This window comes from Macaca mulatta, chromosome 5, assembly GCF_049350105.2.
Source record: "Macaca mulatta isolate MMU2019108-1 chromosome 5, T2T-MMU8v2.0, whole genome shotgun sequence".
Classification (NCBI taxonomy): Eukaryota; Metazoa; Chordata; class Mammalia; order Primates; family Cercopithecidae; genus Macaca; species Macaca mulatta.
Window position 1 is genome coordinate 36,316,116 of NC_133410.1, and position 144,179 is coordinate 36,460,294.

Consider the following 144,179-nt stretch of genomic DNA (forward strand, 5'->3'; position numbering starts at 1 on the left):
AACAATAGTTTTAAATATCAATGATTGTATCCCACACACTTTCAATCTCTTTCCAAGGCATTTCCTCAGACCACCTGGCCCTTCCTTATTCAAACTAGATTGGTATATTCTTGCCACAGGAGAGAATATAATAGCCAAACTCAGGTCACAAGGGAGTCCTCTCCATGAAAATCTAAAGTCTCTTGAAATTTATGGCAGAGGCATTAGCTTGAAGAAAAGATGTTTTGAGAATCAAACCAAAGGTCCTAAAGGATTCGAGACACAAACTTTATGCCATAAAAATACATTTGAGAGAATGATGAAGCCAGGATAACCTTGTCCCCTGAATAAGAATTCTATAAAGTAGCCAGGGAGCATGAGTTGCCCAGGGAAGAAAGAGAAAACCTACTTCAGTGCATCCCGGATGAGGAGCCTGTGTCTTACGCCCTCACCCGAGGTCCAGAAGCAATTGAGTAGTTTTGCAAAAGTGCATGCAAATTGCCTGTCTATGATTCTGATTATATGCTATATGCACTGGGAGACGTAAAATTTTTAAAGTACTCCTGCAGGTTTGAAGACTTGAAAGCAGAGGTTCCAAATCTGCAGGTGAAGAAAAAAAAACACTTTGCTCCCCATGACTGGGGGGGTCCAGTCAAAGGAAAATGCCTATGACATGTAATTAGGCAGACACACCTCAAGCAGCCTCAGAGAGTTCTCATGCTTTCCAGTGTGGCACAGGAAGCAGTAGAACTTTTCCTTATGTGGCACAGAATGGTGAGGGCATGACTCAGAGAGCAGAGATCCTGGAAAGTCCTAGTGGTTGAGATGATGTGAGGGCACTGAAGTCATCTGTACGACCAAAAAGCAGAGAATTGAGAATGCTGAGGGTGTCTTAAAGGAACATCAGCATGGATGCCTGAGACCACATGTTCCCTACTTCCACCATGCCACATCCTCATCCTCACACCGTGGCACCAGTTCAGATCCTCAAGAACTCAGGAAAGATATTGACATCGTTGAGAGTAAAGCTAATGATTAACCAATACATTTGGGCTGGGCACAGTAGCTCACACTCTTAATCCCAGCACTTTGGGAGGCCAAGGCAGGAGGAATGCTTGAGTTCAGGAGTTTGAGACCAGCTTGGGGAATGTAACAACACCCCATTTCTACAATAAAATTTTTTTAAAGAAAATATTAGGTAGATGTGGTGGCACAAGCCTGTAATCCCAGCTACTCAGGATACTGAGGCAGAAGGACTGCCTGAAGCCAGGAATTCAAAGCTACAGTGATTACAGCCTAGGAAACAGCGAAGGCCCATCTCCTAGGGGAAAAAAAGGAAAATTGGGAATTGACTAGCAATACCCAGAAGGAACTTCATCAAGAGGCATGGGCGAACGTACAAAAAAAAAAAAAAAAATCAAAATTTTTCTTAGCAAAAAAATAAAGTTAGATGTTTTTGTTTTCCGTTCGGGAGTTTGTGCTTGGGAAGTCAACAGCATCTTTGAGGAAACACAAATCCAGATCAATAAACAGATGCACTATGGGGTGAATATTCCTTTTATAAAAGTGTTCTTCACTATGGAATAATGTACCAGAAGATGCTTTTAAAAATCCAATACTCTTTTAGTGCATATAACACATAATTGCAATTACAGAAATGCAGTTTACATAAACTTGTAAGGAAATAATCAAATGTCTAAAGCAAGGCCATTTGAAACCTACCATTTCTTTGGAGTATTTAACAAAATTCAGGTATCCATCTTTCTGTAGAGCTTAAGAAAGTGGTGCCTGTTTTAGTCACAATCCAGTAAGAAACATAATATTAACATGAATGAGCAAAGGGACAGGCCTATGGGTATCAGAAAGAGGGGACAACCTGCTGAGATGTGACAGCAGGGCCTGAGTCCTCAGTTGGTGGCATCTGGAAAGAAATTCAGGCCATTATCCTCAGCAAACTAACACAGGAACAGAAAACCAAATACCACATAGTCTCACTTATAAGTCAGAGCTAAATGATGAGAACACATAGACACATAAAGAGAAACGAAACACAAGGGAACCTTTCAGAGGGTGGAGAAGGGAGGAGGGAGAGGAAAATAACTAATAACTCATCGGTACTAGGCTTAATACCTGGGTAAGGAAATAATCTGTATGACAAATCCCCATGACACAAGTTTGCCTATGTAACAAACCTGCACTCGTACCCCTGAACTTAAATAAAAGTTAAAATAAAAAAGAAATTCAATTGATTTCTTTTTCCAATGAACATATGAGAAACACAATAACTAACACATGCACACAACCTTGGCACTAGGACAAAAAATAATAATAAACAAAGAAATTCTGTAGGAAGTTGAACAGGGTTGAATAGGAATCACTATAGGTTGGTGAATAGAACCAGCCCCTCTCAAGTCCATATTTATGGAATTCTTATTTCTCCTACCTATAGCTTGAACACAGGGGTCAGAAAACTCTTCCATTTGGTTGCTCTGTAAGTTGCAGGAGACAACATATGATCTGGGGAGAAATGATGTTTATGGCTGCCTTTGAACTCCACCAATTAACCTCATTGTACTCCTCTTACAGTACTCCTGTAAGATGCTCAGGAACCTACTGATCTGGGTTCTTTTTCCCGGGGCATAAAAGGTGCCAGCAAATATTCAAAGATCATCTCATCCTATAAGTCAGAAGCCAGGTTAAAGCAGAATATCTGGTCTGGTGGAATATGAAATGAAAAGAGGATTTCCTTTTTCTCTTGCTTTCAGGCATGTACACTCACAGTTCTTATTCAGGACACCCCGAGGCTGCAGAATATACAAGGCAATGAAATAATCACAAGACTCTTACTACAGTATACTGAAAATGCATTTATATAGAAGTACACAGCATATTTTTGTTATTTATGGTAATAGTGTCTTCAAAGTCACCAAGAACACTGAATTAGTGAATACTAGACTATTGCTTCTAGGGGAAAACAGGTTCTATAAGCCCCTAGTCATGCCATTGTCATCAACTAATCAGTAAGTAACCTTGTTTTATGCGTATTTCTATTTAAAGACACCGTATTTAATAGATATTGTTGATTAATATTGAACTTAAGGCTTATATCACTTTAACTCATGCCTGGATGGAGCTTACCTAATATAAGCTCTTTAAAGAACATCAAGGCGCCTTCCGCTTAAAAACACTAGAAGGTACTTCAGCACTGAATTTGGGGCCAGTCAAGCAGCAAAATCACCAATTAAAAAAAAAAGGAGAGGCCGGGTGCTGTGGCTCAAGCCTGTAATCCCAGCACTTTGGGAGGCCGAGTCGGGCGGATCACGAGGTCAGGAGATCGAGACCATCCTGGCGAACACGGTGAAACCCCGTCTCTACTAAAAAATACAAAAAACTAGCCGGGCGAGGTGGCGGGCGCCTGTAGTCCCAGCTACTCGGGAGGCTGAGGCAGGAGAATGGCGTAAACCCGGGAGGCGGAGCTTGCAGTGAGCTGAGATCCGGCCACTGCACTCCAGCCTGGGCAACAGAGCCAGACTCCATCTCAAAAAAAAAAAAAAAAAGGAGAAAAAATGCAAAAAAAATGGCACTAAATAGACCACAAAAAGGACACATTTACAGTATGAGAGCTGAAATAAGAAGGTGGAGCATTACCTTACTTGACCTCAGCTGGGAACTACGAATTGGGAAGCTCAAATTTTTATCAGTCTTTGTGTGTCATAGTCTGCAAATTACCATGAAAGTGACATGAATATTGATTTGGGGGTTACAAATACATTTTAGTAAGAAGGCAAATTTTCCAATATGAAATCTGAATAATGAGGATCAACAGTATTTAAGAAGCATGGATGTTAGCTTGCTAGTGGGTACAAATCAGGTAGATTTCATCAGTGAAAGAGTGCATGATTGAAAACTTTTCTTTATTCTTATTTGTGTTTGGCTTTAGGAAATCTCCAGATTCTTGCAGGACTCCACATATTGTCTATCACAGCATATTGCAGACAGGTTCCCAGGAAGCAGATTCTGAGTTGGTGATTTGCATGCAGGAAGTTTACTGAGAATTGCTTCTGAAATCAACACCTGTGGGGAAATGAAGATAGCAGAACTGGGCAAAGGGAAACATTGAACTGGGATGAGGTCATAAAGAAGGCATTAGGGAGGGCTGGAGCCAGACTAGGACTTCAGAGTGATACCACATCGAAGAAGAGAAGTTTGGTTTTTAAACTCACACTCTCTCCCCAACCAGGACAAGTTGTGCAGGTGGTCCCCCAGAAGAAACTGTGACTTTGGTTAGTGGCATTTTTCAGCAGCTGGCAATTCCCAAAAAGGGATCCAGCTGCATGCAGTTGCTGTCAATGCTCTCAGCAGCTGAGGGAATGAGTGCCTGCATCATAAGAGAAATGCAGGTGGTACACCATAACACTCACTACACTGTCAAGCACAAGAGGGCATTTTAGCAACTCAGTTGGAGACACTTTCAATGATGATAGAATAACTTATGGTGGCAGAATAATGGCCCCTGAAGATATCTATGCCCTGATTTCCAAAGCTTGTGACTGTTACATTACATGGCAAAAGGCCTTTGCAGATGTGATTAAGGTTAAGGACCCTGAGATGGGGTGATTATCCTGGATTATAGAGGTAGGTCCAATGTAATCACATGAATCCTTGAAAGTGGAGGACCTATCCAGGCTTCAAAGAACCAGAGAGATTTCAATATGGGAAGGGCTCACCTAGCTGTTACTGACTATGAAGGTGGAGGAAGGGGGCCATGAGGCAAGGAATACAGGGAGCCTCTAGAAACTGGAAAAGGCTAAGAACTGGATTCTCCACTACAGCCTTCAGAAAGGAATGCAGCCTTCAACTTAACCCTAGTGAGACCCATCCTGGACTTCTGTCCTATAGAACTAAAAGATAATAACTGCATATTATTTAAGTCATTAAGTTTGTGGCAATTTGTTGCAGCAGTCACAGTAAACTAATACACTACCTGTCCAAATAGTGAACTTGGCTCCATGCACTGATGGAGAAGAAAGATACCTGAGGGCTCCATCCTGCGGGGTGAATCTGCAGAGATCTCCCTGCCAGCTGTGGAAGTCAGTATGGCAGCTTCAGCTACCTATGGTCCACTTGCCTGGTGATATTATTATTATTAATTTGCACTATTGCATCCCAGTGTGTGCCTCCAGAGCCATCTACTTTATTTATTTTTTCACTGCCTAAACTCACAATTGCAGAGCTATTATCAATTAATTTGCTGGCAGCAAAAGTCGGTGTGACTCCCAGTCAGGCAGTCCTGCCCAACCTAACAGCTGTGGCTTCAGAAAGACAGGAGTGCCAAAACACCTTTCCTGTTGCTCTTCATACCATTGGTCTTCCCTGAAAGGAAACACTTCCCAAAGTTCACTGATAAAATACTAAAGTACAATTCTGTTACTTGCCTAAGAGCACTCCTACCTACTCTGTGCTGTGCAGGAGATAAAACAGTGAACAAGAAAGACACAATCCTTACCTCTAAAGAACTTACAGATTGATGATGATTATAGACAATATTTAGTTTTGATAGAGTGTCTGTGTTTTCTGATAGGAAAAAGCAGAGTTCTCTGTGATCATGTTGGAGAAGCACTGAACCCAACTTTAGATGGTAAGGGAAGAATTCCCCTAAGAAATAGCACGGAGGCCAGGCACGGTGGCTCACACCTGTAATCCCAGCACTTTGGGAGGCCGAGGCGGGCGAATCATGAGGTCAGGAGATCAAGACCATCCTGGCTAACACAGTGAAATCCCGTGTCTACTAAAAATACAAAAAAATTAGCCAGGTGAGGTGGCGGGTGCCTGTAGTCCCAGCTACTCAGGAGACTGAGGCAGGACAATGGGTGAACCTGGAAGGTGGAGCTTGCAGTAAGCCGAGATAGCACCACTGCACTCGAGCCTAGGGGACAGAGCGAGACTCCGTCTCAAAAAAAAAAAAAAAAAAAAGAAACAGCACTGAAACTGACATTTGAAGAATGCACAGAAATTATCTAGACAAAAAGGGTAATGGCAAAGACTGTTCCAAGTGAATGGAATGTGGACAACTGCAGAGGCAACAGTAATAATCACTAATATTTATAATATTTATTAAGTATTTATAATATGTTAGGCCCTGTGCTAAGTCTTGTACACACATGGTCTTGTTGCATCCTCACAACAGCCCGATAAGGTATGTGCACTGTTATGGATTCCATTTTCCAGATAGGAAAGCTGAGGAACAGTGAGTTTGTACATCTTGCCCAACATGACACAGCTTGTAAGTAGTTGAGTATAGAGTTGAACCCAAGCATTCTGGCTCTAGAATGCTCATGCTTAACTGTTCTTCTGCACTACCTCCTACTGAGTCTCAAGCAAAAGATCCAATGGCTCATCCGAGGAACTGAAGTAAATTCCAGGTGCTTGGAGCTGGTGCTTGGAGCTGAGAAGAGTGGGGGCAGGGAATTGGATTCAGCAATAGCAAGAGATGATGCAGAAGTGAGTATTTATAACAGATCATAATCACATCTATCCAGTACTCAAGATTACATCAATCTTTAATGAGGACTTGGAATCTGCGGGATACAGTGGGAAGGGCAGAGGCTTTGGTGTCAGACAGACGTTAGTTCTGATCTTCCCACTAATGCGTAGAAGCTGAGGAATTTAACTTAAGCAAGTTCTTTAAACTCCCCCTATACTCCCATCTGTGCCTTGGAGATTATAATAGCTACATCAAAGATTTGTTATGAGGACTACATGGTAAAAAGTACCAAAGTGTCTGGCATATAGTGAGTAGGCACTCAAATGTTCAGTTTCTCCCCTTCCTTTCCCTTATTGAAAGCAGCAGAGCAGACTGTCTAAATATCTCTGCACACTTCAACCAACACAGAAAAAGAACTTGAACAAAAGTGAACATTGATTCCCCCACTTTAAAAAAATGCATTTGATTTGGGGTTCAGACCTCAGATATTGTTGAACCAAATATTAAACACCAAAACCAGTGTGGTTTTGAGGAAGGCCACGTGGGTTAGAAATCAGGACACGCAAGTGCTGGTGTCAGCTCCCCCACAAGTAACTATGATGCTTTCTTCTCTGAGCATCAGTTTCCTCATCCAAGACAAGAGCTGATTAAACTTGGGGGCCTCCAGGGACCACTCAGATCTAACTTGGAGCTCACTCAATGCCTTGAACATCTGAGTAGAAACAGAACTGGAAAATCAAATTGATCTCTGAATTAAGACAAGATTCTCAGGTTAAACAAACAACAAAACAAAAGAGATCAAATAATCTTCTTGGGAGTTGCAGAGAATCTATGCAGGAAGATAAGATGTGGCGTCTTTGAAGGAGATAGATGTTACAGTCTCATTTCCTCTTTGTTCTTTGCTAGATCTGTCACTCAAAGTAAATCATTCTCTCTTTAAACTTGTTTCCTTACCTATAAAATGAAAATGATAACCTTCTTTTATAGACTTGTATTCAAATTAAAGAACAATTACAGCCAGACACAGTGGCTCATGCCTGTAATCCTAGCACTTTGGGAGGCCGAGGTGAATGAATCAAGAGGTCAGGAGTTTGAGATCATCCTGGCCAACATGGTAAAACTCCAACTCTACTAAAAATACAAAAATTAGCCGGGTGTGGTGGCGAGCGCCTGTAATACCAGCTACTCTGGAGGCTGAGACAGGAGAATTGCTTAAACCTGGGGGGCAGAGGGGGCAGTGAGCTGAGATCACACCACTGAACTCCAGTCTGGGTGACACAGTGAGACTCTGTCTCTTGGGAAAAAAAAAAAAAAAAGAAAGAAAGAATATTTACAATTTTCAGTGTACTCTTTATCCTCCAAGAGAAAAAAAAATCATTAATCATAGGCCTCCAAGAAAGGTTAAACTCTCCTCCTTTCTGCTCCCATCACTTAGAGTCCACCCTGTGCATCATCAGAACATTCATCTTGCTGCCTCCTATGTAAATGTTTCCTCTGTTTCGAGCTCCCTCAGGGCAGACACTTTCATATTCACATTTATATCTAAATAGGGTCTAGAATTGCTCCCTGTGCATAGTAGTTTTTAATGAATGTTGGTTGTTGAAACTAATGAAAAAGAAAATAAAAACAATGAGATTGCATTTTTATCCAGTGAATTAGTCAAGATTTTCAAAAACTTACACATTTAATCCAGGCAAGTGCACGTGAGCTGAAGGAAGTTTTCTTGAAATCAATTTAGTAAATATGTTTCAAGACTTTAAAAAGTGTCTATGCACTCCCATCCAGTAACTCCACTCGTAGGACTCCATCCAATGGAGATAATAGGTTATTTGCCATGTAATAAAAGAAATGCATGGGGAAAAAAATTACTGTAAGGAAAAACATCAAAATATTAATAGTGGCCATTTCTCAGTAGAGGGATTAAGTGTTATTTTAATTCTCTATTTAATTCCTTTCTGTATTTTCCAAAATTTATTTAGCGATCACGTAAAATTTTTCCATCAGGATTACATAGAACGTATTCATTACATGGAAGATTTTAAAAGTTTAAATGTAATAATTTAAACTTATAATAATTCTGAATATGTTTAAAGCATGTTAAAGTTTCTCAAATGCCTAAACTTTTAAAATTTACCCCAATACCCAATGTAGTCCCTTGCATGTTGGAGGCACTCTATAAATTCATACATACAGTTGGCCCTTCATATCAGTGGGTTCCACATCTGTGGATTCAATCAAACATAAGTCAAAAATATTTGAAAAAACAGTGAACCATTGTGTCTCTACTGAGCACATACAGACTTCTTTTTTCATGTCATTATTCACTCTTCAATACAGTATGACAACAATTTCCATAGCATTTATATTGTATTAGATATTATAAATAATCTAGAGATGATTTCAAGTATGCAGGAGGATGTACATACATTATATGCCAATAGTACATCACCTTACATAAGGGATTTGCATCCGTGGATTCTGTCACCCTTGGGGAGTCCTGGAACCAGTCCCCTACAGATACCGAGGAATGACTCTACAATTTTACATGAGTGTATCTACTTGGGTCTTTAATTTCTCTTTCTTTACTCTCTAAATTTAGAGGTGTCACTTATATTTTTCTTCCGGTCATTTGATTTCCAGAGACATGCAAGAGTCAGCAGATTTATTTTTCTCCAAAACAGGTTAATGCTCCACTTAACTGCTGTCCAGATAGTTTTTATTAAAAAGTAGCACAGTTCTCCCTGTGAGATTTCAACATCACATGCTAGGAAAAACTGAGAAGTTAACTAGGTTATAAGGATTTGTTGGATTGTCTAATCATTGCTGTACTGTCACTCAGGTAAAAACAAATGGAGTTCTTAAGTAAAAAATCATTATTGTGACTCTTCTTTGTTAATGGAATTCTTTTAAGTTAAAAAAAATGCTGTCATTCTTTTTTTCTGTAGAAAAGCCACTGTTTACTTGGTCAAATTTATTTTCATAGCATGAAGATTTTAGCTTTCAAGAGAATTAGCCACCATTGCATCTTTTAAATAGCATTAGGCATTACTGCATCTTTTTAAAGTTTTTAAACTTTTTCCCTGTCTCTTCAAGGCTTCCTCCTGAAGTTTGTCACATCAAAACCCAACTTCTTGTATTTTCATGAGATTTCCACTATAGTCTTCCTCCCCTCTGGCCTCAACATGATAAAGTCTTCCCTCCTACATTAAAAATATGTCCTTCCCTATTATTCCTTTAAGCTATGAATCTGTTTCTCTCATTCCCTGAAGTATTAATGTTTTGAAAAGATAGTCTACACTCAGCTGAACAAATTTAAGTTCTTTAACCTTTTCTTATTCCAATTTCTTATTTCCACTCTTGCTGAAATATTTTATTGAAAGTCACCAATAAACTCTTACAACCACAGCAATGACTCATTTCTTTAATGTCCTCAACTTCTCTACATTTAATGTTACTTGTTCTTCTGTATAACTGAAACTCACCTCTGCTCACTTAGACTCAAAGGGTAAGAATGTCGGTGATCAAGGAACTGGGATTTCACCTTTGACTCAAAATTCTCTACTAAACAATAGTTTGAAAGTGGCTATAATTTTGTAAAACATTTCAGCAAGTTAAACATAGGCATGTTTTTTATTGTGACGTGAAGAATAAAACGTGTCTGTGGAATTCTGTCTTCATACATTGTTATCAACCTCAACTCATTCTACTCCTCTGGTAACTATTTTTAATAACTTGTTATTTTTTCAGCCCTTTTTCTATGTAGCCATGTTAATATACTGGTATGTATACAAAAATAGAATTTTTACAAACATAAATATATCCCCATAGTTTTAGGTAACAAATGAGATCACGTATGTATTTTTTCTTAAACCTGTTTATTGCTTTAAAACTAAAAAGAAGAGACACTAAGTAAGGGTAAGAAGGAAAATAGCATGAAGAGTGGGGAGACACGAAGATGGGCAGATGGCTTGCGTTTATGCTTAAAATACTTTATGAATACATAGGCATATTTCATGTCCATGCCATACAAAGCTTCTTAAATTTAGCAATGGAAGATTAAGTGTAGGATTTTGGATTTCGATTTCTTTTTTATAGTGTTTTTGTTGCTAATATGAAAAATGAAACCACAGCTTGGTTTGAGGGGCATTGACTAAATTCTCCTTCCATTTTTATTAGGCAATTGACAAAAAGGACTTATTTCTTTGTGACTTTATTATAATGGTAGGCTTTGATTTTCAAAAAGTGTGAAGTCGAAGATAGCTTTAGACAAGGAATAGAAAGAAGGTGTCTTAATTTTAGTATCCTTTTCACATTCTGTCTGTGCTGTCCAAGGTGATTAGATTTTACAGCCCACTCACGCTGTAAATATCTTTACATGTGGTAAGTCTTACCCCAGCACTTTAGTAACATGCCTAAAACAAAGTATTAAAAGCTTTGAACAAGATGGCATCTAAGTATGATGAGGTTTACTAGTTTTTTTTAAAAAAATGAAACACCTTTTGAAGTGATTTTCAGAAGAAGAAGAAAGATTTGTTCTACACTGGAGAGGATTTCAGTGCTGAGTTTAAAAAGAAACTCAGGTTGGAAAGACTTTAGAGGATTTTTCTATGAACTAAGAGATTAGAGATTGATATCTTGTCAAGCACTTTGTAGAAAAAAGGAAAGGTTATAAAAGGGCAGATAACAGACTGGGCCAGGGGATTAAAAGATGAGGATAAGCAACATTTCTTTTATTATACACAGTCATTAACAAAGAACTAGAGTTCTTGTGAATTATATTACATTAAAAAATTAAGAGTTTATTAAGATATGATCATTACCTATTACCTGTAGAGATCAGAAAAAAGATTTAAATAAAACATGTTACAAAACATCCGAAATTAAAAAATATTTTGGCATTTAGAGACCATTAAAAAAGAGATAAAGGATACCTTAATACATGTTTAATGAAGGGTTGAGGAAATTGGTATCTTTTCCTAAGGACTTTAAGACTTATGATGGCCTAACCCTCAGATGCATGCAGTGAAAATATTACTTAAGCAGGACAGCATTGATTGATATTTTTCTCTCATTCAGTCTCATAAATGTGGCTAGAGAGACCTTAGTAACTGATACCCTCAAGACTAACAGCTCTCATTTTACTTATTAATGTTGATCATCATACATACCAGGAGCATTAAAAAATGCAATCAACAATTGATTTCAGCTTTTCAAATAATTTTGACTTTTATTTTACATAAAGAGGATACATATGCAGGTTGTTACATGGGTGTATTGCACGATGCTGTGTTGTCTGCAAGGTTTTACAAAACAAATATTTAGTGGCTATTTATTTCTTCCAAGGTAAGTCCCTACCTGCTGCCTGTTATCTTAACATGAATCCTTCATCCGAATGGATGAGCTTTTCACAGGTACGGTTACATAAATAACTAAGGAATGTGATACACATTTTTTTCTTTAAAATGAAAGATAATATAACTAAAATCAAGAAGCTTTACGTTTACTAATCATGTATTGCTATTCAAATGCCTAAATACAGAGAGGTATCTCTTAAAACTCTAGATTCTACCCTTTTATTGTCTCACCCACTCCCATCAAAGATCCTTATTCCATCCACACAGGGCTTCATGCATGTGAGTGTACACATCCATTCTCCTCCAGGTGATTTTGACATGAATGCGGCCCATCACCACAACCAAATGAAAACCACTGCTTCAATGCATCAGTAAAGATTAACTGAAAAGAGAAATCAAAATGTCTGCTTACGATCTTAACTTAGTTCAAACCATTTTTTCACCCTTCGAAAGCAAGAGCCCTTCTTTCCAGAGACAATCTCTTTTTTGTACTTTGTAGGGGTTGAATCCTGTCTTTTATTTAATCTTCTTTCCTTGGGCACATGGGTGGTTGGTCATTGAGCCAGCCCTATCAAATCTGCTTATCCTACCCCTCTGACCACAAACTTAAAATAAGCCAGTGAGAGTGAGTACTCCCAAGGATTTTCTTCCAGAGTTTGGAGGAAAGAGAAAGTCTCACTTTTTCCACTGAGGATGTTAAGCTGATGAGATACATCTGAGCTGAGCAGTTCTATATCTGCCATATTTAGCCAGTTTGTTTGAGAGATACAGCTCCTAGGCTCAAACATTTCAGAGTTTTCTGTTATGCTTATGCTGGTTTGAGTTGGGTTTCTATCACGGGCAAATGAAAAGGGGCAACAAATACCTCACACTATATTGGGTAATTACTTAAACCCTGGCTCATTTTCTTCGCCTATAAAATTTGGATAATGGCATCTACCACGCCTACACACCAGAGAAGCAGTGATGATCAGACCTAACAATTTAGGTGCAAATGACATATTCATCCAGTAAAAGGTTATTCAAATGATAAACTTTATATATATGCCAACAGGATAAATATTTAATTAGACAATAATACTAACCCAAACTGATTATTCAGTATTATGTAAAAACATATTGGTTATATTCTCAATCCTTAGTTACTTTGTTGTCATATGAATATTACTCAAGAGCAGACAAAGCTAAAACTTCAACCTATTCATATGCCAATAATTGATGCAATGAATTATTCTTTGTTGGCTTACTTAATAGTTCAATGATTTAATAGTTGTAATAGTTAATAGCTCTTTCCTCTAACACTGAAATTAAGTTTAGACTTCCAGTCTCCTAGGACAATATGTATCAATGCCTGTCAAGCTTGCCAAACACTTGGAGGTCATGTTGCATGGCAGACATAACTGAAAGCAGTAACTTCACTTATTTGTGTTCAAAGTTCCAAACTAAGGAATCCGGGAGTGGCCAATCCAGAGATTCATTCCTTATCTATGACAAACATCTGAACTCCTGGTTCATCCGGTGGAATTCAGGCCATACAGGAGATCACGGTCATTTGTTTTGGGTTAAATGGATGTTGCCAGGTGAAGGTTGCTAGAGGGAGGGTGCTAAGTTAAAGTGCTGTATGAACTGCTTGCTTTTTACAGACAGTAGTGATTCTTTCTCCTGTCCAGCCTGCCACAACTAGACATGGAATGTAAGTTGTGGACATCCTGTATGTCAGTCCCCTTAATAAAACCTGTGTCTCATTCCCTGGCTTCAAGTCTCTTCCTTGGCCTCTTGAACGTGGTGCCACCTGTACTGAAGTCAGCAGAAGTTCGGCACAACACAGGTCCAAATGAAGATTTGGACTCAGTAGGTCAGAATGCTCTAACAAACTCTAGCTGACATGATGTATCAGGGCTGCAGACTAGCTTTGAGCAACAAGGGGCTAGAGAAATAGCTATAGAACAACATAGACGCAAGACAAATGAGTTGGAAGTTAAAAGATTTAAATTTTAGTCTTAGTTTTCTCTTTAAAGAAAAGCTGTGTGACTATGAAAAAAACAGCTCTGAGATTTTTGTTTGCTCATCTAAGATGAAAATATTGAAATGTATTATACAATAAACATTTGCAAACAGTGGGTATGTAATAAACTATTGACTAACACTGAAAAATACCATAGAATTCACATGTTAGGATTTTTAAGGCCCTACTATTCCAAAGTGGAAAACATTGGCACCTTACTATTAGGTAACTGTGGTAGAGCTTTCAGATTTATATTTAATTTTCATTTTCATGTAATAGTCAATTTGACAAATATATATATATAAGATGCTGTCACTTTCAATAAACAAGTCAGCCTATAATTCAATGTGGTTCACAGCTGGGTGACCCAAAGTGCATGCTGAAAAGACAAGTTGAAATGGTAGGTGAGTGATGAGACACAGTTCTCATCAAGTGGCTTCATGAAAATATATGACGCAGTGTGGCTGTCAGTCAAGGTAGCCTCTTAAAGGCAGCCTGAATTAGAATGGTGTATGAATTTACTTTCTATCCCTTGCAGTTCCCCTGCAGAATAGCAAACATATAATTTTAATATAAAACAGACATTCTAGTTCAGAAGTTGTAGGACATAGGTGACCTTTTGAGCCAGAAGACACTGATGTATACAGAGAGGCAAAATTACTTCACCAAGAAATGCACAACATTTATCAGATTTCAGCCAGGAAATTGTATTCTTTCTTAGTACAAAAGATGTTTGACATTCTCTTTTGAAGAGACTTATACAATGGGAGTGACTTAGTGTATCTCAGACATTGTTGGGGTGATCGATGGATGGGTTTGCTTGCCCCAAGGTAGAATAGCAAGTGTTCAGTGGAATTGTTGGTGGATCATTCTGACCCAGCCTTAAGGATATGTCTGAAAACCAAAATAATAAGATAACATTTTTTCAGGTTTTTTTTTTTTTAATTTTCAACTAAGTTTTGATCATTTTGGCTTTTTTTTTTTTTTAACTTATCAGTATTCCACTAATGCCTGTTACAACAATTCAAAAAGATTTAATAAAGCCTCAAAAAAGTCAACTTGGTTAATTTTCCCCCAGAAATAGGTAAATGTGATCAAACGTATTTTCACTTAGTGAAAACTGAGGTGGTTTAAAATTTTCAAAATTTATGGGCTGGTTTTTTTGTTGTTGCTTTGTTTTTATTGTTTGTTTGCTTGTTTGTTTTTTGAGACACAGTCTCACTCTGTCACCCAGGCTGGAGTGCAGTGGCACGATCTCGGCTCACTGCAACCTACGCCTCCCCAGTTCGAGCAATTTTCCTGCCTCAGCCTCCTGAGTAGCTGGGAATACAGGCATGTGCCACCACGCCCGGCTAATTTTTGTATTTTTAGTAGAGACAGGGTTTCACCACGTTGGTCAGGCTGGTCTCGGACTCCTGACCTCATGATCCACCCACTTCGGCCTCCCAAAGTGCTGGCATTACAGGCATGAGCCACAGTGCCCAGCCTGTTTTTGTTTTTGTTGCTTTTTTTTTTTGTGAACCACAGAATTTTAAGCTAACAGCAACATTTCCATGAAGTATATCTCTAAACAAAATGAACATCTGACAGTGGATTTCAGAGCATTACACCATGCTAAGTTTAACACAAATTCTAGCACAACGTCATATGTGTTTTGATGGATGAAGATGGCCAGCCTGGAGACAGTTGCCACATGACACAGGCAAGGACTTATCCATTTAGCTTTGATGAGCCCTTTAATGCTCACAGAAATCATTCTTCTCCTACTGGTAGTTTTAGAGAGTGTGGGAAAATAGGCAATTTTCAAAATGTAAGTGGCAATCCAGAGAAGGATTATTAACTGTTACATAGCACAAGTATTTGTGACATTTTCAAGAATCCTCTTATTTCTGCTATAGGTTGTTTCTTAATCACAATTTTGAAAGTGGACAATTGAGTTGAAATGGAAGAAATGCTGAAGGAATGAATTTATGATCTATGTGGAAACAGTCCTTACATATCTTACTTAGCACGTGTCAACATACAGAATGCATAGATTACTAATTTGATTTAGAATAAATATAAGTATTGTTATTCAAGTACAAGGATAAATGATGCATATTACCATAATTCTCAGTCCACAAAATCCAAGCCTTTACTGTATTAAAAACAGCTATATGTCCAAGAAAAACATTTTTATGTTCTTTTCCCTACCCTTTCCCTGGAGTGTTATGTTACCTGAAGATTCAAACAGTTTTCCGAAGCATTTGGAAATTTCTTAGTTGAGATAATCCCACTTGGATTTTGGCCACTTTTTCATTATCTTGGATGGGAAGTAAACATAAGGCAGATAATATATGAGGCACTTAGCATGACACCTGGCACATGGCCTCCATTGAGCAGTTACAGAATTATTTATGGTATGTTACATAATTTTTACACTCAATATTACAAAAATCAGAGACATTTTCACGCACAATAAGATGTCTTTAATCACTAACTTAGAAAAATAGGTCTTCAGGCCAAACTTCAGAATGGTTGTTAAATATTTAGATTTTTTTGAAAAAACACTAATGAAGAAGTTCAGTCTTTTCCCCTTTTAGCAGACGTGAGTAATTTTCAAGACAGCTCTAGTGGTAAGAACTGGGTCCTCACTCCTTCAACGCACATGTGCTGGAATGTTCTGTTTCCCAGCTTTATAATTAGAGATTATTTCACAGTGATTTTCAGTGCAGATAAAATTTAGCTCACTGAAGATATGACAGCCATCATCTCTTATTTTCATTAAACATGCTCCAGAGCGAGTAGTTATAGAAATAAGATAAGAATTAGCATCTGAAAATTTAAAGATGATTGCAAAATCTTTTCCTTAAAAAATTATGGGTTTCCCTTGGCTTAGCTTTCCAATATAAATCAGCATTGCTCCAAGTGACAGCCGCTGGCACCTGATATCTCACATTTTTGAGTGTTGATCTATGTTCATGAAAAAGAAGTCTGATTTCAGTTGTTCCAAAATGTAAGATGTGTCTCACTTTGGGGATTTGGGTACAATTGGCTAAGCGTGCTTTCAAAACCCAGGTGCCCCCTGCACTATTGGCTCATTTTTCCCTCTTTGTGTCTCAGTATATATGTATCTGCTTCACCACACCTGCTCTTCAATGACAACAGTTTCCTGCATCTCTTACCAATCTTTTGTAGTAAAATGAAAACATCTTCAGAAACCATTTCTAATTCCATTAAAAAAAATAAAACTTTGTTGATGTGGGATCATCAAACAAACCAAGCCATTTTCTTTGGTACCCATTTACCAAGAAAATAGGTTGATCCATGTTGACTGGCTTCCATGTTCCTTAGTGGCCCTGTCAGCATTCAGAGACAATGACAGTTCTTGGCTTATCTTTCTTGGAACCAAGCACTGATGCTCTTCCAAAAGAAGGTCTAAGAAGCAAAGGAGGTGCTCTGGAAATGAAAAGCCTCCAAGATGTAGGTATCCTACTTTTTATCTGAATTGTTTCCATCTCATTGCTGTGATATGCAAGGCTATTCCAAGCACATTCCTACCAGGCCTGCTTCTGATATGAGTGATCACTAAAGGGAGCTTAAAAACAGAAATGATCCTACATTTCATGTGAGTGTCACAATTCCTTCTATTGTCTTCTGGAAAACCAAAAGAATAATCATAGAAACAAAGACATCCCTTTCACTATCTTTCCTCATTCATTTCAGGATAAGCGGTTGCTGAATTGTCCACTAACATTCCTATCTCACTTAGAAAATTTATGACTTAGTAGCAGTGTTACTTGGTACCTTCAGACAAGCCAATCTGAAGGTCATGTGGAGTCAGGGGTGAGTTGGCACAGGTAAGACAAGACCGTGAAGTGCAGCGAGAAGCAAATAAAGCAAACAAGTCAGAAAGACAAAGACAGGAGACCGTTTTGCCCCCAGCAAATAGAAAATGTAAGCTTGGTCCCTGACTTTCCAGTTCCCACTTCTAGCAGCTAATGAGACTTTGCTGTTTCCTGTCCTGGTAGTCTACAAGATACCACTGCTTCCTTCCAATAGATTCTTCCAAGAATTCAACCAACACATATGAATTGAGTCTGTACTACGTGTTCAGCATTGTAGCAGGTACTAAGTACATAACAGAGTAATTAAATAGACATGGTAACTAACCATCCTCATAGATGTTTCAATTGACATGAAAGAGAATCATTGACTAGGTAATTACACCAAAAAATACATTGTGAAATGGGAAGTAGAATGTATGATGAAAGCATGTAGTTTGGGTAGCACAGATCATTATCCCAGTCAGAGAGAGAGATGCTTGCTGGTTAGTGGGGATCTCTTTGTTCCTGGTTAGTGGGGATCTCTTTGAGACAGCACCATGTCAGCTGATACCTGAAGGATGATGGGCAATTGACTAGGTAAAGAGGGAGGGGTAGGTGAAAACATTCCAAGCAACAGTAAGAGCTGTGTGAAACTGAGGATAAAAAAATGGCATTTTGAGGAAATGCCAATATGAGGAAATCTAATATGACACCCCCCCAAAAAAAAAAAAAATGAAGAGGGGTCAAAAAAATGAAGTAAGGGTCAAAACTTGGAAATGCTTTTAAGAATTCTGGATTTTATTTGAAAGGCATGGATAAGTTAAATAAGGTTTGTTTTTGTTTTTGTTTTTGTTTTTGTTTTGTTTTGTTTTGTTTTAAAGGTAGTGACATGATTAGGTTTACATTTTGCATAATTTACGAGAAACCAAGTCTGTTGCATTAATGAGTGACAAAGATGATATTGACTGGGTCTAAAGCAGTGGTTCTCACCTAGGAGCAGTATTGCTTCCCAGTGGATAGCTGGTATGTTTGCAGACATTTCTGATTGTTGTAAGTCTAGGTGGAGGGCAGGAAGGTTGCTATTGGCATCGAGTGGATAGAGGGCAGTGCTAACTGCTAAACATTCTATGATGCATAAGACAGCCTACCACAACAAAGAATTCTCTGATCCAAAATGCCAGTGGTGCTAAGGGTGAGAAACTATGGAGTAGATTGAAGGTAGTAAAAATGAAGAGTAGCAGCCTATTAGAAATATATTTTGGAGATAACATTTGTGATATTTAGTGATTAGATAGAGTGGTCAGGCATAAAGAGCAAAAAAGAATTTGACTCTCACATTTCTAGCTTGAGCAATTGTTGATTGGTGATATCATGAACTGATTTAGAGAACAATGTTGGAAGAACAAGGCTAGAAGAAGTAGAGTAGAATAAAGAAGATGAAAGGTGGCATTTTGAATATTGTGCCTTTGAGGTACTTTTAAGAGAGTCAAGAGAATTTTCTAACATACATTTACATAAGCAGTCCAAGGACTTAGCAGAAAGCACAGGGTGGAGTTAAGCATGTAAGAGTTGTTATGAGGCATAAATTAGATACTCCTATGAAGAGCTTAGTGCGGCGCCTGGCACACTGTAATTATTCAATAAATGCTCTTACTACATTATTGAAAGTGTTGGGAGTAGACTGTAATTGAAGCCAAGAAAGTAAATAAGACTGCCTCAGGAGAAGATGTAAAGTGAAAGAAAAAAGGATGGATCCCTACGCATATCAGAAGAGAAGCAGCAGGCAGGAGAAGAGCTAGAAACTGCAACTGTGCAGTCAGATATGGAGGCCAGGAGCATGCGTGCGTGTCTCATGAAACAAGGGGAGGGAAGGGTTTCAAAAGGAGTGAGTGATCAATCTTACTAAATGCTGCTCTGAGTTCAGGTAGATTGAGAATTATTTTTTTTCCAAATAAAATTAGAGATGAGAAAGTCTTCAGCGATCTTGGAAAATACTGGTTTTGTATAGCAGAGGGAAGAGTAGGAGTGAGTTGGAGAATGAAGAGAAAAAATCATAACTTTTTACCAACCTTTATGAAAGTGCTGGCTGTAAAGGAGAAGAGAGTAGAGTTATAACTGGAGCAGTACATGGGTGGTTTGTCATTATTATCATTGTTGTTCAAGATAGGAGACATTTGGCATGTTTAAATGTTAATGCGTGACTAAGTGTCAACAGAAGAAGGTTGAAGATAAAGAACATACAGAAAATAATTTGGGGGGCAAGATTTCCAGGAAGGAAGGAGGAGAATATGACAAATAAGATGACTGTCATAGCCCACATAAACCCCTTACTGATTTGTTAATTTATTACTTTGTGTAAAGACTAAAGTGTGAAGACCCTAAGGAATTAGAAGTGAGAGCATCACTAAAGAGAATGCTTGTATGTTTGCTTTTCTAGGTTTAGTGGCATTTGAGTATTAAAAGATATTAAAAGTCTTTTTAGGACTCTCTTCATAGCCAATTTTTGCTTTTATTCACTTTATTAACTTAGGGCATAATAACGTGCTCTAAATCAATACCTTTCCTGTAGGCCTAAGACAGAGAAATAATGAGTCCTACTTGTAATTATGAATACATTCATAAATTTATTTGGTAGTTAGAAGGAATATGACTTTGAAACTTTTCATAATGCTATAAAGAGCTTTATGAGAGTATGGGACACATATTAGAAAAGAGAATAGAAAAATCTTGGATTAAGATCTTCACATTCTATTGTAACCTGTGGCTTAGCTGTGAGGGAGAGAGATAGAGTATTAGGAGTGGATCCCAATCATGCCACTGACAAGCCATGTGACCTTGAGCAAGTTTCCTAACGTCTCTATGTCTCAGTTTCCTGGTCTGTATAAAGGGAATCATAATAGTTTTACATTCATAGGAGTCATCCAGAGGATTAAATGAGATAATGCATGCAACAGTCCACAAATGATTATTTAATACTATTTTTAGAGTGGACTGTTTCTTTGCCAGGTCAGTGAGATGAACATTGTATTTATTTTTATATTCACTATTTAAATACTCCTAGATTTAATTCATTCTCTTGAATACCTAATATCAAGTTAAAATCATGACGATTGGTTTTAATACCTAGAGCAATTGAGCAATAAAGCATTCTTCTTCTTGTTTCATAGGACATTGTCTACCTAAAAGCATCAACTGAAATCCTAAAGATTAGAGGGAAATCAAGCAAGAAGAGATAGAAACTCTTTGCTTATTTGGAGGCCTTCCATTATCAGTTCCGGTGCTCTGATCTCTCATTTATTACATTTTTCCCAAGAAGAAAGCACAGAGAGGGAGAAATAAAAGTGCTCTCAATGGAAATATTTTACAGGAGGAAAACCTTAGCTTGGTTCTCTTTGCCATACATTGAATAGCCACTATCTTCCTGTCACTCATTTTGGCATTTTATGCTTTTGAGAAAGAAACATGCAGAAGAAAAATGTCAGAAGCAGCAATTATGCAATTGGGCTGATCCACATTTCGAAGGGCCTGGACAGGGCAAATGCCATGACTCTTCATTGCCCCAGAACCAAAAACTAATTGAGTCAGCCTCACCTCTTTGCTTTGAACATGCCTTGGCTGAAGGTTAATCACATTAATTTATGTGAGTCAATGTTTTGCCCTGTCCTGGAAAAAAAAGCTATCAGTCATTTCAATAGTTAGATCCCCATGTGATGATTTTCAAAATTTCCCGAACCATCAGAATCCTGCCAACTTTGTAGGTATGTTTTGGGTTATTTTTTCTATGCAACAAATACCAGGCTGTTGAGAGTCTAGAAACTATTGCCTTTGCAAATCAGAGTTTCTTAATTGAGAAGCAGGGAAAATTGCAGAAGGAAAGAGGGAAGCTAGAGTATAATCATAGGGAACACAAGAGAAAATGGGTATTAGAATTGTGAATGAATGCTTTTGCCAACCAGCAGTCACTGAAGTCCAAAATAAAATGAGACTCTAAGCCTTTCTCCCATTTTCCTCTCAAGCTAGCTTTTTACCTAAAAATATATCTGGGCTCATATGTGGTCAGCTCATCACTAGACCAAAAATACAAAAACAAACGCATGCTTTACATGAGGTAAAATTTTAACTCATTACAATGCTTAATTACTAAAATGATGACAGAGACAGGTACTTCTTAAACAGTAATGTCCATACAAATCACTGGAGATCTTCTTAAATTGCATATGCTGATTCAGGAAACTTGGAATGGGGCTGATATTCTGATTTTAAACAACTAATTCTATTACCTTTGGATTCAAGTTTTGTACATTGCATTAACTAGTTCACAATAAAATCACTTCTAATAATTTATCTCATTATGACCTAATCTATGTTAAAATTTTGTGATTCAGAATCCAGTTCACAATTTCAGTCCATCAGAGTCATCATAAAAGCAAGTTTTAAAAAGCACATTGATGCTCAGTTAATGTTCAATTGATCATGAAGATTATTTAGAGGTATCCAGTTACCCAAGTCTTAATTATTAAAAGTTTGCTGAGATGGGTCATTATGATATATACAGAATTTTACATTTGACTCTTTGTTTTTGATTTTTCTCAGGTGTAAATTTTAACGTTTTAGACTGAAAAATAAAATTTGAGATACAAATTTAGGGCCTGTTCATATACTACAACATAGACATTTTTTTATTATGAAGTGATATAAATGACATAAAAGAAACCTGAAAGTCATCATTGATATAACCTTGCAAGTGAGGTGGAGTAAATATGTAGGCCAGAGTGAAAGCACTGAATAATCTGATGCATTGCTTTTGGACAAAATCTGTGGAACTAATGGCATTAAGAATAGATAAACAGCAAAGTCCTAGTTCAAAATATGCCTAGCATCTAACAGAATTTAACATATACTAATTCTCAGAGTATTGAACTTAGCTAAATTTCAAGGTTCTGCTCTATTCACCAAAATTCTTTGCCAGAGGAGAAAAATACTGCCATAGCAGAGCTTTTTAACATGCAGAATATATTTCCCAAAGCCTCTTTTCTCTGTAGAATATTACAGCCATCCTCACTCTCCATTTTCACTTTGTCCTCCTGCCATATCTGATAGATCCTAACCTGAGATAAACCCAACAGTCTGTCTTCTCCGTGCCTGCACTCCAGTAGCTGAGACCCTCAAGAGCGAATCACATCGCCAGGTTGACTGATAGCACTTTCAATTTGTCATGACAGGTCTCAACTGGGCTCTAGACATCCCTTATGATCTTATTACATTATTCCAATCATTCTGCCCTTCCTTCATACTCCTTAGAAGACCCACCCCACCCATGTCCCCTGTCCTATCAGTGAATGGCCTTAGTGAAATATGCTTGTAGATAAGACTGTGAGCTCCAGAAGCAAATTATCTGGGTTTTATAAATGTTCCGGCAACTTTTATAAATGTAACTTTAGGCATAGTTTATGTATATATAATTTCTTTTACTTTAGATTCAGGGAGTACATGTGCATGTTTGTTATATGGGTATATAGCATGACGCTGAAGCTTGGGGTATGATTAATACTATCACCCAGGTAGTGAACATAGTTCTCAATAGTTTTCAACACTTGTGCCTGCTCCCTGTCTCCCTCATAGTAGTTTCCAGTGTCTATTGTTGCCATCTCTCTGTCCATGGGTATTCAGTGTTTACCTCCCACTTATAAGTAAGAACATATAGTATTTGGTTTTCTGTTCCTGCACTAATTTGCTTAGGATAATGGCCTCCAGTTGCATCCATGTTGCTGCAAAGGACATGTTTTTGTTCTTTTATATGACTGCATAGTATTCCGTGGTATATATGAACCAACAATTTTTTAATCCAATCCACCGTTAATGGGAACCTAGGTTGATTCCATGTCTTTGCTATTGTGAATAGTGCTGATACATACAAGTGCATGTGCGTTTTTGGTAGAAGGGTTTATTTTCTTTTGGATATATATACCCAGTAATGGAATTTCTGGGTCAAATGGTAGTTATAAGTTCTTTGAGAAATCTCCAAACCGCTTTCCACAGTGGCTATACTAATTTACATTCCCATCAACAATATCTAACATTCCCTGTTCTCCACAGTCTTACTCACCAGCATCTATTATTTTTTGACTTTTTAGCAATATACATTTTAACTGGTGTGAGACAGTAACTCATTGTGGTTTGGATTTGCATTTCTCTGATGATTAGTGATGTTGAGCATTTTTCATATATTTGTTGTTCATATGTCTTCTTTTGAAAAGTGTCCATGCTTTTATCTGCCCTTTTTTTTTTTTTTTTTTTTTTTTTTTTTTTTTTTTTTGCTTGTTGAATTACATTTATTATAGATTCTGGGTATTAGGCTTTTGTTGGATGCATAGTTTGCAAATACTTTCCCTCATTCTTTAGGTTGTCTGTTTACTCTGTTGATAGCTTCTTTTTGCTGTGCTGAAGCGCTTTAACTTAATTAGGCCTCATTTGTCAGTTTTTGGTTTTGCTGCAATTGCTTTTGAGAACTTGGTCATAAATTATTTCCCAAGGCCCAGGTGCAGAATGGTGTTTCCTAGGTTTTCTTCTAGGATTCTTATAATTTCAGGCCTTACATTTAAATCTTAAATCCATCTTGAGTTAATCTTGGTATACAGAGAAAGGCAGGGGTATAACTTCATTCTTCTGCATACCACTAGCCAGCTATCTCAGCACTATTTACTGAATAGGGAGTCCTTTTCCCGTTACTTGTTTTTGTTGGCTTTGTTGGAGATCAGATGGCGATAGGCGTGCAGCTTTATTTCTGGGTCCTCTACTCTGTTCCACTGGTCTATGTGTCTGTATTTGTACTATTACCATGTTATTTTGGTTACTGTAGCCTTAGAGTATGGTTTCAAGTCAGGTAATGTGAAGGCATACATTTCACAGTTCTGTGCCTCTGTGTCTTATTGGTAAAATAGAGAAAATAGTAGCTCCTGTCTCATAAAGTTAGTGTAAATAGTAAATGAGTCGTAAGTATGTAAATCTTCTAAAATAATACTTGCAATCAAGAAAAGTTTACTATTACCTGTATTCTAATTATATTTTCACAGGAAAAATAGAAGCCACCAGGTAGAAATTCCCTTAACTGTCTAACCCCATACCAACAAATCCATCTTCACCTAACTTTCCTTCTTCCCATCCTTTATATTATACATCTCTTGGGGAAAAGTCCACCTCTTCACTTGTGCTCTAGAGCAGGAGTTGGCAAACTATGATCCAGGGACCAAATCCCACCTGTTTATGCATGGCCCTAGAGCTAAGAATGACTTTGATATCTCTAAATACTTGAAGAAAATTCAAAAGAAGAATGATATTTTTTGACACATAAAAATGATATGAAATTCAAAGTTCATTATCTACAAATAAAGTTTTACTGGAACATAGTTACACTGGTTCCTTCACATGCTGTCTGTGGCTGCTCTATGGCAGAATTGAGTCATGGAGACAGACACTGTATGGACTGCTGAGTTTAAGATATTTACTTATCTGGCCCTTTAAGGAAAAACTACGCTGACCCATGACCTAGAGCCCATTCCTCCCCACCATGGCTCAACCACTTCTTGTCTACTGGATCTTCTCTATAAGCATTCAAAGACGCCCAAATTTGTCCAATCCTAAAATAAAACAAAACAAAAGCTCCATTCCACAACTCGTTCAATGTCTTTCACATCCCCACCAGTCAGAATCATACATACCTCTTGAATAAATTCCTTCCCTTTCTATTCACTATTCAACCTACGACTAGCTAGTTTCCACTCGCTAAACCAAAAATCCTCTTGCTAAGGTTACAAATAATTTCTATATTTCTCATGTTCAGAAATCATTTTACTTGAAGCTCTTTGCAGCATGCAACATTGGCCATCTTTTCTTTTGGTTTCTCTGACATGACACTTCTTGGATTTCTCATCTTCTTACCTCCTTCACCACCTACTCCATAGCTTATGTCAGAAATGTCACGTATCCAATTACCAAGTCTAATGACTCTTCATCCTAAATATGTTTCAGTATATCCACTTTTCCTCATGACTACTGATATCACCCTAGAGCAAAAAACATTCTTCTACCTAGATATCTCAAATCTCTTTTTTATTCCTGATCATTTATTTCTCCACGAAGCATCCAGCAGTGAGCCTATTAGGCAGGTGCAAAAGTAATTGCGGTTTTTGCCATTAAAAGATAAAATCTTATCATGTAGTTCTCCTTAAAATCATTCAATAGCTGTCCATTGCTGTTAGATTGAAGAGTGTTTCTTCTTACACTGATTTTTACTTTATTATAAAAAGTCAAAAATATTTAAGTAGAGAGAATATTATATAGAGCTCCAAATATTCATCACCTAGTCTTAATACTTATTATCATTTTACGATATTCTTCATCTGCTTTCTGTTTGCTTTATTACTTTTTATTGTGGTATAATACATATAACATAAAATTTACCATTTTAATCATCTTTAAATGTACAGTTCTGAAGCATTATGAACTGCCATGCAACCATCACCACCATCTATCTCCTAAAGACTGCATTCTTTGCATTATTTTTACGTAAGTCCCTGCCTGAATGATTCCCTGCCATGAACTGCTCTCTTGGACACAGGTGTATCCCCAGAGCCTACCATGCTGATAAGAATCACATAATTATTCAATCAATATCAGTTAAAAAGTTGAGTGAGGCCTTCGGGTCACTTCTTAAATATCACCAGTGGTTGTAAAGATCAACTTAAATAATTTATGAAAATCTTTTTTGTAATCTTCAATCCCGGTATACATCACGGTATTATTATTGAAGAAACTAGGCATAAGCAAATGAAAATAAAGTATATTTGAGATGACCAGGAAGCACATATTAAATTGCCATATTGCATGCTATGTATTAATGCATCCCAAAGTGAAATTCTTCAAATGCTAGCTTATGAAATAGTTTAAAAAAGAAACTTTTTACTTAAATTAATAAATTCGGGAACTGCTTCAAATAATTGTTCCCCTCTCCTTTGTGGATATGCAATTTACACTGTTGTATGGGGCATTAAAAATTAAAATTCAACTTTTTTAACCAAGAATTTTATCAACTTATTCTTTTGACCAGAGAACTTTTTTCAAATTTTTTGTTAATTACTCACATGAATTAGTTTTTATAGAGTCTAGTATGGTAAAACCTGGGGTTCTACCCCAGATTCCTTCTAGAGATACTATATTAGCAAGAGCAAGATTATTATAGATTCAAGAATGTTTCAGGTACAAGTTGGAATGTGAGTTGGGCAGTTAAGAAAATAAAAGTTAGATATGCAAGGGAAAAGGCATTTCAAAGATTGGTATTAAAATAATACTTGGCCAGGTGTGGTGGCTCACGCCTGTAATCCCAGCACTTCGGGAGGCCGAGGCGGGCAGATGGTGAGGTCAGGAAATCGAGACTATCCTGGCCAACATGGTGAAACCCCATCTCTACTAAAAATACAAAAATTAGCCAAGTGTAGTGGCATATGCCTATAGTCCCAGCTACTCAGGAGGCTGAGGCAGGAGAATCACTTGAACCCAGGAGGTGGAGGTTGCAGTGAGCCGAGATCATGTCACTGCACTCCAGCCTGGTGACAGAGTGAGACTCTGTCTCAAAAAAAAAAAAAAAAAAAAAAAAAACCATAGTCACAGAAACAGAATTAATTTAGAATTATTCCAATAGTTGCACCAACATGTTTTTGTAGTCTTTTGTTTCACATGCCCTGTAAGGTAGCATGAATACAGTATTACTTAACACAACAGTCATGCATTGAGCAATTCCTTGGAGAAAGAAAATAAATTCCTTCATAAATATGAGTGTTTATGGAACTAAGCTACTGGGACTAAAAGATATCACTGCATACTAATGCAATTCCAAGAGTAATATACTCTAAAAAGAAAAAGGTAAAATGTTATCATTCACTGAGAACTTAATATGCCTCACAGAATAAGATAGATTGACTGAATAAATAGCCCTGATTTTTAAAGTCTCACTGTAACCAAGCTTTTGCCGTCTAACCTTGTAGTGTCTATGTGAATACATGCCAAGTCATGTAACAGTTTGCATAATGAAGCGTCAGCAGATGTGATGGAAACAGAAGTAAATAAAATATTTGCACCTTGCTGCTTGCTCTCTTGTACCTCAGCCTTTACCAGGGAGAACAAACCCAGCTAACCTGCTAGAGGATGACAGACATGTCAACCAGAGCTGATGTCCCAGTCATCCAAGCCAAGGCCATTCTACCTAAGCCCGCAGCTAATTCACCTCCAGAAATGTGAGCAAGTCTAGCCGAGATCAGATAAGCCAAGCTCAGAGAGACAATTTAGCACAAACTATCAAAAGCTTTAAAAGATGTCTTTGTCTATGGTAAGAATTCCTCATTTAAGAATCTACCTTATTGGGAAAAAATACAGTCAAAGATTTTATAGAAAAAAAAATTTCAGTGTTATTTATAATTGTGAAAAAATTGTATTATCCTAAAATTTTTGAGGTAGGTTATTAACTATATTAAGTGTGGTTATGCAAACAATGCTACACTTTTAAAATGAAACGCACCCTTGATCAAGGTAGAGTAACAGGGAGTGGAGTGATTCTCCCAACAGGAGCAATTTAAAAAAAAACAGAAAAAAACGATAGAAAACAATGTTTTTTATGACATTAGACATCTGAAAATGAAGGACACTATGCAAGATGGCATAGTGATAGAGTGCTATGATTACCCAGCTAACTGCCTGGAGAGAGTTTCCAGGTCATGGCATAAGGACAGGAAAACCCATTTAGCATTCCATGGCCTCACTGAAGGCCGTGTGCTCTGCCCACAAGGAGGTTGAAGTGGCTAGAGTCCACAGTAAGAATATCAAAGAAGAGAAAGCTGCACAGAGAGTTAACTGTATAGATCTCCTCAAGTCTTTAGTTGAGCATCAATCAGCACAGGTGTGAAGAAACTACACAAGGCCGAGGAAAGAACAGCCTAATAGAACAATACAATAGAACAATACATGGAGTTGACACGGTGCTGAGAATAGACCCAATTCTCACAGCCACAGTAAAAATCTCCATAAATCATAGACCATGGTGTAGAGTACACAGAAGGTTACTGCCTCGTAGGAAGGAAATGTTAGTTACAGAACGATTTGTGCTCTGGTCATACCTAACAACACTCAAAAGCAAGACCTCAAAAATAAAAATGTGTTCACTTATAACTAAACTGTATCTCAGAACAAAAAACCAAAAAAAAAAAATTATAAATACAAAAATGTCAAGCATCTGATAATGTAAAACTTTACAATTTCTCACATCTAATCAAAAGTCACTAACCAGGCAAATAAATGCCCATAATGAAGACAAAAAGGAATCCACCAAAACTGATGGATTACATATATTACATAATTATTAGAAAAGGACATTAAAGTAGTTATTATCATGCATTCTATAAGTTCAGGAATCTAGAGGAAAGATTAAATATTAAAAGTATTTTTTGACCGGACGCGGTGGCTCACACCTGTAATCCCAGCACTTTGGGAGGCCAAGGTGGGCAGATCACGAGGTCAGGAGATCAAGATCATCCTGGCTAACACGGTGAAACCCCGTCTCTTCTAAAAATACAAAAAATTAGCTGGGCGTGGTGGCGGGCGCCTGTATTCCCAGCTACTGGGGAGGCTGAGGCAGGAGAATCACATGAACCCAGGAGGTGGAGCTTGCAATGAGCTGAGATCATGCCACTGCAGTCCAGTCTGGGCAACAGAGCGAGACTCCATCTCAAGAAAGAAAAAAAAAAAAGTATTTTGTAAGGCTCAAATCAAACCTCTAGAGATTATACCACAATATCTGATATCAGAGCTAAAATGGATGGGATTCTTAGCAGATTAGACATTCAAACACAAACGGTAATTGCAGACCCCAAAAGAAAAGAAAGAGGGTGGTAAATTTTTAAAAGAAATAATGGCTTAATTTTTTTTAATTAGAGGAAAAGTATAAACCCAAAGACACAAGAAAATCAATGAACCCCAAACACAAGATACAAGAATAAAATTCAAAGGAAGCACATCATAATTTAACTGCTTAAAACTAAATAAATAAAGGGAAAAATGTAAAAAACAGCTGGGGGAAATAAAAGACAATGCCCAGAGGAATAAAGGACATATGACAGTACATTCCTGATGAGAAATAATGAAAGCCGGAATACAGTGGAATGAGCTCTGTAGTGTACTGCAAGAAAATAAAAAGACAACTATCAATCTAGAATTCTAAACTTAGAGACACTCTTTCAGAAACAAAGGGAAAAAGCAAAATATTTTTAAGCATTAAAAAAAAGCTGAAGGATTTCAACATCAACATACCTCTACTAGAAAAAGTATTAAAGAAAATCCCTACGGCAGAAGGAAAATGACACCAAATGAAGATATAAATCTACACAAATAAAAGAAGAGCACAAGAAATGGTAACTATTAAATTCCATTGCAAACTATAAAAAAATTCGCATTTAAATATATTTACAAGACAACTATGTGTTTAATGCAAAGGCCATAGCACAATATTTTAAGGTATATAACATACGTGCAAGTAAAATATATGCTAACAATAGCACGAGGCCTAGAGATGAGAAGATAAAGGGAAATATTTTCTTGTAAGGTCTTATACAATACATGAAGTGACATACTTGAAGAGAGACTATGATATATTCAGATGAATACTGTAAACTCTAAACAGAAGCATGAAAATAACACAACAAATTGTTATAGCTAGAAAACCAAAGCAGACAAAATGGAATCATAAAGTCTAGTCAATTTATGCAAAAGTAATCAGGAACAGAAGGAAAAGGGAAAAAACAGATGAGACAAATAGAAAACAAATAACAAATTAGTAGGTGTTAACATGACTTTATCAATAATTACATCAAATGTAGATGATGTTAACCATGGATTGACAAATTTTTTCTTTATAGGATCAGACAGTCAATATTTTAGGCTTTGAGGCCATATGGTATCTGTCACAACCACTTAACTCAGTCATTGGAGAGCGAAAGCAGCTGTAAACATTACATTAAAAAAATGAGCATGATGACCATGACTGTGTTTCGATCAAATTTTATTTACAAAAATATGTGGTAAGCTGTTGTTTGCTGATCTCCAATCTAAACATATTCATTCAGAGGCAGAGCCAGTCAGATTAGACATAAAGCAAGGCCCAATTTGATGTTGTCTACAAGACTCCACCTTGTACATAAAAATGCCAATAGGTAAAAGTTAAAAAGGGGGAAATATATAATACATTAACACTAGTCAAAAGAAAGCTAGGCAGGCTCTATTAACACCTAAAAGAATAGCTTTTAGGATAAAGAATGTGACCAGGTGTAAAGACAGTCATTTCATAATGATAACAGGGTCAATCCAGGTAACATAACAATCCTAAACATCTAGGCACGAAATAAACAAACTTCCAAATACATGAGGCAAAAATACCATTTATACCATTACAATCAGATTTTTCAATATTCTCACTGAAAAATAGATAGAACAAGTAGAAAAATGACTAAGGATGCACCAACTAGTCCTTAATGCCATTTATAATGCACTCTAACAACAGCAGAATATACTTTCAAGTGCATACAGAACATTTACCAATTTCTATCATACTTTATTTTAGACCATCAATTAAGTCTTGATAAGTTACAAATTATTCAATTCATACAAGGTATGTTCTTTTATCACAAAGGAATTAGAGATCAATAACAAAAAAAATCTGAAAAATCTCCCCCCAATATTTGGAAACTAAACATTACACTTCTAAATAGCATAATGACTCAAAGAGGCAATTATGAGGAAAATTAGAAAGTATTTTGAACTATTTAAAAATATAAATACCAATCGCTTCTCGGCCTTTTTGCTAAGATCAAGTGAAAAATATAAATACCAAATATCCAAATGTGGGGATGCTGCTAATGCAATATTTACAGAGATTCAGGACACTGGACACTTGAATTAGGGGGAAAAAAGAAATCTCTCCACTCCAATCAGTGACCTCAGCTTAGGAACTACAAAAATGAGCAAATTAAACCTAAAGTAAGCAGAAGACAGAAAATAAAGATTAGAGCATAAATCAGTGAAATTTTAAACAGAGAAACCAATAAAAAACTAGTTCTATAGTCATTATAATCATTAAAAGTAATAAAACACTAACCAGATTGATAAAGATAAAAAGAAATAATACAAGCGTTACCAATTTCATGAATGAAAGAAGTCACATCAACAGAGATTTTACATATATTAAAAGCATAGTAATAGAATATCATGGGCAACTTTAAGCCAATAAATTATACAATATAGATGAAATGGATGTATTTCTTGAAAGACAAAAATAACAAAAGCATAACAAAAAATAATTGCATAGCCTGATTAGTCATATATCTATTAAAGATATTCAATTTGCATTTAAAATACTTGTTACAAAGAAAACTCCAGGCCCAGATGCCCTCACTGGACATCTACCAAACATTTAAGTATGAAATAATGTAAATTATACACAAATGTTTCCAAAAATTTCAAGAGGAAGGAATATTTCCCAACTCATTCTGAGGTCCCCATTATTCTGATACCAAAATAGATAAAGACATTACAAGAAAACCACAGACCAATATCCCTTATGAACATGGATGCAAAAAATTGTTAACAAAGTTTAGCAAACTGAATCCAGTAATACATTAAGAGCATAATACATCATGACCACATGAGGTTTGTCCCAGTAATACTCAATTCATTTAACATTCAAAGCCCAGTCAATGTAACTCACAGAGACAAAACAATCAATCTTTATGATTGCCTTAATACACGCAGAAAAAGCATTTCACAAAATCCAACATCCGCTCCCGATAAAAGCTCTCAGAAAACTAGAAATAGTAGAGTACTAAATCAACCTGATAAAGGGCACTTATAATAAAACCTACAGCTGATACCATACTTAACGGTGAAAAACTGATTGTCCTGATTGTCCCACAATCAGGAACAAACCCAAATATTCACTCTCATGACTTCTATTCAACATTGCACTGAAGGCTCTATCCATTACCATAAGTCAAGAAAAGTAAAATATAAACGCCAACCAGACTGGAAAAGACAAAGTAAAGGTTTATTTGTACATGATGTAATTGTCTATGTAGAAAACAAAATAAGATCTACAAAAAGCTATTAAAACTAATAAGTATTTTTCATAAGGTTGTAAATTATAAGATCAATATATATGAGCTTTATTTTTAACATCAGTAATGAAAAATCAGAAATTGAAACCAACAAAACACACCATTTAAAATAGCATTAAAAATAATGAAACTCTTACAGATAAACCTGACAAAAGAGATTTAAGACCTACACACTGAAATTATAAAATATAGCTGAGAGAAATTAAAGAATTCCTAACTATATTAAGAACTATATCATGTTCATAGATCATCCAGCACAATATTAAGATGTCAATTCTTCCCAAAATGATCTGTTGATTCAACACAATTACAATCAAAATTTCAATAGGCATCCTTATTTTAATTGACAGGATGATTCTAAATTTATACAAAAATGCATAAGAGAGAATATCTAAAACAACTTTAAAAACCAAAAACAAATTTGAAAGACTTATGCTATACAATTCCAAGACATAATATAAAGATATGGTAATCAAGGCATTAGTGAAAGTATAGGCATGCAGGCCAATGGCACAGAATAAAGAACCCAGAAATAGACTCATACACATACAGCCAACTGAACTTTGACAAAACTGCAAAGGCTATTAACACACTCTTTTCAGCAAATAGTGCTGAGATTTATTAGTTACACTTGTCTCTGGTAATTGTATTATATATATATATATATATTTTTTTTTTTTTTTTTTTTTTTTTTTGAGACGGAGTCTGGCTCTGTCGCCCGGGCTGGAGTGCAGTGGCCGGATCTCAACTCACTGCAAGCTCCGCACCCTTTACGCCATTCTCCTGCCTCAGCCTCCCGAGTAGCTGGGACTACAGGCGCCCGCCGCCTCGCCCGGCTAGTTTTTTGTATTTTTTTAGTAGAGACGGGGTTTCACCGTGTTAGCCAGGATGGTCTCCATCTCCTGACCTCGTGATCCGCCCGTCTCGGCCTCCCAAAGTGCTGGGATTACAGGCTTGAGCCACCGCGCCCGGCCAATTGTATTATATTTTGCCAATAAAAGTACAGTGCTTCAGCAGAAGAAACGGCCTTAATGAAACTTGGCAAATAAATACTGTCCAGCTGACTTCACGTTACCACATCCGTTTCTCTATACCCAAACATAAAGCCCAAGGACCTGTCTAATAACATAGACATGAAAGAGAAGAAATATTTTATAGCTCTTCAAATTCTTATCAAAGATGCAACACAGACTCAACTCTGTGCTTTGGGATTTGAAGGATGAAATAGTTGCATGAAGTATAGTCCCTTCCTTCCACGAATTTGCAATTAAGTCAGTGAGAGAGAATCAACACAAGTGGGGTGATGGAAATGAGTGTGTAGATGTATGTGATCAAGGGTTACATTGTATATTGAACACTTGTAAATGTTTTCTTGCATTATTTGTTACCTACTCTGGGATCTAATTGCATTTACTGAATGTTTATTATGTGCCACACACTATGTCAAGGGCTCTAACTGGTTAGTCTTCTGTAACCCGCACAAGAGACCTAAGTTCAATACTGTTATTATTCTCATGATATGCATAATTTGAAGAAGGTGAGCAACCTTGATCTTGCCCAAGATCACCCAACTTTTATGTGGCCAAACTATGTTTTGCTATCAGATCTCATGATCTTGCGTTTTTTTTTTTTTTTTAGGAAATCTTTAGTGAGAACAATAGAATCACTAAAAAAAAAAAAAAATAGTTTCATAGAGAAGTTGAGGATTGAATTAGCATTTAAAAAGGGGAGGTTTGGGATAAGAAGTGTAGAAAAGAGAAGGAAAAATATAAAGATTTCTGAATGGGAAGGGAGAAAATGGACTGGCTCTCATTGAGAGCCCTCCACTCAGGGCTTTTCTGTATATTTTATCATTAGATCCCCCAACAGCAATCCTCTAAAGTGATTATTACTATTTCTCTCTTACAATTCAAGTAAGCAAGCTGAGGCTCAAAGATCTTATGTAACTTGTCTATAACACTCAGCAGGGTTTTCAATCATAATCTAAGATACATACTGTGTCTATTATATCATACTGCCTCCTAAATTCAATTAGAAATTAAGTGCATGCACATACAAATAATGTGATCTTCATTTTTCTGAATATAATTGTGCTGTCCTGTAGGGCAGCCACAAACTACATGTGGCTTGGACCTCGAAATGCGGCTAGTCCAAATTTATATGTCCTGTGTGTGTAAAATACACATCAGATTTCAAAAATCTTGGAAGACAAAAAGAATATAAGTATCTCATTAATAATGTCAATATTGATTACATGTTTAAAGATAATATTTTGAGTACGTTGGATTAAAATCTTACTGTTAATTTCATCTACTTCTCTACTTTTACAACTACTGCTAGAAAACTTTCAATTAAATATGTGTATTTATGGCTTACATTACACATCAATTGTAGAGTTTTGAAATATGATATAAACTTTTTTTGTCCTTTCATACAATGTACCTGAAATCCCCAAGATTTCCATCCCTTACCCTCAGAATTAGGATTTACTTCTTACAATGCAAGTTCACTTAAATGCCTGACATGTTAAACTACCATTTCTTTTGAATGAATTTATAAAAAAATTAACCCAGTCAACTGGAAAGGCCCTGAATGAATGGGGCTGAGGCAGGAACAAATTTTGATTCAGGCGGAATCAAGTTCAGTTAGAGAAAGTGGAGAGATGGATGAGTACTGAGCTTGGTGTCACTGGCAACACCAGTTAGCAAACTGCCAGGGAATGAGGGGTTGAAGAAAGTGGGGAAGAAATTACAAAATAAACTCATGGCCAAGCTGACACTGTCCTGAGGATTGGCCCTAACCATCCACTTTCATGACTCCTTTTCGAGGACTAAATGCGGTTCTGTTCAAGCTATGATCTTAATGTCAAAGATACTCTTTGATCCTTTAACTCTGAGGAAGGCTTCAACACTGCGGTCTGACTAGGGCTTTCTGGCAGCCCCTGCGCTCATCAAGTGCCTTTGTTTGCAGTGGGTATTTGGCTTGAGAGAGAGAGAGCTGCAGTGGTCATGCCCTTGGCAAATAATTGCTAAGGATCAGTGAAGCTTGGACTTCAAAGGCATAGTGCTTAGGAGGGGAAACACGGCAGTACCCTCTTATATCAATTATTTTGAAGAAAGTCACCACTATTCCTGATATAGAAATCTCCTTTTCAGCCAGTTTTCAATGAGTTGTTTTTCCCTGATGTGGAAACATTTTGCTGGAAAGAAAAACTTCGTTGGAAGAATTACAGCCATATACTTATATGAGACAATTTGAGTATTCTTGTGATGGAAGTTTAGAAATTTTGTTTTTTAAAATGTTAAAACATGGAGCAAGTGGTAAAGAAAATGGTGCTATTTTACATGCTTTTGTTTTATGTAATTAAGCATTTAGAGATCCTGGTATGTGGCTTCTCTAACTAGGTAGATTTAAAGGACAAAATGTGATTTTTTAAATGGGGGCTAGCTGAGCGCAGTGGTGAAGCAGCTTCGTTGTCTGGGGTAAACACCAAGGTTCTTGGTCTCACAGCCAAGGAGACAGAGGTTGTGGGCACACACACAGATAGAGTGAGTTTGGAGCAGGAGTTTAACAGGCAAAAAGGAAAGAACAGCTCTCTGTTACAGAGAGGGGTCTCCAGCAGGTTGCCAAGTTATAGTAAAAATGTCAGGGGTTTTTTGCACGTTCTGCACTGTCTCCCAGAAGTTAAAGTAAAATATAAATAAGTAAGTCAGGGTTTTTATAAATGGGCTAGCGAGGAGGGGGCTCATGAGGAGGGGATGTCTTATCCTCCTAGGGTCCCACAGTTTAGTGGGGACCAGGTGTGCTATCTGTACAGAGTAGAGTTTTTTCTATCAGCTCTTATCCCATTCCCTGACCACACAGGCTGACACTTAATCTGTGTTTCTTTTTCCAGCTTATCTGGGAGGGAGAGTTTCTGTGTCTCTTCCCATACATCTTTCAGCTGCAGGCATCCCAAGTCTGCATTTAGCTTCCCTATCTTAGTGCACCTAAAGGGAAAGGAAAGTGCTTATTAAGGCCCACTGTTTTACTGGGGCCTATTGTGTTAAGTGTGAAGTTTGGTGATTACCCAGGAGACTTCCCCTCGACCCCCCCAGCCCCCAGTCTTATCTGTATTTTACTGTCTGCTCTTTCAGACTGCTCGTTGTTAGAAGAGAAGTGATTTCTTTGAACTGCATGAGGTTAGAAAGGGAGTTATTTTTGAGCTGCTTTTTGTTAAAAGGAAAGTTTTCTGCTGGGGACTCACTTTATCTTAACTGTCTACCTAAATCATTTACTTCTGCCTCATATAACAGTGGCTCATGTCTGTAATCCCAGCATTTCCGGAGGCCGACGAGGGCGGATCACTTGAGGTCAGGAGTTCAAGACTACCCTGGCCAACTTGGTGAAACATTGTCTCTACTACAAATACAAACATTCGCTGGGCATAGTGGTGCACACCTGTAGTCCCAGCTTCTCCAGAGGCTGAGGCAGGAGAATCACTTAAACCTGGGAAGTGGGGGTTGCAGTGAGACAAGATCACGCCACTGTACTCTGGCCTGGGCGACAGAGCAAGACTCTGTCTCAAAAATAAACGAATAAATAAATAAATAAATGTTTTTAAAAATGAAATAAAATGGGGGCTAGAATCTTTTGAAACATTGTGTTTACATAAATGGCAATATATACATGTTTTATATGTTGTAAAATAAAACGAACTTAACTCTATTAAGTTGTAGGGAAACACTGGAAAAATTGTCGCAGCTCCTTGTTTACTATGTTACCTTGAATCAATTACTTCCTTTACAAACTTTCACTTTCCCTCTGTAAAATGGGGATAATTAAATCTCCCTCCTGGAAGTGGAGTGAGGGAGAAGATTGATCGAGTTACTACACCTACCACCACCTGGGCTAGAAGAGATGGTAACTATCTCAGTGTTGTCCTCCATTCCTAGAGTCAAGGGCATTACCTCCTTCACTCGGGAATCCTCCGTCATTCAAAGCCTTCCTAGCGAATTCACAAGTCCGTTGTTCCAGCCATAGCCATCCCTCTCAGGGAGACCCTGTTGGAATGCCACTCCATCCCTGGTCCTCAAAGGCATTCCTTCGCCTTTTTTGCTTGCATAATAAAAAATTACAATGTTTTCCATCCCAGTTGAGCCACCAGTTTTACTCTTTCAGTGTTTGCCTGTCTAGTGGTCCTTCGTTAAGAAAGAAGTCTTCACTTTGCATTTTAGTCAGTATCTTCGAAGTTTTTTGAAGACTGTGATATGATGGCAGGACCAGAGATATTCCCTCAACTTCTAACACTGTGGCATTTTGCTTTCCTGGAAAATTATTGAACTACTGATTTCTATTTATTCTGCATCACAGAGAGCTTTCAAATGGCAGAATCTTTCAAAACTAGATCTGGCACTGTGAGGAGGTAACAAGCTCCCCATCATTGGAGGTGTTCAGGCAGATGCTGTAAGATAACTTGCTAATTCACCAAGTAAATACTTAAGAGATTCAACTTTATACATGGGATAGGGTACTAGGAGTAGGAAGGGAACATGACAGATAAGGTCCCTAAGTCAAGGTGCTGCTATCTAGTAGGGGCAACACATATAAAGGCAAATAATCATGCTATGTTTTGCTAAATGTTATAACAGCAGTAATCATTATGTTGCAGAAACACATAGGAATGCAACCAATATCTAGTACAGACTTTCCATAGGAAAAAATATCCAAGTGAGATACGAAGGAAATATGAAGGAAAAATGAGTGGCGGAAACATGTTTAGACTAAATAAATAAATAAATAAATAAATAAATAAGGGCCTGAAAAGTTTCTAAAGCGGAAAGTAAAGCTCCAACACCACCACAAAAATGCCCAGAGAGTATGAAGCAGACAAAAAATTTGAGAGTTGCACAAGATGAACTGGAAAAATAAGCAGGAACATGGGCAGTGGAGCTTGAAGAGCCATGCCCACATGTGAAAGAGTCCATTTTACCCAGTTGAAGCCAGAGTCCATTGAACATTTTCAGCAGATCCTGTGCTTGCAAGCCTGATCCCGTGCCTGAGCCCTGAGGCACTGAATAGAAACCTACTGGCCTCCTATTTTAATATCTCCAGTCCAGGGGAGAGCTCTCTAGCAGAAGGACACTGGAATTTCTGACCTGGGGGTATGAGAAGGGAAAAAGAAAGTTGTTCCAGCTGTTCTGAGCTTCTTTCATTCTCATCTCTCTTAAAAAGCCAGAGAGGAAGCTATTTCCCAAGCAACCCTTATAAGGCCCATAGAGGAAAAAGTAGCCCTGACAGCCAGAGGTCTATTTGGTGATGATCAATGAGAAAAAAACATTCCTTCCGGAGGATCTGTTGGCACCTCAAAGATAAATTTTCACCGTTATCAAAAGGGGGGGAGGAGGACGAACATATAATAGAGATACTCTAGCATATTAGTCCATTCTCATACTGCTAATAAAAAACTGCCCGAGACCGAGTAATTTATAAAGGAAAGAGGTTAAACTGACTCACAGTTCAGTATTGCTGTGGAGGTCTCAGGAAACTTACAATCATGGCGGAAGGGGAAGCAAACAGCCTTCGCCACACGGCAGCAGGCGGAAGAAGGAGGAGTGCCTAGTCAAGGGGGAAGCCCCTTATAAAACCGTCAGATCTCGTGAGAACTCACTCACTATCATGAGAACAGGATTGGGGAAACCACCCCATGATTTATTATCTCCACCTGATCCCTCCCATGATATGTGGGGACTATGGGAATCACAATTCAATATTAAATTTCGGTAGGGACACAGCCAAACCATATCACTCAGGAAAAAATATATATATGTATATTACTGACGTTTACAGGCGCAGCCTAATTCCCTACCACCATCCCATCAGCTGCTATGTAGAAATGGTAGTCCATAACCACAAAGACACAAAAAATTTCTGGTAGAGAAAATGACTGAATTGTTTCTTCTTTAAATAATACCCTCTCCTTAGAACAATAATAGCTAATATTAACTGAGAATTTCCTAACTTTCAGAAGCACTAAATGCTTTGTTTAATCTTCACATGTCTAAGAGTTAGGCATTGTCATTACTCCCATTATTTAGAGAGGAAAACCGTGGCTAACAGGAGTTGAGTAACTCTTGTAACATTATCTAGCTAATAATGATGGAGCTAGGGATCCAGACTTAGAATCTAGGCAACTACTAAGGATATCAAACAGCAGGCTTCAGACTACCTGCACCAGGAACATCTGGAGTACTTGTTACAGATGCCGATTGGTCACACCTACCCAGGCTTATAGAGTCAGAATTTATGAGAGTGGGGTCCAGAAATCACATTTTAATCAGGTAATTCTACTGATTATTGAAGTTTGTGAATCACTTCACTACCAAAAGACATTAATTGGTTAAAGTAACTGTCCCATCCCTCCAGGAAAAAAAAATGATCTGAAGAAAGAATATTAGTTTTTGTTTCCTTTGAGTTTGATTGTTCAGAACCTCAAAATTATCAAATTGGCAGGGGAGAATCTAGCTACTCCCTGATGCAGAGTTTTAGCTCTCATTAAAGCTGAGGCTATCCCCCTACCATTGGTACCCATGGTACCCACACTCTTATACCTGGAGCAGCCTTTCCCAGATGACACAATTGATAGCAGTGTGATGCCATGCAAGGATTAATCCCCATGGATCCAGGACTTCCGGTTTTATCCTTTACCAACTATGCAAAAATGGAAGAGTCATTTAACTTCTCTAAGCCTTACTTGGTTTGGTTATTTTCAAAATGGGAATAATAATAATTATCTGCTATATAATTAGAGATATATATTATATATAATTATATAGATATAATTATTGAGTGAATAAATTATATATATAATACATAATTAGATCTATATATAACTAGATCTATAATTATAATTAATAATAATAATTATCTGGAAACAACTGTATAACAAAGAGTAGATACATGTTATATGATACTGTATGTGAAAATATCTAGCCTAATGCCTGAGACCTGAGATGTGCCCAAAAAATGATGATGGTGATTTTTAGAAATAGCCCAGCATCCTAGGCTGTTTCTTCTATTTTCTGCCCAATTCAGGTATTGGGCAAACAGCCTTGGCTTTAGAGTTGGACAGACCTGGGTTCAAGTCCTGATTCTGTTACTTACTAGGTATGCAACCTCGGGAAAGCTACTCAAGCTTCTATCTTCTCATCCTGAGACAAGAAGAAATACCAATCTCTTAGTGTTGCTTTAGGAATTAGAAGAAATAAATTATGAAAAGTCGTGGTACACAGTAAGCACTCAAAATCTGTTGTTTTTCCTTCTCATTTTAAAACCAAACACCTGTTTATCAACAACCTCAGAAAGCAGTTTGTTATCATCTTAGCATTAAGTGTATTTCAATGAGTTCTAATTCATCCCCAATCAGAAATGTGGTAATTTAGAAATTTCTTGTTAATGTATTGAGTAGCACCCAAACATTCGCCAAAGACTAGATATGGCACATTTATTGTTCACCAATTTCTAGTACTTATCAGCACAAAGGTCATTTGGCTAGAATTTGTTCCCTTGGAGATTATCCAGCTCAAGCTGCTTCTTTTCTAGGCAAGATATTGGTGGCCCAGAGAGGTGAAGCAACAAAAATCCAGGTCAGCTACAGAGATGATTAAATAGTTGGAAAATTAGATTTGTGAACAAAGTAATTTAATAAAAACAGAAATTGTTTATTTTAGAGATATCTGAGGACAATTCAGTGATGATCATCAAGCATAGTAATGTTCATGCCACAAAAAGTGTATTACTCAGTTACCCTCCACTTCCTCTTTTTTTTTTTTTTTTTTTTTTTTTTTTTTGAGGTGGAGTCTGGCTCTGTCGCCCAGGCTGGAGTGCAGTGGCCTGATCTTGGCTCACTGCAAGCTCCGCCTCCCGGGTTCACGCCATTCTCCTGCCTCAGCCTCCTGAGTAGCTGGGACTACAGGCGCCTGCCACCACTCCCGGCTAATTTTTTATATTTTTAGTAGAGACGGGGTTTCACTGTGTTAGCCAGGATGGTCTGGATCTCCTGACCTCGTGATCCGCCCGCCTCGGCCTCCCATAGTGCTGGGATTATAGGCGTGAGCCACCGCGCCCGGCCCCAGTTACCCTCCATTTCTGCAAAAGATAAGGGGGGTCTGGACCTAATTACAGCATGAGGGATTTAGAGTAAATATAAGAAAGAAGGTGGCAAGAACAGAGTTGACAGGTTTCTCTGATTTATTTTCTACTATCTTTTATAACAAATCTCCCAGAATCATGATACAAATGTTAGATGTTGGCCATGTGTAGTTACTTCTCTAAGCTTCATTCATTCACTCAGTGAGCAACTGGGGAGCACTGTCTCTCCTCCAAGGGCTGTGGCAGGCTCTGGTGATGCGGGAACCACATGGACATGGACATGGCCCCTACTTTGTGACATTATAGTCCAACTGGAGTACAGGTCATATACAGGGTCCTTAGAAAGCTAGAATAGTATGATCATTTCCTTATTCAGAATTTCTACAGAACTTTCCACAGAACCCTATGTAGTAAAGATAATGAATTCTAACTTATTTAGTGTGTCACTCGAATCCCTTGTGGCTCATGCCTGTCGTTCCAGCACTTTGGGAGGCTGAGGTGGGCGGATTACCTGAGGTAAGGAGTTCAAGACCTACCTGGACAACATGGCAAAACCTCATCGCTACTAAAAAGAAATAAAAATTAGCCAGGTGTGGTAGCAGGTGCCTGTAATCCCAGCTACTCAGGAGGCTGAGGCAGTGAGAATTGCTTGAACTCAGGAAGTGGAGGTTGCAGTGAGCCGAGATCATGCCATTGCACTCCAGCCTGGGCAAAAAGAGCAAAACTCTGTCTCAAGGAAAAAGAAAAAAAAAGATTTTACCCTCCTTTCTAGACTCATCTCTCAATGTTCCTTTATCATCCTCCAACTACATATACACTTACCCCAACTACTCAAACAATTGTTTAGGGAGCTTATCTTCCCTAAATACACCTTTGTGAATAGACATTTTTATAGCTTAGAGATTTAACCTGTGCTGTTTTCTTCTATTCGGAATGCTATGCTCCCCACCATCCCTGAGCCCCAAGAAGTAGAGTGGGCCTTCCAATTAAGGCATGGACGCATTGTTAGCTCCATGCCTCAGTGCACATGTATAGATTTTCAGTTCCAAGACAGCAGGAACTTGGAACCTCTTTGTGGCCTAGTGGTTAGAAAAGGGCCTACTTTATATTATGTGACATATATGTGGGTAATCACTATAAGACAGAAAAAGGCAAGTGGGAAAGGAGAGAGGGATGAAGAGAAGAGAGGGAAGAAAGGGAGGGAGTGAGGGAGGAAGGAGGGAGGAAGGAAGGAAGGGAGGGAGGGAGGGAGGGAGGGAGGGAAAAGGAAGGAAAAAGAAGCCAGGTAGAGAAGGAGGGATGAAGGGAAGGAAGAGAGGAAGGAAGGAAGGAAGGAAGGAAGGAAGGAAGGAAGGAAGGAAGGAAGGAAGGAAGGAAGGAAGGAAGGAAAAGAGGGAGGGGGGAGGAGGAGGGAGGGGGAGAGAGGGAAGGAGAGTCTCATGTAATCAGTATAATATTTCTAAGTCTTAACTGTGTTTCTATTCTAAAGGTCTCTTCCTACTCCTCTATTGTAAATAGAGGTACAATCCATCCACCTGTACCTCTATTCTTTTTGTAACCCACTATAGAAGCTGAAAGAAAATCTGTTTGAGTCAGAAAGATTCAGATACAAACCTACAGAGTGAGTTTTTACAATAGCAGATACTAGATAAATGACCCTGGCTCAGAGTATCAGTCTGCTTGGGCTGCTATAATAAAATACCATAGACTGGGTGACTTAAACAACAGAAATTTATTTTCTCACTGTCATAAGGACTGAGAAGTCCAAGATTAAGGTGCCAGCTGATAAGGTTCTTGGTAAGGCTCTCTTCCTGGCTTGCATACAACCAGCCACCTTCTCACTGTGTCCTCACATGGCAGAGAAAGCTGCCATGTCTCTTCCTCTCTTAGAAGGGCACCAGCCCTCTTGGATCAGGGCCCCATCCTTTTGACCCCATTTAACCATATTACCTCTTTACAGACCCTATCTCCAAATATAGTCACATTGAGCATTAGGACTTTAACATATGAATTTTGATGGGACATAATTCAGTCCCTAGCTATAAGAAAGAAAGGAAAAGTCAGGAATATTCCTGAGATGAGAGAGGAAGAATATAAAAGCCTCTGACTAGTAGGACAGAAGGTTAGGATTGGAGGGTGAGGAAGGACCTTCCTTTGAAGGCACCTGGGATCGACTTAGTTCTAAATTATCACTCTTCTTCACAGTTAAGGAGGACGAACTGTCCAGAGTCAGCCTCCCGCCCAGAGAGCATGAGTTTGGAGATAACTGGGCAGGGTCTTGGAGATCCTGCCATGGCTCTGCCCATCTTGAGCATCTTGGACTCAGCAAACCAGAGATCTTATAGGAGGAACATGGTCACTTGTGGCAGGAGAAAGGTATGAAATTATTCAAAACTGTTCATCATGAGTGGAACTCAGAGTACTTCTTAAAAGGAATACAGTTACTGAGAATTCCTGGATGGGCATCAATGTCCCCTTTAGCTCTGTCCTGCAATGGATTTTAGAAAATGTGGCAGGTCAGACCTGTGACCACCAGAACAGGCATCAGGAAAATTATTTTGGAATCCTACTTGTTTCCTAGTACTGCTGTAGTAAATTACCACAAATTGGGTGACTTTTTAAAAAAACAGAAATCTATTATCTCACATTTCTGTAGGCCAGAAGTCCAAAATCAAGGTGACAGCAGGGCCATGCTCCCTCCAAAGGCTCGAGGAGAGAACTAGTTTAGTTTTTGGTTGTTGCCAATAATCCTTGGAGTTCTTTGTTGTGGCAGCATAACTCCAATCTCTGCCTCTGTATTCACATGGCTGTCTTCCTTCTGTGTGTCTGTCTCTGTCTCTGTGTCTCTTATAAGGACAGCGGTGATTGGATTTAGGGCCCACTCTAATCCAGTATTACCTTGTCTTAACTTGCATCTTAATAACATCTGCAAAGAGTCTATTTTCAAATAAGATACATTCACAGATACTAGAAGTTAGGCTTTGAACATTTCTTTTGGAGTGACATAATTTTACCCACAGTAGAACCCTAAATATTATTCTTACTACAACCTATAATGAAGTGGCAAACTAGATGCTATTAAGTGGTGACTTACTCTAAATGTGTTTTTCCTCAAGTATTGAGATATTTCCACGCAAAACACTATTCAACCACATTAGCATTTTCTACTTAATGTTCTGCAAAATACTGTTTCTTAAAGGTATAATTTAACTGTGCCTTGACTCAAGGGCCGTGTATTATTAGAGCCCCAATCAGAGAAGCAGACCAGTAGGTGATATATATGTTGTATATTATATACCACATGTTATATATTCCAAAGGATTTTATCTTACATAATTGTTGGAACCTTTTAAGCACTATTTTTGTCTCTCTAAAGTTGTTGTCATTATGTCTGCTCTGGGGCTTGAAGTCCACAGGACAGGCAATCAGGAAGGAAATAACATGGAGGAGAACAAAGATCAATTAAATTCATGAGCACAACTGGAACCCAAGTTAGTTCTTACTGCCTCTGACATTGTTGACCTGATGGCCTTCCTCATAGAACTGAATGCACACCTGGCCCAAGAGCTGGAGAAGCTAAAGGTAGGACCAGGGAAAGGTGGAGTGGTTGCAGGCCCAGCTGTCATCCCTCATCAACAAGGTGAGCCAGCAGGTAAGCAACATTGTGGGAGAGTTACAGAATGGCTGCTGCTTCATTTGTACTCCCCAAGTCTTCCACAAGAACAAGAACGTCTCTCTTGGCTACCCTAACTGAAAACATTCACAGGAGGGAATTATGGGAAATGTAGTTCAACCTAACCAAGCTTACCCATTAGGAGGCCGCTACAGGTACCATAGCCAACAAATTAAGGACCCATGGCATACAATATCTCTCTCTAAGAGACTCACAGCACATTAATATATCAAAGACTCAGCAAAGTCCTTGAATTTAAAAGTACGTTAACTGTTCCACTTGGATATAGGATTTCCCACACTTATTAGAGTCACTGATTTGGAGATTAGGATGATGAACTTACTGTGGAAACTTAATGATTGCTTATTGGTGTGATGTCTGTTTTTTGGTACATTTCTCTGAGTAAATCCCAGAGAAACTCTATAATGAGATGCTGTATTTCTTTAAAGTGTCAGTGTAAGTACTGAGTACTAAGTGAAAAAGAGTTTCTTCGATTTACGAATCAGTATATCCAAACACTCTCAATTTCAAGGAAAGATATACTGCATTTGGGGAATAGTTTGGAGAAATTTAGACTTCTTAAATCATCCTTAAGTAACCTATTTTAAATGCTGTGACTCTATTTTATTTTCATTAAAGGCTTAATAAGTAAAGTTCATTTGATTTCCGATTTGAAAGTGACTGTAGTAAAACTTCCTTCAGAAGCAATGGACACACACACACATCTTGCAATTTACAGTTATCGTAGTCAACATTGTAAAACTAGATTACAAAAACAGCTACCATCGAAGGCAGCATAGTAACAGTTAAGAGCGTGGACTCTGAAGCCAGGCTGCCTGAACTTGAAACAGAGCTACCACTTATTGGCTGATGGCATTAAGTCACATCACTGCCGTGAGCCTCACTTTTTTTCACATGTAAAATGGTGAGAGTAATATTTTCCTCTTCACAAGTTATTATGAATAGTAAAGATTTTAATAATTGTAAAGTGTTTTAAACAGTGCTTGGCACACCGTGAGTGCTGTGTGCATGTGTGCATGTGTCTGACAAGCTCCCAGTCTATGATATGTGCCACATATTCGCTGACTCATTTAATCCTCAAAATTCCTACAGGACCCATACTATTATCCCAATTTTATAGATGAGGAAACTAAGTCAAATAGAGGTGAAGAATCCTCTCTCAGGTTACAGGTGCTGAGGTGGTGCCAGGACAAAACTCTAGATGGCTCTGACTCTGAGACATGGTCTCATTCCACAAGGCCATGGTGCCTCCCAAGCAGTTTTAAGTCTCTCTGAGACTCCTTCCTAAAAGTCTCACAAGATGAGATCAAATTGAATAGGTCCAGAAATGGAATTAGTTCCTCTCCCAAGGGGTGCTAAAGTTGTTGCTGTCACTCATTCTTGACCTAGACTAGATACGAACGCGGAACTTAGAATGAAAGGCTCCATGGGTTGATTTTGCCCTGAGTTTACACGGTCCCTAGAAAGTTCCTTAAATACCTTCAATCAAGGGCTTAGAAAAATGTTTAAAAATAACCTTGCACATACAATTAGAAACTGGCATGTGGGGAATTAAATATGAAAAATGAAATCGTTTATAATTATCCGGGACTACTTGAAGGGAGGTGCTTTGAAGAAAATACCTTGGACTCTCAAAACCCACACAAAAGAGGCTGACTTTACTTGTTGGTGGCGGAACTCATATGAGCCCAAGGGCAGAGATTCTGAGCCAAGGGCTGTCTGTACTCAGCAGGTCAGAGGCAGAGACCAGGCTGAAAGGGTTTGGGGCAGGTATGGGTGTGTTAATATGATTATAATGACAATTACAGAAATGTAAGGCAAGAAAATATTTTTAAAGTAAGAATGAAATAATTCATTTGACATCATGTATCTGTGTGAATATGCATGCATGACAGAATTAGAATTTAAAAATAAACTTAGATCTATATTAGCTGGTACAGATGCCATTCTGCATTAAGAGGAAAGAAGAAAAATCATATTGCAAAGCATGACTCTATTTAGCTAACAATACACACAAGAAACCCTCTATGAGTGTCTAGATGTTTCTCTCTCTCTCTCTCTCTCTCTCTCTGTGTGTGTGTGTGTGTGTGTGTGTGTGCATCTTTGCATGAGCAAGGAGATAGATAAGAAAGAATATACACCAAGTGTTTATCATGGGTTAACTGAGAGGTACAGCAGTGAAGGTGGGTAGAAAATGGTTGGATTGGCTTTTATACAATTTTTGTCAAACATTATTCCTTCTTAAAATAATCTTTTATTGGATTTATAATTTGAAACCATTCTATAACATTAAATATTAAAGTCATAATAAGATTGAAAAATGTGAATGCCTGTGTTGGGATATGGGTAATAAGGGCTAGCAGTGTGGCACACATTCAGCAAGCAGACAAGCAAGACTTTGAACCTTTGTCTAGATAAAACTAAAATTATGCTTCATTCACTGTATCATGCACCTTCAGGAATCCTAGACATACAGCTCTGTAGTCAGTTCATCTTGTTCCCTGGCAGCACATTGCTGCCTAAACAGCAAGCCAACTGATAAGGTATCTCAGAATTTATGCCAGACTAGACAGTTATTTTCAATATTCCATTTGAAGAAGCTGTGGATTTTATGAAACAAATAACTAATCACAAGGGGGATATGCTGCTTCAGTCCATGTAGAAAGCTTTGTAATCTCAACAATGTGCTACAGATAAAAAGCAAAGGAGGAAGATATGAATGTCATTCAAAAGCCAATGAGTCTGGGGGCTGAGTCAAGTTTATTTGCTCTAAGTGAGATTTTTATTTCTAACCAGGGGTTTGACAAAGGATGCTGACTTTAATTACGGCCCCTTGGTACATTCTTTCCTGTCCACTGAAGGATGGTATTCCCTCCAACCACCACCAGAGTTTTTTTCCCAGTCTACATGATGGATGTCAATCACAGTTCCGGATCCATACCCAAGTGACTTCTGAGAATGGGAACCTGCCACGGCCTGCTCCTGCTAGGTGCTCTGTAAAAGACTGAATGCAATCTTTTAAAGAAAAATGAAAAAAGAAGCCACAGTTTAGATATACCCCAAAGCCAGCCACTTATACCAACATAGTTAAAATTTAAGTCATCCTGATTTCCCTGAAACACTAGCTCTAATCACAAATGAAACACAAAATGTAGGCTTTACATCCTTGTTAGCATGATTCAACAAAATTAAACCAATCAGTCATACATAAATCAGCTTAAAAACTCTACTTGTCTTAAAAAGAATATTAATGTGTAACAGCCAATCATGAAAAAGGTCAAAATATTTTCTCTTTTATGCTTTATAAACTGTGCTGTGATTGCTGTGAAGTAAGTTTCTTTCCATTTTCTGTTCAAAGTGTTCTGGTTTATAAACTGTTGTTTTGTATGCATAATGAACTTAAAATGTTAAATTCTCTAATTTGATCTGATTTTATTTTTGACAGATCCTTCCACCCCACTTGCTGATACAGCTTCAACAATGAAGGGTGGTCACCACAAGAATCACTGCTAACCAGGGATGACTCATTCTCACATCCATCCTAAATAGACTTCCTTGGATACGAAAAATCCAGAGTTTGCCGTATCTCCATGGACACTGTCATTTAGACAGGACACTTCTTGGGGAACTCACTTCCATTTTCCTAATAAGGTTCCCTTCGAAGTCTAAGAATTTCTCCAAGACAAAATTCATGTAGGCCAAAATACCAGACATCAGGCCTGTAACTGTGGTCACCCTGGCCACAACCAAGTTGTCACCTTCACTCACGGTCATCTTTCTGCCCTCTGCTACTTGGAGAATAATAATCATAAAGTATTGTTGCTGAAGCCCCTTTAGAAAAGTTGATTTATAGCAGCCCATGAGAGAGGTAGATTAGAGATGACCAACGTCTTGAGAACACCAAGAAGCACTCTTCCTTGATTCTTAGGGCTTGAAATTTCAGAAACAAATGTAAGACACATTATAATAATGACTCTGGTCCATTGTGAGCCCATTAGAACATACTCACAAATAAGTATTCAAAATTTCCCAGTTATTTTAGTTCCTAAAAATGTCTTCCAAGATATATCAACGTTTCCGTAATTTTGCAATCAACTTGGTTTTTACTTAAATTCTCTGTAGCAACCCTGACTTTTCTTGTTATTAAATCATTTCTATAATTAAATATAAAGTTATAGGTGACATTTACAGAAAATCCTAGAGAGGGTGGAGTTCTTGCTACAGAAGTTATACTTTAATGAAACTTAAAAGACGTCAGTTAAATTTATAATTTCAACTTACCCAAACATTTAGCTCAAAAGTAGTGATCTTAGTTTTGACACTTCTTACATTGGACTCAAGGCTTCTCTCACAACTTCCTTTTATTGATTCAACACATTATTATTGAATAACCGTTGTTCTAGATACTGGCAAAGTTAAAATAATAGCAACATAAATGAAAGGTCTTTTCTTACTGTTTAATGGGAGAAACATATATTAGATAAATGATTTCAATGCACTGATATAAAGGCTATAGCTATTCACTTAACAACTGGGATGCCTTGAGCAAGTCACTTGATCTTTCTGGACCTCACTTTTCTTTTCTTTTTTTCTTTTTTGTTTGTTTTTGTTTTTGTTTTTTGAGATGAGGTCTCGCTCTGTCGCCCAGACGGAGTGCAGTAGCACCATCTCGGCTCACTGCAAGCTCCGCCTCCCGGGTTCACGCCATTCGCCATTCTCCTGCCTCAGCCTCCTGAGTAGCTGGGACTACCGGCGCCCGCCACCACATCCGGCTAATTTTTTTGTATTTTTAGTAGAGATGGGGTTTCACCGTGTTAGCCAGGATGGTCTCGATCTCCTCATGATCCGCCTGCCTACACCTTCCAAAATGCTGGGATGACAAGTGTAAGCCACTGTGCCTGGCCTGGCCTGTTTTTTTGTTTTTTTGAGACGGAGTCTAGCTCTGTCCCCTAGGCTGGAGTGCAGTGGCGCAATTTCGGCTCACTAAAGCCTCCGCTTCCCGGCTTCAAGTGATTCTCCTGCCTCAGCCTCCCGAGTAGCTGGGATTACAGGTGCCCGTCACCACGCCAGACTAATCTTTGTATTTGGTAGAGACGGGGTTTCACCGTGTTAGCCAGGATGGTCTCTATCTCCTCATGATCGGCCCGCCGCAGTCTGCAAAAGTGCTGGGATTACAGGCATAAACCACCGCGCCAGGCCTGTTTTTATGCTTTTTTCAGACGGAGTCTTGCTCTGTCGCCCAGGCTGGAGTGCAGTTTGCGATCTCAGCTCACTGCAGCCGCCTCCTCCCAGCTTCAAGCAATTCTCCTGCCTCAGCCTCCCAAGTAGCTGGGATTACAGGTGTGCTGCCACCATGCCAGACCGATTTTTGTATTTGGTAGAGACGGGGTTTTGCCATGTTAGCCAGGCTGGTCTCAAACTCCTGACCTCAGGTGATCCACTCCTCTCGGCCTCCGGAAGTGCTGAGATTACAGGCGTGAGCCACCGGCCCAGCAACAGTTTTCTTTACTGTAAAATTGAAAAGCAGTACAGGAGCTAACAGTGCTGACTGCCATTGAGACTTGGTTCAAGGCCTCCCTCTGCACACACGGGTTGTGTCACAGGGGCAAATCACTTAACAGTTTCTTGATTTGCAAGATTAGGATATTGCTATGATCTGGATGTTTGTGTTTCCCCAAAATTTATGCATTGAAATTCAAAGTCCCAAGGGGATGATATTAGGAGATGGGGCCTTTAGGAGGAGATTAGGCTATGAGAGTGAACCCTCGTTAATGGGATTAGTGCCATTATAAAAGAGATCCCAGACAGCTCATTCACCCCTTGACTATGTAAAGACACAGCAAAAATAGGGCTGTCTCTGAACCAGGAAGCATCTGCTGCCACCTTGATCTTGAACTTCTCAGCCTCCAAAACTGTCAGAAGTAAATTTCTGTTGTTTATAAGCCACCCAGTTTATGGTATTTTGTTATAGCAGCTTGAACATACTAAGATATTAACAAAATAATAGCTTTGGAGTAAATATTTTTATTTCCATTTTCTTTTTTTTCTTTTCTTTTTTTTTTTTTTTTTTTTGAGACAGAGTCTGGCTGTGTCGCCCAGGCTGGAGTGCAGTGGCCAGATCTCAGCTCACTGCAAGCTCCGCCTCCCGGGTTTATGCCCTTCTCCTGCCTCAGCCTCCTGAGTAGCTGGGACTACAGGCGCCCGCCACCACGCCCGGCTAGTTTTTTGTATTTTTAGTAGAGACGGGGTTTCACCGTATTAGCCAGATGGTCTTGATCTTCTGACCTCGTGATCCGCCCACCTCGGCCTCCCAAAGTGCTGGGATTACAGGCTTGAGCCACCGCGCCTGGCCTTATTTCCATTTTCTAAATGTCATTTTGGAGTAGGAAATTTGAGAAAAAGATTAAAAATGAGTTTTCATACATGTATATAATAATGCAAAGGATGACTTCAGGACACCAAATCATTGTTTTACTACTGACTTTGAAATGATGAAACCAAGAGGAGAGGTTTCACTCACACTTTACTGGGAGACTTTTCTGATTCCTGCAGCCTGCATTGATCTCTCACATCTCTGGACTCCTAGGCTGGGCATGGTGGCTCAGGCTTGTAATCTCAGCAGTTTGGGAGGCTGAGGTCAGGAGTTCGAGATCAACCTGGCCAACATGGTGAAACCCCATCTCTACTAAAAATACAAAAATTATCTGGGCATAGTGTATGCACCTGTAATCCCAGCCACTCAGGAGGCTGAGGCACGAGAATCACTCGAATACAGGAGGTGGAGGTTGCAGTGAGCTGAGATTGCACCACTCTACTCCAACCTGGGCAACAGAGTGAGATTCTTTGTCTCAAAAAAACAAAACAAAACAAAATAAAAACATCTCTGGACTCCTACCAACAACACAGTCAGTGCAACATATTTTAAATTTGTGATTCTTCTACTTATTCATGTAGTCAACTAAAGCAAGTCAGCCAACTTTTTTCATCCTGTTTCTTCGGTGTCAAAATGAGAAAAATAGTATCAATCTCATGGGAATGTAATAAGACTAAACTTTGATAATTAAAAAAGCACTTACAACAGTGCTTGGCACATTGTAAGTTCTCAAAAAATGGTAGCAGTTCTTTGGCTTTCACACCCCTATCTTCTCTCTCTTACAAAATATAGTATTTTCGTATCCTCCTGAGGAACTATCATAAAACCCACAAGAACTTGGAAATATCTGTTTCTGAGATTTCAACTATAAAATCATCACAACATAGATCAAACCGGAGATATTCAAAATCAGCCAAAAGATATAAAATGACTTTCAAGACAGAGTAAGTCATTATTTGTGGTATTACCTGCAAAATTAAGAATGTATAAACAGCCATGGAAGGCAACTTGGTGGTTTCATCAGTGTGCTTTTGGATCTACATTGCAAAAGCCCAACTCAGATAATAAGAATGTGTGGGCTCATTGCTATGGTTTGAACGTGTCCCCTCCAAAATTCTGGTGTTGCCTGTGTGATACTTACAAGGAGGTAGAGACTTTAAGAGATGATTAAGCCATGAGGGCTCCTTCCTTATTCATGGGATTAAGACCCTAGTAACAGAGGCTTCACACACCATTAGACTAGCTTGCTTGTTTGTTCTTCTGCCTTCTACTATGCGAGGATACAGCAAGAAGACCCTCATCAGACACCCAATGCCAATGCCCTGACCTTGAACTTTCAGCCTCTAGAACTGTGAGAAATACATTTCTGTTCTTTATAAATTACCCCATCTGTAGTATTCCATTATAGCAACACAACATGAACTAAGACGTTGAGCTAAAACTTTGGGGGAGATTATTTTCAGGCACTAAAGAGCCAAGTGCTCAAATAATACTATATGAAATAGTTCTCCCTCCATTTCTCAATTTTATTTCCTGTATATTGGTTTCACTATTAGGCAAACTCTCATTTGAGAGTTTGATAACTCTCAAATTGATATTGAGAGTGATTGATAACTACTGCCAGTTTACATGAACTTGATTAACGTTCTTATTACAAACATTTTTACAAAGTATTTGATCTATTAACATGGAATCCTACATAATATCTTTGTGAACACACAAAGAAACACACTTCATAGTGAAGCAAGTAATGCTGTGTATAAACATAAATGAAATTCACTGGTCCTAGCACATACCACACCAACTAGCAGCAGCTGGCCTGATAAGCAGTGATACATTTGAAAAATCCTCTGGGTCACTGACTTGGGATGATGCCTTTTAAGGATGGGAGGGCACCCTCCAGGAAGCCATAGGTATCATACACTGATGACTGTTGTGAGTGCTGGTGCTGTGTCCCCTGTAGTAGAATACATGGTCTCAGACCCAGGGAGTGAAAATAGAAATGGCCTCACTCACAATTACTCCCAAGAACCCATTTGGGAGTTTCCTGCCCTGCGACATAAGCTTCTGTGTGTTTGAAGGATCTGGTTGCCAGAGGGTATTCGTGCTTTCCATTCTCACAACTTTAAGCTCTATGGGTCTAAAGGCCCTGGTGTCAGCAGTGATGCTTCTACCAGAGGACAGAGTAAGGGTCACATTAAACTTGGTTTCTGCCCAGTCACTTCAAGCTGTTCATGCCAGGAGACCAGCAGGCAAGAAAAGGAGTGACCATTTTGGCAGGGCTGGATCATAGTCACCAGGAGGAAGTCAGGGAGCTCTCACACATTGGAGGCAGAGAAGAATACAGTTAGCACCCTGGTGGCCATGGTGGTGTTTCTTAGTGTTTCTTCCCCTGCCCATTTTAGATGATAAAAGGACAAAGACAACAGCCATGGCCTGACATGGGCTCAGAGGCCAGAATTCTGTTACCCAGATCCCTCCTTTGGAACTAAAACATGTTCATTCTCACAGCTGAGTCTCTCTCTGGGGCTTTCCCTTGACAAGGGAATTACCCCAAATTATCCCCTTTTGATGCATCTCACTACCAGAGCTCTCTCAGAGGCCTCTGTTGCAACCACACATTTGATTTCTTCCTCTGCCCAGTTACTCCTTCCTCATTTAACTTATAGGTGATGTTCTTGAGATCACTCCCCAAAACACCCCCTGCATGCAAATCTTTGTCTCGGAGCTGTTTTCCTGAGCACCTGACCTGAGGCAATGCTTATTGTGTGCTATATATTTTATACATATTGACTCAATAAATTCTCACACAAAAAAATATCCCCATATGACAGACGAGAACCTTTAGGTTTAGAAAGGTTAAATGACTTACATAAAGCCTGATATGATGATCTGAAAATTAGATTTGGAACAAATATATTCTTCATGTTGGCTCCTATGGGAATTTGGAATTCCAGAGTTTTTCATTATCTGCAAGTGCATCTGATGATCCATGACACATAGGCAATTGCAACTGCTGAGGTTCCATTCATGTCTCACATCTTCTGAAATGACTAGTGACAGTGCCTGAGAGGTCATCTGGTGGCCGCATCTCAATGAACTTTATTGTTCTCTACTTTTTCTTGTAAGCTATAACCTCAGCATAGAATGCATTTAACTACTGAAATATAAACATTTGGTCTTAGCTAAAAGAAATAAATGAAATAATTTTTATTAGAAAAGACAAGGCATGGAACATTCTATCCTCCCTTCCACCCAATGAGCAGGAACAAGTGAGGGAGTGGAGGTATGGATCTGCTGCTACCCTTTCCATCACAGTACTAATTTGCATGTCATCGTGTAAGTAGAAGATTTTAAGAAAATGTAAGGGATTTAATGGTGGTTAAAAACCAAGTCCCCACAAAGACAGGATGACATATATTTCTTAAAGATTTAGGTTGTTCCCTCACAAGTTGCAGTGGTCAAATGTAATTGTTGTGACCAAATTACAGTATACAATGCTGGTGAAAGGTAAAATTAAAATGAAAAAGATAGATGTTAATATTTACTGACTACTTAATCCTATACAAGTGTCTTAAAGCTTCTTCTACCTTAACCCACAGTAAGAAGTATGTTTTCAGAGTTATCTTGTATATACAAGTGTGTGTAGGTCTATATGAGAAGCTGAAACAAAAAGTTCACCATCCAATACATACCCTTAGTATATATGATATACTCTGATATTTTCTATTATGTTTGCATGTTCTTAAGTTGTGTGCTACCTATTATATTGATTTTGTACTAAATGATCAGGAAGAACAATTTGAAAATCACTTCCTAATGCCAAGACTCTTGATATGCATTTACTAATTTAGCACTTGTAGCAACTTTCCAAAAACTTTTTACTATTATCTCATTTTTTTCTAATAAAGTACAGGTTTTGACCTGTATCCTAAGGTCTCACAACTCATAAATGATAGGGTTGGAATGTAAATCCTACTAAATTATTTCAGACGTGTTTGAACCTCTTGGTCAGTGCAAAATGCTTACAAAGAAGAAGAGATGCAGAGAGGAAAAAATGAAGAAATATAGGTATTTCCTCTATTCATTTTCTTTTGCCTCTTATATCAGCTGCATGATCAGTTCTAGGAAAGGAGTTAAGGCTAGAAGATTGCCCCAAACTCAATGCAGATGCCGATAACTAAAGGTAAATTGTAACATCTTGCACCTCATCAGAATTTGTGGAATTCCGTATACAGCTCAGAAAAACTTGTTTCCTTATCTAGTTAATGTGGTTTCTAATCTCTGAGCAGCAGGACACAGAGGTACAGATGCTGGTGTTTTACATCTTTCTAGTTTTAAGCACTATTTATTTTGCTTCCTGAGAAGTAAAAGAGCTGTCAAGTCAATCAATACTCCTACTGACTCTTTTCTGGAAATCAGTAAGGTGAGAACATTTGTCCTGATGTAACTTAAGCACTTTATTCACTCTGGAGTCTTATGGATTAATTCGAATGTATTGTGATATAATCCTTGAGCATACACAAGTTTTAGTGTATGCTAGCATTTGTGAGAAAGATGAATTTGAGGCCCACATTTTCCTTAATCAGTTCTGAATTTTTTTAGCAATGCAATTCTTATAACCAACACATTGATGAAACTCTGCTAACAGAGCATCTTCCTCTCCATGCAATTTTTTTTCTTTCCTACTATTTCTCAAATATGTATTTCACAATGAAAATGTATACCACAGTGGTTAATGGGAGCTGTGAATTTATGTCTTTTCCAGTGGAGTGGGGGGGCAGAGATCAATTTTCATGGTATCCTGTAACAAGAAAAAGCAATTTTAGACTAAGTTTTTACAAAATATCTGTAGATTTAATGCTGTCCCCATCTGAATCCCAACAGAAATTATGTAAAACTGACAAAGATATATTTTTAAAAAATAAGTAAAAGAGAAAAGAGCAAGAGTAGCTTGATTGTTTGAAAAGACGAATAAATGTCTCTCTGTGTGTGCTGGAGGTTGAGGGACACTTGCCCCAGACCAGTGGTTCTCAAGCACTGGTGTGTAGCAGAATCACCTGAAGAGATGATAAAGAACTCTGAGACATAAGTTTGTTGAGATAAGCTGACTCATGCCTTTGTGGTTTTAAGTTCCCAGGTGATTCTGAAGCTCATCAGGGTTTGAAAATCACTGCTCTTGTAGACATCCAAACAAATTATAAAACTATAGTAATTAAACCAGAGTGGTACTGGCACAGGAAAAGATAAAAAGAAAAAACTAAAGTTACAGATTATAGAAAGCCTAGAAACATACTGGCCTATATGAATTCTTCATATATAAAGACAGTGAATTGCAGATCAGTGGGAAGGGACTACTCAAAATTGATGCCAGGACAATGGTATCTACATTACAATAAAGTTGGAGTCCAAAGATAGAGAAAATTAAAAATATAAAAGAAAAATTTTAAAGTTTTTGTAAGAAAATAACCTTATTACCTATAACACCCTAGTGTAAGGAAAGACTTCTTAAAGCTTATAAAGCACAAATTATGAAGAAAACATTGATAAGTTTTCACACTAAAATTGAGCTTCTTTCAGCCAAAGGCACCATAAAAATGAAAACAAGTAGCCACAAAGTGACAACAGATATTTGTAACACATAGGATTAGTACCTTGAATGTATCAAGGACTCCTACAAATCACTAGGGAAAAAATACATAATCCAACAATAAATAAGCAAAAAGCCTAAATGTGCATTTTTAAAAATTTTACCGCCTGGGTGAATCTTACTGTCATTTACTCCAATGGAGAAGACTGGAGGAGAAACAGGTTCAAGGAGAGAAAAATCTAGACTTCTATGATGAACACGTGGTGACTCACCCATTGATGCACAATTTAATGAGAAATTTTTGCAGGAAAAGAAAACATTATATATAATGTTATGAAATGTCGTTATTTTAGAAAGATTGAAGTCAAAAAATTGCATCTTGACCCAAAGAAATGTAAATATTCAAAAAGCATTATTAATGAACTACCTTATCTTGTCAAGTTAGCACACTTTAAGCAGACTTTAGAATACAGCTGCTCTTGCATACATTGAAACTGCTTGTAGATAGTTCATTGCTTAGGGTGACTATGTTCCACTATGCTTCTGTTTTTTAAGTTTTCTTAATTCAGATCTAGAATATCTATTCCTGTAAAACTTTACAGGCAAGTACACTCCTATAGGACATACGCCCATATGCGTTTGCATGGCAACAAAACTTGAGCTTAAATTTTTATCACAATTAGAGTACAAATACTTCAGAAACTTCATCAGAAGTTTCAGATTTATGGCACCTGATAATATATATATAGTCTGTAATTGTATGCTTGGCTTTGCTTTCTATTTTTAAAGATTTAAAGGGAATAAATGGGTACAGAGAGTGATGCAACAGACATCCTCCACCCAAAATAAACAAAAGTTTATGTAAAATATAGTATTGCAAATAAAATTGAAATCCAAAAGCCATGAATATTAAAAAGTATTACTTTCTTTTCTTGTATGTGTATAAATTTATGAGGTACATGAAGTATTTTAATACAGACATGAAATGTGAAATAAGTACAACATGAGGAATGGCATATTTATCCCACAAAGAATTTATCCTTTGAATTATGAACAATCCAATTACCCTCTTTATTTTTAAATGTACAACTAAGTTATTATTGACTGTAATCACCATGTGGTGCTATCAAATAGTAGGTCTTTTTCATTCTTTCTATTTATTTACACCTGTTAACCATCCACTCTCTCCCCGTCTCCTACCTTCCAACTATCCTTCCCAGACTCTGGTAATCATCCTTCTACTTCTCTATGTCCATGAGTTCAGTTGTTTTGATTTTCAGATCCTATAAATAAGTGAGAAGATGTGGTGTTTGTCTTTCTGTGCCTGGATAATTTCACTTAACATAGTGATCTCCAGTTCCATCCAGGTTGATGCAAATGACTAGATCTCATATTTTTTTTTTTTTATGACTGAATAGTACTCCGTTGTGTATATGTGCCACATTTTCTTTAGCCATTCATCAGTTGATGGACACTTAGGTTGCTGCCAAATCTTAGCTATTTTAAACAGTACTGCAACAAACATAGGAGTGCAGGTATCTCTTCAATATACTGCTTCCCTTTCTTTTGGTATATACCCAGTAGTGGGATTGCTGGATCATATATATGGTAGCTCAATTTTTAGATTTTTGAGGAACTTCCAAACTGTACTCTATAGTGTTTGTACTAATTTACATTCCCACCAACAGTGTCCAAGGGCTCCCTATTCTCCACATCCTTGCTAGCATTCATTATTGCCTGTCTTTTGGATATAAGCCATCTTAACTGGTAGAAGATAATATCTCCTTGTAGTTTTTTTTTTTTTTTTTTTTGAGACGGAGTCTCGCGCTGTCACCCAGGCTGGAGTGCAGTGGCCGGATCTCAGCTCACTGCAAGCTCCGCCTCCCGGGTTCACGCCATTCTCCTGCCTCGGCCTCCCGAGTAGCTGGGACTACAGGCATCCGCCACCTCGCCCGGCTAGTTTTTTGTATTTTTTTTTTTTAGTAGAGACGGGGTTTTACCATGTTAACCAGGATGGTCTCGATCTCCTGACCTCGTGATCCGCCCATCTCGGCCTCCCAAAGTGCTGGGATTACAGGCTTGAGCCACCGCGCCCGGCCTCCTTGTAGTTTTGACTTACATTTCTCTGATGATCAATGATGTTGAGCACCTTTTCATATATCTGTTTGCCATTTGTATGTCTTCTTTTGAGAAATGTCTATTCAAATATTTTGCACATTTTTTGATCAGATTATTAAACTTTTTCCTGCAGAATTGTTTGAGCTCCTTATATTATATATTCTGGTTATTAATTTCTTGTCAGATGGGTAGTTTGCAAATATCTTCTCCCATTCTATAGGTTGTCTTTTCACTTTGTTCATTGTTGCCCTTGTTGTGAGGAGAATCTTTTTAACTTGATGTGATCCCATTTGTCCATTTTTGCTTTGGTTGTCTGTGCTTCTGGGATACTGCTCAATAAATCTTTGCCAAAACAAATGTCCTGGAGATTGTCCCCAATGTTTTCTTGTAGTAGTCTTATAGTTTGGGGTCTCAGATCTATGTCTTCAATTTATTTTTATTTTATTTTTATATGGTGATAGATAGGGGTTAGTTTCACTCTTCTGCCTGTGGATATCCAGGTTTTTTTAGTACCATTTATTGAAGAGACTGTCTTTTCCCCAGGTATGTCTTAGCACCTTTCGCAAAAATGAGTTCACTATAGTTGTTTGTATTTGTTTCTGCATTATCTGTTCTGTTGCATTGATGTATGTGTCTGTTTCTATGCTAGTATCATGTTGTTAGGATTACTATAGCTCTGTAGTATCATTTGAAGTCATGTAATGTGATTCCTCCAGTTTTGACCTTTTTGCCTAGGATAGCTTTGACTATTCTGGGTCTTTTGTGGTTCTATATAAATTTTAGGATTGCTTTTTCTATTTCTGTGAAGAATGTCATTGGCATTTTGATAGGGATCACATTGACTCTGCAGATTGTTTTGCATAGTATGAACATTTTAACAATATAAATTCTTCCAATCCATGAACATGGAATTTTTTTTTTTTTTTTTTTTTTTTTTTTTTTTTTTTTTTTTTTTTTTTTTTTTGGTATTGTCTTCAATTTCCCTCATCAGTGTTTTGTAGTTTTCATTACAGAGATCTTTCACTTCTCTGGTTAAATTAATTCCTTGGTATTTAATTTTATGTGTGGCTATGATAAATGGTATTACTTATAAAATTTCTTTTCCACATTGTTCACTGTTGGAATACAGAAATCCTACTGAATTTTATATGTTGATTTTATATCCTGCAACCTACTGAATTTATCAGTTCTAATAGTTTTACTGTGAAGTCTTTAGGTCTTTCCAAATGTAAGACTATATCATCTTCTTCATTTTCCATTTGGACACCCTTTATGTCTTTCTCTTGTCTGATTGCTGTAGCTAGGACTGAAAGGCTGTCAATTTTTCAGTATGAAAATAGTTGTGGGTCTGTCATATATAGCTTTTATTATGTTGAGGCATGTTCCTTCTATCCCCAGTTTTTTTAAGGTTTTTATCATGAAGGAATAATAAACTTTATCAAATGCTTTTCATCATCAACTTAAATGTTCATATGGTTTTTATCCTTCATTTTGTTGATATGATGTATCACACTGATTGAATTGAGTATATTGAACCATCCTTGAATCCCAGGGATAAATCCCACTTGGTCATAATGAATAATCTTTCTAACATATTATTTAATTTGGTTTGCTAGTATTTTGTTGAGGATTTTTGCATCAATATTCATCAGAGGCATTGGCCTGTAGTTTTATTTTTTTAGTGTGTCTTTGTTTCATTTTGATATCAGAGTAATACTGGCCTTATACAATGAGTTGGGAAGTACTTCTTCCTCCTCTGTTTTTGGAATAATTTGAGTAGGATTGTTATTAATTATCCTTTAAATGTTTGGCAGAATTCAGCAATGAAGCCATCAGGTCCTGGGCTTTTATTTAATGGGAGACTTTTTATTACAGCTTTGATCCCATTACATGATTTTAGTCTGTTCATGTTTTGAATTTCTCCCTGGTTCAATGTTGATAGGCTGTGGGTGTCTGGGAATTGATTCAATTCTTCTAGATTTTCCAATGTATTGGCGTATAGTTGCTCATAGTAACAACTAATGATCCTTTGAATTTCTGTAATGTCTCCTTTTTCATTTCTGATTTTATTTATTTAGATCTTCTACCATTTTTCTTAGTCTGACTAAAGGTTTGTCAATATTGTTTAACTTTTCAAAAAACCAACTTTTTGATTATTCATCTCTTGTTTTGATTTTGATTTCATTTATTTCTGCTCTAATCTTTGTTTTTTATTTCCTTCTATTAACTTTGAGTTTGGTTTGCCCTTGCACTTCTAGTTCTTTAAGATGCATCCTTAGATTGTTCATTTGAAGTTTTTCCTCTTTTTTCATGTAGGCACTTATACCTATGAACTTCCCTCTTGGTACTGCTTTTACTGTATCCCATAGATTTTGGTATGTTGTGTTTCCATTATCATTTGTTTCAAGACATGTTTCAATTACCTTCTTAATTTCTTCATTGATTGATATGGTTTGACTGTGTTTTCACCCAAATCTCATCTTGAATTGTGATCCTCATAATCCCTATGTGTCTAGGGAGAGATCTGGTGGGAGGTGATTGGATCATGGGGGCAGTTTCTCCCACACTGTTCTCGTGATAGTAAGTGAGTTCTGATGGTTTTATAAGGGGCTCTTCTCCCTTTGCTACTTGCTCTTCTGTCTCCTGCCACCATGATCATAAGTTTCATGAGCCCTCCTCAGCCATGCAGAATTGTGAGTTGATTAAACCTCTTTTCTTTACAAATTACCCAGTCTCAGGCAGTTCTTGATAGCAGTGTGAGAATGGACTAATACAGTAAATTGGTACTGAGGTAGTGGGCACTGCTATAAGGATACCCAAAAATGCAGAAACAACTTTGGAATTGTGTAACGAGCCGAGGTTGGAACAGTTGGGAGGGTTCAGAAGAAGACAGGACGACGTAGGGAAGTTTGGAACTTCCTAGAGACTCATTGAATGTTTTTGACCAAAATGTGGATAGTGATATGGACAATGAAGTCCAGGCTGAGGTGGTCTCAGATGGAGACGAGGAACTTGTTGGAAACTCGAGTAAAGGTCACTCTTGTTATGCTTTAGCAAAGGAACTGGTGGCGTTTTGCCCCTGCCACTAGAGATCTGTGGAACTTTGAACTTGAGAGAGATGATTTAGGGTATCTGGCAGAAGAAATTTGTAAACAGCAAAGCATTCAAGACGTGAGAGAGCACAAAAGTTTGGAACACTTGCAACCTGACAATGCAGTAGAAAAGAAAAGCCCATTTTCTGGGGAAAATATTCAAGCCTCAAGCCAGCTGCAGAAATTTGCATAACTAAAGAGGAGCCAAGTGTTAATCACCAAGGCAATGGGAAAAATGTTTCCTGAGACCTTTGCAGCAGCCCCTCCCATCACAGGCCAGGAGGCCTAGAAGGGAAAAATGGTTTCATGGGCCAGGCTTAGGGTCCCCCTGCTGTGTGCAGCCTTGGAACTTAGTGTCCTGTGTCCCAGATGCCCCAGCCCTGGCTAAAAATGGGCCAAGGTACATTTCAGGCCATTGCTTCACAGGGTGCAAGACCCAGCCTTGGCAGCTTCCATGTGGTTCTTGTCCTGCAGATATGCAGAAGATAATCACTGAGGTTTGGGAACCTCCACCTAGGTTTCAGAGGCTGTGTGGAAATGCCTGAATGTCCAGGCAGAGGTGTGCTCCAGGGGGTGGATCCCTGATGGAGGATCTCTGCCATGGCAGTTCAGAAGGGAAATGTGAGGTTAAAGTCCCCACACAGAGTCCCCACTGGGACACTGCCTAATGGAGCTGTGAGAAGAGGACCACTGTCCTCCAGACCCCACAATAGTAGATCCACTGACAGCTTGCACTGTGCACCTGAAAAAGCCATAGACAATGCCAGCTGTGAAAGCAACCAGGACAGGGAGCTGTACCCTGCAAAGCCACAGGGGCAGAGCTACCCAAGTTCGTGGGAGCCCACCTCTTGAATCACTGTGACTTGGGTGTGAGACATGGAGTCAAAGGAAATTACTTAGGAGTTTTGAGATTTATTGACTGCCCTGTTGGATTTTGGACTTGCATGGGGCCTGTAGCCCTTATTATGGCCAATTTCTCCCAGTCATTGTGGGAGCATTTATCCAATCCCTGTATCCCCAGTGTATCTTGGAAGTAACAAACTTGCTTATGATTTTACAGGCTCATAGGCAGAAAGGACTTCCCTTGTCTCAGATGAGACCTTAGACTTGGACTTTTGGGTTGATCCTGGAATGATCTAAGACTTTGGGGACTGTTGGAAAAGTAGGATTGTGTTTTGAAATGTGAGGACACGAGATTTGGGATGGGCCAGGGGTGGAATGATATGTTTTGGCTGTGTCCCCACCCAAATCTCCTCTTGAATTGGAATCCACATAATCCCCATGTGTTGTGTCTAGGGAGAAGCCTTGTGGGAAGTGATTGGATCATGGGGGTGGTTTCTCCCATGCTGTTCTCATAATAGTGAGTGAGTTTTCATGAGATCTGATGGTTTTATAAGCGGCTCTTCCCCCTTTGCTACTCATTCTGTCTCCTGCCACCCTGTGAAGAGGCGCCTTCTGCCATGATTATAAGTTTCCTGAGGCCTCCCCAGCCATGCAGAGCCGTGAGTCAACTAAACTTCTTTTCTTTATAAATTACTCACTCTCATCCAGTGTTTCATAGTATTGTGAGAACAGACTAATACATTGACCCGTTTGCCATTCCAGAACATGTTGTTTAATTTCCAATTTATATTTGTATAGTTTCCAAAATTCCTCTTGTTACTGATTTCTAGTTTTATTCCATTGTGGTCCAAGAAGATATTTGATATTAGTTCAAGTTTTTTAATGTTTTAAGACTTATTTTGTGACCTAACATGTGGTCTATCCTTGAGAATGATTCGTGTGCTGAGAAAAAAAAGTGTATTCTGTAGCTCTTAGATGAAATGTTATGGTAATACCTATTAGATCTATTTGGTTTTTAGTATGGGTTAAGTCTGATGTTTCTTTGTTGATTTTGTGTCTGGAAGACATGCCTAGTGCTGAAAATGAGGTGTTGAAGTCTCCAGCTATTATTATATTGGAGCCTCTCTCTTTAGCTCTAATAATATTTCCTTTATGGATCTGGATGCTCCAGTATTGGATGCGTATATATTTAAAATTGTTATGTTCTCTTGCTGAATTGATCTTTTTATCATTGTATAGTGACCTTCTTTGTCTCTTTTTATAATTTTTGTCTTAAGATCTATTTTGTCTGATATTATTATAGCAACTCCTGCTCTTTTTTGATTTCCATTGGCATGGAATATCTTTTTCCATCTCTTTATTTTCAGCCTATGTATATCCTACATATATCTTCTTTTTTTTTTTTTTTTTTTTTTTTTTTTGAGACAGAGTCTCGCTCTGTCGCCCAGGCTGGAGCTCAGTGGCGCGATATCAGCTCACTGCAAGCTCCACCTTCTGGGTTCACACCATTCTCCTGCCTCAGCCTCCCAAGTAGCTGGGACTACAGGCGCCTACCACCAGGCCCAGCTAATTTTTTGTATTTTTTGTAAAGATGGGGTTTCACTGCATTAGCCAGGATGGTCTCAATCTCCTGACCTTGTGATCCGCCCACCTTGGCTTCCCAAAGTGCTGGGATTACAGGCATGAGCCGCCGTGCCCAGCCACCTATGTGTATCTTTATAAGTGAAGTGTTTTCTTGTAGGCAACAGATAAATGGATCTTGCGTGTTTATCCATTCAGCCAGTCTATAGCTTTTGATAAGAGATTTAGCCCATTTACATTCAATGTTATTATTGATAAGGACTTACTCCTGCCATTTTGTTATTCATTTTCTGGTTGTTTTATGTTCTTCTTCCCTCCTGTCTTTTTCTAGGGAAGGCACTTTCTCTGGTGATATAATTTAGTTTCTTGCTTTTTATTTTTTGTGTATGCATTGTATGTTTTTTGGTTTGAGGTTACCATGAGGCTTTCAAATCCTATCTTATAACCCATTATTTTGACCAAATAACAACTTCACACCATTTGTATAAAAAAGCAAAAAGAAAAATAACAAAAACTCTATGCCTTAATTTCATCCCCTCACTTTTTAACTTTTTGTTGTTTCTATTTATATCTTATTGTACTAACTACATCTTGAAAAGTTGTAGTTACTATTTTTGATTCATTCATTGTTTAGTCTTTCTACTTAGGATAAGAGTAGTTTACAAACCATGTGCATTTAAACAACATTTACAGTGTTATAAAACTCTGTGTTTCTCTGTGTACTATTACCAGTGAGTTTTGTACCTTCAGGTGATTATTTATTGCTCATTAATGTCCTTTTCTTTCTGATTGAAGTACGTAATTTAACTTTTCTGGTAGGTAGGACAGGCCTGGCATTGGTAAAATCCCTCATCTCTTGTTTGTCCAGGGCAGTCTTTATTTCTCCCCGATGTTTGAAGAATATTTTAGCTGGATGTAGTATCCCAGAGTGAAAGTTTGGTTTTTTTGTTTTGTTTTGTTTTGTTTTTTTCCTTCAGCACTTTAAATATGTCACACCACTCTCTCTTAGCCTGGAAGGTTTCCACTGAAAAGTCTGTTGCCAGATGTATTGGAATTCTATTGTATGTTATTTGTTTCTTTTCTCTTGCTACTTTTAGAATCCTTTCTTTATCCTTGACCTTGAAGAGTTTGAGTATTGAATGCCTTGAGGTAGTCTTCTTTGGGTTAGATCTGCTTGGTACTCTATAACCTTCTTGCACTTGTATATTTATATCTTCCTCTAGGTTTGAGAAGTTCTCTGTTATACATTTGAACGAAGTTTCTATGTTGAATTTATTTGAGTTTCTTCATCATAGCTATTTTGAATTCACTGTCTGAAAGGTCACATATCTCCTTTTCTTCAGGATTTGTCCCTGGTGCCTTATTTAGTTCATTTGGTGAGGTCATGTTTTCCTGAATGGTGTTAATGCTAGTGGATGTTCTTCAGTGTCTGGACATTGAAGAGTTAGGTATTTATTGTAGCCTTCACTGTCAGGGCTTATTTGTAGCCATCCTTCTTGGGAAGGCATTCTAGATATTTAAAAGGACTTGGGTGTTGTCATCTACGCTGTATTTGCTTTAGGAGGCACTCCAAGCCTAGTAACACTGTGGTTCTTGTAGACTCATAGAGATACCACCTTGATTGTCTTGGACCTGATCTGATAGAATTCTCTAGATACCAGGCAGAGACTTGTATTGTCTTTTCTCACTTTCTCCCATACATGCAGAGTTTCTCTCTCTTTGTTTTGAGTCACAAAAAGCTACGGGTGGAGTGACACAAGCACCCCTGTGGCCACCACTACTATGACTGCACTGGGTCAGCAGTGACCCTGAAGCCAGCACAGCCCTGGGTCTCACCCAAGGCCTGCTGTAACCACTCCCTGGTTACTGCATATGTTCACTCAAGGCCCTGGGGCTCTACAATCAGCAGTTGGCAAACCCAGCCAGGTCTGTGTTCTTCCCTTCAGGTCAGCAAGGTTCTTCAGGCCCTGGGTGGGTCCAGAAGTACCATCTGAGAGTCAGGAACTAGAGCTAAAAACCTTAGAAGTCCACATGGTATTCTATTATATTACAGCTGAGTTGGCACTCAAACCACAAGACACAGTTTTTCCCACTCTTCCCTTCCCTTTCCAAAGGTAGAGGAGCCTCACCCCATTGCCACTGCCACCCTAGGCTATGAGGAGTACTGACAGATTACCGCCCATGTTCCCTCAAGGCCTCTTAAGTCGCTTGTCATGAATGCTGCCTGGCCTGGAACTTACCTTTCAGGACAGTGGATTCCCTTCTGGCCCAGGGAAAGTTCAATATGCCATCCAAGAGTAAAGTTCTTGAATTAGGGACCCCAAGAGCCTATCTAGTACTCTCCTTCCCTGTGGCTGTGCTGGTATCTGAAGTCAGCAAGTCTTAGAGGCTCATCCAAGGCCCTTGATGTAGTACTTGGGTATTGCTGCTGCTTATTCACAGCCCAAGGGCTGTTAACAGGGGATAAATGCTGCCAGGACTGGGTCTTTTCCTTTAAGGCGGTGAGTTCCCTCTTCACTCAGGGTGTGTCTAGAAATATCATCTGGGAGCAAAGGCCTAGAACAGGGGCCCCATGACCCTGACCAGTGTCCTATCCTGCTTGGCTGAGCTGGTATCCAAGATGCAAGACAAAGTCCTCCCCAGTCTTTCCTCTCTTCAAGTAAAAGGAAGTGGTATCTTTTGGAGCCTCAAGCTATGCCATGTGGGGCTAGGGGAGGAGTGATGCCAGCGCTGCATTGGTTTCCCCAGCTGATATCTCAGTGTGTCAGGTGCAATCCCAGTCCACTGTCCCTGGGCCTAGTTCACCACCAGGACTCACCTAAGAGTTACAGTCCTTATGGCCCAGACTGCCTTTCAAGTTTAGTTGGAGATACAGAGCACTATAGCCTTCAGTGGTGAGGTTTATGGGACCTCAAGCTCAAACCACTGGGATGCACAATTCCCTTTTGGCCAGGGCTGGTTTAAATGCTCCCTCAGTGGGCAGGCATCAGCTGAGTTTGGTCCAGGTTTCTTTTCTGTCCTAACAGGACAGCACTGAGTTCAGTGTCTCACAATTGCTCTTTTCTCCCTCCCTCAGTGCCCAGAGATGCTCTGCACACCAGGCAGCTGCTGCCAGTGTCGGGGAGGAGTGGTGTCGGTGATTGGGAACTATTTTTTTTTTCTTTTTGAGATGGAGTCTCGCCCTGTCCCCCAGGCTGGAGTTCAGTGGCCCAATCTCGGCTCACTGCAAGCTTTGCCTCCTGGTTTTCATGCCATTCTCCTGCCTCAGCCTCCCGAGTAGCTGGGACTACAGGCGCCCACCACCACGCCCGGCTAATTTTTTGTATTTTTAGTACAGGCGGGGTTTCACTGTGTTAGTCATGATGGTCTTGATCTCCTGACCTCCTGATCCGCCCACCTTGGCCTCCCAAAGTGCTGGAATTACAGGCATGAGCCACCATGCCGGGCCGGAACTATTTTTTTTTTATCTCTTCAGTGCTTCTTTCAGCCATATGAAGTTAAAACCAGGTAATGTAAGTGCTCATTTTATCTTTCATTCTTGTGAAGGTGTTTTTCTCTGTGAAGGTAGTTGTTAACTTGGTATCCTTGCAGGGGGAAGGGCAATCGGTGGAGCTTTCCATTCTACCATCTTGCTCTGTCTCTCAGTATTACTTTGTGTGTTTTGCAATTTATATAAACACTGTCATACTTTGTCATCTGAAACATGTTTTTTTTTCCCCTTCCAATATTACATGTCCAATGAATATCCTTGTTATTACATATCCATCTAGGCCATTCTCCTTAACATCTCTATAGTACTCCATCACACAAACAATGTTTCCTTCCTCTTTGATGGAATTTAGATTATTCATATTTGTAACTGTTATAATTGACTCTAAAATTAGCATTCTTGAACATGTTTCCTGGTGCCCATGTGCAATGATTACTTTAAAATATGTATGTAGAAACAGAATCCTAAATATTTAGTGCTTTGTGTTTTCAATTTTATTAAATATCTTCCTGGTCACTAATGAGACTGAGCATATTTTCATGTGTTGTTAATCATGCAGGATTCGTTTTATGTCAATGGCCTATTTTACCATTTTGTTTGTGTGATGCTGACTTATTGAGTTGTAGAAATTCTCCATGAAAACACTATTTACAATGTTAGAAGACAGACTGGAAATTTATTTCCTTTTCATCTTTATTGAGATATAACAGACAATAAAAATGGTATATATTCAAGGTGTACTGTGATGTTTTGTTATACATATACATTATGAAGTGATTACCACATCAAGCTAACAAACATATCCATTACTTCACATAGTTACTATTTTTTGGTAGTGAGAATACTTAAGATCTACTCTGTTAGCAAATTACAAGTATATAATATGTTATTATGAACTATAGTCACTGTGCTATACATTAGATCTTCAGAACGTATTCATCTGATAACTGTAAGTTTGTACCTTTTGACCAATGTCTCCCTACTTCTCCCATATTCTCACCCCTGGTAATCATAGTTCTACTGTTTCTATGTATTTGGCTTTTTTGGATTCCACATATAAGTGAGATCATCCCAGCATTACTCACAGTAGCCAAGACATAGAAATAATCTAAGTGTCTGTAGACAGATGGATAAAGAAATCATGCTACACACACACACTCACACACACACACACACACACACACACAGAGGAATATTATTCAGCCTTGAAAAAGGAGATTCTGCCATTCACAACAATGTGGATGAACCTGATAGACATTATGCTATGTAAAGTAAGTCAGGGTGGAAATTTAAATAGTTGATAGTCATTATTGGTAACTTAATTTTGAATCAAAAACTATTTAGCTACCCCTTTTTCAAGCTTCTTGATTAATTTACTTAAAAATATAATAAGCTTGAAAGAAAACTATTTTAAAAACTCCTTCCACTTGGAGCTGTTGATCTTTAAGAAATCAGACCTTTCTAAATATTGTTCAACCAAAACCAAATTATTGAATAGAAGAATAAGGCTGGGCAAGGTATGGTGGCTCACACCTGTAATCCCAACACTTTGGGAGGCCAAGACGGGTGGATCACAAGATAAGGAGTTTGAGACCAGCCTGGCCAACATAGTGAAACCCCGTCTCTACTAAAAATACAAAACATTAGCTGGGCGTGGTGGCAGGCACCTGTAATCCAGCTATTCGGGAAGCTGAGGCAGAAGAATCACTTGAACCCAGGATGGGGAGGTTGCTGTGAGCTGAGGTCATGCCATTGCACTCCAGCCCAGACAACAGTGCGAGACTCCATCTCAAAAAGCAAAAAACAAAAAAAAAAAAAAAAAGAAGAAGAAGAAAAAGAAGAAGAAGACTAAGGCTGGTACAAGACTATAGTTGTCATTCCTAACAAGGTTTTAAAATGATTATTTTATAATTATATAAATAAAAGTCCTAAAGTTCAACATATACATTTATGCTAATGTAATCTTCATTGACATTCTCTTACATATTTACACTTCATACTGAATTTTATTTGAATAACATGTCTTCCTCTAATTTAAACCTCTTGCTTAACAGACAAGGAAACACAATCCCAAGGATTTACTTGACTTGCCTAAGATCACAGAGTTAGTCAAATCAACTTGCCTGATAAAATAAAAATATTAAATTTATTTGTAGGATATAAGTGTTTCTAAAGTTTTCTCCTTCATTGTTTAGTGTTTTTAATAACCTAGCATTACAAACACTGAAGTGAAATGATAAAGTCTGAAGTGGAAAATCTGGTTTACGATCATGGGTATGTACAGTTATTTAACTGCCAACAAAATAGATTTGTGGAAGTCATTAAGGTTTTGTGGCAAGAAATATGGAGAAGAAAATGAGGAGACTGGCAATGTCTCCTCATTTTCTTCTCCGTATAAGATTCTATTTTTATTTGAGCTTTGAAACAGTGGAATCAATCACCTTTCCTTTCCCTCTAGATTCTGAACAAATTGAGAATTACATACAGGAAACAGACGAGAATCAAAATATCAACTTAATTATTAATAAATATGGACCAGAGAAGGCAACTTGGATATAAGACCCCAAACTGTGCCTCCAAGAACTTACCCCTCCTCAGTCACAGCTGTCTGTAGGGCACAGAATCTCTGCTCCAGGGAGCTTCTCCACAGCAGCAAAAAAAAGGAGAATACAGACTACTGGTAGACACGCTGATCCCAGAGCAAGACCAAGCAAGACACCAGGCAGTGCTCACACACTAAGACTTTCCCCATCTTCCTCCTGTGGGGAGATAGAATAAATGAACAGAAAAATGTATCCACCATTTCTCTTCTGAGAAATAGTACTGAAGATCTCTCATGTTAAGGTTAGTGACAGAGGGTGTTCTTTTATTAGTTGAAAGCAGAAAAGCAATGTAGCAAGAAAGCAATGACACACTTCAAACTGTAGTCTGAAGGGATTGGTGGAAAGACGATTCACAATGCTAACATAGTGCTAAAGGAGAGAAACAAGGGGCAGTGATGCAGCCTGAACCTCACAAGAGCAGGTTGTATGTTGACATTTCTAAGGCCTAAGCAGCAAGGGGAAGCAGAGGGCATTGTTGTTGCCAGAACATGGCAATAGCTGTGGCTTTAGGAGAGAACAAGCAACTGTCAGACCACGGCCAGAGAGGGAAGGAACCAAGAGAACAAATACTCCAAGCTCTCTCTACTCATCGTTGATTATCCTGCCAGTATCACCCATCCACCACTAGCAACACCACCACCATCACAATCAAGGAGAGCATGGTTGATGTGGTCCAGAGAAGCCAGTCTCCCAGAGTGGAAGGCAGAGTGGAGAGTGGTAAAAGTTACATCCAACCCAGCCCCCAACACATATGAATACATCAACTTGCAAAAGGGAACTTATACAACAGCTGGATTACATCATAGCTACCTGTCTTCAGTTCTCAACTGGCAAGGGAAAATTGTGTTTCAGATCTTTGGACACCAATGGGAAGAGTAATCAGATTGATTAATTACAAGAAACAACTTATTAACAGAGTTTTCTAAAGTATTAATTTAAGTGTGGACAAGTGTTTCTAATTAACTTTTATCACCTAACACTAAGTATCATCTGATGCAATTACATGAGTGTTAGAAAATTCATGAAATAGTCATGGAGAGAGACACATTATTTCAATGCAAATGACACTAGATAAAAGTGATATAGGGAACGTCTGTCTATTACACATATATGTGTGTATAAAAACGAAAGTCTCTGAGAAAAAAATTAACTTTGATGCCTGGGAAAAGAAGGAAGAACATGGAAGCAGCAGTGGGGGACACATTAAACATCCAGAGTTTTCTTCTAAACTTGATATCACTTGGACCCAGCTTAGTTTTCTTCCCAAAAAGTGTCAAGTCAAGCACTAAGGCTTGGATTCCACATTGTCATTTTACCTCCCAGAAGTGTTTGGCTAAAAACTAGACTTCTGCCAATATTTTGTCAACATTTGAAATCTTCCTCTTCAGGTAAGTCACCGTTTAGAAAACCCCAACAGATGTTTTCTGAAAGAGGAAAACTTTTCCCCAACAGATTAAAAATAATAGGGAATGTAATTATTCTTTCTTTTAGGCAATGTCTATGCAAACCCAAGTCCAAGGAAAGCATGGACCATTCCCATCATTTACCCTGACAATCATGGTCTACCCATGGATCACAAAAGCATCAACCAGGGAAGCTGCTGGATGGCTGCAATACCTCTTTTCATGGTCTCCCAACTGTCTCTGCATGTACACCATTTGTTTCATTGCGTATGTGTGTGTGTGTGCGTGTGTGTGTGTGTGTGTGTGTGTTTCTAAAAGACAAATTTAGAGTGTATTCATTTTGGAACGTCTGAGTTGTGCTTCCGGCAGTTCTAATTCAGTAGTCTTTTTTTTTTTCAGGCATTGTGTATTTTTTTACTCTCTGAAAGGACGTTCAGTGCTTTATGAAGTTGCACAATAAAATTTGAGTTGAGAATTTCAAAACGTAGATTTAGATAAAACAACAACAAGTACAACAACAAATGCCTGTGGTCTTAAGGATCACTGTCATCCATTCAACAAAATTGTACTGTTTCTGCAATATGCTAGGCATAGAGTATATCGAGGAGAGATGCACAGATGTAACACAGAACCAGTCTACCAGGAGAGATAAACAGGTTTAAATAAACAAAATACACACTGTTAAGCATTATGTGTAGACCCTGCCAGGTGCCTAACTATTTTTAATATGCTTTTTCTTTCTTGCTGGTAGACTCTCAATTTTAATTAATGTAGCAATGCAACCAGCTAAAAATGCTTGATTTCCCAGACTCCTGTGCCTACAGGTGTGTGCAATAGATAAATGAGATTAAAGCAGAAGATCATTGCCTTCTGAACAGAGGCAAAATCTTTCTAGGATATATTCCTTAGCTCCTTGCCCCTTTGCTCTTCTCCCATCTTCCCAAGAATGTGGATAAGAGTCAAGAAGTACAGCAGCCATTGTGCAACTGCAGGGCAGAAAGCATGAGAAAAAAATCCTAAATCTAAGGACACTAAAGTAAAACTATGAAAAAAGATAGAATTCTTAATGATATCAATCAGTAACCCAGCATGGCCTCTACAGAATTTTTATTGCATAAGACAAATAAACTGCAATCTGTTTACGCCACTACTAACTGATACTGGCTGTGATATAAGAATGCTTCATTTCCTATAAAGCAAAAAGAGAGGAAGCAGAGAGAAATTTTCACAAGAGACGCTGGCATTTAAAATTTGAGCATCCTTTAGGTGGAAGGAAGGAGGAGACAGCAGTTTAAAGGCTAATGGGAACTAGAATCAATATGTTTGCACGCACATTGAGTTTCTACAATATAGAAAACTACACTGTGCACATGGGGGCAAGTTTAATTTCTCTCTATCTGTTTTCTCATCAATAGTGGAGTAGTTATTGTACTACTTTATAGCATAGTTGTAAATGTAAAAGAGTGATCACTAGTAAAGCTACTACTGAAGCAATGCTGGGCACCTCATATGGCAAATGTGAATGGAATACAGGAGATTCAGCTGCTTCCTCACAGCTACCCTCCCAATGGCAGCTGTACTTTGTGCATACTGGCTGCTTGTTATCAGATTTTTCTAGATGGATCTGCATTATCTATTAATTCATTTAGGATTAAGCAGAGCTAATTTTTTTAAGTCCTTCCCTCAGGATTTGATCGAGGAATATGCAGGTTGCAGTTTGTGCAGTCATCAGAAATAGCCCATAGATGGATGCCTGAATAGACCTAGTTTCCATTTCTATGACTATTTATCAATGCAGGTACTTTTCCTCTGTCACCACCATTCTGTTACCAGACAATTTCTGCTGGATTGCTCACTCCTTATTCAGTTATTTTCTCTACTTGACCAAATGTGTTCCTAACCCACTAAGGCTTCTGACTTCCCCTTAAGACGGCTTCACTCATGTGACTTTGTTTCTGAATGTACCTGATATTTTGTTTTTATTCAGGTATGATGAGGCCAACAGTGGAGGAGGCAATTGCATTAAGAAGAATAGTTTGTTACAGCTCCCAAGAGGAGAGGGATCCCATATGCAAAGGTTAATTTCATGTATCAACTTGACTGGGCCACAGTATGCTGAGATAGCCGATTAAACCTTCTTTCTGGTGTGTCTGTGAGGGTGTTTCTGGAAGAGATGAGCATTTGAATTGGTGAACTCAGTAAAGCAGATGGCCCTCTCCAGTGTGGGTGGGCCTCATCCAATCTGTTGTGTGCCTGAATAGAACAAAAAGGAGGAGAAGGTAGAATTCGTGCTCCCTCTGCTGACTACTTGAGCTGAGACATCAATCATCTCCTGCCCCCAGAGCTCATGGTTCTCAGGCCTTCAGACTCAAACTGGAACCTACACAGTTGGCCTCTGGCCCTGAAGCTTCCACATTACATCATCAGCTTTTCTTTGTGTCAAGTTTGCAGACAGCAGATTGCGGAACTCCTCGGTCTCTATAAATGTGAGAGCTAATATTGGTTCCGAGGCAGGAGAACAGGGCCTGGAGGCAGGGAACTTAAGAACTTCCCAGTACTAAATCAAATGGAAACACTTCAGCTATGAAAAGAAATACCTCTTTGTTTACATAGGTCTTATACTGAGTAAATGATTTTGTAACTTTATTTCATTCTCTTCATTTACATACGGTGTACACTGAGTAAGTGACTTTCACTTTAGCCTCTTCATTTACATAGGGTATACACCAAGTACCCAATGGAAGCCGTATTTAAGCCCCAGGAGATTCTATAACCGGGGCCCTTCAGCCGCTTGCTAGGGCCCCTTCCCGTCCTGTGGAGTGTGCTTTCATTTTCAATAAATCTCCGCTTTTGTTGCTCCATTCTTTCCTTGCTGTGTGTTTTATCCAATTCTTTACTCAAAAAACCAAGAATCTGGACACCCTCAATGGGTAACAGTTCTGTTTCTCTGGAGAACCCTTACTAATGCACCACACCATGCAGGGCCACACAGGGAAGCACCAGGCTCAGTCATGAGGCAGAAGGAGCAAGGGGAAAGCCTTGGTGGTGGTTTTCCTGGGCAGGGATGAGCGAGGCAGAGTAAGCTGTTTAGGCTTAGCAGTTTGAGTCATTTTGGAGAGCTCCATAGGGGTAGTCCCTAGTTGCCTGGTACCTTGCCCTGGGATGATTAAGACAGGGGAATATTGTTGCCTGGAGTAGAGAAGCCAGATAGAGGAGGTAGTAGGGAGTGTGGGCTCTGGATTGGTTGGTTTGCATATCAAAAGTTTGTTCACAGGTAAATCCTTTTACTATCTGTGGGAACTAGTTAGCCTTGAGGTCAGTGAGGCTTCAACATGTCAAAGCATCCTTAAAATACAGATTTGGGCCCTGGTTTGTCGTTTTTTGGCTCATGGTATTTCAACTACGTCTATTTTTAATTTTCTTCTGTGCTATGTGAATGTCCAGTTTTAATAATCTTACACACACACACACACACACAAACGCAGACTATACATTGCTAAAAACATATGTTATTCAAAATAAAAGTATTCAAGTGTTCAGATTGTTTTGGCTGGACTCTTTGGGAATCTTTAGGTTCCAGGTACCTGCTATCATTTTTCACTCTCCAGACATGAGAAAACGGATGCTTCATCAGTTAAGACTTTCAATAATGAGATACTCCACAGTTTACATTTAAGCAAGAATAACTGTAGTGCCTACACAGTTACTACAACTAGTACAATACATAAAATTATTCTGTGTCATACTCCACACGCAAATACTGATCATCTTACCATCTCACTCAAAATAACGTCTTATAAAAATATATATTTATATATATACACATACATGGTATATTTATATTTATATATACATACATGGTATATATATAAATATATATGGTATATATAAAAATATACATAAATATTTTTAAAGATGCTGTTATTATATGTACACACATTCTAAGCGATATGTATTTTTTCTCCCCATATATATGTATATGGTCTCTTAGAATGAATGTGTATATATGGGGAGAAGAAAACATATATATATACACACACACAAGTATAGAAAATCCTAAGAGACAAGAGACAATGGAGTGTTTTTCCAATGAAATTCTATAATTTTTTTCAAATGTCATCTAACCTTCTTTTTCTCTAGACTTGTAAACACTCTTTGAATAGGAACTATATCTAACTTAATCATTCTCCATTTCTAGCACCTAACTCTAGACTGTCACATGGTAGAAGCTCAATAAATATTTGTTGAAATAATGAATAATGAAGAACTTAATGCACATAATATGACATACGAACATGGGCATATTTTCAGTCTGTAGGAAAAAAATTTCTGTGGAATTCTTCTGCTAAAGTAAGTCCCTACGGCTCACTTCTCCATTTCTTGCAGGCATAGGAAGGTATGTCAAGAACAGTCACATTAACCTCTAGAGTACTACAGAAATCTCTGCTCCTAAATTTTTCCTACCAGCCCTCCAGCCAAACTCTCAAATTAAAGACTGGTATTTATTTGAACTTGCACTTCTATAACTCAGTAGAGTTTGTAAACCTCTGTTAGTACATGGTACCATTTAATATTCACAACTACCGGAGATATAATTAGGATGAGCCCATGATCCCATCATCTCAGATGTTTACACAATCATGGCCTCAGAGATTCGGTAGTTTAAAAGGGAAAAAACAAATCAAATCACTTGAAGTGAGTGGGAATTTGAGCCAAGGCACTGGGCACTTCATTAGGCTACTGTACTTAGAAATGTACAATCTCAAAGACACAAGAGGCAGCTCAAATTATTCTGTCCACCTATATTTTACATAAAAAAGAAATACTTTGCTTTAAAGGTTAAATAACAAACCCAAACAGCCAGCAAACACCGGGGCAATGATTCAAGTTCCAATGGCCTGTTTGCTTCCAGCCTGTCTGCTTAAAAGGGATCCGTTTGAATGTTAATGTAATAACAAAATTGCTAAACTGAAGTCCTTTGAAGTCATTGACCTAAGGAATGAGTTATTTTGTGACTTCACTGTCTGTATCTTTCTCATGTTAGGGGATTCCCTACAGTCCCATGCACTTAGCTTTCCACTCCTCTCCATATATATATACACACACACACATATATGTACACACATATGTGTATATATACGTATATATGTGTGTGTATATATATAATTATTTCTTTTTTTCTTTGTTTTTTCTTTTTTCTTTTTTTTTTTTTTTTTTTTTTGAGAAGGAGTCTCGCTCTGGTGCCCAGGATGGAGTGCAGTGCTGTGATCTCGGCTCACTGCAACCTCAGCCTCCTGGGGTCAAGCAATTCTCCTGTCTCAGCCTCAAGAGTAGCTGGGACTAGAGACGTGGACCACCACGCCTGGCTAATTTTTGTATTTTTAGTAGAGACAGGGATGCACCATGTTGGCCAGGATGGTCTCAAACTCCTGACCTCAAATGATCCACCCGCCTCAGCCTCCCAAAGTGCTGGGATTACAGGCATGAGCCACCAAGCCTGGCCAACATAGTGCATCCCCTGGCCCCACTCCTCTCCATATATTTTGAAGAGCAATCTAATAAGTCTATTTACTTCCAGGCACTGGGGTACTGGAAAATGTTTTGAAACTGACTTTCCAGCAATAAAAGTCCTGCTCTGTAGCATTTGCCAATTTCTGTGATGTTGACACTCCCCGCATTGCCAGTTTTAAGGATGACTGTCTTTAACAATGAGATTACAAAAATCCTGCATAATTAACAATCAGTGACTGATTGTTAAAGACAGCCATCCTTAAAATCAAATCAAAAAGGGCAATAAATTAAGCTTTATCAGTCAAATCCCTGAACATATCTTGAATGCTTGCATGAAAGATTCCGTCAAATCACTGGTGAAGTTTAATTTATTGCCCTTTCTGAAAGGCATTTGTAGTTACAAAGCCAATGCTATTCAAAGTATGGTGCCACTGGGAACATCCCATTACCTGAAAGCAGACTGGAAATGTAACTTCTTGGGCCCCACTCTAAACTTACTGAATCAAAATCTCTGGCAGTGGGGCTCAGCACTCTCTATTTCAAAGAGTATCTAAGTTATTCTCGTGCATGCTACAATTTGAGCTCTGTACTGAAGGCTTTCACAATATCTAAGCATATAGTTGGTATCTGTATTAGCTGCTAGGACTACCATAACAAAGTTGTTAGGGGTACCATAAGAAAGTGCCCAGACTGGGTGGCTTAAACAACAGAAATGTATTGCCTTGCAGTTCTGGAGGCTAGAATTCCATGAGCAAGGTGTCAGTAGGGTTCCTTTCATTCTGAGATCTTTCCTTGGCTTATAAGTGGCCCTCTTCTCCCTTTGTCTGAGCGTGGTCTTTCCTCTGTGTGTGTCTGTATCCTAATGTCCTCTTCTTATAAGGACAACAGTCATTTTGGATTAGGGCCCATCCAAATGACCTCATGTAACCTTAACTACCTCTTTAATGATTCTAGATCCAGTCACATTCTTAAGTACTAGGGGTTGGGACTTCAGCATTTGAATTTTGGAGGAACACAATTTAGCTTATAACAGTATCTAATAAACACTTGTTATATAAATTAATAAACATAAGATGGGAAAGAAAAACAGAACCGATTTGTTGAAAGGCAAGTACCCGCCCACTAATTACTTCTGGATATGGAATTTATCTAGTGAGTTAGTCAGCTGGGAATGGTAGCTATCAAATTCATTCAGTAGTTATATGAAAAAATGCTCACAAATATGTGATTTTAGTGTGTATTAACTAATCTGTTTGCTATTCTTATGAAGTCTAGAGTTAAATACATTACTTGGAGATACCTGCCTGGGCAGACCTAATAGATGTTTGATGTAATCATCTCAGTGCCCAAATTCAGCAGACCAAGTCAATCAGCTCCATTACAAAATGTGGGTGAAAGACAGCCTCTCTCTTCCATGTCCTTCCTTCTGCAATGTTAGACGTTATAAGCTGTTTTACAGTTCATAATATTGAGTAATGGTTTACAGACCCATCTATTGCCCATACACACAAATACGTAAAATAAACGTGGGAATGTAATATATTCTCTCTTTTTTGATATGATGATGTGTGCTATTTGGGGTCACCCAATTATTAAACACTAATTTGAGGGTGTTTAATAATTCTACTTTGTCAAATTCATTGAAATGTGTCCAACACGAGCATCTGGATGCTTATCTTAAATGAAACAATACTTTAAGCTTATAAATAGTATTCTCTCAGAAATCTCACATTCTGAAACTGTTTGTGATAAAACTATATTCTTGGAGTTTTCTAGTATATTCCTAAAGATTTTTGTTGTGAACATATCTTTTTTTTTTTTTTTTTTTTTTTTTTTGAGATGGAGTCTCACTCTGTTACCCAGGCTGGTGCAGTGGTGTGATCTCTGCTCACTGCAACCTCTGCATCCCAGGTTCAAGTGATTCTCCTGCCTCAGCCTCTTGAGCAGCTGGGACTACAGGTGCATGCCACCATACCCAGCTAATTTTTGTATTTTCAGTAGAGATGGGGTTTCCCTATGTTGGCCAGGTTTACCTCTAACTCCTGACCACAGGTGATCTGCCCGTCTCGGCCTCCCAAAGTGCTAGGATTACAGGCGTGAGCCACCGTGCCCAGCCATGAGCATCTCTTGAATGTTTGCATGAAAGATTTAGAATCACTCTTTATCTTTCTGCCATTCATATCTATATTTTATACATGAAGGAGGGCAAGTGTGAAAATAATAGTTTGTTTTTAAAAATTAAGTTACAAGTGGTAAATATTATTCTAGGATCTCAAAATTTGTCAGATGGCTTCAAAGGGAAAAACAACATATCATCATTAGCAAACCCCCAGGCAGAAGCTAACATATCACCTTCAATTAAATGTAATGGATCACATGTTCTTTGTAACTGGATGTGACAGAGAGTTCCTATGGCATATCAACCCAAAACTATTCAAATGCTCTGTGCAATGCAACTTCCCTTTCTGAATTTAGAGCAACAAATTTCCTCAAACAAGAAGGATAAAAGACTTTCTGATTCTCCCTAGGAATTTCTGAAAAAGAACTGCATCATCCCAGAGGTGAAAGGGATATGGTTGTTCATGTGGCTCCATTTTCTACCTACATGGGACTTCCCTCTACACTATCCCTTGCGCACTTCCTATGACAATGCATTTGTTTTCTTGGCAGGATCTCATTGGTCCTATTCCACACTCTAGAACTGCACTAAGTTGCTGACTCGTGCACAAATTAAAAAGCAAATATTTGAATTCCACTTTCAGAATATTTTACATCTTCTTTTCTTCTGAATAAAAACAAATCTCCAAATATTCCTCAAATAACTTTTTAATGCCTCTTTACTCTCAATAAAGACACATTTGTTATGCAGCCATTTAAAAATTAGAATAAGAAAAATAAAAAAATATTTCTTTCCTTGAAACTATGCTTTCTCCAGCTATTGTCTTGGTTATCTTCTTAAATAACATCAAGTTTCTGGAAATGTGCATTGTATGCTTATTTCTACTTCCCACTTTCCATTAACTCTGGACATAATTGGGCTCTCATCCCTGCAACACCACTAAAACTACTATTCTCAGTTGTATCGCTCCACCTTTCTTTTTTTTTTTTTTTTTTTTTTTTTTTTTGAGACGGAGTCTCACGTTGTTGCCCAGGCTGGAGTGCAGTGGCGCGATCTCGGCTCACTGCAAGCTCCGCCTCCTGGGTTCCCGCCATTCTCCTGCCTCAGCCTCCTGAGTAGCTAGGACTACAGGCGCCCACCACCGCGCCAGGCTAATTTTTTGTATTTTTAGTAGAGACGGGGTTTCACTGTGGTCTCGATCTCCTGACCTTGTGATCCGCCTGCCTCGGCCTCCCAAAGTGCTGGGATTACAGGCTTGAGCCACCGCGCCCGGCCACGCTCCACCTTTCTAAAACTTCTAAACACTCCTGATCACACTTTCCTTTTTAACACTCCTTTTCTCCTGTTTCCTTGGACTCATTCTTTACCGATTCTCAGCCATCTCTCTGGTCAACCAATTACAATCTTCTTGGACTTATCTTGCTTGTTCACGCCTTGATACTTATCCAACTTTTTCTCCCCTATTTTCTTCTCAGTTCTAAGGGGACAGAAAGACTTCATGACATCTGTGAACCCCCTTAAATTGTCTTCAAAATTTTGTATGTGTATGTGCATATTCTTAGGACTAAGAATATTTACTGACTACTCAAAGGCTTCTTGAACTGTGAAATGAAGCTCTACATTGCTCCTGGGATAATCTCATCCACTCTTATGATATCAGCCACCTTCTGAATACCATCACAAGGCAACTCTACTGATGCCTCTCAAGTGCCTCAAATACAACACAAAAGCAAATCAGTATTTTATCACCACCATTAAATTTGTCTCTCATACAATATCTGCTATCTTTGTGAATTCCACCACTACTCATCTAGTTTTCCAAAATATCAAACAAGGACTGATCCATATCTCCCACTCTTACTCTCCATATCCAAGCAGATGAAGTCTTCTCAATTTGACCCCTTTAACATCTTCGGAATTCATCTCCTTTTCATCCTTACAACTGCCTTATTTCATGGTGACATCATTTCTCCAGTCAATTAGTTTAACAGATTTCTAATTGGTCTCCCTGTCTCAAAAATTGTTCCTCTCCAATTATTCTCTAAATTTCTGCTACATGTTTTATGCCAAAGTCAAAATCTGATCCAGACACTTAACTATTTAAAGCTCAATTCAGATCCAGACACTTAATTATTCGCTTTTTACTTTCCAAGGATTTTGAGGATAAAATCCATACCTTTTAGGACAATATGCAATGCTCTTCATTGCTTCTGCCTGAGTGTTTAGCTCATCTCTTCCCACTCTCATATTCCTGCCTGTTGTATGCCTCCATCTGCTGTCCTTACTCCCAGTACTCCCTATGGCTCTCCTCATCCCCACTCACATGGCTAACTCCTACATATTCTTCAAAACTCAGCTCAGATATCACATTGTCCATTCCTTTATTCATTCATTTAATAAATATTTATTAGGTGCAATCTCTTTGCTAGACATCATGCAGGTCCTGAAGACATAGAATGAGTAACACGGACATGATCTCTGCCCTCCTAGAATTTACCTTCTAGCTGGAAAAGCATTGATATCTATAACATTAAACCAATAACTACATAAGTGTTTTATTAAAACTACAATAAGTAATTTTAGGAGTAAGCATAAGGCATATTGAGAATATGAATATGGTCCTGATCTAGACTAGGATACAAGGAAAGTTTTCCTGTGGAAATTATATTTAAGCTGAGACTTGAAAGATTTATGGATATTTCTGGGTGAAGGAGAGAAGGGATTCAAGGTAAAGGGAACAGCATGTGCACTGCACAGAGGTCCTGAAGCAAAAATATTCATGTCGTATTGGAGAACCTAAAAGAGGGCGAGTGTAGCTTTGGCTCAAAGTACAAGATATAGCATGACGCCAGTTGAGCCCAGAAACATAGGAAAGGGTCAGGTTATACTGAGATATTAGAATATCGTCAATAATTTAAGTCTTATGCTAAGAACATCAAGTAGCCCCCAACAGGCTTTAAATGAGCAAGGGATATGATTTGATATGATTTTGTATCACTCTGACTTTTGTTCACAGAGTGGATGGGCTGAGTATAAGATGAGATGCAGTGAAAGCTTTCAAGAAATTTGTGCAATACAGATGGTGCCTGACTCATGATGGTTCAACTTACTATTTTTCAGCTTTACGATAGTGTGAAAGTGATACACGTTCAGTAGAAACCATACTTCGACTATCCATACAACCATTCTGTTTTTCACTTTCAGTACAGTATTTGATAAGTTGCATGAGATATTCAACACTTTATTATAAAGTAGGGTTTATGTTAAATGATTTTGCCCAACTGTGGGCTGGGCAATTTAAGGTAGGATAGGCTAAGCTATGATATTTGGCAGGGTAAGTGTATTAAATGCATTTTCAACTCATCATATTTTCAACTTACAATGGGTTTATCAGGATGTAACCTCATTGCACATCAAGGAGCATCTGTAGTTCATTCAGGCAAGGTGTAATGGAGGGCTTATTGATGTTGCAGTTAGAAAGCAAAAAAGTACAAATGTCTTTTGGAAGGTAAAGCTAACAGGACTTGATGAAGGACTTATGTGGCAGTTAAAAGGAAAGAATATTAAGGGTGACACCTAGCTTATACAAACCAATAGACAATTACGGCATTTATTCATATAAGGAAGACCCTAAGAGGAGCAAGTTTCAGGGACACACATGAAAGCAGTTTCCAGTATGTTAAGCTCAGAGATGATTTTAAGTGAGCAAACCTGGAAGGGAAAAATAGTAATATCAAAGTTAAAGACATTCAATTAGGAGTCATCATCTGGGGGATAATTAAATTCATAGGTGCAATATTTTTATTATTATTATAAAATAATAAATAATAAAATTAGTAACAATAGCTAATACTTATCAAGATTTTACTACATGCTTATCACTTTCTTAACGCTTAGCAGTTATTAATTCATCAGATTCTCACAAAACCTTATATGACGGGTGTGACTCTTATCCCTGTTATACAAGTGAGAAATAGGAAGCTCACAGAGACTGAGTGAATTGACTCAAGTCAACTCATATAGAGAATTAAGTGACAGAATGGCAATGTTGCTTCAAAGACCAAACTCATAAACACTAAGCTAATTATGACATATGAAAGACACTCAAGAAGTATTTTCTGAATGGCTGAAGTAATGTTGCTTTCAAATCACTCACCATCCTGGTTTACACACCCTCACAATCATGGAGTAGTCTCCAATAATGGTATCTGTGATCAAATTAAGCCGCTAAGTTTTTCCAGTGAATTATTGCCAAACTTGGTCTCACCCTCCTGTACTTACCTAATTATAAATTTAACCTCTAAGAACAAGTTCGTAATGAGGACTGTTCAGTGTTCTTGCCTTGCTTTCGTCTGCTGCCAAATAATCAAGTTCACTTTGATTCCACATTAAAGGGGACCCATTCCATGCACCTTTTTACTCTTTCCTGGTTCTGATTCAACTACCATGGAATTCGATTAAAAAATTCACACAAGGAGAAATTTAAATAGCACTTTTATTTCTGATGATACATTGCGGATGTGGCTTACTTATGAAACAACATTATCAGGATATACATTCTGATAATGAACCCCAGAATGACACAGACTTAGCTGACCCATTGTAGGCAGCATTAGACAATGAGTAGCCTCCCTGCAAAGAAGACTTCCCCTTTAAAACTTACAGCATATACTCCACGGAATACTATGCTTCCATAAAAAGGAAGGAGATCATGTCCTTTGCAGGGACATGGATGGAGCTGGAAGCCATTATCCTCAGCAAACTAACACAGGAACAGAAAACCAAACACCACATGTTCTCACTTACAAGTGGGAGCTGAACAATGAGAACACATGGACACAAGGAGGGGAACAACACATGCTGGGACCTGTTGGAGGGGCAGGGGGATGGGGAGCATCAGGATAAATAGCTAATGTATGCTGGGCTTAATACCCAGGTGATGGGCTGATAGGTGCAGCAAACCACCATGGTACACATTTACTTATGTAACAAACCTGTGCATCCCGCACATGTATCCTAGAATGTAAGATAAAACAAAATTAAATTTTAAAGAAAATAAAACACCTTACAGCATGGAGAAGGAGAGTTGAATGCATCCCTCTTACAGGTATCTGAGTTCCTAAAGGAAGAGGGAGGATGGAGTGATACTACTCCTACCCAGGTCCTGTCCCAAACTTAACAATCAGGAGCCTTGCTCCAGCTCCACAGAAAGAGGTCAGTAGTTAAGGAAAAAAACAAACAAACAAACAAAAAAACACTAGAGTGTTACAAAAATTGATGTCCCTCTTGATAGAAGATGTGTAAATGTAAAAATGAATTATATTTATCCACAAATGTATAAACGATAATTACTCAGTCTCTCTCATAGGATTGCTGTGATAATTAAATGACAGGATGAAAGTAAAACATATTTGAGAAAGATAGGTGAGTTTGAGTCCCACCTCTGCAAGCAAATGACTGTGCAAACTTGGGCAAGTTGCTTAACTTCTCAACTTACTCATCTATCAAATAATATTCAGCTCAGAGTGTTTATGAGGTTTATCAAAATAGCATGTGTGACATTTGATATACAACGCTTGCAATATGGGAAGCCTGGAAGAGTCGTAGAGGTAGTAATGGCAGTAGTAGTTATTATTACTATAAAGAAAAAGTATTCACCATATCAAAGTAAAGCTTTCAAAGAGCGTAAAAACACTAGTGAAGGCATTTTGCTCATCTGTAACTTGCTATTTACACTCAATACATAAAAACAAAGGTCTACCTCATCCTTCAATATTCCAGTTGAATGGTGATATTATAATTTAATTATAAATTCCCTACAGAGCCTCATTTAAATGGATATAAACAAAGGTATTATGAACAAACATATACACACATCTTTGCTCACCTTTCCAGTTATTTCTTCTTGATAAATGTCTTGAGGAAACATCTATTATTAAAGAGGTATTAGGATCAGTCTTGTAAATATTGCATTTTTGATAACTCCTATTAGTAGACATACATACTAAAAATATCCTATATTTTTTCAAGGCCCAACTGGGTCTCTGTCCTTTCATGAAGCCTTCTCTGATTATAAAGGAAGCAGTGTAGCTTTTGTTTATATACTCATTTATTGTTCTGTGTCTCATATACCAACAAGTTTAACTTTCAAATGATTTTGTAAACTCCTCAAAATTATAAATATAAATTCATACATATTTTTCCTTGTTACAACCCAGGCAGATTAAGTACATTAGTCCAACATTAGGCCCAATTGGAAAGCAAACAAATTAAGTCTAAAATCACCTTCCCAAACTGGCACTGCTTGCTTCTCTGCCCTTTTATCTTGCTTATTAGCACAGTCCTTGGCAAAGAAAAAGTGAAGCTTTAAAATCTTAAGACAAGGGGCTATTTTAAAGGTTAATCAATCAATAATGCTAAAGTGCATTTTCTACAAGTCTATTTTCTCTGTGGGAATGATATGTATATAGGCCTACAGTGGATTTAGAGAGAACCAGATCACCCAAGGAACCTTGCAGGGGGCTGCTAGTAGACTTGAAGCCATGTAAATATGCTTACTGCAGACTTGAGGGACAGTGATGACAGTGTTTCCACACTGTCAGAGGTATGCATTTAATTCATTTAGCATTCCTCTGAATACATGTAATATTCTTCCACATGGGCAATTTTAAACATTGTATAGGCACATAGGTTCTCAATTTTTACTAAAATTTCATATTCTATGAATCATGGTCCAAATTTACACTGTGCTCCCAAGTTTGCTATAGAATTGCAATTAATTAACTTGTGGAATCAGCTTTACAGATTAAAACATTATGTCATAAAGTTCTAAACATAAAATTTTAAAATAATATTGCTTAAAATTATACCAAGACACAGGAGAAATCAATAAAATTCAATTATTGTGCCTAAGCCACATTATTCAATATTTTAAGAGTTTTATGCAAAAGTCCTTTACTTATACTAAAAATGAAGGAATCTCAATTATATAAGATTTCATGGTACCTATATTTCTAAGGAAGAAGATCACGAGATGCTTTTATTTTTGCCTATAGTATAGTTTAAATATGGTTTGTGGGTTTGTAAGTGGTACAAGTACGATAGCTGATTGCTTCTATATCCAGGAGGTGGTGTATTTAAAGTTGGTCTTTCTGTGGAGACAACTGCTGATAAGCAAAGCTGTTTCCTTGGAAACATCTAAGTACCATCTGACGGCTTGCTGAACATCTAAAATTCACAATTGATCCTTGGTAGCCTGTACCTAGACAAGCTGACTTATGAGGAGAGAGATGTAAGCTGGGGTGAGGAGCCTAATCTGAATATTCATTGGACAGAAAATTGCTCACTGTCAGTCTTCTTCTAAGACTCTATTCTGGCTCATTTTATTATCCTGGAATTCATTCAGTGACTGAAATATTATATTTAAAATTCAATATAGAGCTAAATGTTACTTTAGGATATGGTAAGATGTTATCTGGTTTATTCCTTTTAAAATATGAATTTCTAGAATATCTATTGAGGATCTAGTCTCTCTTAAATGTGGAAGCCAGTTGAAGTCCAATCAGAGTAGACCTTGGGCCTCACTGAAATGGAAAACATTTACCACGATCACTCATCTAGCCTAAGGAAAAAAAACAGGAATTTTAGGAGTCACTACAGAATTGTAACTTACCCTAAAGTAAGTACAGCAGCCCTCACTTACCCATGGGAGATGTGTTCCAAAATGCTCAGTAGTTGCCCGAACCACTGATAGTACTGACCTCAATATATATTACATTTTTTGCATATATATGTACCTATGACAAAGATTAATTTATAAATTAGGCATAGAAAAAGATTAATAACTATAATAAAATAGAACAATTATCATAATATGCTATAATAAAAGTTATGTGAATGTGGTCTCTGTCTCTCACTCTATCTATCTATCATCTATCTGTCTATCTATCTATCTATATACATATATATCTGTCTCAAAATATCTTGTTGCACTATCCTCACTTATTTTCAGACCATGGTTGACCTCAGGTACCTAAAAACCACAGAAAGCGAAACTGCAGATAAGGAGGGACTACTCTACTATGAATCAACGTAGTGCTACTGTAAGTGAGCAAACAAAAATATATTCCAAAACTTGCTTATCATATGTTCATCTGAGCTTTATAAAACACTGCACATCTGTGTTACCAACATTGCAAAACATGTGAAGAAGACAAAATTTAACAATGAGTTGGGAAACAGAGAGATTACAAAGCTGGATGATGACCTCATAGTCTAGCCAAATGGTCCTCAGAGTATTGTGCCTAGACCAGTGGAGCAGCAGTATTACCAGGGTACGTGTTAGAAATGCAAATTTTCAGGCCCCATATAAGAACTACTAAACCATAAACTGTGGTGTAGTGCCCAGACATTTGTGTTCTAACAAGCCCTCCAGGGAATTCGGATACAGTCCCAGTTCTGAGAACCACTGCTTTAGCATATAAATTGTGGAGTGGTAACACTTGAAGATAGTCTGCACTGGTTGCTTGGATGGCTACCTACAGATTGTTAGACACGAAAGTGCCAGAGTTGTATTGGAAGAATATTGAAGGAGTCAGTGAGTTCGGAGCAGTGGGCAAACAAGAATGTATTATTATGTGAGATCAGAGAACTTATCAGCTGTATGATCCTGAGGGAGAGGTTAAAAAAAAAAAATCAGTTGCTTCACCGAATCAATAAGGAATGCCTTAATGAGGCAAACACTGACATTACTGAGAATCTTGGTAATGTCTGTCCTCTTCAGCCAAGGTCGATGGCAGGAGACGTTGCCATGAAACTGCACTTCTTACTGTCAATGAGGCAATGGGGATGATAATACTGTAAAATTCCAGAGGTCAGATATCATCCTTAATCATCAGAGAAATGATAGAAATAATTATTACAGCAGGCAGCAGAAACTAGGATGGCAAAAGGGGCTAATAGACCTTTGTATTCCTAAGAGCAAGATGACTTGGGCAGCCCACAAGGGCATAGCTTGTCTTACATGAACAAATTGGTCAAGAGCTGATGAGCAGCTACTGCACTGGAGAACCATGATCTCTCTTAGACCTACCAGACACGAGGTAGTTTTCAGTTCCAAAACCCATCAACTAAAGGGGAAGCTGGAACCCATTAAATAAAGACCCCATAATGCTACAGAAAGTATATATGATTAAGATTCTCAAAATCATTTCCCAAAGCAATCTACAGCCATTTACTATGTTAAAGTCAAAATCAAATGGAGGCACGTGTGTTAAAACAAACAAACACCACCACCAACAAAAACTCTGACAAGTAGAGCTGAGGAAAGTCAGTAAAGAGAGGGTTCTCACGCTTATATGTTTGTATGCCCGATAACAAAACTAACACAGCAGACTGCAAAACACACAACTTTGGGCAAAGGTCACCACAACCTCACACACAAAAAATTCTTCAGCAAGGACATCTGCCCAGCAACTGCCTGTCTAACCTCAGACTGGCATCACCCATTATTGATCCCTAATCCCTGTAGCCAACAGCAATAATTTCAAAACAAGTGTATAATCCTCCTCATTTTTCCTTTAAGATCTTTGTCATCCTTTACTTCCCTGAGCACACACATAATTTACTATGGCAATGTATTCCTATTGCAATACTCTATTCCCAAATAAGTACCTTTTTCTTTTAGAGAGTTTCTCTCAGTTTATTATTTAGTTAATAACTAGATGAACCAAATGGGGGAAAGAAAAATATATATATTTTTTGAAGACTGCTGGATACAGGATCTGAGTGGTGATTGACATCAACCAAATTAAAATATCACTATGCCCCATCTGTTAAAAAATAAGCAAATAGAGGCAGAGTATAAATGGAGTCCTAGCTCAGGTCCACATCACGGTAGGTCTAAGAAATTCAAGGATCTATTTTGTTACCATTTTTCTAGTCCCTGAGTATATTGGAGTGGATACATGTAGCAGCTCTCCCAAAAGATGCCTGATCTGTGTAATAAGAGTCATTATGATAGGAATAGCCAAACTTTTGAAACAGTCCCTTTTCCTCTGTGAAGATTGTAAATCAGAAGCAATCACAGATACCAGGTAGGATAGCAGAGAGTAGCAATACCCTCAAGAATTTTAAAGGATACACAGCATAGCCCCTGCAAAATCCCATGAGATTGTGGTGGATGGCTGGCGACTACCATAAACTTAACCAAATGGTGGCCGTAATTACATCAGCTGTGCCGGATGTGATGTCTGACTATGTCCCAGCTGATCTGGTGAAGGCATTATTTTCAACACCATCAGGAAGGAGGATGACAAGTTTGCATCAGCATAGGTCCATGGCAGTTGACATTCTCTTGCCTCAACTACGTTCCTCCTCCCTGTCAAGTTATTGTCTGAAGGGAACTCCAACATCTCAATCCTAGGCAAAATATCATGTTGGTTCAATATAATGGATCAAGTTATCCTTTTATTGACTGAAAAGTGTAATCAAAACATTATACTTGGGCTCTAATGTCTTGGACAGTAGCAAACTGATTCAGCAGACAGAAAGGAGTGAAGATATCCCAAAGGGACATCTGTGATAGACTCATGAATATTTGCTACCCTCCTCTATATAAAGATTCTAACTCTAGAGAAACTAGATGAAACCATTTGAGTTATGACTTTTCCACTGAAAACTTCAAGAGCCAGTGTGGGCTTCTCTATGCACTTTTCCTTCCGCCGCAATTGACGATGTTCTGGGCATAGGATGACTCATCAGCCTGAATCCCAGAGTGAAGGTGATATAGAACAGCATCATGGTGGACGTGTCCTTGATGGCCATTGTTCTTGTAAGCCAGAGATATTTTGATGTTGTCTGTTGATTTTGTCTTTTGATGTCACTGCATAACATAACCTCTCCTGGCCAAATCAACATACCTCAGTAATGAAGTTGACAAAGACCAATCCTAACCCCCAACAAGAACGAAATGAGATGTTTACAGGAAACCTTCCCAACTGTAACCATCACATAATATTATTTGCTTCGGTGAAGTTAAGAAGTTCCTTTACGCCAACTAAAGAGATAATCAATGTAAAATAAATTTGTAACATGCCATAAAAGTCTGTTGAAATGATAGATGATGTTGCAAGTCATTACAGACAGAAAGGAGAAACACTTCTGGAATCTACAAAGAGTCAAGTTGGAGGGAGATATTGTTAGTTCTTCCAAAAACATGACTTGGGAAGAAGTTTCTATATGTAGCTCATAAAGAACATATGCCAACACTTTAAAAATTTTTCCATATATTGGAAAACTATAATTCACTGGGCTCCCATAATCCTGGTGAAAACAACCTTGAAAACCATCTTACTCTTTTTCCCCTCATCATATATTTCCAATTATACATTCCAAATCAATGCCAATGCTTTCTGTTGATTATTAGAGAGAGAATTCATTGATGTGCCAAAATGAACATTTTGATAACTTGGCAGTCACATCTCATTACTTATTAATGATTAGCATTCTGATCATAATAGAGGCAAAGGCTCTTAAAAATAGTAAAACACTTCTCATATTTTGCATCCTCCCACCTGCTAACTGGTGGGTTCCCAAAAGAATTTGTCCTTGGCTTCTAAACTTTCATTGTCTCCAGACTTGGTAACCTCACTGCAAATAATTTATCAAATGAGGAAAACTTTCAAATTTGAGCCTCCAATCCCGATAACCTTTCCGTTCTCTAGTTCTAGTTGATGTCTTGTCAACATTTCAAATGTATATAAGCAAATTCCATATAAGGTAAATAAAAATCATTTGTTTTCCCAGGCAAAACCAATCCTATCCCTTTGTTATTATTTTCTGTCTTGGCATGAACCAGATAATCATCTTCTCCTGTCTCCTCCCTGCTCCCTCTTATCCAAAATGGTGATTGCTTCTTTCCCCACTTTCTACTGCCTTTTTTAGTCCTGCCTAGATTTTTACTGCTGAACCCACAGATGTCCTCACCAATTCTGTAATCAGTCTCAAAACTTTAGAAGTGTGTTAAGTCTCCAGCTAACTCTTCTTCTATAATACATGGGATCTTAAAATTCATACTCTTTTTTGAGACAGAGTTTCACTCTTGTCGCCCAGGCTGGAGTACAATGGCACGGTCTCAGCTCACTGCAACCTCTGCCTTCCCAGGTTCAAGCAATTCTGCTGCCTCAGCCTCCTGAGTAGCTGGGATTACAGGTGCCTGCCACCATAACCAGCTAATTTTTGTGTTTTTAGTAGAGATGGGGTTTCATCATGTTGGCCAGGCTGGTCTCGAACTCCTGACATCAGGTGATCCACCTGCCTCTGCCTCCCAAAGTGCTGTGATTATAGGCATAAGCCACGGTACCTGCCCAAAATTTGTACTCTTTTTACACCCAGGGTCAGTACCCAGGCATAACTGCTAAGTGTTCAGATTTCTTTCTTGCCAAATAGACCTAAGACTCAATTATGCAATGCTGATCCCTGAGTATACATGTGACCTACTGGTCAAGTCAAAGCACTTGTCCTCTTTCTAATACTCCTACCTTGTGGAACTGACATCTGTCCCATACCTTAATCCAGTGAAATGGGTTCTGATAACATTGCTTGGGTCTTCTCAGCTCCCTTCCATGGAACTCATTATTTCCCTGTTCCTTTAGAGCATATTGACATATCTGCCAGAATCCTACCATTCCCCTTGTCATATCTAGATTCCATATTATTAGGCTCAGTCCCCACGCTTGGATACTCTAACAATAGCTACAACCAATTTCTAATATCAGTTGTAATACTATTGTTTTTCCTAAGATTGCAAGCCTCAAACAGCCAACAACTCTCTCCAGGGCATCTGCATGAGTCTCCCCTCCCCCAGCTTGAGTTCCCTCATGGGAGAGTATGTTTCTGCCCCAACCACGATTCTACACCTTCTACATTGCCACAGCCCCATCCACTGCTTCTGCTTGAATTTACCCAAGTTCTAACAATTTACTCTATTCTACATCCATAGTGCTTAATAAATGAGGCTCACTCTCTCTTTTGAAAACTACCACAAATTATTCAGACCAGACATGCCCAATAGAAATATCATATAAACCACATATATAATTGCAAACTTTCCAATAACCACATTATAAAAAGTTTCTGAAAACCAATTCAAACTAATTTTAATAATATATAATATTTAACCTAATATGCCTAAAATATTATAAAATGTAATCATATAAATAGTTACTAATGAGGTGCTTTACACTTTTAATTATGTATTCTAAATACTTGGTGTGTAATTTTACACCCACCACATATTTGAGTTCAGATGAATTTCATTGGAAATTCACTACACTGAGATTTCGTAAGATTTATAGTTGAAAAAAATAGATTCACATATCCATGTTGCTCCACTTACATATGAAAAAAAATTCCAATAACTGAATTAAGTAGCAGTTTTTAAATTTAAGTTGAACTAAATTTAAAATTCAGTGCCTCAGTTGTTCCAGCCACGTTTCAGATGCTCAACAGTCAAATGTGGCAAGTGGCTACCATACTAGACAGCACAAGTTCAAACTCATCACCCTCTCAGATAATTGTCAGAGCCTTCTGATTCATTACTCTCCCTCTCCAAGTCCTTCCTACTTTAATCCTTTTATATATAGCTGGTAAATTAATAATTCTAAAGCAATTTTTTAATTATTTCTTTTCGAAGATTTTGAAAGCTTCCCAATGCCAGAAATCAATTCCAAGTTTCTTAACTTCTGGCCTTCGTAGTCTTTGATGATTTATCTTCAACAGCCTTTCCAAACTTATTTTCTTCTACTCTTGGGGCATCTCTAATCAAAATCAACTACTTAATCTTTCCACTTACACTCAAGATTTCCCATCCTCATGTCTGCTTATATTTGTTCTCTTTTATAACTTTCTTATATATTATATAACTTTCTTCTCTTCTACATCTTTCTATTATAACATTTCCTTTTATAATTCTATTACAATAATGTCTTACAAATAATTTATACAGAGTATTGTAATTCCATATAAAGATGATGTGCACTTACCCCCACCATAACTTCATCTCCCAAAATGTCACTGAGATGATAATATAGAAATTTTTTTAAATAAATTCTTAAGTACAGGGAGAACTGGAAAAGAAGTGATGACAGATGAGAAAAGTCAACAAAATTGGAAAGGAGATGTCTTAATCCTTTTGAGCTGCTGTAACAAAACTACCATAAAGTGGCTTATAAGCAACAGAAATGTGTTCTCACAGTTTTAGAGGCTAGGAAGTCCAAGATCGAGATGCCAAAAAATTTGGTGTTTAATGAGGACCTGCTTACTGGTTCATAGAGGGCCAGTCTTCATGCTGTGTCCTCAAGGTGGAAGGGGAAGGAAGTTATCTGGGGCTCTTTTTATAAGAGCACTAGTCCTATTCATGAGGGCTCCACTCTTATTTCCTAATCACCTCCCGAAGATCCATCTCCTGATATCATCACACTGGGGATTATATTTCAACATAAGAATTTGGGATGGAAATATTCAGTCTATAGCAAGTGGGAATGGTATGTGAGTGATGACTGATTTTCAAAAGAAAAAAATTGTGTCTGCCAAAGGGAGGCCAACTATGAGTAAGCCAGTTTGCTCTGCAGAGCCCCAGAAAAGCTTGAAAATTGGAGGTACTGGGTACCTCTGAAGACTGGGTAAGAGGTACCCAGACTGCAGACTGGGGGATTAGTTGAAAGTCTGTGTAATAAGAATATAAATTTCAGATTCCATCCTTTCACCCCTCAATCCACTTCTCAGGCAATTATAGCCCTAATATGGTTTGGCTGTGTCCCCACCCAAATCTCACCTTGAATTGTAATAACTCCCATGCGTAAAGGTCAAAAAATTGATGTGTAAAGGAGATAATTGAATCATGGGGGTGGTTTCCCTCATACTATTCTCATGGTAGTGGATAAATCTCACAGGATCTAACGGTTTTATAAACGGGAGTTCCCCCACACAAGCTCCCTTGCCTGCCACAATGTAAGACGTGACTTTGCTTCTCATTCACCTTCCACCATGATTGTGAGTCATGTGGAACTTTGATTCCATTAAACTTCTTTCCTTTATAAATTACCCAGTCTCAGGTCCATCTTTATTAGCAGAGTGAGAACAGACTAATGCAACCCTTTCCCTAGTTTAGCAGGACAAGAGCAGTTTCTTACTGTTTTATTTTCTATTGATGTCATGACAAAATACCACAAATTTAGCACCCCAAAACACCTATTTTTACCTCGCGATTCTGTTGGTTATAAATCCAGGTTTGCTCAACAGTTTTTTCTGTTCTGGGTTACATAAAGCTGAAATCAAAGTGTCTACTGGCAAGACTCTTATCAAGAGGCTCTGGGAAAAACCCACTTCTAAGCTCACTCAAGTTGTAGGACTGAGGTCCCATTTTCTTGCTGTCTCCTGAATGCTGCCCTTAGTGATGCCTTCATCTTCAAGCCAGCAACAGTATCAAGTACTTCTCACACTTCAAATCTCTCTGACTTCCCTTCTGCTGCATATCTTCTGTCTCTTCTGCTTTCCTCTTGTGCTCTCATTCATTTCTCTTCTGTTCTTATGGGTTTATATGATTACACTGTGCCCACCAAGATAATCCAGAATAATCTATTTTTCTCAAAATCAGCTAATTAGTATCTTTAATTCCACCTGCAAAGTCCCCTCACAGGAGTACCTAGATTATTGTTCATGGAATAACCAGAGGATGGGAATCTTTGGGGACCATTTCTCCAATTCTACCTCCCACTGTTATTCTCCAGGAACATTGAACCAGAGAGACACAAGAACCAAGCACAACAGAGGGCAGGGAGAAGGCATGGACTGAAAACGGGGGGTCAGAGAAAACCTTCTCCTGGATGGTCCCAGCTACCTCTGTTCATTCAGCTCCCAGAACACTGGAATTCAGGCGTTTAAACCCCAAGGAAGTGACTGGAGGATTTCTCTCTGGTGAAACTAACTGGCACAATAGAAAAAACCTGCAGCTATTTGAAATCTCTCCAGTGAACTCGTCACTCCCCACCCAATCACCCTATGATAAATTTCACCAGTCAACAAGCTATGGCCATGCATCCAGAGTGTCCAAACAGCTTTTTAAGCCTCTCTCTCAAATACGATCACAAGGAAAATTAAATAAAAAATAAACTTTAAAAATACTCTGCAGCATTCAGGACTTAAATGTCCCTTTTCTAATAACAACCTTCCTGGCCCCGTTAGCTGTAAGAAACAACTTCCTGAATGCCACCAGCACTTTGTCTGCAAATCTTTTCTCTCACTTAATTGCTGTGGGTGCCTGTTATGTTTTGAATATTGGTCCTTTCCAAAACTCATGTTGAAATTTAATCCAATGTGGCAGTATTGGGAGGTGAGGCCTTTAAGAGATAATTGAGTCATGAGGGCCCTGATAATTGAGTCACGAATGAATTAATGCATTCATGGATTAATGAATTAATGGGTTACTACATTATCATAAAGGTGTTACTGGTAACCTTATAAGAAGAGGAAGAGAGATCTGAGCTAGGACATGAGCATGTTCAGCCCCAGTGCCATGCGATGCTCTGTACTGCTTCAGAACTCTGCAGAGAGTCCCTACCAGCAAGAAGGCCCTCACCAGAAGTGGTCCCTTGACCTTAGATTTCCTTGGCCTTCAGAACAGCAAAAACTGAATTCTGCTTATTATAAATTATCCAGTTTCAGGTATTCTGCTATAAGCAACATAAAATGGTCTACGAATGCCCTGTCACTCTTTTACTGAGCTGTAAAGGTCTAAATATCTATTTTATTTACATTATTCAAAATTTTCTCACCCTGTTTTTTGAAGAGTAATAGTAACATTTCTTTCCTTCCTTCCTTCTTTCTTTCTTTCTTTCTTTCTTTTTTTTTTTTTTTTTTTGAGATGGAGTTTCGCATTTGTTGCCCAGGCTGGAGCACAATGGTGTGATCTCGGCTCATCATAACCTCCGTCTTCTGGGTTCAAGCAATTCTCCTGCCTCAGCCTCCTGAGTAGCTGGGATTACAGGCATGTGCCGCCACGCCCGGCTATGTTTGTATTTTTAGTAGAGACGGGGTTTCTCCATGTTGGTCCAGCTGGTCTCAACCTCCTGACCTCAGGTGATCAGCCCGCCTTGGATTCCCAAAGTGCTGGGATTACAGGCATGAGACACCACGCCTGGCCTCAATAGTAACATTTCTTGAACCACAATACTTTACTTTTTCTTATTATGTGCCTTTTATCCTCCATTAGAGCATGAGCTAATTGAATGCAAGAACCACCTTGCTCTTAGCTCCTGGCACTTATTAAATATCTTTAAATGAAGGAGTGATATAAATAACATGTCTAGTCCTCTGCTGTTTCTTTGGAGATTCATATTCAATCTCCTTTAATTCTTACAACTCCATATACAAGCAGATCAGTCATCACAATACCTGCTAACATTTATGAGCTATTTAGTTACACGAACTTATCATCATCCCATTCTACAATTAGGAACTTAGATGCAGAAAAGTTAAGTAAGCTGCACAAAATCACACAGCTAGTAAGAAGTGAATTGAGATTGGAATGCTGATAGTCTGAAGCCTGAGACCTTGCTATTGGACTAATATTCTATCTTGACTCACTCTTCAAAAAACAAACAAAATAATCCATATTACAGGAAACAGATCAGTTCAAAAATAGTCTAACTCAAGATCTTAAGTAACTTACGTCTTGGTGCTTCTCGTAGGTAGATGGTTATTAATAGTGTTATCAATGAGGGAATAAAGATGAGATCCATGAAGACAGAGTTTTTGTGTGTTGTATTCATTGCTATATCTCAGCAACAAGACCAGTGGACTTTACAAATGTTTGTTTAATAGTTTAAATAAATTATCATTTGATTGAGAATAACATAAATATCCCTTGGGTAAATTCAACTCTGGAAAAATTGGTCATCAAGTTTCTAGATCTCTTAATAAGGGAGATAAATCTGGAAGCACACAAAATTACAGCAACCCAGGATACTTGGAATGAACAGTCTGCCAAATCCTTAACCAATTAAGTTTTTGAGAGAGATGGTGAATATCCAACCACCTAAATTATCATCTTGCTGTAGTTATGATAAATATTATATGAAGAAGGAAAATTTACATTCACATATACTACAAGGTAGGGCATGAAGTCATTATCTGGAAATTCAGATTGAGTGATTTTCTATATAAAAGGCTTTTCAATATCTTAAAAATTGATTAGTCTATCATTACTCTGCCCTTTGTATGGAAGAGCTCAGGCTGGAGATTTGCTCCCATTCAGGGTCCCTTTCTTCTCTGTGTTACCCCCTCCCATACAAATAATAACTGTCTGTCCTCAAGCCACTTGACTATCCCTGCAGCTTCTACAAGTGATCTTTTCCTCATTGTTACTATAGCAGGGATGTAACCTCTACCCTGATGTCCAAGGAATATTGGTATTGTCTCCCTGAATATCCTGTTTCTGCTCTTGGAGTCCTACAGTAATAGTATATGATTCTTATGCAGCATAAAACACACCTAATCAAATTAGAGATATGTTTTAAAACACAAGCAATGGATGGATAAAATAACCTCACTTTTCAAGAATTGCCTTTTAGCCAATGCTTTCTTAGTTTCTCCATAAAAATAGCACTTTCCATTCAGCAGCTCCTTGGAAGAGAATTGGTCACCATGCCTTGCATTGTTAAATTCACTGCAGATTCTTATGCTGTCTTTTACCAAAAGCAAATTTCTTTAAATGTCTGTGTTAACCAATTGGAGGCTGACAGCGGGCTGCCTGGCTAAGATAAATTTTGCAGGCTTAGTCACTAACCTCTATTGCTTTCCCTTATAATCTGGCCCTACCACAAGATTCTTTCAATGGATAAATAATATATCTAGATTTTTCCAAAAGCCTACTACTTTATTTTTGTTATAAAAGCTTATGAAAGTATGCAAAAACAGAGCTCTTAAAAATCATAGCCAATTTTATGCATATTATTTCCCAACAATGCATGTCCTTTACAGACTAGTAATGAATACCTGTCAAAATATTTGTGTACCTCTTTATTTCTATTCATGGAGAGAAGATATAACTGCATGGATGTGCTTTACTCTCCCTAAGGGAAATGTGATGCCCAAGTAAGGAAAAAATATTTTCTACAAGAAGAGAGATTCTACATAAGAAGCTCAGCTATAATTTAAGGCTTACCAAAGAGCTTGTACATTTTTTAAACATTTTGTATAAAAGTGGAAAGTAAACCTAACAAAGAAATCCATGCATAGTTTTAAACCTTATTACTTGTTTTTGTTTAACTTGATTATTACTGTTCTTTTTTCTATTAAGGACATTGTTTATTTCTAGTTCTTCTTTAAATATCTAGAAGGAATAGACTACAGAACTCTTGGATATTTTTTTTCTTCCATTTCTCAGAAGTTTTCCCACAAGTGAAATAACAGAAAGAACTCAATTTTTTCAAAAGCACATCTCCAGGAAAACAGAACTCCCTCACTACTTATAAAGGACCAGCTTTGTGCCAGTCACTGGGTTGAGCTTTGGGGACATAAAACTTAGGACACATGATCCTTGCTCATGGTCTAGTGTAAAAGACCCAACTCAGCTTTGATAAAACGTGAGACATTGCCAGAATCGTTTCCAAAGTCCTGTAGGAGCACAAAAGGAGAAGCTCTTATTCTTCCCAGGGGGCTGAGAGGCAAGAAACCACTAGTGAAGTTTCCTTGCCTTGGAGAATGAGTATAATTTTGCCAACCAGCGGGACAGCACTTCTCAAACACAGACTCAAAAAGAAAAACGTTAAGAAGGAGAAAATGAAGGGAAGTAGGAATGGAAGAAGGGAGGTAGAAGACTTTTTATTTCATCCAAGTTGTCTACTCATTGAAGGTTGATTTTTCCTAATAAAATCTCACGATTTGAATGTGAAAAACATGTCAGACTGATCATTAGGCATCACCTATCAACAGAAAATATTTTTGGAGAAAACAATATTTAAGCAAAGCCATTTTTATTTCAACAAAATGCAATCAACCTGATGTTTGATAGATTTTGATAAAGCTTCCCTCACAGGATAGTCTTGCAAGGTTTCCCAACACTCTCAAAAGACAAGTGGGCTGAGCGAAAGTGAAGGAGAAGATGATGTACCAGAGCTGCTCTCCCTACCCCTGGAGACTCTGCCTTTCACCCCTGATGTCTCCTCTGACTTGTAGCATCAAAATAATTCAAGTTTCATATTTGTAACCTCAAGAATACCTTAAAGACTTACAACCCAAGTACTTTATGATCAAGTACTTACAGCAACCAGAATCAGGCTTACATAAGCAGCTTAGCGTAGCATCTCAAAACTCTGATATTCACATTGTTGGGAAGGGGAATATAATAAGACGATATTGAAAAGAATTGGATCGCTTGGCTTTTAAACATCCTTGCTCATATGCCACTGCCTCAGTTACATCTGCTGACCTGTGAGCAGAACAGTAGGAAAGTCAGCCATACAATTACGCAGTCAACATCCTCCACTGGACAAGGTTGAATGGGAAGGTTGTGCATAATGGTTATATCCACATTTCCATTAACTTTCTGGGGTTATCACTTCAGTAAACAGATACAAAAGCCCTCACAGAAGCTACTCAGCATTATTTAAATAAGAATCTTGGTAATTGTGGAAGTAATATGTGATCATTGAAGAAATTTTAGAAAATGTATAAAAGAAGAAATGAAAAAACAAATGTCCAGAGATACTCAGGAAACTGCAGAAAGATCAGTCTCTTGTTTTTTTCCATTACAGAACATCATTATTTGGAAATATAATTTTAATGACTTATAGTCCTTTAATAATATTACATAATCTATGTATCATATTCTCCTAACTTTTAAAAATCAGGGCCAGATCCAATATTTGCTGTAATAACTTGTGCCAAAATAAATGCCCTTATTTATTTGCCTTTGTCTGTACCTCTACTTATTTCTTTGTAATAGATTCCTAAAAGGGAAATCACTGCGTAAAAAAATAGAAAAATTTACTCTTCTTGATATATATGGACAACTGCTTTTAAAAAGCGTGTACCAGTTAATGCTTCAATCAGCAGAGTACAGTATCAGTCTGTGCATACTCTTATTAACATTGAAAAGCACCATTTTGAATCTTTGCCAATTTGATAAATGAGAATTTATAACTCATTATATAATTAATCATTGCTGTGATTATTAGTGAATTATGCATTGTGTTATAGTTATTCACCACTAGTATTTCAGATATGGCTTTTTGCCAATTTTTAGGGTCTTTTTATTTTAATCTTGATTTGCAAGAATTTTGTATATTAGGAATTATAACATTCATATTTGGTATAGATATTTCAGTTTTTAATTTGTCTTGAATTTTTATTGTAATGAAAGGAGAAGTATAGAATAATATTATATAAATAATCAAATATGTTCATGTTTTTAAGTTGACTTTTCAGATACTTTCTTTTTCTTTTCTTTTTTTTTTTTTTTTTTTTTTTTGAGATGGAGCCTTGCACTTGTCAACTAGGCTGGAGTGAAATGGTGCGATCTCAGCTCATCACAATCTCTGCCTCCTGGGTCCAAATGATTCTCCTGCCTCAGCCTCCCAAGTAGCTGGGATTACAGGCTCCCTCCACCACGCCGCCCAGCTAATTTTTTGTATTTTTAGTAGAGACGGAGTTTTACCATGTTGGACAGGCTAGTCTCAAACTCCTGACCTCAGGTGATCCACCTGCCTCAGTCTCCCAAAGTGCTGGCATTACAGGTGTGAGCCACTGCGCCCAGCCTCAGAAATGTTATAAATGGAAAACTCTTCCCTATTTTGAATCAGATTTTTAAATAGAAAGTAAAAAGGTAATAACTTTTTTACTCATATTCTTTGATCTAGTGAAGCTCTGTAGTTTTTCCCATTTAATAAGATTTTAACAGATTATCATTATTGTCATAATTGAACTATTTGGTCTTATGATATCTTGTTTTATGCTTTTACTTTCTGGGCTTTTTTTGCTATTTTGGGGAATTCCTAAAGGATTTTTTCTTCTCTAATCATTCAAAATTTCAAATCCTGTTTTGTTTTGTTTTTCTTATAGATTTTACCATTTAAACTATTCCCACATTTTCTTTAGTCAATATTCAAAGATCAATATCGCTAAGAATGAAATAACTTTTTCCCCCAACCCACCATATGTCCTAGAGACTTTTGCCTACTTTAAATTCCCTCTCCATCCAATCTTAATTTTCAGTATACCTTAAAACAAATTGAAGTTGACATTTTTATATACAACTTTTGTTTCAATATTTATATTCAATTTTGCAAACTTATCTATACTATGAAAAATTCACAGAACAATTTTGACAAGAAATTACACTGATTAGGGAGAATTTTTTGATTAGATACTATTTTATATTTTTAAAGTATCAGTTTTTTAAACTTTTTTACTGATACTTTTAAAAGTTCAGATTGAATACATATTCTTTTTTTAATATTTTATCAGTTTTATCTCACTGCTTCACAAACAATTCCCAGCTGGCAACCAAACTTAGCTGGGATGCTGGGCTACTAAAGGTTTATAACATAGTCTTTGTGCCATCCGAATACGAGCTATAAAAAGCAAATGCTCAAGACCAACACATGAACAGTCAGGATGAGATCTGTCTTTCCATTCAAGAGTTTGAGGCTCTGAACACCCACACCACATAATCCTTTCTTAAGATTTAACACCTGCAATTTTTAGAGATTAAAGTTACGTTTTCATTGTGCTTTTTCTGAATTCTCTTAGCTCTGTATATCTTTGCCTTTCCATAGAAGATGCTAGCAATCTAAAAGTCATAACAATTTATTGTTTCCTTCTGGGGGAAAGAGTTTAGTATTATTTGTTATTATGTAAAGGGCAAGCTATGGAAAGAGTGACTGTTTCCAAATACAATTTCAGGTGTACCTTGCTTTACTTAATAGATTTATTCCTGACCAACAGTATAAATTGAATTTGTATAAATCAAGTTAAATGTTAAATGCACTAAGGAAGCTTGTTAATTTAAATTCATCACATGACGTATCCTTTTTTAAAAGTATTATTAATCCTCTTTTCACATGTTTTATACATATGAACTTTCAAATATTAAGGTCACTTAGTTCTAAACCAATGTGTCCTTCCCCTTTTATAATATGTTACATTTTATCAATGAAAAGCATAGTAATTCCCCAAAACAAAAGCAAGAAACAATTGCAATACATCAAGTCTTTTTGTTTTCGTTTTTGTTTTTGGTTAAATTAGTTTTTGACTATCAAGACAGAGAGAAAGTGAGTATTGATTTAAATATATGAAAGAAAAAGAATCCAGATAATAGGGTCTTTAGGGAAGTTATAAGGAGATGAGGGATGGGATGGAATATTTTACCCAAGTAATGCGTGAAATGAATACATCAAGTCCTAAAGGGGTATGAAAGGCATAGCTGTGGAAACTGTACCAAATCAACTATCAAACATGTCAAACAACAGAGCTAGATAAAGGATAGAAGATAAAATATACAGCCAACATGAGCATTGAAACTGAGAAACCAGGAAAAGTGAGCATGAAGAATGATAAACCACAGGGGGATAGGTAGGTGTTATTTGGAATAGTTAAACAAAGCAATGAATTAACCACAGCTATGCAAAGCAGAATGGAAGAATACCAAAACAACATCGAATGAGAAAAGAACATCACAGAAGCCTATATGCAGTATGCTTCCATTTATTTATGTAAAATATACAATATTTAGCATTGGTTGTTTAGAAACAAAATCATATATGCTGAAGCATAAAGGAAAGCAAGAGTGAGGGAAAATTTACTTCCAATAATGGTATATTAAATAATGACATATTAGTTATCCCACTGATAAGGTACTTAGAAAAATTGGAAAATAGGATGTAAATTTTCAGCTGGAGAACATTGGCACACTGGCAATTTAAATAAGTATTACTGTAAGAAGATGGAAATCCAGACAGAGGAGTGCAAAACTTGGGGCTTTTATCGGTAAAGGATCCAACAAGGAAGACCTGGCACATTCGAGTGGCATAATTGAGGAACAATCAGTGAAGGTACAATTCATAAGTGTGTGGATAGGATTAAGGGAAACCAGTGAGAGATGAGGAAATGCCTCAGAACTAACAACAGGTTGTTTGCTTGCCATTCCCAGCCTTAGCACTAAAGGGGCAAGGAAAGGAAGGAGTTACAGAGCTAAGAGAGAGCTGTAGGAAAGGGCTGCCTAGCAGGAGTTTGGGGTTTTAGTCAAATGCAGCCACTACTAATTTAGGAGCCAGCTGAGTGGGGCTGATGGAATAAACCCTGCTCTCACATTCCCTCCATCCTTCTGTTGGCTGAAGGTGCCCCCACTGGCCAAACCCAACCAGAATCCAGAGGAGAAGGAAGCTCACTGATGCTTCCACTTTTCAGGACAAAAAGTAGAGTGGAAAGAAGTGGGATCTGGGTCTGGAAGAGCAAATATAGAATAGCCAGAACAGTAGATCTGAAAGAGCTTGAACAAGTTTTTAGGTGGCCTCAAGGGTTAGAGGGACAAAAGTTTCTGGGAAGAATCTGATAAATTCCATGTGGTTTTGGTTTGTACTCTCAATGGTTGCATTTAGAAACAAAGGTGAAACAGAAGTAAGTCATTTCTTGCCTGGCCTGCATGCCAGCTTTTTAATCAGTTGGGTGGCCTAGAAAACCTAAATCACTGAAATTGGATTAAGTTCCAGACTGACAGTTTTCTAGGCACTGAAAGAAGAAAATATAAATTCCCTCTCATGTAAGATCACATTTTACTAGGTTTCAACTTATTTCTATAAACAGGTCTTTGAATATAATGTTAAGCACACAGTCCATGGTAACCATATAAATGAGGAAATAAAACAATATAAATAAGAAACAACAGAAATATTAGCCAACAGAGGCAGATCCACAAATACTCCAGCAATTGGGAACTATCAGGCACAGACTTTAAACACAGATATGCTTTCAATGGTCATTAAGATAAAGAGAAGATTGAAAATAAAACTCAGAGAACAGGTAATGCTAAAAATGGACAGAAATTTGAAAAAGAATCATGTAGAAATTCTAAAGCTTAAAAATACAATAATTACAATTAAGAATGAGACAAACAGCGCATTAAACACAACTGAACCTTGCATTAGCCCCCCATTTCAAGTTGGTCCCTTTCTTGCCTCTTCTCCTTCAATTCATGCCTTTGGCCTCCAGGGAGAGCTACTAATGACTAAGTGACTGAAGAAGAAGTTGAGCCCTGGCAGGGCGTGGTGGCTCACACCTGTAATTCCAGCACTTTGGGAGGCCGGGGCGGGTGGATCACCTAAGTTCAGAAGTTTGAGAGCAGCCTGGTTCAACACGACGAAATCCCATCTCTACCAAAAATACAAAAATTAGCTAGGCATGATGGTGGGCACCTGTAATCCCAGATACTCAGGAGGCTGAGGCAGGAGAATCATTTGAATCGGGGAGGTGGAGGTTGCAGTGAGCCGAGATTGTGCCATTACACTCCAACCTGGGCAACAAGAGCAAGACTCCATCTCAAAAAAAAAAAAAAAAATGTTGAGCCTGCTTTACAAATGCTTCTGTCTATGTAATATTTAGGTACCATCACAAAGTGAACAGCTACAATGCTATAATTCCCCCTCAGGGGTGACCCTGAAAGGCATTGCCAAAGGGAAATCCTCTCCTTGGGCAGAACTTCAAGTAGTACTTTATTATTCCATTTTGTCTGAAGTGAGAGATGGCCAGAAATACAAATCCACAACTCATTCATGGAAAGTTGACAATAGTTTTTCTGCCCAGAGACTTGGAAGGAATAAGATTGGAAAACTGGTGCCAAAGAATTCTGAGAAATAGCTATATGGATGGAAATATTAAAATGGACACAAACTGTGAGGATATTTGGGCCCCTTGTGTCCACAAATGAGTTCCTACTACAGAGTAGGCTCTTAATTAGGTGGATGAAATGATGTGTTTAGTGGGTGTGAGTAAGCCCTTTTCCCAAGACACAGTGCTTTCTCAATGGGCCCAGGAACAAAGCGGCCATGGTGGCAGGGATGAAGGTTATGTCTGTGTTAACCAAAGCTGACCTGGCTAATGCTACTGATGATTGTCTAATCTGCCAAAACTGGAAACCAACACTGAATCCCCAATATGGTAGCATTCCCAGGGATGGGGAGGACTAGCCAGCAACCTAGTAGCAGATTGATTACATTGGACTGCTTCCAACATGGAGGGGGCACACATTCATTCTCACTGAAATAGACACACATTCTGGCAATAGATTTGCCTTTCCTGACAATAAGGCTTCTACCAGAACTACCACCAAAGGGGTTACAGAATGAATTAGATAGACCACCACCTGGCCATTGGGGCTGTTTATGCTACTGACAAAATAGGCAGGAAAGTTAACTCTGCTCCTAGAGTGATTGATTCTAATTTCCAAGCAGAAATCAGGTTGTTGTTTCTACACAACAACAACAACAACAACAAATGTGGACTATACCTAGAATCCAGGCATTGCCAGGACACCTTTTAGTAGTTCTACACCCAGTAATAAAAATTAATGATGGAAAACTATGGCAAACTTAAAAAAAAAAAAAGGGCAGGACAACTGATAATTCAGACCCTTCAAAAATGAAGATTTGTGTCACTCTACCAGAGACCAAGAACCCTGGCCAGCTGAAGTTCTGGCTGAGAAGAAGGGAAATAGGTAGTGGGTAGTAGAAGAAAGAAGCCAAAGATATTAACTGCAGCCTCACAAGCAACTCCAGAAATGAAGACTCCTGTAGTCCACCTTATGCATGGGGGATATGTGCCAAGACCCCCAGTGGATGCCTAAAACCACAGATAGTAGAAAATCCAATTGCCATCGGTTGGAACATGTCTCTGATCATGTTTCCACCCACAAATTTAAATCCTTTTCCTTATTAACTAAGCACTTGTCACTCACTATGGCTATAATTTTTGCAGTTTGAGGTGTACATTAGTCTGTTTTCACACTGCTGATAAAGACATACCTGAGACTGGGCAATTTACAGAAGAAAGAGGTTTAATGGACTTACAGATACACATGGTTGGGGAGGCCTCATGATCATGGAAGGAGGCAAGGAGGAGCAAATCACATCTTACATGGATGTCAGCAGGCAAACAGAGAGAGCTTGTGCAGGGGAACTCCCCCTTGCAGAACCATCAGATCTCATGAGATTTACGTACTAACATGAGAACAGCATGGGAAAGACCTGCCCCCATGATTCAATTACCTCCCACCAGGTCCCTCCCACAACACGTGGGAATTCAAGATGAGACTTGGATGGGGACACAGCCAAACTCTATCAAGGTGCAGCAGCAAAACTAGGATGAATTTCCTTCCTCACGATGTCATAGATTTGTTCTTACTGTAGATCTTAGCAACCTTAGCATACAATTTTTTTTCTTTCCTTATTAAGTCAACAACCTTCATCTTTTCACTTAAAGTAAGCACTTTAAGCCTTCTCTTTGGTATATCCAAACTGCATGCATCAGTACTCTTGCACTTTGGAGTCACTATTAGGTAAAATAAGGATTACTTGAACAAAACACTGCAATACCATGACAGTCAATCTGATAACAAAGACAGCTACTAAGTGACTAACAGGCAGATAGTATAGACAGTATAGATACACTGGACAAAGGGATGATTCACGTTTAGGCCAAGACGGAGCAGAAAGGCATGAAATTTCATCATGCTACTCAGAAAGGTGTAAAATTTGAAACTTATAAATTGTGTATTTCTGGAATTTTTCCATTAATATGTTGAACCACAATTGATCACAGGTAACTGAAACCACAGAAAGCAAAACAGCAGATTAAAGAATACTGCTATATAGTAGTTTTGTATATTTTCCCTTTGCTTGCATATTCCCTTTGTGATATGAATGAGTTTATTTGTATTTGCTAATCTTTCCTTATCACAAGTCCCAGTCCATGGTACTCTGCCCACTAAACAACTGTGGGCCAACTTAGGCCCAAGGCTACCCAAAGACTTTCATGACCAGCCAGTAGGCTGCAGCAGTATGTTTTTCAAGGCTAAATTCTAGTCTTGGGTGGGGCAAAGCACGGGGGGATGCAGTCTACCAAATGTGTTGTTCCTTGGATTCTCTCCCTCAGCCCTAGGGTAAGCTTGAGAGTTCTCTTTTACTCTCTCCTAGTAGCTAATCCTCTATAAATAGTTTATGCTTGATATTTAATCTTCACTATTCAATTTACTGCACAGTTTCTGTTTCTGGATTGGACCCTGTCTTATTCAAAAGCAAATAAAATAAACACTCAAATTAAGACACAAAAATTATCAGGCTTAATTTTAAAAAAGTAACATATGCCATTTTTAACATAAATATCTAAAGCTTTAAAATACAGAAAAGTTAAAATATATCATGTAAAAAAAAGCTGGAGTAGTCATGTCAGTATCATATAAAATGGACTTTAACACAAATGCATTTCTAGAGATAAAAAGAAATTTATCTTTAGTCAATAATCAAAATTTCAGTTACTTGAAAGATACTTTACTTTTTATTCACTTAAAATAGCATGGTCCTAAATATATATACAACTAAAACAAACCCACAACAAAAGGAAGTTTTAATATACATCTCTCAGTAATTAGTAAGACAAGCAGACAAAGAATTCAATAGGGACATGGAAAACTTGTATAGAATGAGCAAACCTGATCAGATAGACACTGCATACAACATCTGCACAATATATATGCCTTTTAGCAGCAAAGTGGAATATATATATTTTTTTTAATTTACCAAGTTCTGGAGCAAAAAGCAAAACTCAACACACTTTAAAGGTTTTAAAGTACACAGCTTGTTGCCTGCCAAATCTATCTATCATCTTCGGACCTCAAGCTGAGATCCAGACCTGTATATCCAACCAATAATGTGCTGGAATGGTCTTGTAAGAGCAGACTGTGCCCATCTCTTCCCAACTCTGCATTGTTGACATCATATTGGTATTAAACTTGGACATGGTGGGAGTATGTGCTCCATGGATATCAGCAAATGCTACAGAAAAAAAAAAGTTTTCTTCTTTATTGTTTGAGAATAAGTGATTAAATATTTACAGCACACCACCATATCCAACCCATTCTGAACCATCTCCACATGGATATTGCAATGGCATCTCAATCTCAGTATGTCTAAGCATATTATCTCCCTTCTCCAAGTGTATGTACCCTATATCTCATTTCTAGTTAATGATATCATCAACCATGTACTTATACAAACTAAAATCCCAGAATTTTTAACTCTTTTCTTCATTCCCACAGTAAATCAATGATCAATTCCCTATATTTTATGTTCAAAATGTATCTAAAATTTGTTCCCTCTTTTTCTTTCCTCCTACTATTGCTATAGGCAAAATAATCTATGATCTGTAATGTACTTCCAAGATTAATATATAAAATCTATAAAAACTGATTATGGCTAGGCTCAACCAATCAGAGCAGAAGCCAGCTGTAGGGCAGGTCAGAGCCCTGAGATATCTAAATGCTAAATCAAGAGGTGGTCCTGGGTTCCTAGGGGTGCATCAGGTAGCCAGAGCTGTGGCAGTGGGTGACAGTCGGAATCTCAGGGCAGCCGCTATATAACAACTGGTAAGGCAGTATCTCAATATTGGAACAACTGGGAAGCCATCCTAGCTGAATATTTGTCCTGAGCGTGGTATGCATACCATGGAGATATACGGTATAGTTTAAAGAGGGACATAGATAAACTCTTTAAATATGTATTTTACTGTGTTAAAAATATAACATACTGAGTCCAAATTTAAAAAATACACTTAATGTAAGGTGGATAGATAGATAGATAGATAGATAGATAGATAGATAGATAGATAAATAGATAGATAGATGATAGATAGGTAGATAGATAGATGATGGAGATAGATGATAGATAGATAGATAGATAGATAGATAGATAGATAGATAGATAGATAGAGAGATAGATAGACAGACAGACAGAACCCTTGACAAAAATTAAGTGAATGACAGGAATTTGGAAGCCATGGTTCCCTGCCTCCACTTTCTCTTCTTTTCAAATGTCTCCTCCCATGCTGCCAGAGTATTTTTTCTAAACACAGATTTGGTCTCTTCAATTCCACAATTTAAATTGTTAGACACTTCTTCATTGTGTATGGAATAAATCCAAACTCCTCAACAAAGTGTACAGCAATCTTGCAAATGTGGCATCATAAAATTCCCTTTACAATCTCACCAGAAACTCTATACTTTTCTCTACATGTTTCCATGTCTTTGTTTAGATTTTCTCCAGCTGGCAAATATACACATGACACTGAAACCTCAGTGCAAATGCCACTTTTTCACTGAAGCTTTCCTCAACATTTCACACAGAATTCACAGCACTTTTTCTTCTCTTCTGTGGCACTTTTTAAACACTATGATTTAGAAGGGACAGTACACTAACTTGAAGATCCTTGTACTTCCAACTGCCTTTGTAGAGAGGATTTTATTGCTCGTTGACACCCTTCTCCAAAAGAATCAGCAAGAACCATTAGAATTCTGTATTAAAAATGGTACAATCAAGTTATTATAACAAAGAGGATACAAAATACACAGGCCCAACAATATAGAAATTTCTTTCTTTCTCATGCAACAACCCAGGAATGAATGGTCAAGGTATAGAAGAGCAGCTCCACCATTCTCAACATGCCACCTGTATCTTTGCTTCTAAGGTGTACGGTCACTCTGGTCATCATGACTGCATCCAGCAAACAGGAAAGAGTCAAAGAAAAGTGCAAGCAAGCATCTTCATTTACAGGGCATTGCTTGCCAGTTGCACAGATCACGTCTGTTCACATCTCATTGCCCAGAATTTAGTTAGATGGCCCTATCTAATCACAAATGAGGCTCAGAAATTCCATCTGCACAGGTCAGCAATGTGCCCAGTCAAAACCTGAGAGGTGCTGTTACTAAAGGAAAATGGAGAGAAATGGACTCTGAACATAAATGATCAGTTGGTGCCTCCAACACGAAATGCAAATTTCTCCTTTTTACTTGCATGTTATGCGCAAAGATAAAAGGTTTTCTGGGGAAACTGTTGGAATGTTCGTCACAGTGATGTTTCTGGTTACTTTGCTATTTTAGTCATTTATGGTTTCCTTTACTACCATTAGTGCTGTTGCAGCTTATTCTATAAAATCAGACATATCTATGATCGCAGTATCTCAGCCAACATATAAATCTTATTATTTTATGGGATCATTAAACTCTGAGTCAGCTTGTGTGTCTCCCTTTTTTATATGAATGAGAGAGTAAACTAGGTCAACTTTCTTTTCTTTATTTTCCACGCCAGCAGTACAAACCTGGCTTCCTACAAATAAGTCTCTCTTTCTAAAATACGGTTAGCACATTCCTTTTTAAAATGTGCACATAGCTCTAAAACGATCTACAAGTTCCCACCATAAAATGTTTAGATGACTTACAACTTTTGCAACTTGACTGCTATTCAAAAAATGATGCACTAAACCTGACCAGAAAAGTATTGCGATCAACGTGTGCATTCAATTTGCTAAGCGTCAGGTAGATTTCTCAAACAATGCTCTCTTGGGCATAAAACTAAAATTTATCAAGCTTTCCGTCTGGCCTCAAGTTAATCAACATTTGCCTTCTGCACCGAACAAGACTGCAGTGGAGCTAGGGTTAAAAGAACCATAATAAGATACAATTACGTAGATAAATGAGACAAACACTGTAGGTGTTTGACTTGAAGCAATAATACATTTTATTTTTTGTGTGAGAGAAGAATGCTTCCATTTATCCTAGTGGGGGTTCTCCTAAACTACCAAGTACGAATTCCTTCTAGAGGCCAAACATGTCCCTCAGTAAGCATTTAAGCATGATTGAGAGCTGACTCGATGAGCCTGCCTACATTAAAATAATTCTCCAGTGCAAAATTAAATTTAAACTAGCAGCCTTTCATGACTCTCTGGATAATCAGAAACTGAGAACTTGCATTTCAAAGAGGGCAAACTGGTCTCCCAGTGCCACAATGCTTTTCTACACCATATGTGAAAACAGTGGCTCTACCCACTTTGAGTCTTCCCTTCCAACCTCTTCACATGCTGGTGGTCAACAAATACTTTTATGGTGGTGATGGGACAAAAGTTATTAATGTTAAGAGTTTTCCCAGACTTCTTCCTCATGTAGACTGCCAATCAGATTCAGCCTTGACTCTCTTACTCTTTTTGGGTCCTCCACCATCAAAGGGTACAGAACAAGGGTTAAGAGAGAAAGGATAAGAGCATGTAGACTTGGGCTAGAAGTGAAATCTTCAAGGGAGATTTGAAATAAGAGGCACAGAAACAGCTGCAGGATATGAAAGCAGTACTTGCAAGAGGAAATTGGAGATACTTAGAATTGTGTGGGGATTCTAAGAATCATGATGCTTAGGAAACATAAGAATATGTATAAATGACTTGGACTGCTTTGAAACTACTTTTGGTTCCTGTAAATTTGTCTGTCTATGAGATTTCTCTGGCATTAAATGAAGTGGGTACTAGCTTAAAAGCATAACTGTTTTCCCTTAGCACCCTGTCTTTCAAGAGGAATGGAAGGGGCCAACTTTGACATTATATTTCTTAAATGGGGTCAACTCCTGATCTCAGTATTCATCACTTTTTAAATCACATTCTGGGCAACTAAGAGAATAAAGTTTTGGTTGGTTCTGTTGTATCTGGGAGTGAAATTCATTGTCAACCGGAGTGGCCAAACGGCAGGCAAAGAAATTAGGACCAGGAAAGGGCCAGAGAAGCCTCCATTTTGATGGGTTTAACCAAGACAGCTTCAGAGCAAGCTGATTTTACATAATTTAAACTCTCCCATGTCTATGCCCCTCCCTTAACTGCTCCAGCTTTATTCCTTTGCTGTCTCATGTCTGATCTCTCTCTGAGGAGTCAAAACACTATTGCAACCTCATTAACATAGAGATGGTACAGCAAACCTGGGGGAGAAGGGGAGAAACAGAATTCATAATCAAGCAGAGCTGGGTTCAAATTGTGAGTTGACCATTTACTTTCTTGCAAAAGTTACTTAAACTTTAGAAACTGCAGTCTTCTTTTCTGTAAGGTGGGGATAATGATAGGGACTGTCACATGGGGTTATTTTGAAGACTAAATGAGACAGCAGTGACAAAGCACTTAGCATGGAGTGTGGATCTTAATCCCCAAAGACACAATCCTGAACACCATAATCCCAAATGTTGAAATCCTAAAAGATCAAAATCCCTAATGTCTAAAATCCCAAAAACCACAATCATAGGATGGTTGGATCAGGAGGAACTATTACCTTGTTATGGTTGTTATCTGGAAATTAAGTGTGGTTTAAGGAGCTACGAGTGGCTATGTATTTTGTCTTTCCATCATTTCCAATACTGGAGGTATAAATTATGCAGAGACTTTTAGAGAGTTCTAATTTATTTCATGCATTTTTTGCAAATTTCACTCCACAAAAGTGCATTACCACAAGGTTGCCTTTGTGTATAAGCATAGTGCATGTATGTAAAAATGTTGAAACTTCTTCAATAAGTGAAGAGATGTCTTTTTTGCACATCTGCATCTGCATTTGCAAAAGACAAAACTTCTCAAGATTTCAGCTGTTTGGGCAACTACATATGTTGGTGACCTATCGCAGTTTTCGATCAGTCTTGTCAAAAGATTTAGGTTGTGTGTTACTATTTCAGATGACCACATTTCTGAAGATGAGTGCACACAATCACCAGCCATAGTGACATGTGTTTACACATCTCCCTTTTTGACCTATTTCTTTATGAATATGGTTCATCTGCTCATAACTGTTGTACTTATGTAACTCTTGTTGGTATACCTGATTGTTTATATACCTGATTGTTGGTATACCTGATGTTGGTATACCAGATGTTGGTATACCTGCTTGTAAAAATATGTATGTTATTATTGACTATTCTGTTGTGTAAAGTGGACTATGAAATGGTCTGTCATGTTTTCATATGTTCCTTAAATAAATACCCTTTGAAAATGGAAATAAATATCTTTTAAATAATTTGTAATTTTTTTTTTCAAAATTACATTTTCAGGATTTTGATCTTTTGGGATTCCAATATTTGGGATTGTCTTTTTTGGGATTATGATCAGCTCCCCTTAGAATGACACCCAACCCATACTAAGTTCTAAATAAATGTTAGCCACTAGCACATTATCATTAGCACATTGTTGTAGTTCAGTATTTCTTAGCTGTAATTATTTTTATTATTGTCATCCTATATCATCCTCCAACTCTTCTTTCTCTCTGCACCCTTGCCTTCTTTAAGGACATTTTCTGAACCTAATCTGCATGGCCCAATACAAGCTACTGCATTTGGATGTGATCACAACCCATCACAGGCTCATCAGAAGTTTTCAAGGAATCATCCCTGCCGGTATCCATCCAGCCTAGCCAAAAGTTTTTCACCTGCATCTCTTTGGTGTTTCTTTCTGCTGAACTCATTATTCTTTCCAGGCACCACTGAGCCATCCTTCCAGTAGATGCAGCAAGTCTGAAATTTAATCAAAACGTCTTCTCTCCTTACTCTAACCTGGTATTCAAAATCCTCCCAGAAGAAAAATGAATTCAAATATTAATATTTATCACCATGGTTTTCTACAGACTTCTAAGAAGAAAGTGTGATTTTCTCTTTAAGTGTGAAATAATTTAAAGAAATACAAAAGCTTAAAAGAAGAACTTTTAGAAAAAAATTTTTAGATAATTATTCTCATCCTGAAAAATCTAAACCATCTTACCTACAAATATTCTCCCTGCTGTGAAAGAAGAAACCTACAAGGAACAGGAGTGAGCGCTGATAAATTCCGAATCTCTTGCAATTGTCCAACATCGCAGAAATCTTGTGAGATTAATGGTATCATCCCCTCCCAACCCCACTGCACAGATGAGGAAACTGAGGTTTAGGAAGGGGAAGTGATAAGGCCACCCAACTAGAAAATACCAGGGCTGTAACAGAAGTTCCGACTGAAAATCATTACAATACAAAACTCAGCAGCAGATCTAAACCTCTGATAGAGTTGCTTTTTCCCCACACTGCTCCTCACTTCCTTATTACTCTCATTGAATATCCATAATAACCCAGAAGAGCACTATATATAGAAAAGCACATTTTATTGGCTGATATTTTCACAGCTGGAGTCATTTCCCCTGTAGCATGTGACAGCTTCTGCATTGAGTTCACATGATAGCCTGGTGTTCTGAGTCACGGTTCAACTCAATTCCATTTACCAAACTCCCAGAGTCTTAAAAATCACTTTAGTGGAGTTACAATCATGAGAAAACAAGTTACACAGAAGGACCTGCTGAGAGGGCAGCTGGGAAGTGTCCTGAGCAATTACAGATCAGCAGCATTCCTTTCTATTTGATCTTTAAAATCACAGCAGATTTTAAGTAGGGAGGAGAAAAGTCAGAGCACACGTGGAAAATAACCGGTGGGTGGATGAGAATGTCTCCAAGTTCCATTGTGTCATGCCCCTCTTCCATCCATCACACTTGCTTCCGTGACAGTTACTGGCAAAGCTCTGCTCTGAACAATTATCACGTAGGAAACGTAAGGGGATTTTATTATTGACTAGGCTAGGACAGGGATTTGGCCCAGGCCTAGATTGGGACTAGGACTAGGAATATGGTTTTTTTGCACAATTATTTTATCAAACTATCCTAACATCTTTGCCTGATCTTTGTTTTCACATTTATTTTAGGTTCAAGGGTACATGTGCAGGTTTGTTATATAGATAAATTGCATGTCACAGGAGTTTGGTATACAGACTACTATTTCATCATCCAGGTAATAAACATAGTACCCGATAGGTAGTTTTTCAATTCTCACCCTTCTCCTACCCTCCATCCTCCAGTGGGCCCCAATGTCTATGTTCTTTGCACCCATGTGTGCTCAATGTTTAGCTCCCACTTATAAGGGAGAACACACAGTATTTGGTTTTGTGTTACTGTGTTAGTTTGCTTAGGATAATGGCCTCCAGCGCCATCGGAGTTGCCACATTCTTTTTATGGCTGAATAGTATTCCATGGTATATATATATACAACATTTTCTTTATGCAGTCTACCATTGGTGAACATCTAGGTTGATTCCATGTCTTTGCTATTGTGAATAATGCTGCAGTGAACATATGTGTGCATGTGTCTAAATGATAGAACAATTTCTGTTTTTTGGAATATATATCCAATAATGGGATTGTTGGGTTGAATGGTAGCTCTGTTTCATGTTCTTTGAGGAATCACAAAACTTTTCCACAGTGGCTGAACTAAATTTAACTTCCCTCCAGCAGTGTACATGTATGCCCTTTTCTCTGCAGCCTCGCCAGCATGTGTTATTTTTTTACTTTATAATTGTATCCATTCTGACTGATGTGAAATGCCATCTCACTGTAGTTTTGATTTGCATTTCCCTAATGATTAGTAATGTTGAGTATTTTTATATGCTTGTTGGCCACACGTATTTCTTCTGAGAATTGTCTGTTCCCGTTCTTTGCCCCTTTTTTAACGGGGTCATCTTTTGCTTGTTAATTTATTTAAGTTCCTTATAGATTGTGAATATTAGGCCTTTGTTGGATGCATAGTTTGCAAATATTTTCTCTCGTTCTGTAGGCTGTATGTTTACTCGGTTGATAGTTTCTTTTGCTGTGCAGAAACTCTTTAGTTTAGGTCCCATTTGTCAATTTTTGTTTTTGTTGCAATTGTTTTTGATATCTTCATTATGAAATCTTTGCCAGGGCCTATGTCCAGAATGACATTTCCTAAGTTTTCTTCTAGGATTTTTACATTTAAGTCTTTAATCCATCTTGAGTTGCTTTTTGTATATGGTAAAAGGAAGAGGTCCAGCATCAATCTTCTGCACGTGGCTAGACAGTTACCCCAGTACCATTTATTGAATAGGAAATCCTTCCCTTACTGCATGTTTTTGTTGACTTTGTTGAAGATCAGATTATTGTAGGTGTTTAGTTCTGGGGTCTTTATTCTGTTCCATTGGTCTATGTGTCTGTTTTTCTACCAGTACCATGTGGTTTGGATTACTGTAGTCTTGTAGCATAATTTGAAGTTGAGTAATGTGATGTTTCTAGCTTTTTCTAGTTCTTTTTGCTTAAGATTGTTTTGGCTATTCATGATCTTTTTTGGTTCCATGTAAATTTTTGAATAGTATTTTTTAACTCTGTGAGAAATATCATTGGTATTAAATAGTTTGATAGGAATAGCATTTTTTCAGTAATGTCATTCCTTTAGTTTTCAACTGACAATGAAGATCTTTGATATCTTCAGTAGACATCAGTGTTGCTCACCAATGTTTTCAGGCTCCTCTTTCAGATGTGCAAGGATATTGTTCTTCTCTATACTCTTGATGTTAGTCCTGGCCTGGTGAGTTGGTTTGGTCAATGATATGTGTCACTTCTGGCCAGAGTATTTAATTGCACTTGTTTTAATCTTTGTCTCTGCTTCCTTCCCCTCTCTTGACGATCATGGGAGCGTGTGTTGACATGAAATTGCCAATAAGAGCTCAGCAGCCTGGAAGGCTGAGCTAACACATGGGTATTTTAGAGAATGACCTAAAACCCCATCAGGCCTGCCACAAGAAATACTCTTTTTATGTGTAACTGCTGAGATTTCCAGGTTATTCATATACTGCAGTATGAACCAGCCTATCTTATTGCACATGATGTATCAATTGCATCATAAGAAAGCCCAATGAAAGCAACCAGAAGTAGATGGTTCAGTGATATCTTCCATAATTCTTCCATCTTCTTATTCAGTCATTTCTGGCTATGGTTTTAGTCCTTGTGGCATCAAATGGCTTCTGCTCCTACAGGCATTGCATTCATGTTCCAAGCAGGAAGAAGAAGCAAGTCTTTGTCCCTTACTTTAGGAGGGAGATTAATAGGAGAAATGAGATACAAGTCTATTAATGTGCACACAGGGAAGAACCAATGATTACTCCTGTATTAGTCCATTTTCATGCTGCTGATGAGGATATACCTTAGACTGGGCAATTTACAAAAGAAAGAGGTTTAATGGACTTATAGTTCCACATGGCTGAGGAGGCCTCACAATCATGGCGGAAGGCAAGGAGGAGCAAGTCTCATCTTACGTGGATGGCAGAAGGCAAGGAGATAGAATGAGAGCCAAACAAAATGAGTTTCCCCATATCAAACCATCAGATCTCATGAGACTTAATAACTACCACAAGAACAGTATGGAGGAAACCATCCACATGAATCAATTATCTCCCACCGGGTCCCTCATACAACATATGAGAATTCAAGATGAGATTTGGGTGGGGACATAGTCAAACCATATCACCTTGTCCCTGGCCCCTCCCCTCCCAAATCTCATGCCGTCACATTTCAAAACCAATCATGCTTTCCCAACAGTCCCCTAAAGTCTTAACTCATTTCAGCATTAACTTGAAACTTCTGCAGTTCAAGATCTCATCTGATACAAGGAAAATCCCTTCCATCTATGAGCCTGTGACACCAAAAGCAAACTAGCTACTTCCTAGATGTGATGGAGGTACAGGTATTTGGTAAATACAGCCATTCCGAATGGGAGAAATTGACCAAAACAAAGGGTCTAACAGGGCCCATGCAAGTCTGAAATCCAGCAGGGCAGTCAAATCTTAAAGCTCCATAATGATCTCCTTTGATTTCATGTCTCACTTCCAGGTCATGTTGATGCAAGAAGTGGGTTCTCATCATATTGGGCAGCTCTGCCCCTGTGGCTTTGCAGGGTACAGCCTCCCTTATGGCTGCTTTTACAAGCTGGTGTTAAGTGTCTGTGACTTTTCCAGACACTCAATGCAAGATGTAGGTGGATCTACCATTCTGGGATCTGGAAGACGGTGGTCCTCTTCTCATAGCTCCATTAGGCAGTGCCCCAGTAGGGACTCTGTGTGGGGGCTCCTACCCCACATTTCCCTTCTGCACTGCCCTAGTAGAGGCTCCCCATGAGAGCCCTGTCCCTGCAGCAAACTTCTGCCTGAATATCCATATGTTTCCATACATCCTCTGAAAAACTAGGCATAAGTTCCCAAACCTCAATTCTTTACTTCTGTGTGCCTGCAGGCTCAACACCACATGGAATAAATTTCTAAGCAGCAAACCATTCAAGAAGTGACTTGTAACAAGAATTACCTTTGCTCCAGTTCCAAGTGAGTTCCTCATCTCCATCTGAGACTACCTCAGTCAGAACTTCATGGTCCATGTTGCTATCAGCATTTTGAGAAATGCCATTCAACAAATCTCTGGGGAGTTCCAAACTTTCCCACATCTTCCGATCTTCTTCTGAGCCCTACAAACTATTCCAACCTCTGCTGGTTACCCAGTTCCAAAGTTGCTGCCACATTTTCGGGTATCTTTTCAGCAACACCCCATTCCTGGCACCAATTTAGTTGGCTCTCAGACTGCTGATAAAGACATAAGCGAGACCGAGCAATTTACAAAAGAAAGAGGTTTAATGAACTTACAGTTCCTCATAGCTGGGGAGGACTCACAATCATGGTGGAAGGCAAGGAGGAGCAAGTCACATCTTATGTGGGTGGCAGCAGGCAAAAAGAGAGCTTGTGCAGGGAAATTCCTGTTTATAAAACCATAATATCTCATGAGACTCATTCACCATCATGAGAACAGTGCAAGAAAGACTTGTCCCCATGATTCAATTACTTCCCACTAGGTTCCTCCCACAACACATGGGAATTCAAGATGAGATATGGGTGGGGACACATCCAAACCATATAAGTTTATATACATGCATACTTAACCATTGTGTTATACTTGTCTACAGTGTTCAGTACAGTCACATGCTGTATAGGTTTGTAGCTTAGGAGCAATAAACTCTACCATACAACTTAGGTGTGTAGTAGGCACTATCTAGGTTTGTGTAAGTACACTCTATAATGTTAACACAATGACATCACCTACCAATGTATTTCCCAGAATCCATTCCCTTTGTTAAGTGATGTATAACAGTACATACAAAGTACAGTTATAGTTCTGAGGATGGTATCCTCAAAGTAGGGGGTTCATAGAGAATGGGAACAGATTAGGGAACATGTTGTTCAAGCTGAATGTTGAAGGATTGAGTAGGAGCTTGCCAGGAAAAAGAAATGAGGGAGAGATCCTCCCAAGCAGAGGAAACAAATATTCACATATTGGTTCCCAGAACCACAGAACATGATTTTCCAAACTTTATATGTTTCCTAACTCCCATTTTATACATTTATAATATATTTCAGCAACATTATGGGGCAATTATATATGCTTGTTATCACTAGATTTTCCTCCAATAAATTACACAGAGCAATGAAAAAAGAGATATAACTAAGGTGTGAAAATAGATACAGCCTTCACTTTCAAAAATCTGGCCCTCTCAAATGTGCAGCTATTATTAGGAAAGCCAAATGTCCTATTGCTTTTATATGTCCTCCTATAAAATAAAATGAAAAACACACATTTGTTCTACAGGAGCTGAGGAATGTTTTTGTGAGAACATGTGATATAATTGAAAACAGTAGGATTTAGTGTTGCTTGTGTGCTTCAACTTAAAAAGATCCCTTGAACAATTTAATCCATATATGAGACCTCCATTTCACTCCCTCCTTTCTCTCTCTATAATAGCCACTGGGATAGAGAAGAAGAAAACCCATAAAATATACAGGTATCAAATCATCTAGTTGTACTCAATTAAACCATGAATGGTTAAAAAAATGGGCAATTTCCCTGCTACAATAATACACATTTAATTCATTTGCAGCAAATATAGTAGTCTTGACTTCTAACCCTTTAGATGAGTGAAAATCCTGAATAAGATAAGTATCTTGTAAGATTTATGAAAATATAAACCATGTTGTTGTTGCCTTTATATGCTGCCCTAACTAAAGTAATGCATGTACCAGCTGCATCATAAAAACTGATTGGCTAATTAGTTGAATGAGTTCATAAATGAGAAGAGAGGCTGTAGAGTTTATGATAAAGTGCCAAGATGTAATTTATTCCAATGATTTGTGTTATTCTAATATCTTACAGAAATTATTTTAAACAAAGAAAATATAGGTTTGTTTAACAACAGTACTTATTAAATGCCAGGCAGGCACTGTTCTAACTGCTTTGTATATAGTAACTCGTTTAGTCTTCCCAACAACCCCATGGGAGTATCTTTGATGCTGTACTGAGATTGGTTGGCCCAAACCACATATTTTAAAACAAAGGAACTTTACATTTCCAAAGGGAAATTATGGTCCTGAGTAATAGATGGTTGGGTAGAAGCCAAGAGGTGCCCATCACACTTGCAGAATGAATAACTTCATCAAGACTGAACCCATCTCTTCTGTCTCAGAGTAAGCTCTCACTTCACTCTGCAACCCTCTTCCCAGAATAAAAGCATACAGTATATGATGAGCCACTAATACATTAATGTCTATTCTCATTAGAACAATAAATACTTCATTCAACTAATTTTATTGAGCAAGATTATTGTATTCTTTACATGGATGAGGAAATTATGTCTCAAAGACATTTCTTGGTAAGATTACCCTACATGGCAGTAAGGCTTTTGGGAGAAATTCTCCAATTTACTGGAAGTCTCATCTTTTCTCCATGAAGTTCTTTAAAATGACTCCAATTTCAGCTCAGAGGTATTTGGGAGATTATGTTTACAAATATAAGATCATTATTTATAAAAATTTAGGTAAATTTAGGCAAGTAAAAACTTAACAAGGCTAGCATCTTATAAATCACTTGAAAGTGCAAATCATGTTCCCTTTATTTTTTTAAATTTTTTTAAATTTTTGTGGGTACATAGTAGGTGTATATATTTGTGGGGTAAATGAGATGTTTTGATACATGCATGTAATGTGAAATAAACACATCATGGAGAACGGGGTATCCATAGTCTCAAGCATTTATCTTTTGTGTTATGCACAATTACACCTTTTTAGCTTTCTTAAATGTACAATTAAGTTATTACTGACCATAGTCAACCTGTTGTGTGATCAAATAGTGTGTCTTATTCATTCTTCCTATTTTTTGTACCCATTATCTATCTCCGTCTCCCCCAAAAGTCCACCACTACCCTTCCCAGCCTCTCTCCTGTAACAATCCTTCTAATCTCTATCTCCATGAGTACAATCGTTTACAAAAAAAAAAGGAGGCTTATTGGATTTACAGTTCCACATGGCTAGGAAGGCCTCACAATCATGGCAGAAGGTGAAAGGCACATCTCACATGGCAACAGACAGGAGAAGAGAGCTTGTGCAGGGAAACTCCCCCTTTCAAAACCGTCAGATCTCGTGAGACTTTTTCACTATCATAAGAACAGCATGAGAAACACCCACCCCATGATTCAACTACCCCTCACCAGCTCCCTCCCACAACACGTGATAATTCTAGATGAGATTTGGGTGGGGACACAGCCAAACCGTATCATCACCATACCATCTGCAGAGGGAGATCCATCCTTCAAGCCACACACAAGAAGAAATAGTCTTGTGCCCTCTCTGGCACCTTTAAACACTCGATTTCCTGGGTGAAGGGAAGTGCAAGGGGGCAGGGAAAAATGAGACTGGAATAAACAGCCTGTTAAAGAATCCTCACCTCTCTCTCTTATTTTTAGACCCTTTTCCTTCAGCAATTATCCATCAAGTACCTAACATGTGGCAGGCGCTATTCTGCATATGTGAACAAAAGACACACAAAAATGTCTGCCCTTGTGAGACCTATGTTCTAGTGGACTTCTTATTCTAGAACTATTAGAGAAAACTGGCTGGAGAAATAATAATATTGGAAGGCTCTATTAGGGCTTTTGGAAAGTCAAACTTAAATTATCAAATGTTAATTCTCAGTCTCAAAATGTCATAAACAGGGCTCTCCTCCCTCCCTCCACTTCCAGCTACCGTGATGGTAGTTTAAGAGAACAAAAACAGGCATACATCAGCAACTTCATAAACACTGATCTGAAGGCCTGCCTTGAATGTCAATAATTTCAAACTTACCTGAAGGGAAAACTGGGGAGCGGTGGGCCTTTCAGTCAACACTATGCCAACCCAAGAATTAGGTACAAAATAATCCAAAGTCAATAGTCAGACTTAAAGTGTTTAAAGGAGAAAAAGATGAAGTCAGATATCCCAGTGGAAATACGTCACCCAATAAAGGAAAACTGAATACTGAATGGTATCATGTAAAAATAACTTTTGATGAATTAGATGTCAGGGAAGTTTTGGCTCACTGTCTGTTATTGCCCCCTAACAGCCCCTGTCTAGACATGAAGAGCTGGTCAATTGTCCAGACCATGTCAGAATCATATTCTTATTCTGAAAAGATACCTCATTATGCAGGATAATTTAGCATGATCAATGAAAGAATTAACTAAATGACTCATGGCATTTGTAATGCACTCATGAGCTTTCACCTATAATACCTACAGCAAGCCCTCAAGTTGGGCTTTGAGTTGGCTAATAAGCATGTGTTATTAATCACAAGACACATATGTACCTGATTTTAGGCCTCTGAGATAAAAAGGCCTTTAATTTTTGTGAAGCCAAAGGGTAAACTCTATGGTGATTCGTTAAATATAGGCTCAGTGTATCCACAGCAATTCAGTAATGCAACATTTGCTAAGAAGTTATTGTCATTGTAATAGAATGAATACATGTACATTTTATTCAGGTACAATAAATCCATTATTAGGTATTTTTTCCATCAAATGTCTACAAAGTAAGAAAGGAAAGAAATCTGTATACTGACTGACTCCCTTCTGACAGGTACCCTTCTCTCATTTAATCTTTACAGAAACTCTGTTTAGTATTATTAGATCTATTTTGTACATAAGGAAACTGAGACTCAGAGAGGCAAAATAACTTGAGTAACTTTTCCTTGTTCTCACAGTCAAAAAGGTGGTAAAGCCAAGATAGTAAACTGATATGGTTTGGCTCTGTGTCCCTACCCAAATCTCATCTGGAATTGTAATCCCCACGTGTCAAGGGAGGGATCTGGTGGGAAGTGATTGGATCATAGGGGCAGTTTCCCTCATGCTGTTCTCATGATAGTGAGTGAGTTCTCATGAGACCTGATGGTTTTATAAGTGGCAGTTTCCCCTGCTCCCTCTGTCCCTTCCTGCCATGTAAGATGTGCCTTGCTTCCCCTTCGTCTTCCATCATGATTCTAAGTTTCCTGAGCCATGCAGAACTGTGAGTTCAGCCATGCAGAACTGTGAGTCAATTAAACCTCCTTCCTTTATAAATTACCTAGTCTCCAGTAGTATCTTTATAGCAATGTGAGGACAGACCAATACATAAACCAAATTTTACCTCTCCAGATGCTTACACTTGTGCAGGAAACTGCTGAGTGCTATCCAGTTTCCCCCAATGGGTGGCAGCTATAATCCCTATGTTTGGTGGATTTATAATTCAGTTAAACAGATGGAAGAGATAAATACAGAAGCTAAAAAGAGATAATAGATACATCAGCAAAAAAGTGTAACAATGCCACACACACACACACACACACACAGTATTAGGCTGTGCTTGCATTGCTATCAAGAAGTACTTGAGACTGGGAATATATAAGAAAAGAGGTTTAATTGGCTCATGGTTCTGCAGGTACACAGGAAGCATAGTGCCAGCATCTGTTTCTGGGGAGGCCTCAGGAAGCTTTTATTCATGGCCAAAGTTGAAGTGGGAGCAGGCATGTCACATGATGAAAATAGGAGCAAGAGGGAGTTAGAGGGGGTGGCAGTGGAGGTGCCACACACTTTTAAATGACCTTATCTAGAAAGAACTTACTATTAGGAAGATAGCACCAAGCCATGGGGGATCTGACTTCATCATCAAAACACCTCCTACTTGGCCTCACCTCCAGCCTTGGGGGTTGCAATTCAACATGAGATTTGGGCAGGGACAAATATCCAAACTGTCTATCTCTCTTTCTCTCTCTCTCTCTGTCTTTGTCTCCTCTCTCTCTCACACACACATACACATACACATACACATACACATACACATACAAACACACACATACACATACATTCAGTGCTTTATAGTTTTCAGGATGCAGTGTTGATTTTTCTAATCATCAAAAAGCTCCTGATGTGTGTGTGTGTGTGTGTGTGTGTGTGTGTGTATTTATGTATATATAAAAATTTTTTTTTTAATTGAGATGGAGTCTCGCTCTATTGCCCAGGCTGGAGTGCAGTGATGTGATCTCGGCTCACTGCAAGCTCCACCACCTCCTGGGTTCACACCATTCTCCTGCCTCAGCCTCCTGATTAGCTGGGACTACAGATGCCCGCCACTGCGCCAGGCTAAGTTTTTGTATTTTTAGTAGAGATGGGGTTTCACTGTGGTCTCGATCTCCTGACCTCGTGATCCGCCCACCTCGGCTCCCCAAAGTGCTGGGATTACAGGCGTGAGCCACCGTGCCTGGCTGACATATATATTTTCAAGCAAGAGGTATTTCCATGTCTTTGTCTAACATTTTGTACTTGAAAGTAATCTTCACAGTTGTAAAACTTGAGTGTTTCCTAAAACATATTGCACATTCCAAATACACTGGCCTAAACCTTTAGTTTTCACACATGATTAGGAGGCAGAGCACCCAGAAGCCGGAGACCTCTTTGAGGAAGACTATCAAATATTGTTTCATAAATCCAAAATACCAAAAACAAAATGATGTGCTAAGTTGGATATCATATTATGTCAGCATAGATAAATGACAGCAAATGCCAAAGGTTTAAGGAAAATGCAGGATGGAAAACCTAACTTAGAGAGTGGATCTGCCAATGCTTTTGGTTGACATTTCTGCAAACTTTGAAAAGTTTTTTCCCAATAGTGGATCATCTTGATCTACTTCGTGGAACTCCTAAGTGCAGCCCTGAGAACACACAAGGTGGCAGGCCAGGAACTCTGAAAATAAGCCTCCAGTTTTTAATGCTGATTCCCATCTGAAGTGGTAACAGCACAGTTTATATCCATCATGGCTGACCGATACTGCCTGGTTAGGGCCACCTTTGATTCAGAGAATTGGAGTTGATGTATGCTGAGTTCCTACTATCTGCAGGCTCAATGCCTAGTGCTTTACCTTAATTTTATCAAATACTGAAGCATGTACTATTATTTTAATTTTTAGATGAAGATAGTGTTATATCCAGAGGTTAGCTTGCCCAAAGGCACACAGTCAGTAAATCATAACACTCACTATACATGATGATAGCAGTTTGATGAATCTCCTAAAATTATATCAAGGATCAAATTAGATAAGCAAAAAAACTTTGAAATTTTTAAACTTTCACCTAAGTTTGTTGTATCATCATTATAATCATAAGTATCATCAACATCGCCATCATTGTCATCATCATCAGTGGGTCACCTTTTAAAGAAATCTGTCACTTGATAATAAATAGTAACATCAAAATGATTTTACTTAACTCATGATCACCAAGATAGTTTTAACGATAGGAAAGCATATCTCATCAAAAATGGAAGCAAAAAAACTGGTCTCGTTTGGCCTGAAAATGAGAAAAATAAATAAAGGCCCAATAACTATTTAGTGATGACATTTATTTTAGTTATATAAGCAATCTAACAAGAGGGCAGGAATGATAGGAAACAGAAGAAATATTATGCTTAGCCCAACCACAATAACACAACCGTTGTCAACATGTTAGTATAACTCTTTCTAGTTTTGTAATATTCATATTCTATGTAGCTATATTCAGCATACTTATAGTTATATATCCTGGTTTTAAGTCACAAATACTATATCACCATTTTAGGAGGTTTTTATATAATCTTTTTAACCTTTTCTTATAACAGCCTTATAATAGGCCACATTCGATGTTACTTAACAAGTCTTATTGGTAAATTCTAATTTTTATAATTCTGTGATTTAACAAAAATATTTATACACATATGCTATCATTTGAATTTTCAGGAGACATTAGCAAGACTGTACGAGAACAATTTGTGGTTCCAGATTCATTCTAACAAATATTTTTCCCAAAAGTATATACCAATATAGAGTGCCAACAATCCTTAGGAATACTGGTTCAACCAAATACTTGCTAGAATTGTAATATTGTTATTTAAGAATTTCTTTGCTAACTAATAGAAGGAAAATAGTATCTCTTTGTTCTAAAATAGATTTCTTTGCTATTAGTGACAGTAAACTTTTCCCCATATACTTACTTGTTATATTTGCTGTTTTGTGAATTATCCCAAGTTTTTTACTTATTGTTCTGTACCATTCTTAGTGATTTTCCTTAATAATTTGCACAAGCTCTTTTTCTAAAGATGATATTTTCCTGACCATAAACATCCGCAAACATTTTTCCTCAATCTGATATTAGCCTTTTTGTTTTGATTGCTTTATTTGATATTTAAAGGTTTAGCTTTATGTTTCTATAAAGCTGTCTATTCTAATGTGATTGGTGGGGTGGCGGAGTTTTTAAGCTTAGAAATTTAGGGCCTCTACAAATGTTTAATGAATATTTATTTCTTGTTTTCTTAACACCTTTGTAAAACCTAACTCCTTGATAAAGTACAACTCATAGCTCTGTAGCGCGGTCTCTCTCAGGTCTTACCACTATATCTCACCTCACTTTCTCTGCTTTAGTCTTTTCCTCCTCCAAGTTTCTTTATGCTCTTCTTGCTCTGCCCAGCTCTTAAGTGTTGAAACTTCTCAGAAATCTGCCTTTATCCTCTTCTTTCATTCCTCTGCACGCTACTGCCCCTGGGCAGTCTCCCCTATTCCCTTACCTGCAATTGTTCGCACTACAGCTTTGACCTTCCAATCTCTATGTCCAGGCCCAACTAGGTCAGAAACCCAGACATCATCCTTGACTTCTTCCTCTCTCCTACCCTCAATAACCAGATTCTGTAGATTCTGCCTCCTCATTTTGCCCCTTTCCTGTTGTCCTGTTCTCCATCCCCACTGCCATTCTCCCAGAGCTGGCCCTTGTCACACAGCTACCATTGCCTCTTTACCAACCTTCTTGCCTCCAATCCTGTCCTTTTCAACACTTCCTCTTCGAGCTCCAGGGGATCTTGTTATCATCACAACCTGTCCTGTAACTTCTCTGTCTAAAGTTGTCTGCTCATTGGAAAACAAGTACAGACCACGGGTTATGGTAAAATTCTACAGGGGAGATCCAGAAAGAGGCGTACCTAATGGGAACAAACACAGGTTAGAGAGTTGATAGTAACTGTGGATAAAAAGGAGGCAGGAAGGAAGGAAGTCTTCATAGAAAAGGCTATGGGAATATATAATATCTAACATATATTGGGGGCCTTCTTCTGGGCAAGACATTTTACCTGTAGTAGCCTATTTAGTTTTCAGCAATAGCCATATAAAATAGGTACCATTACCAGCCCCTTCTTATAGATAAGGAACATGAATCAATAGAATATCAAAGACAGTGCCTTTAGACACACTGCTGGAGAGTGGAAGAGCCAATATTTCTCATCCCAAGGTCCATGCTCTTAACCATGATGCGAACCTGCCTCTTACAGGGGTTGGGAGGAAAAAAGTGTGAAGAAAGAGAGACTAAGAGAAAGAAAGAAAAGATTGTGAGAGATATGACACCAGGTATCCAGTTAGGTAAGCCAGGAATCTGACAGTCAGGAATCCTGGGTTATGATCCTACACTGTTGTGTTAACTTTGGAATAATGAGTAAAATTTACTTGCTTCAATTTCAGCATTTGTAAAATGAAGTTATTGCTACTTCCTCTTATAGTTTCTCACCAGCATATACCTTGGATTCCTTTATACATTTATAATAGCATGGCATTATTAAAATTAAGATCAGATCTACCAGCATGAGAGATAGCATCAAAAGATAAGAAAAACTTGCCATCTTCACAAATATTTCAAATATTGTTCCAAATTTTTTAATTCCCGAAGGAGTTTGGTTTCCAGAACTCTTGAGCTGTACAGTTCTCAGAATCTTGTGCAATATGCCCCGGAACTAAGTCTGCTTTTCTTCTTGCCCCAGCTTCTAGAAGTACTAGAGAACTTCTCAAAGTATGTGAACTTCATTATCAAGTACTCCATACAACTTTAAAAAGAAACAACCTTGAGGAGTCTAGAGCAGATTCCTAAAAGCAAGGGCAGACATCTCCAAGGAAAGGTCTTCTAATTGGCATCTTCACCTGCTGCCTTAGTTCATCCAGTTCAGGGCTTGGATCCAGACCATCCTGGAAACAAACACAGCCCATGAATTATTCTGGGGATGAAATGTAGATGGTCTCTGCCTCCAGGGGCATGAGTTTAACCCACTTGGTCTCCCAAGCATTAAACTTGCTTCTTTTAATTGAAAGAAAATCTGTTGAGAAACTTTGCTTCAGTGACAAAGTCAATCTAAAGGTTTGGAGATTTTCTTTCCTTCTTCAGGAAAGTGTCTTTCAACTAAATTGACACTCAGCCACCTACACTGTTTCTATAGTAATCCCTTATTAACCAGGGTCTCTTAAACCCCAAAAATAAAAAGCCTAGCCCATCAGCCACAGGAAGCATTAAGAATTCTCATTTTATATGTGAAACCACATTTTTTGTTCTTGTCCCCTTGCCCTAATCATTTAAAATTATTGCTTGGTGACTCAGTGCTTCTCCTTCTAAACTTATTTGTGGGAAAGAACTTCAATATATGCTTTGATTCAGGATAATGTATCAAGATTCGGGGAGAAGAAATTTATGGATTGGGCAATTTCCCCTCTCATTTTGGAAATCATGAGTAAATCTATAGGATGTGACGATAACCCCTCCCTGTATCCTATGAGACTTTTGTTTTTCATTTGCTGCTATATACAAAAGAGGCAAAAAGCAATTTGTAGGAAGGTAGTATTGATAATCTAAAAAGAAAATGTCATAAAATAATTGAATGACAGTTAAAAATTAGCGGCATTATGTAATGAATCAATATGAGTTATAAAAGCAAAATAAATCTGAGTACATTGATAAGAAGTTAAAAATATTAGGAGATTGGAACATAATTTGTCATTCTAAAATCATTATATAACTTAATTCCAAAAGGCTAGAGAAAAATACTACTAGAAAGTAGTACTAGTGAAATTATCCTGTCTTTGAGGATAAAATAATATAAAAAGAGGGAGAAAATAAGCCTTTGAAATTCTGTTTATTATTACCTACATTCAAAACCATCTTAAGTAAACTGCCCAATACACTTCATACCAATTCACCCAACTGTCCTGAGGCCAGGAAGGCAGAAAAGTATCTTTTCAAGATTCTGGTTGATTGGTGGTGTCTGCCTGCAGGGCTAAGCTGAAAAAAATTGTGAGGCTAAGCCTGGACCCAGCAGGCAAGACTACTAGAATTTACTAGTGATGTCTGTCATGGGTATTTAGGATTAGGGGAGGAGATGCTAGAAGACATACTAAATATTTGCCCATCTTAAATCCCAAAAGCATGTTATCCAGACATGAGTGAAACTTATGAAGATTCTCATGTGTGTCTCTTTGTATACATAGGTAAGCAACTGATGGGTTGTAGAGAATGCAAATATTCAGCAACTTTACAAGACAATATCAAATTGCTTTTCAAAGTGGTTGTATTAGTCCATTAGTAACATTAGTTACACTAGCAATAAGGAAGTTATTACTAGTAAGTTACACCAGGAATGAGGAATCTCAAACACAGATAAATTTTCCCAAAGTCCTACAACTATAAGTGATGGGGACAGATTGGGATACGGGTATATCCCTTCAAAAGTCTGCTTTTTTCACAACTGCTTTAAGAGCAGAGAAGATTCAAAATTAGCTCGTTAGGCCTAAGGAAAAGTAATTGCTAAAGAGGCGTTGGGTAGACTTCAGGATATAATAGAACACTAAGCAAAGTTCTAATGACCATATACAGAGCAATGTTGATCAAACTTGAGGGCTGACCACCGAAGCTTATCACAAAAAGAATGGGAACTCAGGGTTTGAGGAAAACCTTGAGCTGGATATCCAGTTAAAGTTGAAGGAACCCAACTACAGAGAACAAATTATGTGCTTTGTACCTTAACTACCAGTTTCCACCTTGAAGACTGTTTGCTTCAAATCAAAGGAGATTTTCATGTTGAGATTTTTATGGGTAGGTTGAAGTTAAATAGTCCTCAAACCGGAAATGTAAAGCATGTTTCCAAAGTTCTGTCCTACGAGGACATCTCTGATCCATTGGCTGGGCAGAGAGTTGCCCTCCATCTGGGGATACACTGGTTGGCTTGATCCTAGAGATGGACCGCGTAGTTTTAGATGTATTAATTATTGTTTTCCCTTAGGTCTGCAACAATTAAGGTGAGAATACCTAAAAATATTTTGACTTGAAATATACTAGTAACAGACAAAAATGGGAGGTCATGGGCTAAATTAATTTTTTTTCATTTAAATCTTACATTTATAAATATTAACTCCTGTATATTTAAGCTGAATCAGGACTTTAAAATCTCCTTCTACATGGTACTGAGTTGTCTCTAGACAGCTTTGGCCAACCCAGTTTCTCGCCTTTCTTCATCTTGCCTCTAGTTCTCAGAACAACTGTAGAAGGTGCTGGAAATGAAACATCCTGAGATAGAGAGGAGCTGCCTGCAGCAGCCCAAGCCTTGCTCCTGTCCCTCCTGGAAGAATGTAACATCTTGAGTTAGGGAAGAACAAACAGCCAGCAACAGCCCAAACTTTGTGCCTTCCTCCCTTGGGAATGGTGTGTCCGGCAGAGTTTATCCATTGAGTCCTGTGACCCCTGAGGCATGTAACCTGGGGTGAGCTGTCTTTTGGAGACCCTCAGGTGTCCTACAGATGGGGCACATAAAGGCAAGACTCCATCCACCTCAGGCAGCTTTCGTGAGGCTTGAAAGACTGGCTTACAATGGATCCTAGGTTTCTTTTGTCCCTTGCTGCGTCTCTGTAAGTAATAAATCTGCTTCATATAACTTGTCACATGTGAGTGTATTCTGTCTCACCAGACTAAGGCAATCGGTAAAACGGTAGCCAGGATGCAGTGGGTGGATGTGTTCAAACTCCTATTCCTGGTAGTTGGCATAGTGATGATCTTTGCTATCCTTTACACAGTGGGAGTCTTCCCTTGGGACCGGTTATTAGTATACCTGCTTCACACAATGCAACAAAAATAAAAGCGAGTTCTTTCCAAACCGCTCAGTATGTGCAACATTTTATAAGCTGCTTCTTTTGTGTTGCTTTGAGTTTTTCAAAATATTGTAAAGATGTGAAACATAAAGATATAAAACATAAAGAAATAAACCTAAAATGTATTCCCTTCTCAAATACATTGATTCTTGCATCTTAAAATGAGTTCTAGGTTTTCAAACTGAAAAGCCAGACTCCTTGTTAACATTCTCAATCTTAAGGCAATGTTTTACATTTTGTTAACTCACTGAATTTATTTTATGTTTTAATCTTCAGTGCAATTCAATGTTACATTCCAATTTGATTTTAATGAAATATTCTAGAATTATTAACCTCTTGCAAAGTTTCCATTTTTAGGTATCTATTATAAACGGGGTGACTATTTTTCACTAAAATTGTTACACACAGCAAGTAAATTTTAGATTACAAAAAGTACAAAATCCTCTAAATAATTCCTCCTTAAAAGATGGTATCAGACTGAGGGCTACCATTAGAAGATGGGTTTCCAAAGAAGCCACCATTATTTTGCTGATTTTTATGGTATCATACTCCCTTGATATTCAGCCAGTAGTGTATTGTTTTGTCCTGGGTGGTGTTGGTTTTGCTTTACATAGTAACATTTGGTTTCATCTTTCTTTAATCCAGCACCAACCACTTTTACATCCTTACATCTCCTTATGTTATTGTTAATGTACGTATGTGTGTCAATGGGTACAAGTCATCTCTTTCATAGTTCAAGTTACTGTTGAAGGCAAGGTTATTATCTACGTGTCCAAATAGGTAACAAGATCCAAAACCTGGAAAGAGGACCACATTCAGGCTGTTGTAAGGCAACCTCTAATTGTCCAATGCCCATCTCCCAGTTGTTAGACATTACAACTCTGCCTCTTCCTCTCATGTTGCCTTTGCACGGATTAATTTGCCCCTTTCGTTTTGAGGTTATAGGTCAATCTATTTTCAGTTTCATACAATTGCATAAATAGGCTCTGTTAAAGTGCTTTAATCAGTTAGTGAAGTGCTTTTTTTTCTCAGATATGTCTTCTCCACTGCCCCAATTCCACTAACCACTCAATATATTCTTATCTGTTATAAAAAGAGGGAAAAAAGATGTGAATAAATCCCACACAAACACAAAATATGGAACTATTCAATAGTTTTTATTGTGATTCAAGTGACTCTCCACTCCAGAGCCGATAAATGAAATATAGTGTCCATCTGGGACGCGGTGGTAGTTTGTCTCCCATTAGATAAAACCTCTATTGCAACTGTTATCACAGAAGTTTTTAAGAACAAGGAGAACGTGCAATTCTTTCCAGCCTCCCTCTGTAACCTTTCTGGGAGCCCTGGGCTGTGATTGTGACTAGTAAGATTTGCTTACCAATTAGCAAAGCAAACCACACTCTGACATGTGTAAACGATCCTTTAAACTGGGCAGAATGCCCAGAAATAAAGCTTCTCTGACTAGTTATAACTAATGTTATCACCGTTACCTCTTCCCTTCAATTATTTAGGCTTCCCCTACACATGGACTGGATTCCTGTTGACGGGAATGTGGAATTCACTCATTAATCATTTTCTTGTCTCTGGAGGCGGAGGAAGGGAGGGATGCTCACTACCAAAAATAGAATGCCTTCTCCCTCTGATAAATAGGAGAAAACTCTGTAATAAACATGTTTTCTTCTCATGGGCAATTTCTCTTGAAATTGTCTTGAGAAAAAGCATATAATATCAGTGCTGTTTATCTATGCATCATAGGTATACAATAGTGAAGATGTAACTAGATACTGAACTAAAGTACTTGTAAAAAATACAATCCAAACACAAATTCTCAGTTATGCTGATAGCCTCAGGGTCATGGAGTACTAAATTATTTAAACAATAAATGTCTGGCGTACATTTTATGTGAAGACTAAAGTTTGTGTTTCTATCACTTATATACATGAAAAAGGTTGAAAGACAAATAAACCCATTCATGTGTGTGTATATACAGGCGCACAGGAAAAAAATTTATCTCCCTGCATGTGTTTGCAAAACCTATCATGTTAGATCACAGCTTTGTAGGGTTTCCAGGAGACTGCCATTTTACACAAATCCAACGGAACGGTAATGCCATAAAGTCTAACTTTGAAAAGAAAAACTGGAATCACTGTTAAGGGCTACCTCGTCCCAAGTCTTCATTACATAAACGAGGAAGCTGAAGCTCAGAAAATTATTATCATAGAGGCCAGAGGTTCTTTCTGACCCACGTTCCCAGTGTGAGTTATTTCAATTTCTTATTCCTTTGTGCCAGTTCGTCCATATTTCTATTTTGGCTTAATGGGAGGTCAGAGCAAAGATATGTAGCACTCTCTGATCATCCTTTCAAATCCTGCTTTACTGTACTTAGGTTTAATGAAAGAGTGTCACTCTCATTTTTCAGTTGTGGAAGCAAAATTAGAAGTTAAGTCAGTTATTCAGATCACCAGGCTAGTTAGAGGCAGAGGAGGTATCGGTGCCCAGGCTGCCTGACCTCTTACATCCCAAAGCGGGCAGTATTGTTGGTACTAAGTGCCTCATATTTAGCTCCAGAGATTTTCTTTCATTCAGAAAAAAAAAAAAATTCTGAACTTTTTTTGGTGTATCTGTAAAAGGGACTAGATTTGTTTTCACACAGGTATACAATAAATGCTAAAAGGGAAAAGGAGAGTCGTAGATCTGGCCACACCACGCGGAATACTCTCTCAGACACTCTGCCAGCTCTCTCTTTGGATGTCTCTGAGAGTCCTGCTGGAATCTATGCTTAATAGAAGGATAGTACTAGAACCACTTCAATTAACTTTTCATTTCACTGATCACCGTCTCTCATCTCTACAAAATAACACAATCAAAGCAAACAACACTGATGGTTTTCAATATATTGGCCTGTGGATGAAATGCATCGGCTTCTCAATTTAGTTGATATATGCGAAGGGAGAATGGCTTGGGGGTGGTCACTGTCACACTGTGAAGTCAAGGGGGAGGGACTAGACAATCACTTCCTACTTAAAAGGCACCATCTGTTTTGTGAGTTGTTCCCTTTCTTCCTTCTTTCGTCCATCCTTCCTTTCATATTATAGCTTTCATGACTTTTCTTTTCCTGTACATAGTACTAACTTTCACAAAGCAGAAAAACCAAAATCTATTTTTAATGTAAATTAGCCTATCGTATTGCCTAAATGAATAACTTATCACTGATAAAATGAACTACAGGTTGACAAACATGGGTATACAGAATACGTAGACCTGGGATTGAGTCCTAGTTCTGCCCAAAATAAGAATTAGCTGGGTCACCTTAGGTAAGGCACTTAACCTCTCTGAGCCTATTTCTTCACCTGTGCTCTGAAACTGATGTAATCAACCAGAGTAATTACAAGATACGAAAAAAATAAAGACTACATATAAAATTTCTTAGTAAATTGGAAATTTCCATATAAATATTATTATTTTTAACATTATCTGATTTTGATGAGTTTCAATCTTGTTTCAGATGACAAGATAAAGTCGATGATCATACCTCTATCTTGTAACTCTTAAGATTTGTATATTCAAATTTGTATATATATACAAAGAATTGTATATTCAAATCCAATATAACTCAGGATAAGAAATTCTGACAAAAGTAGCTTGAGAAATGATTTTAGTATTTGACACCTGAACCAATGTTAATAACATAAATCCCTGCAGTAGGTAGCTCAGTCCACACCTCTGCTGATCAGTTCCACACTGAGCTGCTGTTAGTTTGGAAAGATCTGCTTGCAGAATAGAAGTGAAGATTAGTGGGGAAATGGGTCCAAGAATAAATTGTGTCTGTGAAGTTTATCTGCCATCAAACTCTATCTAAATTTCAACTAATATTTATAGCACTCTAGGTTATACCATGTCATCAGCACTCCAAGCCACATTGAGTATTCTTATCTTTGCATGTCTTATCTGATTGGCCATAGAGCAGATAGTGAAATTATGTTCTGCTTCCTGCTGTACTATCTTTCTGAGCTAAAAGGGTCCAGATAAGTAAGCTAAGACATTTGTCAAAAACATTAGAGTATATTCACTGTGTAGAGGTAACCCGAAGAACTTCTCCTGAATTCACTTCAAGGAGCTCGTCATCTTTTTCTTTTATTTTATAATATCAATGTTTATTTTAGATTTTGGGGGTACATGTGCAGGTTTGTTACATAAGTATATTGCATGATGCTCAGGTTGCATGCAAATGATCTTTTGATTAAGAATATCTTGTAATAGCAACATATCAATAAAAGTAAATGGCAGCACACAGTTCTAAGGGAATTATAGATGCAAAGCCAAACTTCGCTAAAAGGCAGATTGCAGATTCAGATGTAATGGCAGTGTTTGAAAAGGTGGGGTAAGAAAGGTAGTGAAGGTGAAAATAGAGTTTGTGAAGAGGAAAAAAATACCTAGAATATTGTTCATGTTAAATGGAGCACCAAAAATGTTTTTTCTGTAACTTTCAATGACTCCTCCTTGTCCTCACAACAAAGTCCAACCTCTATGCAAAGCTTGATTCATGGAATACCTAGTCTGTGGGAGGCCTTAGCGAACACATGGCTGCTGTGATTGGTCCCATCTACTTTCCTACATTTTGCCCTATATCTAATACAAACCTCATACATCTAAAGTTCACCACAATCCACTGATGTTTCTACTTCCTTACCTTTGCTCATCCAAAAATGGCCATCTCCTTCCTTTGAAGTTCTTCTTACCCTTCAAGGCTTTTCTCAAAGGCATTGCCTTTCCAAAGCCTTTACTAATCCATGAAGCAAGCCTCCAAAGCATTTTGGCAGTCTCTCTAGAATCAATTAATTAATAATCAATTAATAGATAAGTGAATTCATTGGGAAGAATATCATAAGTGGAGAAAAAGTACACTTTGGAGATATATGGAGGATCCCACATTAAGGTGTTCACACACACACAAAGCATCTTCCTTCTCCTTGCCCTTTCCTCCTAGAGGATGGTATCACAAGTTTGATCCTAGTGACAATTGAGTCACCAAAGCCAGTGCCTACAGCACTACTGACAATTGAGGTAAAGAAACTGGAAAAGTGAAGTCAAAATGATGAGACTTCAGTCTTGTTCACAATCTAGTTATAAAGCCAGACATATAACTAAATACTTGTCATCAATAAATAGACATCAATTTCTGAAAGACTTTAAGCAGGTCATTTTTACTACAGTATATACTGCTTCTTAGAAATAGCACCAGAAAAACATTTTTTAATTTAAAGAAGACATAGTACCAAAGAGGAAGATTTTGGCCAATGGTGGTCAGTGAAATGTATTTCTTTTCTCTCTTTGTGGCCTGAGGGAATCTGTGTCCTGAGCCCTTAGCTCATCATCAGGAATGAACTTAGACTCCAAGAAGAAAACAACCCCCTAAAAAGAGAGAACCACATCTGAGATTCAGATTTATGGTACATTTTCAGTTTTAACTTAAGAGACATGTATTTTGGAAAAATGAGTAATTAAAGTTAATATTACAAGATGTATTCTTAAATCCTGTTGAAAGTCCTTCTCAATTTTCTTCTCTCTTACTTCCTTATAATTTATAAGTGTGTAGCTACTCTGAACCCTGGGAATTGGGAGCATGTGTCATATTTTAAATTCTTATTATTTGCTAGACGTCCTCATAAGAGTTAGTTGGGAGGATGTTTTTTTCACTCATTTTTGTGATTCCCAATTGTAGTGGGACAAGTGCCTACAAATATTGCTGATGAGTCAGAAACTTCACATTCTCTGGTAACATCATTTAGAAGCCAAGTACTGAGTGAACACAACCATTTGCAAAATAATTTCTGTGAAATAAATTCTTTCTGTGAAAGAAATTATTTTGCAAATGGTTGTGTTCACTCAGTACTGGCTTCTGAGTTCACTCAGTGCTTCACAAACAATGGCTCTTGGGTTTCGCTTTGCCCTATCCACTTGAAGAAAAATCGCTTTTAGTAACAGGCAGGGTATGTCAGCCCAGTTGTAGCCCACTGACAAATTTCACTTTGCCTTTTCCTATGAGAAGTACATTAGGCATGTTAATAAGCTCTCAGATTCTAGTTTATGATGAAAAGGAGAAAATTTTGTAGAACCTGCAGGCAAGCCTGGGCAAGGAAGAGTCTTCTGAAACCATAGCCTTTAAACTTAATTAGGATTCTCTCGCCTCTGACCTCAACCCTGCAATTGCATTCCATCAGAAAATGGAGGTATCAGTCATGGTTCTGAAGGAGTCAACAAAAAGAACCAATTGGTTTAAGCAGAAAATAAATGTACTGAGGACACTAGATAGCTTTTATCATCTCTGGAAGGATGGAGAACCAGGCTTAGAGGTATTGTGGCCAAATACAATGTCCACTGTACCTGGAAACATGTCTCCAACAGAGGCCCCACACTGTATCTGGCATCGGCAATACCGAGCCCTGGACACATCTGCACAGTCACCTCCTCCACTGCTTCTGGAGCCCACATATCTCTACAGCTGTCCTTGCCATAATGGTATCCTCTCTGCACTTGCTTCTCCCCATCATTCCCTTCTAAATCTATGAGTTACTTGTAAGCATCTCTGGTTGAAAGTACCTAGATCACATGCTTATGTTACAATTGCAAAAAGGCTATAAAAATTAGTTTCTAATATCGTTCATTGGGATATACAGACATTTAAAATAGAGAACTCCCAAAGTAGGCACGTTCAAAGGTCCCAGACTGCTGGAAAAAATGGCAAATGTCTACTCCCTTGGTTTCTCCGCAGGGCTGGAGTGCTGGAATACTGGCTGATTCAGAATATTGGCTGACAATCTAGGTCAGGGAGAATAACAGGGTCAGAAGGAAACAGTGCATTTCTCTTTAACTCCTCTACTCTTACTGACCCTCTGCCACTTGTCCTTGATTTATTGGCTGAGTGTCTTTGAGCAAATTACTCAACATCTCTAGTCTAAGCCATCAATCTGCCTGGAGTCTCTCTGATTCCACTATTGCCTGCCAACAGTTCATTGCCACACACCAGCCAGACCCTGCTTTTTATAACATAAAGCTAATAACGTAGTTTCTGGGCCTAAATCTCTCCAATGACTGCCTAAACACCCTACCAGAGCCTGTAGGAAATTGCAAGAATTGGTCTCTACCTTGATTCCCTTCAAGGCATCCAAGACCATCCTTTCCCTCGTTAGTCGATTCTTAGTTCTACAGACCCTGCAACATGGGCAAGCTTGTCCCAAATTCAGGCCTCCTGCACTTGCTCTTTTCTCTGCCTGAAATGTTCTTCCCTCAAATCACAGCATGAGTGAATCCTTTTCATCATTCAGGTCTCAGCTCAACAATCACTTCCTCAGAGAGACCTTCCTGACCACCCTCTCTAAATCGGACACTCTGCCCCACAAAAAAAGGAGAAAAACTCCTTATACCATCCCTCTTGTTAAAACTATAGCTCTTATTAATATCTAAATTATCTTAATGATCTATTTATTGAAGCTGTTTATTTTTTGTCTACTCCACTAAAAAAGTGAGCCTCATGTTCATCTCTGTGTCTCCAGTGCCTAGAATTGTGCCTAGACAATTAACAAGCCTTTTATATCATGTGCCAAACTCTTGAACTTCTGGCTGAATTCCTTCCACCCTCTGCCTAATTCCAGGCTTCCCCTTGCCCCACTTCCTCGCGACCTAATTGAGTTCCCTGTCATGTGTTTGAGCAGATGGGACCTCCCACTTCCCCTGAAACAGATGACATCCTCCATGGCTAGTGTAGGCAGAGTATCAGTAACCTGGGAGTTGAGCACATGATCAGAGTCTGCAGGGCTGTGGAGTTTGAAAGAAATAGAGAGGGAGAATGAATAAGAAAGGCTGGGGATATCAGGTAGGCCAGCAGTCATGTGAGCAAAGGTGTGACAAAGGTGGCCATTGGTTGATAACAAAAGCTGGTGGACTTGCTGTCTGTCTAGGGCCTAACCTCAGCTGTCATTTCTTTCTGGATGAGTACAGCAGAGAAAAGCAGACAGGGCCAGGCATGTGTCTCATCAAAGATCTATTTCTTAGAGACACAAAGACAGCAGGATTAACTAAAACATCCATATGCTTGTTAATACTTCTTGTTAATACAGAGTCCCAAGAGCCAGGCTAATCCAAATGGAAGAGGGGCACATTTGGGCTTCAATTATCCCAGGGATGTCTGAGTTATCTTTGCTTTCTCAGCTACAGATTTGAAAGAGGATGGCATCATTTTCCCCTCAAGTAAAATCCTATTTTAATTGAGTTTCCTCTTGACATTTAGCTAAACTGACTCTACTTCAAGTATACCTTCCAGTGAGCATGTCCTCAAACAGAAAACAGACATCCCCTGAGAATCCCTAATCATAGACCTTGACCTGAATGTTATGATAAGTTTGGTGTTGGTTTTCAGTACTGTCTACTTTCCATTTAATTATGGGAAATATCTAGATAATCACTTGCATTTCACTCTGCTAATGGACATAGAGTTTTGATATCTGTATTAGTTATAATCCTCTGCAATCGTGTTAACAGTCATGGTGGATCCTCTGCTGCCCACTCATAGGGAAACTACTCCATTTGTCTTGTTTAGTTTGTGATGTGATGAGGAGCAAAATACCTCTTAATGCACCTAACCCCATACAGAGGTCCAAATCTCCTACCATCCAATCAGAGGACTTACTAGATAATGAATGGGTGCGCAGGCAGGTGCCCAACCTATCAGTCCTTCCACTCTGCAATCCCTGCTCTGTCACTGAAAGTTTTCCCCTTTGTCCTTCCAATCCATTCTTCCTCTCTCATGAGATCGTTAGACGTTTCTGCCTTTTATCTCCCCTCCCCCAGGGGCAGCATTATCTAATCACTCCACTGTAGGGAAAGGAGAAATGGAACTTCAGGCATGCTTCTTATCTGTAAATTAGGTACAAGACCTCTTTGAATTATTGTTTCTACTTGGTGTGACTGATGGAGGGAAAAATCCCCTCCTGGATCAAGTAAGAGAGAAGAGGGAGAGATAAATACCCAGAAATAACAATGTCAGATATGACATTGACATGGTTACAAATAACAGAAGCTATATGAGGTTCTTAGACAAATATGGGAGACTTCATTACAGAGGAAAAGAGTTTCCCATGGAACGAAAAGGCTGGAACATTTGACCTACGGGTTTGAGCTCCCTGGATCCTTTTCTGCCTCTTTTCTGCTGCAGCTCTTTTGTGTCTGCTGCACCTCTTTTCCTGTCTCACACTCATTCTTCTTTCCCGCCTTCTAGTTCTTTCTTTCCTTCTGCTGCTTACTGTAGCTGTCAACCCCACTCTGACTCTTTGTCTAGACCAGCTTCCTCTACTTCGGTGGTCCACTTGTCAGAAACGACCACTGGTGCTTCCTGGATTTACCTACCACAGGTCCAGTGACCCAAATTCCCCGGGAAAGGACTTGGAAAAGTCCACTCGAACTATCAATGGGAGAGGTGCTGGATTAATGTTATATGAACATGGCAACTGAAGCCAATCCTGCAACCATGAGAATGGAAGTCATGGGGTGGGCGAGCAGGGAATGAAAGGTGAACAACATATATACTCACTCTGCTGATAAAGACATACCCATACAGGGAAGAAAAGAGGTTTCATTGGACTTATAGTTCCACATGACTGGGGAGGCCTCAGAATCATGGCAGAAGGTGAAAGGCACTTCCTTCATGGCAGCAGAAAGAGAAAATGAGGAAGAAGCAAAAGCAGAAACCCCTGATAGCCCATCAGACCTTGTGAGACTTATTCACTATCACGAGAATAGAATGTGAAAGACTGGCCCCCATGATTCAATTACCTCCCCCTGGGTCCCTCCCACAACACGTGGGAATTCTGGGAGATACAATTCAAGTTGAGATTTGGGTGGGGACACAGCCAAACCATATCATATACGTGGCTGATATCTATTGTATAATTTACTTACAATTCATGGCAAATTATCTCCCTAATTGGTGAGCATCATACAAGTTGCCTAGTGGGTTTCATCTCACTTGAGATCAGAAAATAGCACTAGATCTATAGAAATAGTTGCAAACCTATCTATCCATAAAATAGAGAGCTTACAGAAATCTATATCAGCTATACTTAACTAATTATAGGATCCTGCTCTTATCATTTCAGTTTGAGACATTTCTTGGTACTCTGTGTGCTTGCCCACAGATTAAGTGTCTTATTCTGCATTTTTAACAGATGGGGAGCTCACTTCACTTACTATAATTTTCATGTCATTGAGCCAGATGGGAGTAAGAGAATTAAAAAATAAGGATGTATGAAGTAAATATCAATGTTGCTCCTGATTTTTTTAAGGACTAAAATTTTAATGTCATTTTTTCCCTCCCTCTGTTTTTCCTCAGTGTCCTGCTTCAATATTCTTTATCCTGTGATGACATGTGCACTTCACAGTACAAAGAAAGTAAAAGATGCTGAAGGAATTCTTGCTGAAATAAACTGTATATCCAAAAGGTACAAAGTGTCACAGGGCTGATTTTGTCATTTCCCCTCTGACAGAGCAAGTAAATAGGGAACAGATCAATGTCTAAGCATACATCAATATGTATCGGAAGTCCTATATGGATATTTCTGGAATATTATTCATTGTTGTCTTTGCAACTCTAGGCTGTACGCTATTTTCTTTTTTCAGAATTAGCAGTAGGTGTGGTTCCCTTAGGGAAGTACTAAAAATGTTCTGCTCCACATATGGCTTTCTTGGTGTTACTGCAGGTACATGTGTCATTGCTAGATGCAACAGCCTATCTGCTATTCTGAATGTATTTTGAGATCATTTGCCATAGTGTGGGCAATTCATTGGGGAAGCATTTATTAAGCACCTCCTCTGTGCCAAGTAGTGTGTAATTTCAGTAAATAAAAAGCTAACATAAATGGTTATGGTAAGGAAATGGTCTTGCTTTTCACCCCGGAAGATATTCTATATTTTTCCAAATGCCATAACTATTAAAATAGGAAATATAAATTCTAATTTATGATTTGTTTGCTATTCCTGTTTCAAAATCATTTCTATTCCCCTATTCTTTCCATAATCATAAAAGTAGTTTTCAAAAATGAAATCCGCTCCCATATCTCTTAGTTATTTTTTTCTCATTTTAAAATAGCTTAAACTAAGATTTACATGTACTAGTGGTAAGTGTTGTGTGTGTATTTTTTCTTTCCTGACTTTTTAATTGAAATTCTTACTGTTCCCTTCTGGTGGGAGAAGAAGAGAAATACTTTTAACTGAGATTTTTTTTTTAAACTGAGGAATAAAAAAATAAGTAATATTTTTATGAGAATTGGTTAACCATTCTCTCCATGTTTACAGTTGTCTGCAAACCAGGTAGTGGAGATGTGGCCATCATCCAGTTAATTTGATCATTGTAACAACCAGAACTGATAATGGACACATAAAAAGGCTTTTTGAGAGAAAATATATTTTCTGGAAGAACTGAAATTAGTGAAGAGAGATGTCTAACAGGAAGATGAAGGAAACAGAGATTTTGATTTCTGC

General features: G+C 38.2%; 1 long non-coding RNA gene across 1 annotated transcript; it reads right to left on the reverse strand.

The window, feature by feature from the left end:
* Nucleotides 1–54,910: 54,910 nt before the first annotated feature.
* LOC144340902 (uncharacterized) lies at nucleotides 54,911–120,057 on the reverse strand. Its single transcript, XR_013417446.1, has 3 exons — nucleotides 119,987–120,057; nucleotides 71,336–71,506; nucleotides 54,911–56,837 (listed from the first exon to the last, which is right to left on the reverse strand). It is a non-coding gene; the product is annotated as an uncharacterized LOC144340902 (long non-coding RNA).
* Between the last annotated feature and the right edge of the window lie 24,122 nt (nucleotides 120,058–144,179).